General features: G+C 39.0%; 5 protein-coding genes across 8 annotated transcripts in view; 4 read left to right on the top strand and 1 right to left on the bottom strand.

The window, feature by feature from the left end:
• The first annotated feature begins 2,660 nt into the window (after nt 1-2,660).
• On the top strand, nt 2,661-8,484 carry meox1 (mesenchyme homeobox 1). Its single transcript, XM_079475792.1, has 3 exons — nt 2,661-3,437; nt 7,001-7,173; nt 7,769-8,484. Exons 1-3 carry the CDS (start codon nt 2,978-2,980, stop codon nt 7,889-7,891), a joined length of 756 nt encoding a protein of 251 aa, XP_079331918.1. The 5' UTR covers nt 2,661-2,977; the 3' UTR covers nt 7,892-8,484.
• Nucleotides 8,485-34,447: 25,963 nt separating this feature from the next.
• etv4 (ETS variant transcription factor 4) lies at nt 34,448-60,050 on the top strand. Of its 2 annotated transcripts, none has more exons than XM_079476741.1 (12): nt 34,448-35,115; nt 35,770-35,860; nt 36,125-36,172; nt 40,448-40,501; nt 49,878-50,007; nt 50,948-51,145; nt 51,253-51,533; nt 55,541-55,609; nt 56,278-56,325; nt 57,249-57,421; nt 58,523-58,624; nt 59,229-60,050. In XM_079476741.1, the coding sequence occupies exons 1-12, from the start codon at nt 35,059-35,061 to the stop codon at nt 59,454-59,456; spliced, it is 1,479 nt and encodes a 492-aa protein (XP_079332867.1). In that variant the 5' UTR covers nt 34,448-35,058; the 3' UTR covers nt 59,457-60,050. The 2 variants fall into 2 exon arrangements, with proteins under 2 accessions (XP_079332867.1, XP_079332868.1); XM_079476742.1 differs by lacking the exon at nt 34,448-35,115 and adding an exon at nt 35,186-35,549.
• Nucleotides 60,051-60,291: 241 nt separating this feature from the next.
• dhx8 (DEAH (Asp-Glu-Ala-His) box polypeptide 8) lies at nt 60,292-68,672 on the bottom strand. The gene is made up of 23 exons (XM_079476740.1): nt 68,486-68,672; nt 67,889-67,974; nt 67,709-67,781; nt 67,488-67,579; nt 67,292-67,398; nt 66,839-67,144; nt 66,571-66,715; nt 65,805-66,002; nt 65,631-65,718; nt 65,238-65,335; nt 64,967-65,114; nt 64,343-64,524; nt 64,070-64,264; nt 63,805-63,990; nt 63,467-63,677; nt 63,207-63,388; nt 62,977-63,117; nt 62,749-62,904; nt 62,514-62,651; nt 62,278-62,406; nt 61,688-61,884; nt 61,405-61,584; nt 60,292-61,327 (listed from the first exon to the last, which is right to left on the bottom strand). Exons 1-23 carry the CDS (start codon nt 68,592-68,594, stop codon nt 61,108-61,110), a joined length of 3,567 nt encoding a protein of 1,188 aa, XP_079332866.1. The 5' UTR covers nt 68,595-68,672; the 3' UTR covers nt 60,292-61,107.
• Nucleotides 68,673-68,674: 2 nt separating this feature from the next.
• spata20 (spermatogenesis associated 20) lies at nt 68,675-99,608 on the top strand. Of its 3 annotated transcripts, none has more exons than XM_079476737.1 (16): nt 68,675-69,189; nt 69,686-69,823; nt 69,966-70,030; nt 70,124-70,278; nt 70,360-70,503; nt 70,692-70,893; nt 71,070-71,200; nt 71,287-71,391; nt 71,972-72,046; nt 72,772-72,984; nt 73,400-73,592; nt 74,678-74,846; nt 79,019-79,227; nt 82,892-83,091; nt 85,704-85,784; nt 98,975-99,608. In XM_079476737.1, the coding sequence occupies exons 1-16, from the start codon at nt 69,011-69,013 to the stop codon at nt 99,143-99,145; spliced, it is 2,430 nt and encodes an 809-aa protein (XP_079332863.1). In that variant the 5' UTR covers nt 68,675-69,010; the 3' UTR covers nt 99,146-99,608. The 3 variants fall into 3 exon arrangements, with proteins under 3 accessions (XP_079332863.1, XP_079332864.1, XP_079332865.1); XM_079476739.1 differs by having other exon boundaries at nt 68,937-69,189; nt 69,686-69,884; nt 98,975-99,607; XM_079476738.1 differs by lacking the exons at nt 82,892-83,091; nt 85,704-85,784; nt 98,975-99,608 and adding an exon at nt 79,485-80,006 and having other exon boundaries at nt 68,683-69,189.
• Nucleotides 99,609-116,875: 17,267 nt separating this feature from the next.
• The window catches only part of cacna1g (calcium channel, voltage-dependent, T type, alpha 1G subunit), a gene marked incomplete at its 5' end in the record, with an annotated part of 173,676 nt that continues 146,372 nt past the window's right edge, over nt 116,876-144,179 (top strand). Inside the window, 1 exon segment of the mRNA XM_079476970.1 lies at nt 116,876-117,183. Coding sequence (XP_079333096.1) covers nt 116,876-117,183 — 308 coding nt within the window.

Below are 144,179 nucleotides of genomic sequence, written 5' to 3'. Positions count from 1 at the left end.
CCTTGTAAATCCTTTAACTCATATACTGCACCGTAACTTTAATAACTGCATTAACTTATATACTGCACCGCAACTTTAATAACTGCAACAACTGCATTAACTCACCTATTGCACTGCAACTTTAATAATTTATGCATACCTAAGTCACTTGCACTATTTTAGTCTAAATTATTATCTGTTCATATCCACCTGTACATTAATGTTCATAGTATATAGTCATCTGTATATATTGTTCATAGTATATACCTACTGTCATATTTTCATAGAACATTCCTACTGCAAAATATTTTTATAGTCCATGCCCACTGTATTATATTCTCACTATTGTATTCTGTATTTATTCTAACTGTATATCCTGCACTTGCTAACTGCACTTCTGGTTAGACCTAAACTACATTTCGTTACACTGTACTTGTATATGTGTAATGACAATAAAGTTTAATCTAATCTACAATGGTGGTTCTCAAACTTTACATATTAACGTTAGCACGTTTTATAAAACAAAATACAACATCTGTTACCTTAGGCCCGAGATACAGTCGTAGTACATTACATCTTTGATGTACTTTTCAAAAGCTTACAGTGTTTTCAATGTATAATTTTTTGGGGGAATCCATGCATATTCTGAGCATTTGAACATTTTTGATGCAGTTATACCGCACATCTCTTGATCAACCACTAGAGAGCAGCAGTATTTAGTTTAAAATCAACCTGCACTCCTGATACATTTTTTACCAATGTTTAAGCATAAAATAAATGTTAAAGTGCCACATTTGACACGAAATCACTTCTAACTGTGGTTATGCACCATTATTTTCCAATAAAAAGCTGCAGCCAGTTACAACATGATCATTATAAACACCTTTTGCAATCTTGCAATCTTTTATGCAACTTTTTTTGAGCATATATTTACATTCTATACCATCCAAATATCAAATCTAACAACAGTCTATGGCCACATGTGTGTGTTTTGATTGTGTGAGGTGAGCATGTGTCGTGCTGTTTGACGGAAGCAGTAAATGAAGTGGCCAGCAGCAGGGTCTGAATCTGTTCTCTGCTCCCACAGCTCCGTGACCTGAGCCTGGCCTGTGCCGGTCCTCCATTACAACTCTCTTTCATCCTTCTTATTCTCTCTGGTGTCATGAAGATGGATCAAATGAAAACACAAAAACACACACTTTGCCCCCAACCTGCCCTGGTCGACTGACGGCAACAGGTTCGAGCGAGGAAAGGTGACTACCTCAAGACCCAAAATGTGCGTGGACTCACTCACACAGAGAAGAAAAACTCTCACACAGATGGCCCGAACTAAACGCAAATGCTGTCTAACCCCAGCCCCCTGTGGTCATGCTACGGCCCAGATTGCCAGTAAAGAGGTGGATGCTTCATGGCTCAGCTATGTGCTTGGTAATTGGAAAGGATTTCACCCTTACCTCAACTATTACACTGCTGTTGTCGAACTGTTCTTTTTACAAATGTCAGGATTACACAGAGGACAAAGCAAAACAACAATAAAAATAACCACAGTTCTTATGAAAGCAGCTAAACATGTACGCTTTCCATTATTTGTAATGCAGAGTGTGGATAGACACAGAGAGAGAGATTCCGACCTCAACCACATTCAAATGTCAAATGAAATTGTTCAAAATGAATTTTTTTTCTACTCTACATGCCAGAGCAAACACATGGATAGGATACAGGAGAAATGACATCATATTTGGAGAAAACACTGGTTGGTTTATAATAAACATAAATTAATATTATGGCAAAGATAGGTTTGCTTATCATTGAATCCAAGCACTTTCTTTCTTTCTATCTTTCTTTCTTTCTTCTATACCTTTTCTTTCTTTTTGCTAAAACATTAATTCGCTGAATCTAAATTAGAACACATGTACTCAACTATTTATCCTAGCATATAGACCATTTTGCAACACTGTTCCTGCTTTATATTTTGAACATTACATAAAATTAATAACAGTGCAATATATATCTGTTTTTTAATATATATATGTGAAATTTAATAAAATAAAAACTAAAAGAGGATGTACTGTTAACCATTTCAAAATAGTCTATAGAGCTAATTGCAGTCATTTTGAGCTATCTTTACCAATTATTTTAATAATTAAGAACCGGTCACAAAGGTATTATTTGTATTTTTAACTGAGTTGTTTTATCTATCGTATACATTATTAAGACAGCTAGTATGGCATGTCAGTGTGTTTGTTGTACTTGAGCTGTGTAGGTAAGCACATTCCCGCTCTCTCGCAAGCAGTGTCGAGTATTCAAATCCATAACACAGATTACGAAATATTGTTTTACAGACAAGTTTGAGATGTGTGCATATTGATATAATTTAAAAGTGAAAGAGTGAAAATGGGGTTTTGAGGGAAAAAGAAGCTTTAAAGGATCTGGTCAACTTTCCTGTGTGGGTGTTCATTTTATATTTTACAGACGATGTTCCTTTAAAGCCAACACCTGGAAATCCCATTAGATGTGCATATAAAATCCCTCATGATTAATAGTATACGAGGCAGGGCTGAGTTGGGGGGTACCGACATGTGGACCACAGGACTCCTCCTCTGCAAGCTCACGTTACACTCCATAAACTTGCTGGTCTTTCCCACCTAAACGTTTAAAAAGGAGGAGGGATCACTTGTCAGGATTGTCTTGAACTGTGAAAAGCAGCGTGTGGAGTTGAGAGTGGATGTAGTGAGTTAGAACTGAATGAGAGTGTTTGTTGATGTGTTACACCAGAGCCCACCATACACTTTTAAAGTGAAGACCAGAGAGAGCAAGAACACTTTTGGAAGGTGCCTACTTTCATACATCCGTATTGGGGTGAACCTAATCGCATCTGAGCGTGATTTGCAAAGGCAGACATTAATGTGCATGAAGTGGATGACTTGTGCCAGACCCAAACATCTGCGTCTTTGAGGGGACCTTGCTTTCGTGTGACCCCAGCTGTGTGCTCTTCAGCATGGATCAGCCAGCCAGCAGTTGCATGCGGAGCCCTCATGCGGGCGGTGCTCTGTGGGGCTGCGTCAGGAGCCCCCACACCGGAGGTTCTGGAGCCGGGCTACAGCCGTACCAGCAGGCCCCTTTCTCCCTGCACCAGAAGCACGATTTCCTGGCCTACACAGACTTCTCCAGCTCCTGTCTGGTGCCTGCCCCACACGCTTACCCACGAGAGGACAGACTGTATCCGGAGACGCACGGCGGGTACCAGCGGGCGGAGTGGCAGTTCCCTCCCTGCGAACCGCGAGGCAGAGGACAGGAGCCGTGCCAGGGGGCGACAGAAGCAGTGGCAGGGGCTGAAATGAACAATGCAGGTGGAGATAGGCTGCCTGGTGCATGTCTAGAGGGAGAATACTCACCTCAGAGCGTGGTGGCAGTGGACATGGAGAAAAAAAGCAATAAACGGAAAAGAGAAATCACAGGTGAGTCATTTTGGCCAGAGTGAATGAGATATGAGGTGTGATTCACTCAGACTAATGTGAATGTTCTGTTCTTTTTGGCTATTGAGAATATATAGCGAATTAGGAAAACGTTAAGCTGTGTGGAGTTGTGTTGACAGTACTGATCCTGTTAAATATTGACTGGTACATATTATTAAACGCACATCACTGTGGTGATAAGTGACTTTTAAGCATCTTTGTGCTTGGCATGTATTGATTTAGGGCAGGAATGCAGGTACTTTCCAAATACAGAGAATAACAAACTACTTAAAAGGATGTGTAACACATTTTTCTGTTTAAAAATACTCACAGGGAGCATGCACACGGAGGATGACACACAACACGTTCCACACATTTTATTTTGCAGTTGCTTCCTTCAATTGTTGTGAGCTCTTAGGTAAAGTTCTGTTCATGACTGCTATTGTTTTTAAACCACCTGTTTGGCTGGTTTGACATACAGTCATATCTGACACCATTTCTCAACCCAGATCTGATTTCTACTATAATTTGTTTATTATGATGGAGAATCCAAAGTACTTTAACGTTACGTCAACTAAACACACAGTAATTGAACAGTCAAGTACTGTGATTTACATGTATTAAATCTCTTTAGGTCAGATTTCCAGCTTTCTTTGCGTTTAATATCAGAGATGCTATGTGTACTAACATTTTGGATCAATATAAACATGTTATTGTTAAGCAAAGATTATAAAGTTACATATACCTCTAGGCATCCTATTTTTTTTTGTGTGTGTATTTATTGTCAGGGCTATTTTCTCCAAATGATGTCTCAAACAATATTGGTTTTAACAGTCATGGCGAATGATGGTCAGAAATGATTACATATACACAATAACGAAAGCTCATATTAATGAGCTCTCTGCGTACTTCTAATTCCACGCTATACCGAGAGTTGGAAAATTGAACCTCAGTATTTGTGGCACATCTGGTGCAGGCATTAATTTCATCTCTCAGACTTGCTGTGGAAACTGAGACAGCTTTGCGTTTGTGGGATCGGGAAAAATTTCTCGAAGATAAATACATTTCCCCAATCGTACTCGAGTCGCTTCGTATATACATTAGCCAAATCAGCAAGACAATACTCGTTCTGAGACAATCACATGTGGCGTTTTAAAATTCCCACCTCAAATCCATCAGACCCTTTACTACAATAACTCACCAAGGCCTTTTAGTATAATGTGGGGAATAAATATACCACTTCCCTCGCGGAGTTACCTTAACGTAACCTTCCATCACTTGCGGTCGAAACAAGCCAGACCACGTATGTAATATAACTTGCCTACCATCCCACTTCTGCATTCTTATCCATTGACATTTTCCTGTCGTTAAGCAGTAACAGGATCTCCGCAGAACAACTCTGTATTAGACTGGAGAGAAATTCAACATCATGAAAATATTCATCACTGAGGTTGGGTTTGTAGCGCGCATAAATATGATCAGAGCTAGTATGGATTTTAATGAATTGTCAGTGTAAAGGTGGAAAGACGCGAGGTGTGAAAGTTTTGGCGAGCATATTATAATAAGATCTGGTAGTGATTATGTTTTCAGCAGGTTTTTACCTGAAATGACAAGCAGACACTGTATGATTGCTCGAAATTGTAAACAGATGGGATTTTTATTCCCGAAATGAATTCAACATCACGCATAATGTGCTCATCATCTTTTTCTCACGTCACAAGTCTAAAGTTGACTTCAGTTTAGACAAGTGTGGTTGTGTGGAGAAAATAAAGACTTTAATAAACTTGGCCTATGAAGGCAGATAACAAACTTATACAAACTCGCTTTTTAATTCCAAATATAATTTATATTAATATATTTACATGAATAGAAAACGTAAGTTATACATTTTAAATTGACGCATTGCTTTCTTTTCACCTCAATTTAGGTTAGACACAATTTTTCTTTTTTCTCTAGTTTTATGATGTCCAAATTCACAGTTTTGCAGGAAATGGAAAAAAAACACTGTACTTTTTAAATGATTCAATACTGTGTCAAACACCTTTGAATACTTTGTATTGGTTTGATAGTTGCAAAACCCAGTGAAAAACATAAAGGGTGAATAACAATAATCACGTAATATGAAGATACGAGATTTTAGAATACATATTTTTGTTAAAAGTCTTTAAAAGATTTAAGCATCAATGTGTGCCTGATGTTTACAGTTTAAAGTCTATTCTTACTGCAAAAGGCAATTGTTCCCTTTTGGTCTGACAGACCATAAACTGACGTAAATTGAAGTTTAACTGTCAAGTCAATCTGACTTCGTTTGAACAAATGACTTTATAGTGCCTTCTACATAAAATACCAAATGCCCAACAGACACCCCAGTGAGGGCAGAACTTGCTCCCTACAAGTTTATGGGCTTTTTCTGGGGAAATTTATTGGAGTCTGTTTTCTGGAGGTACACACACGTGCGCACGCACGCGCACACACACACAGAGTGCCAGGTGTTTCTCCCTCAACCTGCCACCACCTTTCCATTTACTACCCTCGGCAGTGCATTTAAATGAACAAGACTTTAATGACGATAATAACGCGCTTTCTTTAAGAAACAGAGGCCACAGGTTGCCATATGTGAGAAGGCATTTTCTCCTGTTACTAGCGATCTGTCTCACTTTCACACTAACATCTGGCAGTTTGACTGGAGTCCATCGCATAGTCTGGCCAGGGTCTGGCAAACACGAAGTGCAAGTTGTTACATTGACAAATTAAAGTCGTTTCAGAGTAATTGCGACAGCTTTTTGGTGCTACTATAGTGCAAATGTTAATTGAGTTCACACGAGGTTGGAAAAACTAACTAACAATCTGTGTAACGTAAGCGATTTAAACATCTCTACACACTAACTGTACTAACATTACAGTGCATTTTCAACATGTTGCGTCTGTTCACCAGCTATATTTTCTGACATGGATTAAGTTACAGTGTCAGGTAATGTGTGGGGCACACAAACCACACAAATTTACACTCTCCCCCCACACACACACACACAGGCTTCAGCTGGACCCGTCCAAACCTTTGTTCTTTTGTTAGCGGACTTAACAATGTTCCGGCGCATTCCATGCTAACTCGAGTCCTCTGCGGTCAGTTTCAAGCGCCCCAACACTCCCCAAACTCCCAGAGGGTTTTAATGGGGGCACAAACACCCTGTGATCTGCTCTGAGCCCTGTGCAAATGTGTAGCCCGTGTGGCCCACAAAATCGCTTGTAACCATGTTACAATGCGAAAAGAGTTTAAACCTTACAGGCATGAAAATGCATGGTTCCTTGAGGGAGTTGTAGCTACTTACTGTCACCAGGATTTTTATGCATGTAGATACATTTAGTGTAAAGGAACTCATTCTTTTTTAAAAGTTGAGTTAGATTGATGTAGCCATATTGATTAACTTTCTTTGATTAATATAAAACTTATTTTTAATAATTATAAAAAAATAAAACATTTTCTGCAGTGATGATTTATTTCATGATTCAGCTTCATTGGAAGGAGCACAAAAATAACCGTAACATTGACATTTTGTGTCTTTCAGAAATTCAGGATTCAAGCTTCAAGCCTGATTCCAACTGCAAGGCGAGAAAGGAAAGGACGGCTTTCACCAAGGAGCAGCTCCGGGAGCTTGAGGCCGAATTCACCCACCACAACTACTTGACCCGTCTGCGTCGCTACGAGATCGCTGTCAACCTTGACCTCACTGAGAGACAGGTACAATAGATATATCAACTCGAGCTAGTGGTATTTTTGGCTGAAAATGGCAGGAAAACACTCATTCATCAAGTCTAAATGGGTCTGTGTGAAATATGATTGGCAATGGAGGTAGAGCTGTCGTCTCATCAATCCTTGAGTTTCTTAAAAAAAAACAGACCAGTTTGCTCGGTCCTTGATGGTTTTCCCAGGCTCGAGGTCCATAGCAGATGCTAGATCCCAACACAGCTCTGGCCTTCTCCTGAATCCCTTTGCAATTCTTTCTCTACATTTTCCGAAGCATCCTACATATCTTGGCCGCCTGCCACCCTTTTCTTTCGAAATGAGTGGCAGACAGATTCTGCCGAGAAGGAGCATGTAAAAATAGTGTGGGAACAGATGGCCCGTGTTCCTGCGTTTCCGTGGAGAATGCCGATTGGGATGCACAAGGGTCACATGCATGCGGTCCTCCAAGTTTAGCTGTCAGAAACAATGTCGCAAATCTTTTGATTTGCTGGCTTCAAAACTCTTTTGAATCACTTAGAAGAGCGCACGATTTATTGGTAGAATCATTTCCAGACAGTTTTAATGCATTGCTTATCATTTTTATTCACAGGTGAAAGTGTGGTTTCAAAACAGAAGAATGAAGTGGAAGAGAGTAAAAGGAGGACAACCTGCATCTCCTCATGACCAGGAAGCAGATGAGTTGGACTCCGCCGCTTCACCTAGCTCTGAGTAAAGATCCGATATTTACAGTCAAACGCCATCCGCCCGACATTCAACTTTTCACTACGTATCGCCTTACACAGCTACATGGACAAAAGCGTCCGTGCTTCCTGTTGCTCACTTTGCTCACATGACAAATTATCAACAGAGCTTGAATGGTTTGGAAGCACCATCCAGTTTCAGCCCACATGTTTCACTTTCATTCATGAACGGATCGAGTGAAATCAGAGACCTGTAAAAATCCAATTATTCCTGTGGTAAAACAATTTATATTAACTGTTCAAGCCCTGGTTTAACAGTTTTGACCTCCAGCCATGACGGCATGATGTAGGTTTGTTGTTGGAGTGCTTTCACACTGCAGTGGTGGCTAGTGCCTGATCAGAACCACCTGTGAGGCTCAACACGCAGACTGGATCTCAGGATCGTGCCAAACCACCAAAAGCCTTGATATCACATCTTTGTTTTGTTTAAATTGTGTTGTCCGTTTGCTCTTAGAATGTCTCTTTTTTCTGGTTAAATAATATTTTTTCTTTTTTTACACGAAATGGATAAAACAGATGTCGATATAAAAAAAGAAGGGAAAATGAATAAATATTTGAAATCTCAAAGAGCTACTGTGATTTTCCTGTCTTCAGATCTCAGAATTTAAATCATAATTTTAAAATCTAACCTTGCATACTTTCGCTTTGTACTGTTACAGTGTCCAAAGTATATGTAAATTTTCAATGGTTTTGTCGTTCTTTGTGTTACCTGGGCTGAGAAATTCAAGTTTATATATACTCTTAACATTGTAACTAGGGCTGTCACAATATCAGATTTTTTTACATTATTATCGTGGCCAAAAAGACTACAATATTATCGTAGTATCTATAGATTTTTATTTTTAATAAATAAATCATTCTATCAGTGAAATTCATCTTTAACATTGTTTATTTGTAAAATGAATCACACAAAACTTTTATCAGGTGATGTTTTATCTATGATGTTATCATAAGTGCGGTATTAATACAATTTCGATAATTACGGTTATCAATATCACGGTTACTGTCAACACTGTGCAGGTATATTGTCAGATTCTAACTGTAAAAATACAAAAGGGGTTTCATTTGGGAAAATTCTATTGTCATTCTAAAAAGACCCAATTCAATAAAAATGAGACAGTTGTTGACACTTTTAGGCCCGGTTTAAGACTAGTCCCAGACTAAAATGAATGTATGAGCTTTCTAAACTTAAAATAACTTGCCCTGACATATCTTAAAATTTGTCTGTGCCATTGTTTTGTCTCAACACCAGAAATGTTTTCTTCCAAGGGGTTTTAATAAAAGTGTGTTAAATATTATAATTGAACTAAGGCATAGTTAAACCTCAGTCTATGACTTCTGCACTCATTTTAGTCTAATCAAATACTTTCTGGAATGAGAATATGCCTCCCTAATACCACCTACAACCCACTATACTGTAAAAACACCTTCAATTCTCGGCCGAAACAGATTAAAATTAAACAATTGGCCTAAGGACAAATACGAACATGTTTTTTTGCAATTTCTTCTATTTATTGTGCCATTTTTTTCACTATTGCATAAACTGAATGGCCAAAATGTGCTTTTTATAATTGGTCTTGCTTTATAATAAAATACAATACAGCTTAATATAATACAGCTTGAGCAAAACAAGGTTGACAATTGAGCACTCTCCCTTTATGAATAGCATATATTAGGCCTATAACTGACTGCTAAAAGAATGCAATGTAAGTTCTGCAACCCCACAACAAAACAGTTCATTAAAAAGTGTCATTCAACATTAGGCCTATAAGCTAAAATACGAATAAAAGGCTACATTGCAAAATGATTTTAAGAAAAAAATTCTTACTGGTGCTGAATGACAACCATCTGATCGTTCACGTCTCTCCTCCAAACTCCTCCCACTAAAGATGACAGTTCCCTCAGAAGATGCACTCGTGGCCGGGATGCACAGAACATACTTTGAAAGGTTGTTTAATACGGGGAACTGAGTGCAATCTGACTTACCAAACAATTGATAAAATCTATCCCAAATTTTGGGTTAAAATAAAAAATTACAGTGTAGCAAGTATCAAAATGTGGTTGTGACCTTAAGCCTGCTAGCTATTATTTTCTTTAAAAGAGCATTTTAACATTTTCTAACCACACCGTCTTTTAGAAAGTTAGAAATCCATTAGGGATTCCAAAGGGTCCATGTTAGTGATCTGGGACTTTATACCATTGACGGGCATTACAAAAGCAAACGTTATTTAACAAAACACCCTTATACGATACTGTTCTGCCTTAAGTGACTTACAAGACTACCTTTGAAATTAAATGTAAAATAAAAATTGTATTATTTTTGCTATTAAACATAATGATGATCTTTTAAAGAGTGTTTTTATTCCTCTCAACCTTAAAGCTCTACACAATCAGTGCAACACTGTGTTCAGCTCCCCTATTGGACCCAAAGTTTTGACGGAAACATCTGGATGGGCAAATCGATTTCAACCTGTCTAGAAGTCAGACAGGCCCACGCGGGCCCGCCCTGCTCACCAGAAGCCTCCAGGGTGACCTCTGGCGTAGTGCTGTGGAGAGAGCAAAATAATAGGTGGGTAGGAGTGAAGAGATGACTTCTCAAGTACAGGATGTTGTTGTAGCAGGTAGCCAGTCATCCAATTTCCTGCTTCCCAAAGAAAACAGTGGTAAAGCATCCAGGGTCCAGGGACTTACAATGGTGGGCCTATGCTTGGGTCGGCCGGGCCAAACAAAGACACGAGGGGTTAGTGGCCTGTGAGGTGGACCGGCGCAGGAATGGTTCCATACACACCCAGTAGCCTCACAATACCGCCCTGCGCAGTCACGGCTGCTCCTAGCCAATACTTCCTGACGTACCTTGCTCTCCACCATTATGTGTTCTATTATTGGTTTTGAGGAATGACTATGAAAATAAACCATGCGTATAAACCTAATTATGATATTAGAGCCCCTAATAAAAAAGCACCGCAGTGGTCCATTTACACCTGTGACATTACCTAAAATAAACACAGTAGGGGATTTATCCTTAAAGACACAGACACATGCGCATACACGCTATTTAAACAGAGACCAGCTGATTTGTTTAAATTTGGCCCCCAAAAAATAGCATGTTAAGAAACGTGATCCTGGGAGCTTGTGCTCATTTGCCCAATGACCTCATTTAGACTAGGATACATTTCTCTAGGGGTAAAACAGAGAAAGGAAATGAGCAAGAGAGACAGACAGATGGTAGAGACGTCTTGTACTCAAAATACGTTGAACAGTCAGATCCCAGACTGGCAGAAAACTGAAGAAATCATTACAGAGAAAAGACAAAATAGGTCTTGTTTCATTATTCTGTGATGATGTTCAATGCAGATTTCACAGAAAAACGTTCTTTAAATATCTTTTTGTTAACGGTTTTGCAATATATTGACATAGATAGATGGATAGATGGATAGATGGATAGATGGAGTGTTGCTTGCAGGCCTTCTCCAGTGCTGCTGTCCATCTGTATGGGGTTATTGTTTACACAGGCAACATTTCACTCTGACATCAATTTTCTTCTGTGGAAAGAAGATATTTTGAGAAATGTCTTAGTGGTTTTGTGTCCATACTATGTCAATGGAGGCCAATGTTGTTTGGTTACCATCATTCAGAATATCTTCTTTTGTGTTCTGTAAAAATCAGGTTTGAAAGAACATGAAGTTAGTAAATAATGAAGGTATTATTTATGAAATATATAATGAAATTATCTTTCACTTTTGGGTGAATAATCCCTTCTTTGGACTGTCCCTTCATTATAAGATTCTAAACGGAACCATAAAGTGCAACAAAAAAAACATTTGGGACATTTATTTTTAAGAGTGTATGTATATAAATATTTAATGAAATATATTTGCTGCACAAAATTAGCCACAGGTACAAATCTCTAATATTCTATAGTTTTCTCCGTCTATTGGCTACTTCCGTGACAAATTGAAGAGTTTATGTTATCATCTAAACAGAATTGTTTGATGTTTGCTCCCTTGCACATGGAAGAAACTGCTGGGAAGGAGGAGAGGAAGAAACAGGAAATGTGCCATAGCTTCCTCACATCCTCCCAAGACAGTACTTGCTCTGGAAGAGAAGAAACATGCATGTGTGTGTCTATCCACATATTGCATGTTCAGATGTGTGTAAGGGCTTTCGAAACAGCTTTTATTTAGAGGATGTGGTCAGTGAAGATCTGTGCCCCCCAAAAGTCTCTGTAATGATTAGTGATTCCCAAAGGAGGAGTAAATCTCACTGTTTCATTGCACAATCATTCAAGATGGGCCAGAATTGCACAGCACAGTTTTAAATTATGCGGGACTTCCTGCCATGTTCGTTTGGCGCTCTTATAACCCAAACTAGAGAACAAATTTTGTTTGAGTCTACTAAAAATAATCTCATCCGACCCAGCTTTACCTCTCTAAAGGAACGAAACAGGAACGGATCTGGCCATAGAGTACCATGATTAATCTAAAAAAAAACATGAAAATCATAAGCAGAAAACATTAGTGTAAAAAATTCTAGTAATATTCCTCAGAAAAGAAATCATTTAGATCCAGTAGCATGAAGCCACATTAGAGTCTATAGAATCCTGGCTCTTGGTGCTTCTTTTTCGGTCATCATCACTGTATTGTCTACTAAAGTCATAAAGCCTCCAAAGTAAAATAAAAAAATACATATATTTATATAAAAATATATTTGAAAGAATTCAACATCCATATCCTCAAAACACTTTAACTTAGAGCTTAAAGCATTGGAAAAGGAGCTATGCACACATGGTAACCTATACTGGAGCACCAAAGTGGCCATCTATCACTGCGATCTCTTTGTCCACCTTCTCCAGTCTCACTCTCCAAAGTGTCTCACGCAGCCATTATACAAACTTCGACCAAACAAAAGAAGTCTTGTCTGATAGCTTCATCTGATCCTGTATCTGCCACAGCAGTTTAATGCCCAATACAATTGATCCTGGCAGTCTAATGCTGCTCCCCCTGTGATACCCAACTGAGTGAAACAGAACCGTTAGGGTCTGATTTACTGAACAATAGGCCTCTTTCTGCAAGAATTGTAAATGATCAATAAAAGTTATTACCCCATTTTTTATCGTCTCCCGTAAAGATGACTTGACTTTGAGACGAAAAGACACAGTATACATGTTTCAACATTCCCCAAATTCTTCTTCGGAATTATTGCCATTTATTCTGCATCTGGTATTTTTAATACACCATCGAGACATGGAAGTTCAGGACCTGTCAAAGACAAATTGATGCTAGCTCTTTCAACCGTTTCTCAACTTACTTTTCTATTGATTCAATTTTTACTGTATCTTGAGTATTTCAAGTGTCTACATTTCTTTTTTCTGTCTCCACCAATATACATTATGAACCAAAGCATACTGCTGAATTCTAACTTAATACCTACGTATATGGACTATGCAATGCCAGTTAAAAAGTGAATTCATCAATTCCTTTTTTTAGCCCCAAATCATTGGTAGAATATTACTGTAACAGACCTTACTGAAAAGAAAACCCATTTGGAAACATAAATCTCTTAGAAGATTTAAAACATACATTTTTATTACTTACGTTATGATTACTTAATAAGTGCTTGTAGTGTCTGGTGTGAGCATGTGTGGGTGCGTTTGGGCACCGGAGGACCTGTGGTTCTGGGTCATCTCATTCAACATCACTCAGACCACTAGACGTGAGAACACTTCAAGTACAGGAAGAAAACTTCATGCAAGAGCTCCATCTAAAAATAAAGTAAGCACAGCAATTCAGTGTTCTGATTGATTTACATATTATTAAAGTTATAAAGATAATTATACATGAATGAAGATATACTAAAATAGGACATTTTCATGTGGTCTACAGTAATACCCCTGCCCAAAACAAAATAGAAATGTTAATGGATTAACTGGTTATAACGGGAATTGTATTGGTTTGAATGGAAACTATAATGGTGTCTATTGGTATGGGATGGGTTTTATTGGTGGGATATTAAATCCTGTTGGAATAATGCTCAAAACACACAACAAAAAGGAATTTAATAACAGAATGGATTTGACAGGTGCACGATTGGCCAGGTTTGAAATATTTAATATATCTCTATAAAAAAGATGCAGTTATCCAGTTTGCATTTTATTTCAGAATTTCGTCTCATTTTCAAGAATAACCCAAAGCTGAGATTTTAGCTTTTTTTTAACTATTGATGATTTATACTCCATCCCCTCAACACCCACCACCATTTCCTCTATATTTTTTTCTTTCCCTCTTCCAACCTCCCCCACACTCAGACTTCATCTCCCATAAGGCCATCGGTGGGGAGGGGGGGGGGGGGGACAGGGGTGGCGATGGCTGAACCATGGCGTGACAGGCTGAGATTTCTGGAGCCTTAACACTGTCTTTCATCAGCATGGTGCTCCTGGGTCTAGGTTTGGGTTTCAGTCCGAGTCTGCGTCTGCTGCACGTGGGAGGAGGATTTCTAACACATGGATCCCGTTCCCACCAAACAATGAAAGTCCTGTCGGCGTCCGCTTCCCTCTCAGGGACGTAACGGCTGTGATGTCACAGCGCAGAAGCCCACCCATTCTTCACAAACGTACACCGTGCTGGCTCTAATTAACACCTGCTTTCATGAGCATGTTCCCTCCCGGCCAGGGTAAGCTGTTTGGTCTGGTCGGGATTAGCATGTGTGTGGTGGTAATGCCAGGCCTGCGTGTTGTGCTCACGTCTGTCGGACATCGAGCCGCACGGAGCAGACACACAAAGCTCAAGTCTCAGACAGGGCCGACTGAAACTGCCCCGTGGGGGCAACCTTGGCCCGCTGCTTACCAGTGAGCGAGCGTGCCAACAGGCCGGCCACAACTACAGTCTGTTTCTTTTATGAAATAATTAAACTTTTACAGAGGTTTAGGCTGTAAGCTTTATAGTTGTTTATGTTTTTATTGTTCATCCCAATAGACATTTTTTTAGGCACACACCCTTTGAAACTAGAACAGTGTTTACACCCCACCTCCTTGACATTTAATCGCTTAGCAGATTGCTTTACCCAAAGCATTTTAAAAATGAGGAAAACACGCTTGCTATTTATCATAAGCATAAGACAACAGTACCATAGCGAGGTAATGTTATAAAAAATGGTAATTGTTTTTTCAAGCAAATTTAGCACTTTATCGATACACGTTTGTATAGAAAACATATTTTTTCAGAAAATCAATGTAGTAAGCATATAAAGAGAAAGTGACTTCAAGCAAACATTTTCAAGCAAAGTACAATATTAAATGTTTAAAAGAAGCCGCTTTTATAAATAACAACCATACAAGAAACATAACCGCTGATTCAATGCTTTTGCATTCATTTATATTAACACTGCTTTTCTTCTGAAACCTTGAATCTCAATATTTCGTGATTTAAATGTTTTGCCATATTAAAAAGTGCTTGTCAACACAGTATAAAATAGTTTGAAAAACAGTACTGTGTATTTCCATATCCTGAAAAACAGTAAACTTGGACATTTAAGGTTCTGGATGGACTGTGATGTTATATTACATTAGGCTGTATTATGCAGACTAAATATGTCAACATCGATTCTTATTAGAAAACATAACAAAACATATTGATTTCACTTGAAACAACTGAACTTGGACTGTCCTGAGATTTCTCCTCTTTGAGAAAAACATTCTTAACTCATCTGAACAAATCTAATTAGTCTTTGGTCGTGTCCCTCGAGCACACTGTGTCGACTGCCTAGTCTGTGATTTTCTGCTCTGGTCAGCGCCTGCTCTGTTTGAAATATGATATCTGAGAACTTTGAGAACTTTTGGGAAAACAAGTGGCAGAGGTCAGAGCAGAGGTGGGATATTGAATGAATCGCGCTGTGGATTGTGTGTGTGTACATGAGAAACACGATGCAAGCCCACTGGGACACTGAAAATACATGTTGGTTAGTAGCATACTCCATGGATATATAAAGGGGACTAAAGTGAACTCCAGGCGTGCATATTTGTACAATATTTGTTTTTAAAACCCCTCGAATGGAATGAAATGGACAAAATGACAAACTATTTATTTGACAAAATTATTTCGCAAATCAAGGGATGTGGATTTTATCCGATAAATAAATGCACAGAGGAACAAAAAGTTATTAATATTTGGTGATCCTCTCCTGTAATATTTTGTAGCCATTCGCCATGCTTTTTCTCTTTAGCTGAGATCTAGTTTACACTTCAAACACAACTATGCAAAATGCATGTAAAGTGTTTAATAATTCATATTATATTTGAATAAAATGCAAAGATCAGTTTTTCAAATCTCTTTTGGCCACAACTGTACAAGTACATTCAAGAATGTACTTGTACAGTTTCAGTTCTTAAATGTAACAAAATTTTAATACTTTTATTATTATTAAAATGGCAATAATTTCTATTATTCTGGTGTCTATAAGTAATCAAGCTGTTATTTAAACTAGATATTTTTTTCAAATTAAACATATTTCGGATACATAAAATGCTAGCTATGAAATCAGTCTTCAAAATTAAAAACGTATTAAATGTTTTGTTTATTTCTATCACAGAACACCACAAAATACAATTTAGAATGTGGTGTGGCTTAAACAGCAAGGCACATAACAGCTGGGCATACAGTACTGGTGGATTTCCGTCTTAATCTGTGACACAAAAAAGTCCTTTTGATACTCTGAAAACTGGCCTTTGATTTCCATAACACTGCTGAAAATCAGCTTTGGAGGGGAACAAAGTCCAACATGCACTTGTCTCCGTCCACCACAACATCAGAACTGCTCTCCCCTGTCGCCTGCTTTTATTTCTATATACCCATACACACTAAAGTCAGGAAATCTACCCTTATAAATACTAAGAAATTATGAAGAGGAAATCTAAGCAAAGGAGGCAATTCATGCCAGGCTATTAACTACTAAAACACACACCAAAGTTGTTACAATATTGTCCATCTCATCCCAGCATTACTAATCTTAAAGGTCCCATTCCTCGCGATCGCATTTTTCAACATTTAGTTAGTGTGTAATGTTGCTGTTAGAGCATAAAAAATACCTGCAAAATCATAAAGCTCAAAGTTCAGTGCTAAGCGAGAAATTGTCTTTAACAGAATTCGCTTTTCAAGGACCACAGCCCTCTCGGGTACATGATGTCACTATTCCGAGTGCTTTTAATAACCTCCGACCAAAGGAATACGCCAAAATTGGCGAGGCCTTCCTTAGAGAAGAGCAAGAGCTACTGGAGTAGTGTTTGGTTATCAAAGAATTGCAAAGAATTCAGCGACACACATTCGGATAACCACTGGTCAAATAACAGCTTCCATGACTTTAACATCGGCTGTGAAAGCTGTTCTGTGTAATACACTGATATTGTGTCTTTAAAACACTTCTATGAAACATCCTTTGAGGTCCTGCTTGCATATGTCTCCTGGTGAATCTCTTTGTTTTATTCGGGGCCAATATAAAAAGGCAAAGCTAACGCTTCTGTTAAGTGTTAATTAATCTAACCGGTCTGACTGCATTTGTTCCGGTGCCATCTCTAACAAAAGATTGAGGTTTAAACATGCCCAAGCAGACCTCTGTTACACTTTGATCGATCTGCATGATTTGAACTGATAAAGTGAAGCTGACGGCATTACTGTTTATTGCTAAAAGCCAAACTTTAGAAATACACGTGCACATAGAGGGAAACCGACCAATTACAACAGCCTGGGAAGCTGAAGCTCGCTTATATGGTATGGGTGGGACATCTTCACACACACTCTAAGTGCAGAACCAATCACGACAGACCTGGTCGTTTTTTTTATTAGAAACATGAACATCCATTGTTAAACACCCAAAAAACATAATCAACGCCTCTAAAAGAGCGAAAGAACAGGGCCTTTAATAAAACTTGATAACTTTAATAAGTCCTGATTTTGGTTTCTTTCATAACCTACTGTCTATATTTTAGCACATCTTCATCTTTTTGAAGGATTCCTTGGTTTAACTCACAGTTCTCAGACAGCTCCATATTGTTCTCATTTAGCGGTTAAAGATCTGACCCTTGACTCACATGGAGATCTCTCTACTCTCAATCATTTTCGCCCTGCCTTTTACATCTCACAGCAGCTGGCCTAGTCTTGGAAATCTCCTGGGATTCCTCTGGAGAGGTAAAGAGAAGAGGCACGGTAGACACAGACAATGACATCAAACATCAAATGCATATGTAAAAGTGAATACACGAAAAATGTATCATTTAGAATATCTGAAACTAGCACAGAGTCTGTCTGCGAGCTGCTGCACTGAGGTGGTGTTTACATTAGCCTGTTGTCGTATGAAAAGTGCGTTTTAAAACTAAAATGATCCTCGTTTATACTGCTGTGTCCACAAATACATGCGTTTACACTGTACTACTGAAAAAGATGTCACATGACCTTTCAGACACGCTGGGCATGCGCAAACAAGTGTAAACAGTTGTATGGGCATACAAAGTTGGTTGTTGATGACAGTTGGTTACTAGTCACAGACCGACCAGTACAAAATGAACATGATGGTGAGGAAACGTAAGGCTTTGCATGGTTAGATGCCTTTAGATGAGGTAATCCAAGTTATTAGGCTTTTTTTATTTCATCCGGCACAATGCAGACGGATCGACGGATGACATCGCAGTACTGAGTGGGCTATTTAAAAGCATACGGCTCTTGATTTTCTCTCGTGTTGCTGTAATGTCACCGTGTCGATCTGTCAGGTAACCTAATGGCTCAGATGACTCTGGCTTTACGAATCAGGGAAGCGAATGCAATGATGCAGACGACCCAATCAGTAAGCGAATGTGGGCAAGATGAGTTTTTACATTATGTTAATATACAGAATAATAACCCGGCGCTAATCTAGTCACATTTATAAAAAATTCTCTCTTAAGATGCAGTCAGACACAGTGGAGACTAAATACATCGAAAGGAGCCACGTTTTAACCAACACCTCATTTTGCCCCTTTTGAAGGCCGGTAGACACTTCGGAGGAAACCTGATCCACGGCAAAAACAACTATGAAGTCAGACTTTTATTTAGGGAGCTTGACTGCCGATCTCCGAAATCCAGAGTGCTGGTGTGGAGCTGAGGGGGTTGGGGGGGGATCTGGGTGAGGTTTGCTCTGTTGTTTTCTGACTGGCTGCCAGGAAAAGTTTAATGGCTGTGGAATTTGGACAGGAAAAAAGCAGGCTGGAAGTTTCAGAGGAAGCAAGGATTTGTGGCTCACGCAGCACCTCTGTTTGTATTCTTGGGGTTGGCTCCACTACGGCCACTGCACGACTCCGCATCTAGTGAGGAAGAGCGTCAAATGCTTTTCCACGTATGAGTGTGGAGCCTCAGGAGAATACCTACCGGCGACAAGCAGGCAATGGCCTGTCCACCTCGACCACTTTACATGCACACTTACTACACAGATGTACATAGTGCTAAAACTCACAAACTTGGGGTGTGTTAACATGACAACAATGTAGTAATAAATGGATTACTACAATGTAATACATTTTGTAAAAGCTTTATGTATACATGACAAACGCTGTCAAAACAATCCACGTTCACACAAATTCACTAAAATAACTAAACGCGTATTTATTGTAAATGCCAAGACAGTAGTTGGCGATATCAATTTGTGAAGAAGCACTATGCGCCTGCGTCCTATAGTCCACCATTGCCTATGAACCTATTGTGTTGGGACTTTTTATCCTATACTTTAATCTCCAAGTTCCATGGAATGCAAAATTTGCTTATTCAAGAACTTGAGAAAAATCCAAACTGGCCTTTTACTCTGATATTCATTGATGCAAATGTACACAAACTCAAAAACATCTATAGCGGTTTCCTTCTTTGCGTTCTATCATACTTTTCTCTCCATACATAGTCTCAGTCTCAGATGTCACGCCCACGGACTGTTGGCTGAACGACTGATGCATAAGGCACACTTTTCTGGAAACACTTGCATGTTCGAAGTCATCATCTGATTGGTTCAATTCTACAGGATTTCCGGAAGATGTGTGTGTCGCATTCTTTAACGGCTCCCCTGAAAACAATGCTAAGACGTCTGATCTAAGTAGGCTGTTGTGTTTACATCGGCTGCTATAAGATTTCATCACAATCGACTAAACAGTAAATTGCTTAAGTCTGCGAGGTTAACGGCATAAACTCATTTCCAAACCTCTAAACATGACGCAGCACAAAACCAAACATGATTGGTTGCTTTACCTGTCAATCATATGGCCTCTGGGGCAGGCCTTGGCCAATGAAAGTGGCAAAAGTTGGTACTACTAAGGTAGTCAATGTGGGGAGAAATATTTCTGATATCTGATTCTGTGTTCATCAGAACAAAGAAATTAACGTATGAATGATATTTTACAAATTTATACAAATTAGCCACTTAGTAAAATAGTTACAAATTCCCGTGAGCCAAACTTCGGTTTATGAGTAAAAGTTTTGCCAATTTAGGACAATTTTATACACAAATAATACAACATTCTCACAAACGATATGATTTTGATGGTTATATCATATTGTTTCCAGTTCTTTTGTTGCTGCACACCAAGAACCGTCCCCAGACGTTGGAAAGCGTTGAATATTGTCAAAGCAATATCACGCTCTTTGAAACGTGTACATCACCGTACTCCAGATGTTTTTCAGCCTGGTCTTAGTCCCTCAGAGAGGGTCTGCTTATGAGGAAAGGGAAGCTTGTATGGCTGAGATGATGCCTGCACTGCCTGTCAACAGTAATCACCCTTGCTCCCTATTCCTCAGCCCACACCTCCACACATTCCCCCTCTGTCTCGCCACACAGGCCCAGGCTACAGTTCTCAATCCAGACTCAGTCTGGCCTCATCACTATCCAACAGGACCATTGATATTCTGGAATATTTATCTCTGTATAGCTTTCCCAGTCTGTCATTCAGCATTGGGATTGAAATGGGCTGTTGACAAGCAAACAGAATCCAGCACATATAGCATACTGTAGATCATTTAGAGCAAAAAACTCAAATGTATATAAGTAAATATGAGAGGGTCTATTTTTTGTGTATTTGTATTCAGAATTGAGCAAAACCTGATGAATCGGAGCAAAACCTTCCTTTTGGGTTAGGTTATAGTATATATGGAGTATGTAAGAAATACAATAAATGTTTGTATTTATATAATATGTATGCCTATGTGTGTGCGTGTATGTGGCGTGTGTGTGACGTGTATATGTGTGTATATAATTGTACAAACATACACTGTATATATATGTATGAAACGCATATACATTTATGTAAATTGGTATGCATATACATTTATGTGCATTTTTGTTATATATACATACAGCCCCGAAAAATAACTATTTCCAAATTATTTTAAGTTTTTCCGAATTTACTATATATAGATATGTGTTTAGGTAAAATTAATTATTTTTGTTTCATTCTGTGAAATACTAGCAATATTTCTCTCAAATTTCAAATAAAAATATTGTTTTATTAGCTAAAAATTGTAACTGGAGAAACAAGTCCAAATAACAGAAAAGATGCTCTGTATCTTTTCAGACCTCAAATACCGCATTGAAAACAAGTTCATATTCACTTGTAAGCAATACAACAATAATATGTGAACATTTATTTAGGAAACGTTCAAAATCATTTGTTTGCATTTTTGCATTCACATACACATAAATACACACGCCACACACATATATTTCATAAACACAAAGTCATTTTGGAGTAGAGGAATTATAATAAATCGATTTGACAAATAAATCAATCAATCGTTTATATATACTACTATATTATATCCAGCCAAAAAACGTTGGTGTGCATAGTGCATAGTGTGAAATGTGACATGCTGGCGTATCCTTTCTGAATGGAGTTCCTCTCTCAACATTTGTTCATTACATACAAACTTTGTCAGCCAAACTTTTGTTTGTTTTGAGTCCAGACTGCTTTTAATAATGAGTGCAATCGGCCACTTGTAATGGCTTTGCGATCGGCCCTCTACACATTTGTGTGACAGAGGTTTGTAAAGGGTCATAAGTCATTGATCAGCTCCAGTTTGGGAGGTGTGAGATTAGACACTACGAACAGAAAAATAAACAGACAGAGCAGGAAATGCTTACGGACAAATGGTCGTGAAGGCAAGAAACACATAAACTTTGCTGTAGTACCAGAAAAACATGGCTTGTACTGTCGCTACGGAAAGCCCCCTGCCAAGCGGAGAGCACAACATTTAACACAAACGTTTAGCACCTTAGTCCTCACTAAACAAATAAACTAAGTCCACATGGACTCAACAACCGAACAAGTGGACGTGTATCTGAGTCACCTGGAAAACCAGAATAATTCCCATGACTTTCTCATTGTTCTTGATAAATAGGAGAGAATAAAATAAGAATGTCAAAGTTAAGAAAAAAAACAATCTTTCCTTCCACACAAAGGCCGTACTAATAATAAAATAACAGGGTGAAAACAAAGCCACAGTTCCAGCTGGAACACGGTTTGTGGTTGAATCAAGTGGAAAAGGCAGTGGTTTTGCTTTCTGATATCGATCTGCTTCACCCGTATGTCAGGACGGGGAAATATAGTAATCAGTCTTCTAACTGAGTGCCAAATAAAAGGGGTACGAACTGTACACTCAAACATTGGAATCCAGTGCTAGAAGTACCAGTGAAACGCTCTGAGGAGATGGCTAATTATAAAAATGATGTAACAAAACGAAACCCACATTCATGCTTTTTCAATTTTAACATTGTTTCCATATTTCCCTTTATGCCAAGGCATGTCCTGCTCTGCCCCTCATCGCCCTCTGCTGTCCCCCAATCGTGAGAGCATTCTCCCAGGAGAGAGGCAGGGGGTCTTGGTGAGTTGTGCGGGACAACCAGGGATTTTGGCAACCTGCAGCTGAGCTCCCAAGCCGGGCCGGGCTGGAATAACGAGGCCTGTTTATTCAGCTGGTTCAAGGGAAAGAGGATGTGTTCAGGGCCTCATTAATCACGGGCGCTTCGGAAGAGATAAACAGCCAGGACCCAGTGGGGGTGCTGATGCTCCAGGTTGGCCGGAGCAGGGCAGAGTGGGGGTCTGTACTCACAACAGGGGGGCACGTCTGAACACTTGCGGCAGAGTCATTCTGGACAGATTTGTGAGGCTTGAAATATATCAGAGGAACTATTTTAGGAATTTGATGACATGCAAAAACTTTTTAAAACTATGAATTATTAGGAAATACAAATGTACACAAACACATTAGTAAATATTATGCTTCTGGGCCACCATTTCAAGATGGCTTTACAAGTCACTTGATTTAAAAATTCTAGTTGCATTTTGTATAACTCGAAGTTGAAATTGGTTAAATTATTTTTAGTTAAAGTATTTATATCATTAGCATTATATATTTTTTATTCTACTCTGCACGGATTTTGTTTTATCAGATTGCGTGTTCTTTGGAAATGAAACCTATGATCTAAGCGTTGGTAACACCATGCTCTACCAGTTCTACTAAAATATTTTTTGGAATGTTCCCAAACAGTATGAGATTAAATATTTTAAAATAATTGTAATCTTAGTTTTAATATCAGTCTTGCTAAAAAGGCGTAAATTCATTTGGATGGCAGTGAGACAACATCTAGATCTGAGGTAAAGAAAAGCTAACAGGCCACATCTGCACCTGTGACAACAACCAAGACAGAAAAACACAAGCACTGACAGAATGTGACGAATCTGCCCTTCTGAGAAAAAAAGAAACAATGCTCTTTTTTCTTCGTTCATTTTGAAACGACAAGTGTAAGAAAGGTGAACACTCCACACTTGTTTTTATTCTGTTGTTGGATTCTAGCTCACAATTGTCCTTTTGTCAAGATGCATGCAAGAAACTTAAACTCATTCCTAACTCTGATATATGAATACAGGAATGCTCCACAGACAGCCTAGCAAACAGACAAGGGAAAAACACAGAATCTGTCATCTACTGCAAGCACCCGGCCAAACGGGTGTTATTCTACACCTCCAGATGTTCTCCTGTCTCCTCATCAACAGAAAAGAAACTGAGCACTGCTGAAATGCAGGTCTAATCCAAAGGAGGTTGCATTATAACCTGCTGATCCTGTGGGCTTCTCAAGCTGTTCACTAACTTACTTAATAGATAATAAGTGATCAAAACATCCCTAGAGAGTCGAGAAATACTGGTGTACTATCTTTGACCCCATCAGACTGGGCTCACTAGGACCACATACAAAAAAACACGAAAAGTAATATCCTTACCTTTTTATAAGATAAGTTGGAGATGTTTGCTATATCCAGTTTGCTATATCCTTCGTGCATATGGAGACTTGATAGCTCACGCTTGTTCTGCCCTCTAAAGGACATTCCGGCAAGACTCACATTAATAAATCCTTGCACCTATTATATATTTATAATCGTTGTGCACACCAAAACATGTGTAATTGGGTGTTTCTATAGACCTGTGCTCTTGAAAAAATAAACTTACTAAAAACACACTTTTTAAAATACTGCTTGGTTTAATAGTCTATATTGACATTAATTGGTGTAGCTAACAGAGCCATTTGCTTGTAAAAATACATGACTGCCACCTACTGGTGAAAACGATATCAGATAGAAGGATTAGACATACAGTTTGTATATAATAATAATAATAATAGTAACAAAAGTATTCGTCTTTAATTAAAAGCTTATTTTTTCCAGATGCAGAACTGTCTTTTAAAAGACATCAAGATTGAGATGGTCACGGACCCAAGCATTGTCACCATTGAGAGCAAACTACTGAGAGAATTATCAATGTAGTTTCCTTCAAAGTGGTCTACATTCTAGACTCAAAATAAATGCTCCCATCAGACAAATTCATCCACATGCGGCACGGAGACCAATGAACCAATCTATCTTATCGCGATGAACGCTTCCACGATTGAAAGCTTTAACAATGAGACAACGCTGGAGGCCAGAAGAATCATGCGAGATGTAGTTCCACCGCAGCATTGCCAATGGAACTTTGATTCTAACGGCAGACACCAAAGATCTGACTGACGACAACATGCAAGCCATTAGGTGCTTTTAAGACTGGTTGAGGATGAATCAATAAGTCATTGACCCAAATGTGTTCGTCAAAGACGAGGAAAGAAGACATGCATGAGTATAAGAAGCACCTTCACCAGTTGTCTTTGTATCAAAGCTGAAGAGAACTGAGAAACAGCAGGCGCAAATCACGGCCTTAGAACAACATTTACAGTTTTATGTCATCTGCAAGTTGATCACTAGCCTTAACAAGTCACAATTATACATCCCAATTTAATGACACGTCACACAAATTCACAAGTGAACCAGCACAGTTGCCAATTTAGTACTCAAGCACAATTTAAGACTATTTAACCATAACCAGTGGCAATGTAAATAGCAAACAGATCAAAGCAGTGATATTAAAGTTGTGCCTTTGTAAAAACCCAAAAAACTAAAAAAAACCTAGGGCTGTCAAACATTAAACCTGATAAATGGCATCGAGAACAACAGTTTGTGTTTACATAATATATGTACACAACATGTATTTTGCTTAAATGTATGCATGTAAGTGTTTGTTTTTATAATAATTAATAATTCATGTCATTTATTTTGCGCTTTTCTGTGCACTCAAAGCGCTTTACATTGAACGGGGGAATCTCCTCAACCACCACCATTGTGCAGCGTCCACCTGGATATTGTGCAGCCATATTGCGCCAGTACGCCCAGCACACCCAGCTTATTGGTGGAGAGGAGTTACGAAGCCAATTGGTACATATGGGGATGTTTAGGAGGCCATGATGTATATAGGCGAATGGGCAAATGTGGCCAGGATGCCGGGGTCAAACCCCTACTCACATTCGAAAGACTGGGATTTTTAATGACCACAGAGAGTCAGGACCTCAATTTAACATCTCATCTAAAGGATGGTGCTTTTTGACAGTCGAATGTCCCCATCACTATACTGGGGCATTGGGACCAACACAGACCACAGGGTGAGCACCCCCCTTAACATTTAATAAATAAAGTTTTTTTATTTTAATTGTAATTTACGTTTCCACAAACTGTCAATATAAAGTTTTTTTAAATAAATTTTCAGAAATGGACCTTTACCATCCCAGATTATTAAGTATGTGCTTTCTAGAAAAAGTATGTACTTTATGTAATTGTTTAGACTTGTACATCATTTCCTGTTGTATGGGTTGTAGATTCATAAATAAGCACATATTTGAAAACTAAAGCAGTAATTTTATTTGAATTGTGCAACAATAGACAGTTGAAAAGTAAAATAATACACAAAATAAATAATGAAAGCATATTAAACAGTTTTCAACACAATAGAATGCCGTTCATAAGGAAGAAGACAGCCTCTGGGACATAAATGTGCCAGGACAAGTAACACCGCACTAAACTTTAATTCTGTTTTTGTGCAGCTAAATAAATAAAAGCAGCCGCCACATCTCTAATATAGTATATTATTATCTTGTCAACAAATATGATTGCCAGTCATTCAGGCCTAATTTATTAATTTCCTCAATTTATCAGGGACAGTAATTCCAAGCAATGACCACAAGGTGGCATCACTCCCCACAACATTAAACCAGGCGATCAGTGCGCCAACATTTATGACTTTATACTGCTTTTAAAACTCTGGACAAAGCGTGTGCAGTCTAGTTTAAAATATCATATGCCTTTCTCAGCAGAATGATGTATTGATATCATTACATAATTAAATGAAGCACTTTTATCTGTTTCAGAAAGGTGTGTTTCTATTGCTTTCAGAAACACATAACAGTTACAGCTCAGATTTATATAGCGGAAGTCAGGCGCTTTTCCAATAACCACCTGAGCTTAGAGAATGTTTACCAGAGGCCTTTGGATTTATTTAATAGGCCTCTGTTGCTGAGAGATACAGCAATGAACCTTATCAAGCACTTCTGCTGAATGACCCATCTGTTTCTACTTTACATTTGGAGATAGATTGAACCTGGAGTGATGACGATGTGGGCACATAACTGTTTGTTCGCTGTGATGTTTGCCCAATGACGCAGGCGTGTTTTGCCACCTTTGTGCGTTACGCCGGTTGTATTGACTTTCACCATGGCACATGGATTCTCGGTTATTGGTAACAGGAGAAGCTTCCAGGGCCCAGATTGCAAGGGCCGAATGAGACATGATAGCCACAATGAAAGACGATGTGCCCGATTCTGTTCAGGGGATAGAGGATAACAAAGCTGAGATTAACCTTGGTACTTTGCCCCTGGTATGCCATCTACAATTAAAAACAATAATAGAAATCACATGGCATAACATATGTGCAAAAAGAAAATAGTTGTGTTAAATGAAAGGTCTTCAAAAACATTAGGTAAGGTCTTCCAGACCTTCTGACGTTTTTTGTATACACTGGTTTTGCAATGTGATATTTGTGTGCGCCAGAAAACAAGGCCACCATTTACAGTAGCAATACCTGAAGGTGAAATTAATCCCACCTCAAGTATTCTCCCACGAACTATGATGCTCTAAACAAACAAGTTCTCCGCTGGGCTTAAATAACAAATGGCTAAGTGACTTGTTTTGAATCTCCAGCGATTATGCAAGAGCAAGTGTAACTGAATAGCCAAAAACTCATGCAGTTAGTCAGCCCCACCCATTCACACACTACAAACATTTCTGACACAAACATCTGCATGTATCCTATGCAATTCAGATTGAATGTAAGACTCTATGATCCCCTTCTCCTCAAAAAGAATGAAGCAGATGCAATGTGTGATGTGTTATGGCAAAAGGGGGCGGGCGTAAGATGCCCAATGCTATAACTCAACTGAATCATCACCTTTGAACATCACAGAGATCAAAGTTGGGTGGCGTTTACTTTGTTTAAATGAGAATGAATTTAGATCCTCACTCCGTGGGGGTCACAGTAAGGTTTAGCATCCGATACCATTCTTTGAAAATGTGCACAGAGAGAAGCGCTCGCTCCTTGTAACGAGATTCCCAGCTAATCAGTGACTTTCCTGCGTTATCTCAGCCATCGGGACACTGGGGAGGATGTGTAACCGAGACAAGGGCTGATGTCATAGCGTGATGGATAAGGTGGAGGTTTGTAGGGAGGGAGATGGAGACAGTTTTGATGTTGTGTGCGACCCGGTTCGATATGCACCCCTCGATTACGATCAGATTATTGTTAAAAAGCACAGGAAAGGTCTACCTGCATCTGATCGAATGCAATCAAATAAAGATCAAATATGCGTGCTAGTTTGTGCTTGTAAATTTGTCCGTCTGTCTATGTGTGTGTGTGTGTGTGTGTGTGTGTGTGTGTGTGTGAGAGCTATAGAGTGAGGTTTCGGGAAGGTGAGAAAACATGATGATGTTCTCATCTAATGATCCAAAGTGGAGTAGATGAGGTTCTCTCACTCACTCTGAGTGGAGGTGTCTTTTACACTGGCCCTCTGTGCAGCATGAATGGAAAAATGAGCTCATGCCTTCAAATACAACTGACTTCATTTACTGACATTAGGCAGAGGTCTGAGAACAGTCACGGGCTGCTGTACCTGCTGTACTCCTGGAACGGAGGGCAATGTTTATTTAAAATGACACTGTACTTGTGCTATGCTGTGGTAAGCTTATAAAGTTCAGAAAATATCAAGGTAGCTAAAGGGGCCATTTATTTCACTTTTGGGACAGAACAGGGCATATAATGTGACAACTTGCCCCGCTTTTGCACATAAATGTTAAATTGCTACAATAGAGCCTGTCTCTTAATAAGCCTTTAAAGGCTTTGCTTAATGCAAAACAAAAGATAACAAAGGAACTTAACGCCTTTTATAACTAATTTTGTTTAAGTAATATATCGAATAAATATATATTTTAAACACAGATGACAATTTGGGGGAAAATTTATTATTTTGGAAAATGAGGTAAAAAATAACAGGGTGAAGAAAAGAAATGTGGTCGGCAATTTATAAAAAAAAATCAAACAGACATTTTTACAACAGTGTACGTTTTCACAGAAATACTACTGAACAGTTATATAAAGAACAAATTCATTTTAATAGTAAATTCATTACTCAGTTGGCCTACGCACTTGACTTTGTCTCATCTTGTAGTAAAGGGTCAACTGTTTTTGCAAAGACTCCAAACCATCAGTCATTGTGGACACATTTCAGAACTCCAGGAAGATTTTATGCCTTGAATCGCTCTTCGCATAAACAAATGCAACTGTACTAAAGAACAGGTTCCATAAGCCGGACATGCAGATTCCAGCTGTTTTTCATGGCCAGAGTCAGTATTTAACAAAGTAAAATGCTCACATCATTCCTCACATACATGTCCACCATGATTAGCATGACTTGGAGAAAGTGCACAATGCAATATTTTACATAACACTGCACGCGAATGAACAAGGTAATGTTCTTAAAGGTCCAGTGTATGAAATTTAGTAGCATCTACTGGTGAGGTTGCGAATTGAAACCAACGTGTCACTCCGCCCCTCCCCCTCTCTTTCGCATCACTATGGTGGCTGACACAGTGCTAAGATTTCGTCATGTTTTTGCTTCATTTGCCAAGGATAAAAAAAATTACTAAAGCACCCGTAGAGCAGTTTGTCCGTTTAGGAGAACTGTAAAAACAACATGACGAATTCCGTGTAAGGAAATAAGTAATGTAGATCTAAGGTCTTTATACACCTCTGAAGACTTTGTTATGTATATTTTATTGCATTTCTGTCAATAGACCCTCCACAAATGACATAAAGTACCTTTAAATAAAGCAGACCCGAACAATTATTGAAGAAATATGCTATTAACTGATATTTGAAATAGTTTTGCACCATTTATGACACAAGAGAAAGAGTTTTGTGTTAGCCTTCATATTGATATATCCCTTCCTGTTTTCATTTGACTCTGCTGTCGAATGAATGTTAAACAATTACAAGTCAGTTTGAAATGGTGAGATATAACTTATAAAACAGGAATTATGAAACACAGCTCACACTTTTTCTAGCAGCAAGAGGGTGTCAAGTACATCTGTGATCAAGCCGAATGTTATCTGACAACACAAACCGGATAAGCCTAAACTAAACACTCAAATCTTTATGTTTGCACTCCTTAATGGGCTGGTGTTCATTCAGAGGAAAATCTGGAGACGTTGTTTCAATTGCCGTGTTTGTAAGAAGGCTGACTCATTACAATTCAAAACCTGGCCAATTTTAGAGCATGCAGTCCCTACAGAAAACGAATATGCAGTGGAATTGCTGTTCACTTTCACAAGCAGAGCAAATCATTCTGTGACCCACTGTTGTGTGCACACTTAACCACTTACAGTATATTAAAGGGATAGTTCACTGAAAAATGAAAATACATTTGATCATTTACTAACCGTCATGTCAGTCCAAACCTGTATGACCTTCTTTCACATTTAGTCATTTATCCAAAACGACTTGCAAATGAGGTATACTTCAACTTACTTTCTTCTGCAGAACACAGAAGAAGATTCAAACAAAAGTGGGGACATTTCTCAAAATATCTTCTTTCATGTTACACTGAAGAAAGGAGAGTCAGGTTTGGCACAACATGAGGGTAGATAAATTATGATTTATTATGACAATTGTTATGTTTGGATGAATTATCCTTTCAACATGTCAATTTTTTGCCTATGCAAGCAAAATAAGTCATTGTAAAACCATATCCACTATGCACACACTTTATATACTTTATCTTTATTTTATAGTAATCTTTCGATTGTAACACAAAAACAGCACTGCAGTTTGACAAACCAAACCTCTCTTATCCTTGCAGGCCCTTCTGTGCCCACGCACAAGTGGATTTACTATAGCTGATGTACATGTGATTTTGTTTTGTTCCTAAATTAGCATGGAAATGGCCTGGAAAATGGGATATAAATGGAAATGTCGTCTAGTTGGCCGAACGAACAATTGAGAATATAAACAAAAGCATCATTGTCAGCGATGGTAACAACGCTCCTCTTTGTCGATCCCACCAGATTTAGAACAAAATTGTCCATCTCCATGGACTCCCGATGTGTTGCTGGCAGCCAGAGAAAAGCTGTCAGATGGAACAGGAGGAAAAGGTCATTGTGTCGGATGTGTACGTTCAGCTGGGCTGGTGCAGCTGTGTGGGCATCAGAAAGACTCGTTGGAGGACAGGCCTATAAAGCAGGAGACCATTGTGCCAGTCTGATTGATCTTCTGTGGCACAGAGCTTAACAGGGAGAGGGCCTGTTGACAAACAAGCAGGCCTCTGTCAGAGGCAGGAGATTGGGGCTGCAGGTGCTTGGGTCATGCTTTGGGTCGAGCTGCCTGTGCCTGTTCAGATGCCAGCGGAGGCATTTCCTGCCTAGTCTGACATAGACAGGCATCCTGGCAACAACCAAAAACCCAGCAGGAATGAATGCTAGGCGACGACCGGTATCAAAGCACACATAGATGCCCGTCAGACCTACAAAAATCGCAGACAGCTCAACACATCCAGACGCAGTCTGAAACACAGACGCCGATTTTGCTTGAGACAAAGCAGGAGACAAAACACAATGATAGTCACAGATTAAACGATCATGGCCGGTGTGTCGTCTGTTTGTACGTCTCACTCTTGGGTATTTCACTGAAACCAGAAGGGAATCATTGTGTGCTGGTGCCGAGTGTGACAGAAGGACCTTGTGCCAACAAGTGTAAATCTGGCATCACACCACACTACGATTTACAATTGACCCCAGCACAATGGTAAGGCTGTTGTCATAGTAGATTAAGTTCTTCAAAATCAAAATAACATGGTATTACATTTAAGTGCAATTGTGCAACACTGTGTAAAATGTAGCATCAAAATTTTATTATATTAAATTAAATTTTATATGATTGAATAAACTTGACCAGATCAAATTAAAGGTGCTGTCTCTATTTACAGAAATACAATAAAATATGCATAACTATGTATTCAGAGGTGTACAAAGCCCTTACAGAATGAATCGTGATCTTTTTATTACTTTAGAATGAGATATTTCAATCTACATACGCTGCATGTCCCCATGCATTGGAATTCGGCATGTAGTTTCTAAAGTAGCCCTATCTGGACAAACTGCTCTACAGAGAGTGTTTCGCAAATACCTCATCTCCTTCGGCAAAGAAGCGAAAACGTGATGACATCTTAGTACTGTATAAACCATCATAGAGGTCCAAATGTGAGGGGGAGGGGTGGAGTGAGCCGTTGGTTGCAATTCGCAACCTTACCGCTATATACCGCTTAATTCCATACACTGGACCTTTAAGAAATAAATAAAAGTAGAAATAGATTATTAAAATAGCAGAGACTTCAAACAGTTTATGCATACGAAACAAAAATATATGGCAATATACTGAAAAATATCTTGCAAGAAATAATTTTAGATGTATTGGAATCAAGTGCTTATATTGTTCAATGTTTAAAAGATAGTTATTCCTTATTATATCATTAAAAATATTGTAATATTGAAAAAGGCTATTTAACAATGTATTATTCTATATATATTATCAAGATATATTATTTTCTTTGCATAGGTGCTGTTCTAAAGGTGTGCGCTCACAGGCGCCTTGGCTTCTGCAGTACAGGATGCAAAGCAGCACAGTTCCAAATTTGGCATAAAAAGGATGTCAGATAAGTCAGTGGCCAGCATGTCTCTGAGGCTTATTTTTAGTTGGTATCTAGTTGAGGATCGAAAGAAAAAAGTTTGTTCTCCCATCCTTGCCCATACACCCTGTTCCCAAGTTTCACACGGCGCTGTTTGCACTGGGAATCTCCTTCCAGTTGACATGGCCCAGCCCAGCGAGCTGCCCTTCCTCACAACCTCAGTGCACTGTAAACATCCCAGGGTCTGCACCTTACCAAGAGCCTGCCTATGCACACACTAAACTTCCTGTTTACTCTAAATGCTACAAGCCTCACTAGACACCAATGGCCATTGTTGTTTTTAATCTGATAAGTGAAGTTTTGTCTCATAAGCGTTTTACTCATCTCAAAATCACATCATGCATCAAATAAATTGTTTCTAATTCATATACTGTAACTGTTTTATTAGGAAGTTAATATTTTTTTTAAATGTAACAGTGGTTATGCTGTGTCTATTGTAATATTATCAATATATACACACATAAAAGATAAAAGAGAAACATTTGGCAGGAAAACGTGAACATACGTTGAGTGGCTTGAACACATGGCTCGGGCCTGGCAAGGGAGATAATGGAAATCCCAACAGGGGGTCAAAGTACAGTGACTATCCAGTATGTGGTTTTTCATTTCTTTTTATAACAAGAACATTTAAAAATAAAACAGAACAGGGTTTTCACTTGTGTTTTTGTTTCATAATATGTACTCGTATTCACAAAACACAATAACAGGATTAGCCCAGGGGAGTTAGTGGATATCCCCAGCACGGATATTATTTTTATGTTCAGTGTTTCAGTTTGCTAATATTCTCACAGAACTGTGTTTTGACTTAGATTATTAGATTTAAGATTCAAAAAAGGAAAACTATTTTAAATCAGATACAAACGAGTAAGAGTATATATATATATATATATATATATATAGCCCTTTACAAGGAGATAAGAAACATTAGCTTTGTTCTTTGTTGTGTGTGTAACAACCGTCTTCTCCTCATATTCCTCCATCTCTCAAATCACATGGATGACAGACATTAACTGAAATCAAACACAGGTTCTTTCCTGCAGTTCAGGCTCCGAAAGCTGCCTTACAAATAGTGAGAGAAGGACAAACAGCTATGAGTAATATATCGGCCATATGCCACACATAATTCATGATTTAAAGGTGTGAGTAAACCACTATAACAAAAACCAATACACCCTCTTATTTGTATTACACTGTGTCCATTAAAAAGAGAGAATTCGATATGGTCACTAAATTAAATCATGGTAAATGTTTATTTTCATATTGTTAAATCTTCCTTTCTATTAAGGTAACGACTAACAGTAAATAACTAGATTTATTGTTATACAATAACATTGTTTGCATGGTGACTTTAAACAGCTCGTCCAAAATGTCGCGCGCACATCAAATGGCCAAACACTATTAAGTTAAAACTTTTCGACGCAATATAATCGCCAACATAATATTTTGTCTGTTCTGATTTGTTATTTAAAATGCAAAGCATGCGGTAATGTCTGCGTTGTCCATTTCGTTACTCATGAATACACTTCTAAGATCTGTAGCCTACCAACTGTTTCGTGCACTCGGGTGTCGCTCGGCAGCGACCACGTGATGTTTTGCAATCTGTATCTGTTGTTAATAGAGCAAACGCTGAAAACAACCATAAAACATTCTTGCTGGGACAAGTTTTTATGAATGGCATTTTTTTTCTCTTCCTCGACTTTCCCCTTTTTGTGAATGAAAAACAACTGGAAACCTAGTAGGGAAAACCCTTGGGATTCTCAAGCAGTGATTGGCTGGTACAACGTAAGCTCCACCTTCGGTTGATAAACGTTGAATCTGACTGGCTGAAAGGTGTAGCGAGGTTTCATTCATGAGAAAGTCATTCATATAGACAAAGGCAAGAAATTTGAGCCCTTGAAAGGAAAAATCCACCAATCAAAATACTGTCGACTAGCAAATAACCGACAGTAAGAAAAGCAACTTAAAATCAGGCAGAAACATTTGTGAAAAGTGTGTTTTTTTCCTTGACCGACGTCATGTGGCCGGACAAACACTATCACTGACAAACTCCCTCGTGTTCTTTGTTCGAGTCTTTTGGGGTCATTTTAAAACGCACCAAATCATTTTTGCATCACCACCCACATCTATAATCTATTAGAGAGCGTAACCTCAATAAATTCTGATTGTAAAATGTTTTCAATCTACAAAAATTGCTTTGCTGACAAATAGCTCAAAGCCTCAAATGAAGCGAAGAATAGGTCTCGTGCTTCCCAAACTGTGGTTTAGGTGCGGGTGTGTGTTTATACGCACTCTGGTGTTTTTTGTGAATGAAGCTCATTACGTATGCAGCCTGCTCGCGCTCCATTCACAAACTGCTGCTGCTACCTCTGTCCGTCTTCCTTCCCCTCTCAGTCTGCGCGGATCTCATTAAAACACAGCCTAAATGACCACAAACGGTTAAGGCATGGATTATAAGATGGATGGATATCTGGACCAGCAAGTGCCTTATACTTTAGCTAATGTAAGTATGGGTTTATTCACTTTAAAGCTTCGTTGGGCTTTATGCGGGGATGTTATGGTTTTGCTTTATCGCCGTTGCATGTGATTTGTTTGAAGCGAGCGCATTTGCGTTTAAAACGGTTTTCAATTTGGTCCGAAACAACGCAAAACTGTCGCAAAACTAAATATGTTGTTTATTATTGTATTGCTCAAAGTGTTAAGTGGCATCATTTAACTTTAATGCGTTTGTCCTCAAATTTAGTGTGATGTTGTGTGTGTGTGTCTGTGTGTCTCTTTCTCTGTGTGTGTGTGTGTGTGTGTGTACTTACTGGTTATCATAAAGAGCGAGGGAAATCAAAACGTCTCTTTACATTCAGGATGATTCAATTGTAAGCGCTTGAACACATTTAATGTGTTTGGTAACGTAAGATGCAATGAGCAGAATTGAGATCCGATGTAAGTATCACCCCAAGTGCCCTCAAAGCTGTGGCATTAAAAATACATTGCAAAAAGTGCCGTGTACTGATAGTATTTTTGTAACCTGTCACGGTATAGTGTAACAACTACTTATTTTTGTTAATTTTAGGCCTACTACATTTGTTGTATTGTTTTTATGTTATGTAATTTATTTATTTTTTGCTTTTATTTTCACTTACAAAATGTACTTTTTTTTTAGAGGTCCCAAGGAAATGGGCCCCTAAATAGACTGTTGATGGCAACAAAAAGGAAATACATGGACACCGAATTACCCCCTCAGGAATCTGAAGGTATACAATAAAAAATATACATATATATATATATATATATAATGTAAATGTTATGTATTATCTGCATTAGCTCAATGACCAGGACACATAAGGTTGTCAGGAACAGGGATTTAATGACAAATTTTAAAAATATTTAATTTACTAAATACTCTCATATAAATAATAAATGTATATATTCATATTTAAGACATTAGTAAATAAAATACTTATTTGTGTTAATTGTAAACATTTTCCCATTGTGGTAATGATTTGTATTTTTTTCAGATCTCTTTCAGGATTTAAGTCAACTTCAGGAAACGTGGCTCACTGAAGGTATGCACCTTTTCTAAGCATCTATTGTGTGTCTATATTGTAATAAATATGTCCCTCTAGTGGTAATGAGCAAGGAAAGGACGACAGGCATGTGCACAATGCTTAATGGGATCTGAGAATTGCTGCGAAAACAATAGAAAGGTGTTTTATGTGGTTATCACAAATACTTTACATTTTGTACTTTAGAAATATGGAGGGGAAAAATAAATCGTTCGATAAAATATTTAATTCTTCTGATATAAATATTTTATCAGGAGTCACTGACTCATCATACGATACAGCAATACAAAATCATTTAGTTCTTCATATATTTTTTAAAGGCAACAAAAATGTAATTGATCATATATTTGTACTTTGTCAATCAGTTTTTAATCTTAATATCAGTACACTCGGGCAATGCAAACAGACAGCATCAAAGCCGGATTGGAAGGCAAATAGTTGCCAGAAACTATTAATGTGTATATGTCAGAGTGTAAAGACCCCCAAAAAGCTGCTCTCAGTGAGAGCGGGTGGCCAGAACCCTGCTGATTTAAATGAAACATGCATCTGCCTCATAGAAAATGTTGTGTGTGTTATATAACTGGGGAGGGGAAATTAATGCAATTCATTTTTTTGTATGTATAGCTTGTTTTATCGAGAACTGTATGCTTAAAAATGAACCCTGCTTTAGTAGCATGCTTTTAGGATGGCATAGGAGAGATAGGATGCAGTATTTTTATCCTGAAATTGCAGGAAAGAACTGAAAAATTATAGGGCCAAAATGCGATTACAGTTTTATATGTATAAATTGTATATGGATTTTTGTTTATATTTAACTATTGGGTCTAAAATACCCCAGATGTCATTGTTTACGCAGGGATTCAAAAATGGTGTTCTGTGCATGGTCGAACCAGAATAAGAGATTTTAGAAAAATACAAGATGTAGACAGACTATTTTGGTTCCCTCGTACTCGGAACAGATCAGCTATTATTATGCAGCGTCAAACTGTGAACTTCACACATCAGTCAGAAAACAATGAAGGCAATGGCCATAAACCAATAACAATGAGAACCATCCCAAAGCCAGACACCTCGACAAGTCTACTGAAATTTAACAGGTGGAGTAGAAAAAGAGTAGCAAAGCGGCTATGTCATTCAAACAAGTGATTTCAGCGTTTTGATGGCCGAGAAAGAGCTAGGAACAGCTTTATTGCTCACACCCTAAAGTGTTCCTAGAACTCTAAATAAATGCTTTTCTATTAATCTGTCACACACGCTTTCTATTAAAGAGTAATCGCTATTTTTTGCTTTTCTTGTTCCGGTTTGGGTGGAATAGCTTATAATCAGGTGATTATGGTTAGTAATATTCTATTTTGTTAACACAGACACTGCTGGAGTGACCTTGTACTTTAAACGCCGGATAAAACATACACAGAAAAGTTGTTAATAGGAAAGCTTGTTTAGTCATGCCAATTGTCTTTAGTTTTTAAGACAGACCTCCTGGCTCCTCCCAGGATCTGCCTGGCCCGAAAAAAGTAATTCAGAAAAGGAAACATGTCTCCACGCTTGCACAGACAAACTTTGGTCATGTGCTGACTTGCATTTCAAAGCCCCTGACAAGATGTTCCTGGAAGCTTACTGGCTTTAAGCGAACACACACACAGAGACACTCCCACAGTTATGCGCAGACACACGGTCTGATGTGACCACGTATGCCCTCGCATACACACGCAGACTAATATAGATTGAGAGAGTCAAGATCAGGGTTGGTATTAGTCAGCCCTGTGAACTGCAGAGCTTGAGGCGCTGAGACTCAAAGTATTTGTCTTTTTCTAACTCATTAAAAATTACACTTCCGTTTCAGAAATGTTAAAAGAAATCTGAATGATTTATTGTTTGATATGGTGGGCCAAATTTTGGCTCCGGATCGTAAAAACAACGCCTCTGGGCAGAAAAGAAGAAACTTAAATGGTCGTAATATAATTACAGTATAGCAACAGGATAAGAGCAGCATCTATGAAATTAACGTTGTTTTTCGAGCACGCTCAAAGGAACATCAGTATCATTTCCGTCACACAGGAACTGGCAGATTAATGTTAAGGAGATAGATTTAAATCTTTAACTTTCTGGCTTTCTGTGTTTATAGTCTGTTGGCTGGAGGGAGAGAAGGAATTAGCTCAAGAAAAAAAAAGAAGTATGTTGAAATCACAAGGGTTGTCATTGGTCATACACCAGACACACGACCAAGAGCGTGTCAGGAAGAGAGAGCAGAGAGGCCACCTTTAAGTTTATAAGTTATCCATCTAAAAGTTTTTCTGATGTTCTATAATAAAAATAAATATTTTTTTGGAGTGTCTGGGCACTTGCAACAAAAATACAGATTACAGGCTGTCATGTTTAATTTAGTTCCGTTTTCCTCGGTTAACTAAAAATAAAACTGATTAGATGTATGAAACCCCTGTATTTCTTCAGGATTTTAGAGCAAATTTGTGTTGCTCAGAGAAGCCCGTGTAAAATAAGCAGCTTTGCACAAAGGTTTCGTTACCATTGTTGATTTAAATTTTTGGTTACGATTAGAAATTCATTGCTGATAAAGAGCAAAATGACCATGACTACGTAAATCAGAAGCTGTTATCACTTGGCAATATGTTTAAATTTCAGCAGCTTTTTTCAAGGACAATACTTTCAGCATGGCCACATTTATTTATCCATACTCCTTTACTCTATTTGCCCTCCTTATTTTATTAGCAAAATTCACAGAGAGCAGAAAAGTAAACTGTGAGCTCCAGACGGCATTGAGTGTCAGTCTTTGGCACTATACTCCATTATCGAACCAGTCTGCAAATTTACAAATAGTCAAAAAAGCAAACTCAGCGAGATTTGTATTAATACCCTTTAGACGTTATCGATGCTTACTGTACATTATTATTCAATAAGTGTACGAGACGTATCCATTGCCTGTATACGTGTCAGCTGACTTCATCCAGCGTGACCTCTGTAGAGGCACAGACAGTCTGAAGCCCAACAGAATTCACATTTTGCTTTCGCCGTCAACACCAAAGGCATGGCGGAACGCAATGCCAGATACGCTAATCTTACAATTGTATGCATGCCAACAGTTCTACATAAAGAAAGGGATCAAAGTTATCTTTTCTTGGTTAGAAACAAATTAAACTTTCGAAACACAGCGCAGTCTTTCTTTTTTGCTTTTTTTGCTTGCACTTATCTGCTCTATTCTTTCTCTCGCTCCGTCTCAAACACTTATTGCGTGACCCTAAAAGTCTTCAAAGTCTTCAAAGCAGGTGATAAATTCCAGAACACTTCAGCCAAGCTCATCAAGATTGTCTAAGAATGTCCTTCAGTTTTGTGTGTGTGTAGTGGATGAGAACTGTGGTATTAATACTATCGGGTTGGATTTGCTCTCTTTTGCTTTATTCTTTTGAGGTTGCTATGGTAGACAATTGCCTACATCAGTGTGAAGGTCTGTACATCTCTCAGTAAGATCAAGAGCGTCGGTAAGGGAGGGATGGATATCACTTCTTGCGGTTACCAATTATGTTTGAATAAGACTAGTATGATATCTAGTGAAGAAACTTGTTTACTTGTAAGTCTGTTAAATTGCCCGAGGACAATTCCACGCTTTAGAGGCGTGGGAGTGCCAGACGCTCCGCATTACAAAGCTGCAGCTTTATGAATGAATCGATGATCTCACCCCGCCTTTCACTAAGTGCATTCAACTATGTTCCCAAAGAAGCAAGGAGAACATTTTGAGACAAGAGTAACAATAGCCCATCTACTGTTCATCTGATGGAATTCGGCAGTAATCAAGATATCCGCGCACACACACATACGCGTACACAACACTCAGTGGTGATATTGATTTGCTGCCCGTGAAAAAGTGCTGGCACATGGAAAAGTGGAGGTGAAGGTCATGGGCTGTCCAGAGGCACTAACTCGGGTTTCACATAGATGATGAAGGGAGACACAGGCTAGGCTAATGGATGGCCCATCCCTTCATCAAATCACAATCTCCATTTAGACTGCGCTCAAGAAAAATGACTCGGTTTAAAGACACATTCAAAGTCTGATCTTTTAGTCACGGAGGGCAGAAAGCATGAACCACAGGAAAACATAAATCCTAACCACCATAAAATATGTTTTAAAGCTTTCAACTAATTTCAGGCGTGATTGCTAACTTCTGGTTCCTATTTTGTGCATTTTTCTTATAGTTAATCTTTGATAAAGCATATTTTGATTGATTTTTTAAGCTCACATTTTATTTTGTGGTCTCCACAGCTCAAGTTCCTGACAGCGATGAGCAGTTTGTTCCTGACTTCCACTCGGAGAACTGTAAGTACAGCTTTCTAATTCTAACTTATGCCTTGATGAAACATTAATGTGATTTCTGAAACCCGAGAGTGTGAGAAAGATCTGATTATTTGTCCCAAAACCGATGGATTGACAAATTGCTGGAGGCTGAGGTGTGGAGGTTCTCAGAGGAGCAGTCCTGGCCTCGGGCTCAAAAAAACCCCACTTGATACATGACCTACTACTCTTACGCTGACGCATTTGGATGTTCATACTAAAGGGCACGTTCCATTTGCATAGGCTTGAAAGGCTCAATTGAGCAGCCGAGGAAACCGGTAAAAGATCATTCAAGAGTCAAACACAAAGATTCCCTTTTGTGTCCGTCTGAGGTGTAAATGGGAAAGCAAATTCCTGTACCGCACAACACCGACGCTGCCTTTTTAACTGCTTTTTCTATTTTTGTTTTGTCTCCCATCAATGGTGTGCCAAGCTTTGTGGCATGCGCTCTGTAAACAGTTCCCCTCCAACCTTTTGTTACAGCCATTCACAAACCTATTGGGTTGGGCCTTTACCACGTTGGCAAGTCTGTTGTGGAAACCCTAATGGCAATTTTTAAAGGTTGCAGAGTTCAAGGCATGAGTCACAGTAAATTAGATCTTTTCTTTCCAAAACAGTAATTGTAACGCGAGCCGGGCAGTGGCTAGCAAAAGAGGGAGGAGAGTCTTGCGAATCTCAAACTTATGTGTGCAAACACCGCCGTAGAACCCAGTTCTAGATGTGACCTCCAGTGACAGATGCTCCCCATAACATATTGTTCTTGTCTGTTGTGCAACAATGAGGGGAGGAAGTGGAGATGAACTCTGGGGCAGGGAAGGGTCATGTCTACTTAACCCCATCAGGACATAACCAATCACCAGTGCTCTTTGGCATTGACAGCCTTTCCTAATACTCACAGAGGAGATGGGAGCTCGGGCTGACGGGTCTGTCACATTAGTTAAGTGGAGCAAAGCTTTGACTGACAGCAACGCCTGCCCTTTCATTTCGACATAATGCGGTAATAACTCACCAGCAGACTCCAATTGAGCTTTTTTTGGTTGAAAAAAGACTCCAGTTGACAAAGCAGCTCCCACGGTTGCGGTCTCCTGCGTGGGTCAGTTTATGCCACCAGCTCAGATCCAAAAAGCACAACACCGCCCCTGATGCGTTTAAACTTAGTGAGATTAGCATTACAGTGAGGTGAGTCAGATGTTTTGCTGAAGCGTGCCAGCATGTTACGTTTCATAGCTGTCTCTCTGCCTACAAGAGGATAAAAACAAGACTCAAGTGTTTAGTTGTTTTGTCAGTCAGGTCATTTCCCGTCTGGGCACGACCGTGAGCCTTAAACTCCGGGACGGAGTGGAATGCCAGATAAAGAAGTGGGGGTGGTGGACAAGCTGTTGTGCAACACCTGCACATCTGGCAAATGTATCTCCATCTCTGTTTTTCCACATTGAGAGGCTCCGTTTGTTGTATCTTTGACCTTTGTTTGTCAGTATTAGCGGTGAAACTCAGCAGTTGGTTGGATGTTTGTCCCTCATGCATAAATGGTCATCCAAAGAACCAAGTTGGGCAATAAATAGGAACATGCCTAGTTTGGCTAGTTCCATATTTGGGGATCATTAACAGTTGAAGGCATCTAAATGGCTCCTACGCTTTTGAGATCAGACAGTGCTGTAAAAACATGTAGGGAGTGGCCAAAGTGTATGAATTAGAGCCATAAATCATTGTGGGGATTTTTTTACTTTCTAAATGGTAATTGCACACATCAAAAAAAATATTTAGGTGGTTCGAGAAACATCTACATGTGCTTAAATAAGAACTGTTTTTTTTAAAAAAACAAAGATATGCAGTATATTGAGTTTCCATGTTTATTGTTTATGCTTTATGCTTAAAACACAAATACACAGAAATATTATCCAAATTAAAAAATAAGGCAAACCTCACTACGTTTTCATTTCTAATATTTAAAAAAAGTTATTATTTAAAAAAAGCTACTTAAGTTATAATGAAATTGTGTTTTGTTTTAGGGGCCTAAACATGACACTTTAAACCGGCTGTTTAAACATTTAACAGTTTTAAAAAATATGAATAATGCAGCTTTGTGGTGAGATAAACAAGCCAATGGAAAAAAATCTATATTGTAAATGACATGAGTCACACTGCGAGTATTAAGAAACGCACTTTGTTCTGTTTGTTATAGCACTCAAAGGAATTCTTTCTACCATTCATGAAAATGCCCGAGAGCAGGACAGACTCCACCCTCACGGTTCCTTTTTCTGAATGAGTCTTTAACCCCGCCCCCATCCTGTTTCTCTTCAAACTGTACCGAAATGTGAAAATGTGGACTGCCTTCCCTCTTCTTTTCTTGCTCTCTCAACCCTGAGTGTTCCAAGATGTGAGTTAATCCAGCAAATGCTGTGTTGTGAGAGCTATTGTTTGGTTTTGTGCCTTGTAGTAATTATATAGGAAGTCGTGGTTATAAATCCAGTTCCAAAATAGAGTCTACAAAGGAAAAAAGAAGACAGAGTCCTGCAGATGGTTTTCTGAATTTACAGTTTCAAGCTTGTTTGTATTGCGTCGGACTTCCGCTAGCTTTCTCGACGTGTCAGATATATCACTGGATCATTCTGTCGTGCCCCCCCCCCCATTCCCCGCCTCCAACAAAAATATGCAGCTCTCGACTTTCCAAAATACAGCTGCTATGCAACAAAGTCTGCAAAAACATCCCCAGGAGTGCCAAAAATGTACAGAGAGCAGTCATTCTACCCGTATAGGGGGCCTGGCTTTCCTCTTTCACTAACTTTTTGCAGAGAAATGAGCCACACGCGTACGCACACACAGACACACGCGTGCATTTAAGCCCCACGTTTTTTATGAATGGGCTGGTTGTGAGGGACTGGCTGAGGCAGCACATTGAGTGAAAACGAAATCTCCATTCATGATTTTTTTGGGCTGCCGGAGAGCCACGCTGTTTAACTCGGCCTGTTTTCTTTTATCACTTCACCTTTTCTTTCTTTTTCTTTCTTTCTTTCTTTCTTTCTTTCTTTCTTCCTTTCTTTCTCAATACTTCCTTTTATGGCAAACACATGGCAATGGCAGTTCGGACACTTGTGTAAAACATCCAGATTTTTAATGCTGGTTTGTATCAGTCTGTTGTTGCAACAAGTTACACATTTTACTTTGCAGGCTGATGTACGGCCAGTGAGGCGATGCCTTTGCTCATTGAGTAGACAGCGGTGTGTATTTTACTATATTACTGGGGCAGTGAATGAAACTGGGGGGGTCACTCTAAACCTAACCAGGAAATTGTTTTTCCTCCCTCCTCTCAAAGGGGAGATCTTTTCGCCCCTTATAGGAAATGAGAAATGAGGGCTAATGACAACATAGCCACACGTAATATAACATACACACAATGACAGACATCAGAGTTCCTGGAGCCTGCTTTAGAATCATCCATAGACAAGATGGCATAAGGTCTTTTCTAACTAATAATGCAAGTCATCACTTGGTCTAAATGGCTTTTCCTAGTCCACCGGTTCAGCATAATCTCAGCAAGGTCTCCAATTGAAAAAGCAATGATGAATCCATTGATCCAGGATGATCCTGGGGTAGATCAGGCACCTAAAAGGTTGAGTGTTTCTATATCTCTCCCTGCCTGTATAATTAAGATATCAGTACAGATGAGACACGTGGAGACAAGGAAGAAATGTATTTCTCACAAGCTTGACAGAAATCCAATGGACAGGCGTTATCGTGCTTTAGAGATAAAAAGGTTTCGGTCTACACACCTCCGTTTTGTATGTCTATCTCTACTGTAGGGTTCATTATGTTATTACCACAATGAGCAGAAATCAATATACGCATTAAAGATTAAGGGGGGATTGCTATATATTGAGAGTTGAACAATGTCAGGTTGAGCGTTTGATTACTCTTTCCATATGAGCTGACACATAAAACACAATTATGTTGCGCAGGGTGACATCATTCTATAGCATCACCAGATTATACTTATCCATTTGTCTCCTAAAAAGAAAAACAATATGGAATGCTTTGATGCCATTTTAGGATGGTGAATTTCTTTTATCGGCCAAAGCTGTCGTTTTATAAGGCAAAAACTTCTGTTTAAAAAGGAAGTGATACAGTGGAGTTCACAGAAATGTGCCGTCACTTGGGCAACATGTCCTCGGCTAGTCTCGTCCACACCCAAACACGACATGGCTTTTCTATACAAAAACACTTCAACGCTTTAAGCATCTAAAGCTGTGCTAAAAAGTAAGTGTTGAAAGGATGCAAATTCAGCACCGCACGGGACAATATGTCTGTCGGTTTCTGCACATCTAGTCCTTCAGGTTTGTTAACAATCTTTCAGCTACTAATTGTCATCTGTGACCTAAAAGGGAACTGTCACTGACAGTTGTAAGTGGGTGTCAAACCCACATGCCAGCCCAGTGCAGTTAAAATGGAAAACCCCTGGCCATCACCATGTGAGATGGAACTTCCTCTTTTGTTTATAATGTATCGTTCTCTATGTCTTTCATTCTGATGATGTTGACGTGAACGCCACATGCCTGGCATGTGTTGCTGCTTTCCGAAAAATGACAGAATTGTTTCTGGAGAAACAAAAAAAAAGAATCCTTATGGTTCTTTCTGCCTTCACAGACTTTCTGCCTTCACAGACTTTCTGCTTTCACAGACTGTCTGCTGTCTGGCCATTTTTGGCGTTGAGGTACTGTAAGCAGCCAAAAAGCTTTTTTTCTACATCAAGACAAGACAGTCACCAAATGACAAAAACTAATGGTTGATATTGGATATTTTTATATATTAACAAAATTATTATTTAAACATTTAGAACAGGCTACAATTTGCTTAGTTTAATCCTGATATATTTTTTTATCAGAATTTCAGTTTTATATGTTCAACTTTTACAAAATGACTAATAGATAGTCTATTTATTAAGACTGATAGTCTAATAGTCTTAATAAATCAATCAATAATCCTGAATAATATCATTATCACCAGTTTTTACAAAAACAAACAACAAAATCATGTGTCAGAAAAACGCCAAGGCACTCAAATATGTAGTGAAAGAAACATTATTTTAATGTTTAATAATTAAATGAGATTAAATTAAATTATTATGCAATGTAGTGAAAGCACTTATTCTCACATTAAAAACCAGTCTCGTACATTTTTGAGTGCCTTGGCACAGTTTTTTGATGAATTAAGAAATCACACACCCAAATTTGATATCTCAGTAGCATTATAAGCCTTTTATGATGAACAAAACAATGTGTGTTTCGTAAATAATTTGTAACACTCCAGCACATATTTGGTTTAAACCCAGGTTAAGGTAAAAACCCAACCGTTGGTTAAATTAACATTAAATGGTTCAAACAACCCAGAATTTTTAAAGTGCACTTTTTAAATGTAAACATTATCTCGAACAAGCAGCAACAATATGGCTATTTATCACTGTTTCACTACCATGTCATTTGTGATTCTATTTGACCACTGATGTACTTCCTACGACATTCAGTACTTAAAAAGAACCAGTTGGGCTTTGAGGGCCGTTTTAAGTGGTCTGCCCAAAATCAATACTGCCATTTTAACCTTAAAGCCATTCTGACATAATTGCCATTCTTGTTGTTCCATTGATTTGTTACTGTTGCTCTCAAGTGGCCAAGGGAAAGCCAGGTGGCATCTCTTCACTGACCGTCCAGCAGGCTGTTATCATAATGCCAAATCAGATTTTGTCACAACATCAGCTCAAATATCAAACACGGGTGAGTGATCGGATCACATCACACCAGACTGAGCTCATCGCCATGGTCTTTTGGTCTGTGCTTGTTCACAGTTTTTATCAAACAGTCTTTGCGTTATCACTCTTTCTGCTCAGGATATTGTGCTGTATCTACCCGTATAATATGATGTGTTTATAGTTTTGAGATACTCAAAGCCAACTGTACGATGAATAGTTTGGCTGAACTGTGGCTGTCATGAGATGAAAATTACCAGGTCGTAATCCTGACATGAATATACAATATGTGCTTTAAAACTGTCCAGATAATCAGCAGTGTTGAGGTTAAAATCAAAACTATAGCTTAGGAGTTCAGGTCCGAGCTTAAATTAGACTGAAATCTGTTTATTTTTACAAGGCTATGCTCAAAGACTCCAGGCTTTCAACGTTAACCCTATAGGAAATACAAATAAAATGTGATCTCTTGACAGGAAGGTTAAATTTTAGACCTTTGCTTGAATAAGAGTATCAAAATTCTAACAATGTCACAAATGGTTTAGATTTGTCAAGATACTGCAATGAAAACCAAGGATTTTTTTATCATAAAAAACCCCAACAATGGATCCGCACTATTATGATATAGGGATTTTGTCAAAAGTTGAATTTACAGTTTGTGTGTCTATTTGTATTTTACTCCAATTGCTTCTATTGTTTACCTCATTTGTAAGTCGCCTTGGATAAAAGCGTCTGCTAAATGACTAAATGTAAATTAAAAAACTAAATGTATTTTTCCTAACAATTACAGGTATGTCATCAGAGACAATTCAAAGTAAATTTACTAGTCATTTATTAAACACACTCCCAGAAGACGATCCCCCAGTACTCTGCCAAACCAGCACACCTCCATCTGTCACAGCTGGTGGATCTTTTTTTGTTTGGGGCAGGGGGGTATCGAGGTCCTGAGACTTGTTTGTGGTGGGAGTGAACTGAATTGCTCTCCATAATGATCCCCCACTTCCTAAAGCACTCAACCATGACCATCACCTTTCACTCCTCATCCTCTTCACTGAATCCTGCTATTTACATATGTAAAGTCCCGGCCCATTACTATAGGTTCATCCTGAATGGAGATACCCCTGTCATTAAGGTACAATGCTACTGGCTTTTCACACTTCGATGTATCTTGAGAGGAGGTGTAAATGTTAAAGTCAGGGACTAGAAATCCACATCCACGCATCCAAACTAATTTAGGTTGAGTGTCAGACTTGTCAAAGCATCTCATATTGTGAGGTAAATATTAAAGTAATATTGAGAGAAACGGTAACTGTGTAATAAAAACAACAAGATTGACAAAATAAAGGCAACTTTTGTGCCAACAAAGGTGCCTGTCCCTGCTGGCATTAATGGAACAACTTAAAATCGGGTTGCTTAAAAAAGCATATATTCATTTAAAATGCAAGATCATAAGCAATAAAAATAGTTTAGCTGTGCTGCTGTAGCTAAAATATAGTATTATTATGCATGTAATCTGATACAGTAAATAAAAAATGTCTGCTACAATAATTGAATTGCCCTATATTACAGTGCTTCCAGTGAAACTCACATTAAATTAAACTTAAAACCATATTTAATAAAGAAATGTCTCATCATTTTCTCTTATTCTTATATTATATTATAAAATATAATTGCCTACGCACTTTACCGGACCAGAACCAAGAATATCTTAACACTTCACACAGATGTAGCATTCCACATTTAAGTTCATGAACTCCCCACAAAACAAAACCTAGAAAATATGAGTGTCTTTGCGGAACAGTGATGTCACTTTCACATGAATCGTAAAGAGAGAAAGCAGAAACGGTGAACTTTGGAGCAAATGGTACAAAATAAAGAACAAGAGGTTCATTTCATTGTCATCTCTGTTTACTCGACTGCCATCCGTCTATAAACTCAAAGAGATATAGCGACAGACAGATGTGCCTTGATAATGTAACGTGTTCCCAAAATGTCCCTCAAGCAGTGACAGAAATCTCCCTTCGGCCCATGTTTTTTCCATAGTGATTTTATTTTTGTGTGCGTTCGAAAGGGATCAAATACATAATCTTGAATGCAATAGATATTACAATGGCGTAAACATCCATCCAACCATCCATTTTCTACCGCTTATCCGGGGCCGGGTCGCGGGGGCAGCAGTCTAAGCAGAGATGCCCAGACATCCCTTACCCTAGACACTTCCTCCAGCTCTTCCGGGGGGACACCGAAGCGTTCCCAGGCCAGCCGGGAGACATAGTCCCACCAGCGTGTCCTAGGTCTTCCCCGGGGTCTCCTCCCGGTCGGACGGGCCCGGAGCACCTTCCGGGGAAGGCGTCCAGTAGGCATCCGTAACAGATGCCCAAGCCACCTCAGCTGACCCCTCTCGATGTGGAGGAGCAGCGGCTCTACTCCGAGCTCCTCCCGGGTGACCGAGCTTCTCATCCTATCTCTAAGGGATCGCCCAGCCACCCTGCGGAGGAAGCTCATTTCAGCCGCCTGTTTCCGGGATCTTGTCCTTTCGGTCATGACCCAAAGCTCATGACCATAGTCATGGCGTAAACAAATTAAACAAACTAGTGAAGGTGTGAAACATAGTATTTTATTTAAATCCATATAGCATTATACAAGGCCAAAAGTTTCCACTGTACATCCCTTGAGTGCTTATTGGTCTGTTCTCACTTGGTTTCTCTTTCTATATGAGTATTGCCTTTAAGAGGGCCAAACTTTGTGGTACAATGTTACAGTATAGCAAGGCCTTTCCCACTTTTTGTTCTTGTTTTTGTGAATGAAATATGTAATTACTCGAGGCTGCGCTTCGGCCTGTTCTGTCAGGTCTGCGCCCACGACAATCAACACATAAACAGCCATAAACACATAGCGGCCGCTCCGTTGGGAGAGCACAGCTGCTGCTGTTTACCCTGCCCAGAAAAACATCCTGTGCTGAGCAGTCTTAGAGCCGGGCTGCTCCCTTCCAATAATAAACAGCACACCGGTTCAGACCCAGACCCCACGCAAGCTGGGTGGCACCTCTGCTACTCTTTAGCTATGCCAAAATCCCCTTTAAAAGCTGGTCTGAGTGAACTGAAGAAACACAAAAATTCTTATGCAAATGGCCAGGTGCTGGTGTGTGTTCATTCAACCACAGACACACGTTTTGAGCTTTAAAGTACGGAGGAAAAAATCTGAAAGAATACACATTTTCCTGCATGTGAACTCTACTAAAAGGTTCTGTTTAAATTCTTGTGAATGTTTTTGTCTATACCTTTGAAGGGCATTAGACGTAATAGTATTTACTGTGTCAACTGTGCTTTCCAATCGAAGTGAGAAGTTACAGATATTTGCTTTAATGTTTGTGTGGGTGTGCGATTGCGATTGCGAGTTTGCATGTTGTACTATCCAAACTTTGGCCGAGGACAAACCAAACCCTTTTAAGGTAGTTGAAATGCACATGTGTATCTTTTCTCATCATTCTCTTGTTTAGATTTGTGAATCATTAAACTTGCATAGTGTTTTTAATGCAGACATAAGTATTCAGGCCTGTTTGATGTCTCAGACAGGAATTAACTGGAATGTGGTTAATTAATGAACCTGTTTCCCTGTGTACTGCAGCAGTGGCATTCCACAGCCCGCCGGTGAAGATCAAGAAAGAGCCGCAGAGTCCCGGATCAGATCCCAGTCAGTCCTGCAGCCACAAGCAAACCTTCAGTTACCCCAATGGAGAGCAGTGCCTTTACGCCAGGTCCGTCAAAATAACCACAGCAATCGTACACTGTTTATTAAACATGCTCAGATGAACCATATTAACTTTTAGAAATGAATAAAACAATATAAATAATATATAATATAAATACAAAAATGATTTACCTTTATTAAGGATTTATTAAATTAATAAAAAAATATTCAATATAAACATTTGTCCGCTTACTATATACAACAGTTTTCATTTTTGGACTTCCACATTTATTAAACAGGATAAATCGATGTCTGTGTTTATATAATATGTGTGGTGTTTATATATATATATATATATATATAATATAATATAATTATATTTAAAAATTAATATATGCATATATATTTGTTATGTAGGCTATATATGCTTATAATTATCAATTACTCACATATTGGATAAACACAAACATTTATTTTAGAATCGTGTAATCGCAAACAATCGATCTGATAGCACTACTTTATATGCATTACAGAAAAATGTAAAGCATAAATATTTAGTCTAGAATTTCATTTCCACCAAATCTAAAATGACACGTTTGATCAAAAGGTAGACTAAAATGGTCAATATTTTTTGGAATAAAATGTCACACTCCTTTCTTTTGATGAGGCTAAAACTCAAAGCTAGCATTATACTCTACACGTCCTCAATACAATGACATTTTTATTACAACTGGAAAACACCAATATTATGAAAATCTAAATGTTCTTTTGGGATAGGCTTATATGGGTATATGCGTATCATATTTAATCATAAGCTCTTCACGAATACATTTGTGTCCTTGGTATACATATGCACCAACTTTAGATAAAAAGTCAAGATCTCAATTATACCAACAATTGAAAGACTTATATTTAGTATAAAATCTAACATCAATCATCATACAACCACATGATGGGTGATATAGCTGAAAAGTGTCTGACGATGGTGTTGTCCGTGTGCCCTGCAGTGCCTATGAGCAGAAGAGAACAGCTGTGGCAGCAGCTGGAGGACACAAGACTTCATGTCCAGGGACTCCTATGTCACCTATGCAGCATTACTCCCCAAAACCAACAGTGAGCACTCGACCAGAGTCTGGGTACATGAATCCTCCCTCAGCCAGCCAATCCCACGCCTGCCACAGTCACAGTTACCCCATGAACCCCAGGTAACACCAACACAATATTTCATACTACAGAAGATTTACAAATTTTGACAGTAAGTTACTATATTTTGGATTTAGAAAAATAATCACAAAACCTCCCTCACTTCCAGGTTCCCTTCAGGTTCGGCAGACATGTGCCCACCATTTGGTCCCCAAGGCCAAGCCCTGCAGCGCATGCATCCTCCCCATGCCAGCGGGAGTGGAAACGGCGGTTACAATCGGCAACACTCCGACCCCTGTTTGCCCTACCCACCTCAGCAGAACTTCAAGCAGGAGTACATGGACCCTCTGTACGACCGGGCAGCCCAAATGGCTGGGCCACAGCCCCAGAGGTTTCAACCTGCTCATGTGATGGTCAAACAGGAACCTACCGACTACACTTACGAACCTGGTGAGTGAGTCAAGGGAGAAATCGGATTACACACGCTGTATGAATTCATCGAAAGAACAGTTGAGGGATCATGATCCAAGGGCAGAGTAATCTGATCCATGAGAAATGCTTTGAAATGGTGTCTTCTCTCACTGTAAAAATAATTTTTCATCAGTATTCAGTGTCTGGTTTTCCAGTAAACATTTTCAAAGGGATGGTTCACACAAAAATAGAAAAATCATTATTTATTCACACTAATGTCGGTCAAGAGCACAAAATATATTTTGAGAAATGTTTCAGTGGTCTATTGTCCCTAAAATGAAAGTCAATGGGGCCAATGTTGTTTTGTCACAAACGTTCTTCAAAATATTTTTATTTGTGTTTGGAATGAGTAAATGAAGTTTGTCTGTACTGTATACATGTACATGTATTCTTTACCCAAAAATGACAGTTCTGTCATCATTTACTAAACCACATGTCATTTCAATCCATGACAAAGTGTGTCAGTTACTGACATTCTACTGTGCCCTCCACTATCATTGGCACCCTTGGTAAATATGAGCAAAGAAGGCTTTAAAAATAAATCTGCATTGTTTATCTTTTTAATCTTTTGTTAAACAAATCTACAATATTCCAACATTTCATTAAAGTAGCACAATCTGAAGTGGGAGGAATATCACATTATGAAAAAAAGTTTTTCTCTAATACACCTTGGTCACAATTATTGGCACCAATAATAAAGATCTGGCGACATATTTAACTGTGGATATGAGGCATTGTATATCCTCGTGTCCACCAAACCCATCTTTTGTTATTGCCAGTCCTGGTTGAAGTTCCAGTATGGCAGATTAATATGGTGGAGTTTGTTTTTGCAAGAGAGCAGAAGATTTGTTTCTTGAACAGCGTCCCAAACAACTTGTGGTGATGGAGGTGCAGGTTTCCTGCTTTCTGACCAATGAAATTCAACCGATTACTGCAATTTTCCATCTGTGCTCTTTGAAGAGTCTTTGACGACTCCAATTCTTCTCCTCACTGTGCATTGAGACAATATAGACACACGTCCTGTTTCAAGCAGATTTTCACTTATTAAAACATATTGATCATTGCTCTGATGTTGGAAATGAGATTTTTTTTATCGTTTTAACTATTTCCTTAGAGCCATTTTGTATTTTGTGTAGCTCAACAGAACTATATTCTTTGGGTTTATCGATACTGATAAATTATTAAGGGGTTTTTGGCTTTGTGTTACTAATATTTGTCCTGTGCAACTAGAAGTCAAGACTGAAAAACATCATGTTTCTAGTCACCTTGGTGTGCTAAGAAAATGTAAATATCAATGGATATAAACTTGGGAGATATTTTACTATTATAAGGGTGCCAATAATTGTGACCAGGGTGTATAAGAGAAATAAAAAAATGTATAATGTGAGACTCCCCCCACTTCAAATTGTTTTACTTTAATGAAATGTGGGAATATTGTAGATTTTTGGAATAAGCGATTAAAAGGATAAACCATACAGATTTATTTTTATAGCTGCCTTTGCATAATATTTACCAAGGGTGCCAATAATAGTGGAGGGCACTGTAAACATCTCTAACATCTTCTTTTGTGTTCAAAGTAAAAATGTCATATGGGTTTAAAATGACATGAGGGTTAATGGGGGTTACATTTCACTAAAAAGATATTGTAATTGTGTGAATGTACCGTAAGAATTGAATTTGTGGGCAAATCTTCTCTCTCTGTCTCTTTCACCCTCTGTGTAACTTTCAAATCGACTTTTACGTTTACCCTTCCACATGCACTGATGCTTTGCAAAGGTCTCAACAGTATTTCTGTCCTTCTTTCCCCGGCTCCTCAGCCTGCTCTCCTTCACTCCTCCCTTTCTGTTCTTCAAGAGAGAGGGAGGCATAGGAATTTCATTGAGAAAATGGAGGGCACTAGAAACCCTAGAATCCCCAGCGGAGAGCTTGAGGTGTAGGGTTGCTGCGGCGGCTTCCTTTTTCTGCAGGCAGATGAACTCATAATGGAAAAATGAGCATAGCCTCGGTAACCCGAGCTCGTGCACTGGCCTGGTCGAGCGGGCAGGGGGGGAAGGGGGGTGTTTTGGGGAAGTTGTGTTGAAAAGAGGGGAGGAGCGGCAGTGTTGTAGCCGAGGGGGGTTAAGGCCATACGCTCAGTCACAGCCCAGCCAAGCTCAACAACCGCTCAGTTTAGTGACAGACACAAACCTTAATATGACCCGAAATCATGTGTCTTTTCTCTTCATGTATACTATTGAGAAAACTTAACTGTTTTTTTTATAGAGCTCAGATTAATATGGGAAGAAATGTGGCAACTGTGGAGGTTTACAAAAGCATGAGAATAAACCACCCTGTCATATCTGTGGAGTTAGCGTGGCGTCTTTCAGTAGATTCATCCCTGCATAGGCTGATGGCGGCTGCGCTGTTGCATAAGTAAAAAAGAAAACTAAAAGAAAAAATGCAAATGATCTTTTTGTTTTTCTAATTTAATACATTTTTAATGTAATTAAATTTTTAAGTTGCTATGTGTAATTTTGTGGAGAATCTGTTGACAGAAATGCAATATAATAAACATAACCGTGTCTTCAGAGGTGTATAAAGACCTTACATAATGAAGTGTTTTGATTTTATTACCTAAGATGAGCTATTTCTACATACACCGCGGGTCCCCTTACATAGAATTCGCCATATTGTTTCTACAGTAGCCCTAAACGGACAAACTGCTCTACAGAGTATCTTGTGTTGTTTGATTGCACATAGTCAATAACAAATGTAATGCAATGAAATGTAAGTCCCTTTGGATAAAAGCTTCTGCAAAATGCGTAAATGTAAATGCTAATCCCAAATTGCCAATTTCCACAAAAACCAGAACAATACCTGTTTTTTTTTTCATTTGTCTGTCAAGTATTCTCAGAAGAGATGGGTTTTAAGAGGTTTTTGGAAGGGTTTGAGAGATGTGGTCGACCGGACTGAGTTAGGAAGAATGTTCCACCAGGAAGGAGTTGTGAAGGAGAATTGCAGATTCAATGATAGTCCTGTAGACGAGCATCAGTGACTTGAATCTGATACGGGCTTCAACCGGTAGCCAGTGGAGAGAGATGAAAAGGGGTGTCACATGAGCCCTTTTTGGGCTGTTGGACCCCTTTTGTGCTGCTGCGTTCTGAACCAGCTGGAGTGGTTTGATAGCTTTTGTAGTAAGACCAGCAAGGAGAGCATTGCAGTAGTTCCTTGTACCTTGAGATTACAAGGGCCTGGACAGTGCCGCATGCTCCGTGAGATAGGGTCTAACCTTTCTAGTATTAAATAAGGCATATCGGCATGACCTTCATTGTCTTTACAAAGTTATAGACCATTTCAGCGGCAACAACATGTAGTTTTCATGTCATTTAAATATGTTTTTTATATTAAATATAAAACAAATATTTATATAATAACAAACATAGACAGGAAGTTAACTTCGGACCAAACACATGCATCCGATGAAACCATCTATATTATCAGCAGAAATATTATTAAATATAAATTTTAGATCATTACATTTAATTTTACTCTGTTTGTATTGTCCTGAAATGTTCTAGGCATTTTTCAGATTTATTACACATTTGAATTCAACTGATGCTCTGAACAGATCACGCAAACTATTTTATGCTTTAAAAATCTATTTCTAATTTAAAAAATCTAAAATCTATGTTCACGACAATGTTAACAGTACAACCTCTCAGTCAACAATGGCATTAATCTGCGCTCTCTGTAGAAAAGTGTTCAGCTCCTTTAGAGCTCTGTTCTCTTGAGACCTCTTATCGTGGCCTCAGCATTCTGCAGCCATGAATCACGACTCCACCTCAAAAAAGAACTGCTGCTTATTTATACTTCATATAGACAAACAGGGAGCTCTTTTAATGTCAATTTATTTTCTTTTGGGAAGGTTTTGTGTGCATGCTAGAATACAAATGGTTTAGCATTATGAATGAACATCACTGACAGTCATCTGTTTGCTTACCCCACAGATGTGCCTGGTTGCCCTTCCATGTACCATCACAACGAAGGCTACCACAACCCACAGCACAACACTGAAGGTACGATGCACACTAACACCGAAGAACACGATTTGTTCACCTAGAATTTTCCAGAGCACACTGAAAGCACAACAGTATTGGCCAGTACCGTGCAGTCATTGGCTAACCAGGCCAGAGGGTCTATGTTTCTGTTGGCACGAACATCCGTTTCTGCCTTGCATTAAAAATTCCAGTGTAAATATTACTACTGGAAAAGACAAGTATTTTTCCTGGAGTGAGGGAAAGTAACCCTTCTCTCCGCTCGCTGCACCATTTTAGGTGTTTGTAGTTGATGTGATCCTTGTTTCATATGCATACGCAGCCTGATCTCACAGGAATTTTTTAATGATGTGGCTAATTCGGATGAATTTGTAGGTACAAAAATTTACGATTTGGTAAAAAAAAGCAGTTTTGAAGCCACTGGCACGTATGCAAATGTGAGTATGAAAACGTACCAATGAGTACAAATTCATACGAAATAACCACCTTGTAAAACAGTTACGTATAGTTTGAGATAATAATAATAATTCATAAATAAAAATGGATGGTCAGAAATGTCAATTTGACCGAAAAATGTTTGTTGTTACGAATGGCTGCCATTATTACTTTAGCCCAGTGTTTACAGACCAACGCAAAGGCATTACCCACGACAAACTCATGTACTAACAATTAATCTTTCTTGTCTTTAGGCTACATGTTTGAAAATGATTCCCGTGTTGTTCCTGAAAAATTGGAAGGTAAGGCTTTTCATGTCCTATTTATATGCCAACATCTTGTCATTTGAGATCTAATACCTATTGCAGATATCACCAAATCACAGGCATGCCAAAAACAGTAAAGACATCTTCGAAACCATATGATACAGTGAGGTCCCAAAGGACAAGGACACATCTGTTATTTAGAAATGGGTGTAATCTCAGAGTAAACAAATGTAATTGTGTGAAATAAAGACTAAATATTCATGATAATGAACTATTTATAAGTCACTAAATAAGCACATCCGTGCTAATTTATGGACATTTTTAACTGACAATGGACATTTTTAACTGATTTGTACAAAAGGTCAGATTTCCTTCCGCCGAAACATTTTCAAATCATGCTGGGATATCATGGATCATCGGGTTTTCACAAACCTGTGTATAGTCCATGGAAGCTCAGATGAACGCAAAATTGAAACAAGAAAGTCACAAATTGTAGTCGTAATAATTTTGATTCAATTTAGGAAGTAAAAAAACTTTTCTTTCTTTTGACTTTTGAATCTGTATAAACAATAACCATCAGTGCTTGTGATGCTTAAGCATTGTTAATTTAAGGTTGAGATGTCTGTTAGATTTTTAAGTCCTGAAATGTAAAATGTTATGAGTTTTTGCACTAGCTTATTTAATAACAGCAGTCAGTTGAGATGGCAGTTACTGTCAGTGTTCCCCGTGCTCAAACTATATTTTTTGTAAGTAAGGCGTACAGCCACTAAGAGACTGATTTACCCAATTAAACCTCGACTTCCTTTGTGCAAATGCTCGTCCAGAGCTTTGCTGTGTTTTGCCCTTAATCCCCGGTCTTCAGTAAACATGTTGACATCATAAGCTTTGCTTATATAGAGACATTTTGAAGATGTAATTATAGCTCACAGGTGAATTCATGGGTGATCTCTTTGCCTTAGGTGAGGTGAAGCAGGAAGGAGGTGGTGTGTTCCGTGAGGGCGCCCCCTATCAGCGCCGTGGCTCACTGCAGCTCTGGCAGTTCTTAGTTGCGCTACTGGACGACCCTGGCAATGCGCACTTCATTGCATGGACTGGCCGTGGCATGGAATTCAAACTTATTGAGCCTGAGGAGGTAAATGTGTGTCCAACATCTCATTGATTTTTATGTCAAAATATAACATGCAAAGCCAGGCTAACATCGCCAGTGACTGGGGCCATAATGCGTCACCTCACTGCGAGACAAGACGTGTCCTGCTAACGTTAGTCACGCGAAAACGACACACTTCCAAGTTCACAGGCCTCAGAATGGGAATGTAATCCAGAAGCTATTGATTATTCAAAAGAACGAAGTGGACAATATGAATATTTGGGTTTCGGATCAATTCCATGCAGTCTTTATTCAGCTTTGAAGAGTATGAAGAGAATAGACAATGGATTTTAGGATTTGCTTACGATCAGCTCTCGCTTCCCCAGGGTCTAGCAACTCATCCACACAATGCCAGTTTCCATTAGCTGCTATGCATTATTAACCCCACTTAACAGCATAGTGAAATAAAATAGAGAATGGCTCCATTGCCAAATATTACAACCTTCCATTTTGCTGGAGTCTGAACACACCGCAGCGGTCGAGACACGAGCGTTAACCTCCCATTGTCTGTGGTCAGTAGACGGCTAAATGGCATGACTCAGCAAACTAACGTAGGCCTATTATACAGAGATGCGTCCATCAGTTCTGCTCCACTGTACGTATGAATCATTCATTACAACTTAAGTTTTACGATCGCAATTAAAGCGCAGACCTCTCAAGGACCAAGCAAAAATCCCCCGGGCCACGTGTCAGCAAGCTCACAAGTTTTCTGGCGTGAGAACAACAGTTTTGTTTCTCACGGTCTCTTAAGTTGAACCGTTGTTGTGTAGAAGGGTAATTGAGTATTTCCACTGTGGAATCCTGAGCTCAATTTCTTGTTTTTCTGTCGTGTGCAGTGTGGTGTCTTTGGTAACGGTTTAGGGGTAATTTGGTTATATAAAAATGGAAGTGCATAGATTTGCGGTGACTCGCCCTTCCGTGTCACAGTTTACGACAAGCACACGGTCACCAGTGAACTCTTGTGGTCAGATAAAGTAAATGCAGTTTGTATTACACACGGTAGAGCAGATCACTTTGGCATGAGATATGTAAACAATATTGCGTTTATGGTTTTAATATGAAATATTTTTTATTCTGACATTCTAGGTGGCAAGACTGTGGGGAATGCAGAAGAACCGTCCAGCCATGAATTACGACAAACTGAGTCGCTCTTTGCGCTACTATTACGAAAAAGGAATTATGCAAAAGGTATTGCCACCATGAGTTTGTTTTTTTAGTTCTTTCGGTCTTGACATCATGTTTTGATTGTATTTTAAGATTTTTAAATATACACAATTGTTAAAAAGTTTAGGGACCTCCTAATCCTTCAGGTCCTTATCCTGAGATGGTTTTATATTTTGGTGTTCTTCTCTAGAAAAATGTTTGTTTTGCATAAATTAATATTTAAGCATACAGCTTTTGTTTTAAGATCATGAGAAACATGTAAATTGACCCAAAACGTAGGAATGGTATTGTTTATACATATAGGGGCAGTTTCCCGGACAGGGCTTAAGGCTAGTCCCAGACTAACTGAAATGTTAGAGGTGTCTTTAACAAAAATAATTTACACTGGCATATCTTAAAATATATCAGTGCGATTGTTTTGTCTCAAGATGCACACCAGTGATGTTTTTTGTAAATATCTTAAATATCCTAATTAATAAAGACCTAGTCCTGGTTTAAACTAATCCTTGTTTCAGAAAACCGGCCCATAGAGTATACATATATGTATATGGTATAGTAAAAAGATATAATAGATCAAATTCATACCACCAAACTTACACTGTTCACTAATATAAATGGCATTTTTCAGGTGGCAGGCGAGCGTTATGTTTACAAATTCGTGTGTGAGCCGGAGGCTCTGATATCCTTGGCTTTTCCTGACAATCACCGGCCAAGTCTGAAGGCGGAATTCGAACGCTATGTCAATGAGGAGGACACAGTGCCGCTGTCTCACCTGGACGACGGCGTTTCTTACCCTCCCGAACCAGCTGCCACCAACATGTGCCCTCAGCCCTATTCCAAAGGCTATATGTATTAATGCCACCATCATTCTCCCATGTTGCCCCTCCTGGTCCTCCCAGTTTACTACCCCTGCACCTATTGCACATGCCCACCCCATCCACTTGTATATAAGGCTACGTTTTTTCTTTGATTAAATTAATCTCATTAAGGACTCTGCATTCTTCTCATTTCCAAGGCCTATCTAATGTAAACACATTAATGTGGTTTAAGAGACTGCTTAATAAAGACTCGATATTACTACTATACCATGAAAACAGTGTCAGTTTCTTATGCTAATGATCTGATCGTAATGAATGTAATGCAGTTTGGATGGGATTAGTTAAAGATTAACAGGTGATTGTTTACTTACAATGTAATTAACTGTAATATTACCAATTTCTCAATAAATTATGTGCTTTCATGGATCTCAGCAAATCCAATAATGATGTCATCTCCAGTAAACCAACATGGAAAACACATTTGTTTTTAGACCATATAATTGAAATAGTATATTTGATTCCAAAGGCCAGTGGCTTTTTATTTGCATGTTTTTATTTTTAAAATAATATTTTAGAATTTTGTTTCACTTATTAAATGTGCTATTCCTAATAAAAAAAGATTTCTGGAAATCATCTTGCGACCCCTACTTTGGGAACCCTTGTACTACAACATATTTTCTTATTTGGATATTTTATATAGGAGTACTGTATATAGTTTATTTCTCCTGCTTCCACTTCCTGTGAAATTGATCTTATTTTTAATATCTTTAATACATGGTTTCTGTATTTTAGATATGTGACTCAGAAAAAAATTAAAGACTGTGGGTCATGCTAGACTTGAACATGAAGCAGATTTTTAGTGAAGTCACGCGAGTCATGTTTTGGTTTAATTTATTGAAAATGTAGCTAATAGACTACTTGCGTTTGTGCACACAAAATGAAAACCCTAGTACGCTTTTTAAAAGCAAGTTTAATTGAAGTTGACATTAAAATATCTCCAAGACTAGACATAACATAAACTGTAACAATATCAAAAACCCATGGGTGTTTCCAGCCCATCACTTCCTCTCATAAAAGAGCTATTATACAAAACCTCTGTGGTCTGATATATTGATCCTGTGCTGAAAAAATTGATGAAAATTCCAAAATGAAGATCAGATCTGTGTATGATAGTGGCTCTGACATCCTGCACACAGTTACATCACCAGACATTCGTAACCAACTGAATTGGAGACACTTTCTCAACTGTATTTCTCTGGTCAACGTTCACTGACCAGATGGATGTGCCATTCACAAGTTATTAAAGAAAAAACATGTTGTCCAAGAACGGCATGCATCTTCATTTATATATACTAAATGATGGTCCATTTAATTTAGGATTTATCAATCCAGACAATTCTGGATTAACAATACCAAATAATCTGAATAGGAATCTTCCTTGTATGATCAAGTCATTTTAACCTTAAAGCCCTGTAAAAAATAATCTAAAATGAACAGCATTTGTTAAGAAAAAAGTGAACAGAGCACAAGAAGTCAATTCCATCTTTTTAGTTCAAACATGTATAGGTGAAAGGGATCTCATCTTTTAAACCAGGGTTTTAGCATCTGTCCAAGTTATGGTCCACTCTGCCTCCAGCACACAAATTTTGTATCAGAAACGTGCAGTCTATGAGGACCTTTGAGAATGTTCTAGCGCCGCCTGAAGGCTCTGGAGATTCTCCAGGCGTTTGGTTCCTCGTAGCGGTTGTAAAGGGGTTCCAACCTCTGTTGTTTCTTCTGCTTGCTGAGGCGTGTTGGATCAGACACTTTGAAGAAAGCTGGAGAGAATTCGACCAGCCACCTCGGGTCGATAGTGGTCACCTCTCTCATGTACTCTTTGGTGGTCAACACAAGCTCATGGTATACCACCCTGTGGACATCAAACCCAGCATGAGTATAAGAAATCAATTACGGTTACACAATCACACTTTTTTTAAATTAACTTACCATTCTGGTTGACGATTAAACAGTGCACTGGAAGGGTGAATATACACCACCTGCTGGTCAATAAGGGTCCTGTAACCTTCCTGTGGATCTTTTTTGGCAGCATTTCTGAAAAAACCACTGCAGATTGCTTTCTGTACACGTACCGTTGCCTTGCCACAAGAAACCACATCTAGCTTGTGTCTAGAACAAGAGAAGAATGAAATAGATTTGTATTGCCATGTATTTCATAAGGTATGCTCTGCTGCTGTATACGTTAGGTAGACTATTTTTCGCAACCCCTCACCTGTCCATGATGCCCAGCATCTGTTTGCGGATATCCTGACCACGTCGTAGAGATCTCGCCTGGATGAAGTTTTCGTAGCACCAGGGGCTGGAAAACTTATTGTTCTTCCAAGAGTTGTAGACAGCCAACAAAGTCAAGTGGTCTCCCTCAGGTTGGTGAAACTTTGCTTTCTTCTGATCTGCCAGAGCTTGTTTATCCTAATATGAAGAGGAAAGACATGTTAAAATAAACATCTGTAGGATCTGAAAATTGTGTCATTATTTACACGGCCTCTTATCATATCAAACCTGACTACGATGACTTTCACTCTTCTACAGAACACAAAATAAAATATTTAAAAAAATGTTGTTATCCAAACAGCAACGGGACCCATTCACTTGCATTGTATCTATACAATAGAGGTCAATGGGTGCCGGTGCTGTCCAGTTACAAACATTCCTCAAAATATCTGCGTTATGAAGTAAACAGGTTTGAAATGACACCGGGTGAGAAAGTGATGTTTGGATTTTTCAACAAATACATTTTCATGATTTTATCCAGGATTTGTCCCATGGATATGGTGACAGTGGGTGTGTGGTGTCTAGAAATACCTTTGGTCTATAGAAGACATTCTGTACTGAAAGCATTGACACAATGGTCAGCATCTCTTCACTGCAGCCGAGATGGACAGACATGATCAACATCTTACAAAGCATGGGCTCCAAAGGAAACTCAGCCATCTGAAAAAAAATGTTTTAAGAACGTTAAGCTTTCAAAATATATATTCAAATGAATGTCTCTGCACCCTAGTTAGAGCACACTAACTACTGACAAGAAACATACTTACTCTACGGCCGAGGCGTGTGAGCAGACCTTCATCATCCAGAGCTCCCAGGGTGTACAGCTGCTCCATGGCTGTGATGAGTGTCTCCATGGGTGGAGCGTCCATGAAATCAAATGACAACAGATCATTGATGCCCATTGCCTGATTGGACAGAACACAACATTTAAGATAAATAAGTGTATGTAAACTTGCACACGTGCACATATATACAGTATATATTCAGTTAACAATGATGTACCTTGAGAGACAGCACAGTGCTGGCCAAGTTAGTTCGCTGAATTTCAGGTACGTTGGTGGTGAGCATCTCATCTCTGTAGGCACGTTCTGTGTATAGCCTATAACATTTACCGGGGCCTGTTCTACCGGCTCTACCCGCTCGCTGTTTAGCCTGAGCCTGTGAATTGCACAAAGAAGGTTCAGGTGTTGTACGAAGCGTGTCGTATGATCCACCAGGAATACATTTTACCTGTGAGATTGGCGTAACCACCAGCTGGTCAATGCCAGTTTTGGAGTTATAAACCTTTTGTTTGACGAAACCTGGATCCACCACATAATAGATCCCATCGATGGTCAAAGACGTCTCAGCAATGTTGGTAGCAATGACCACCTAAAAACCACAAAAAATGGTTGCTAAGCTGTATATGAACAAAATACACAGTTTGACCTGTCAGAGAAAAAATAAAAATCACAACGTACCTTTCTACTTCCAGGTGGTGCTGGATCAAAGATCCTGGTCTGCATTTCGCTGGGCAGGGCGGAGTACACAGGCAGGATGATGAGCTCTGGGACATCAGGGCCGAGAGATTTCATTCGCTCGTAGAGGATCTCACAAGCCGTGTCGATCTCTTCCTGACCCGTCAGGAACACCAGGATGTCACCTGCAGAACAAAATAATTTTTTTGCAATGCACACAAGCATCTGCTGTATGTTGTAAACGTTCACCGAGCAAAGTTTACCTGGAGGCTCAGTGAGGTGGATCTGCATGACTGTGATCAGGCTGGCATCCAGATAGTCCGTCTCGGGTTCTTTAGTGTACAACACTTCTACCGGGTATGTACGACCAGGAATGGTGAAAATAGGTGCTTCGTAGAAGTACTGTGAGAATTTCACAGCGTCCAGAGTGGCAGACGTCACGATGAGCTTCATGTCTGTTCGCTTCTGTACGGTCTGAATAAAACAAACAAGTTGTCACTTGTATTTTAAAAGCACTGTCCAATGATTCAATGGACTTCCAGAATACGGACCAAACCATTCATGGTGTAAAAACGAAGACCTTTAACATATCAGACAGTACCTTCTTGAGAAGCCCAAAGAGCACGTCAGTGTGGATTGTTCTCTCGTGAGCCTCGTCCAACATAATGATGGCATACTGACCCAGATCGGGGTCGATCAGACACTCTCTTAACAGCATACCGTCCGTCATGTACTTGATGACTGTCTCTGGACTTGTGCAGTCCTCAAAACGGATGGTGTAGCCCACCTGCACAAAGGATAATTGATGTTTAGAAGTTACATACTTATCTATTTTGTGAAGGTAGAGAGAAATTAATGGATTTGACCTCTTGACCCAAACAGCAACCGTACTCCTCCGACACTCTTTTAGCCACAGACATGGCTGCCACTCTTCTTGGTTGTGTGCAACCGATTTTCCCCCGTGTGGTGTATCCCGCCTCAGCCAAGTATTGAGTGATCTGTGTGGTCTTCCCTGAGCCCGTCTCCCCGATCACAATCAGGATTTGGTTGTCGTGGACAGCCTGTGAAAACACAATTGACACTCTTAGCAAACTAAACATTTCTAAAAAAAAAAACATTATACCAGTTCAAGTCCACACCTGAATGAGCTGCTCCTTCAGTTTGTAGATGGGAAGACTCTCTCTTTGCTCCAGGATTGAAAGCTGAGTCTTTTTGCCATAGGACGCCTTGTTGCCACCGAAGGCGTGTTTCTTCCATTCTGGGATGTCGTTGGGCATCATACCTATGCCTCTCATGTTGGCGGCTATCTGCCTGCCATCAGCTGTGGGAATGAGCGTGCGAAAGCAGGAAACAGCATTTATTAGAGATGCAAAAATGTGATAGCAGCCACGCGCAGGCTGGAGCTCGTGCGAGGCCGGAGGGCACACGAGAACCAGAGATAGGCTTGTTAAAAGCAGGCCAGGCCCCATCTGCCTTGATAATAGAGTGCAGGAAATCAGATGGCCATCTGTGAACTCACTAACAGTAGGAACAACAGGCAGGAAGGATATCTGGACTGATCAGTGTCTTTTACATTACATATCTTGTTCTTTCTGTCATGGATGGAGGAAATTAATTGCTTTAAAGAACACTCCTGCCACATTCTATTCGAAGCCATTTGAAATCATATTGCATGTAGAAAGATGTAAATACCTACGTATTGACTTGACATGGAACATCACATTTTGTCATATTTCATATGAAAAAAACACTAAATGTTGTACCATCAGGCAGCGGGTCCACCCAATGTTTGTTCAGGCCCATTGGGATCGAGTCCATCTCAGCTTCCCGCTGAGCTTGTTTCACTTCCCGACGTTCTTTGGCCAGGGCACTCTGCATCATGGCTGCTTGAGAGAGAGATCCATCTGGGTTCTGCCAGAGAAACCGTACAAATATGCAGCAAGATTTATGAAATATCCAAGTCTCGGCTTCGCTTTAAGCAGTGGAACATTATTCAGGCAGCTGTTGAGTGAGAATGCAGGTGTTCTGACATACCTTGACTATCTTGACAGGACTCATGTCCATGCTTTGTTTGGTGTGTCCCCTCAGGAATGGAGGCTCCTCTTCCACCAGCTCAATCTCCAAGTCCTCATCTGACAGACAAACCATGACAAAGATGGTAAATTTGAGGCGGGGTGTTCAGGCAGCTAGAAGCGTTTCAAGTAAACTGACATGTTTTCGAAGAAGGCAGTGTTTTATTTATTTGCGTAGCTGCCATTTTTGGGGGAAAAGCTTGTTAAAGGGATCAGGAAAGAATGCAAACTGCATTCGACTCATACAAGTACCAAAGTTAAGGCTAGAAATCTATCCCAAAAGCATGTTATCTTTCACCAAACAAATGTTCATTTAAAGATAACATGTTGTGCAAAAATGAAAATGACATCATACCCTCTTCATCATCTACTTTAGGGAGAATGCCCGTTTCGTCATCAAAGTCTGGGAATTCTTCCTTAGACAACACATTGGCTGCAATCATCTAAGAACAGACACATCAAGCTGCACGTTAAAACAAGAACATGTACCGTGTGCAAAACATGATTTAACAAACAGATATTTACGTACTTGTTTGACTTCCCACTTTTCTGGATCAGAGATCTTGGTGAGCCTTTTGCGTTCCAGTGTGTCATCCTCTACCTCTGGAGCATGGCCCAGGTTGAGGTTAGTAGGTCTGTCTGGGTTCCTCATGGCCGACTCTTCATCTGCACCCATATTTCTTCTCCTGTTGGGGTTTAGATCTTCACCAGTGTCCTGGTCAACATCCTAAATGCCAAGTAATCCAAAAAATCAATCTTCAAAAACAAAGTGCATGATGCCCAGTCAATATAAAATGCTGGATCACCTTTCACACTAGTCTATATTTTATAACTTGGAATTGGTCTGGTTTGATTCAAAGGTACAGTTCACCAAAGAATTTTTATTCTGTCTTCATTTTCTCACCTTTAAGTTGTTCCAAATTTGTATAAATTATTTGTTCTGATGAACACAGAGAAAGATCTTTGGAAGAATGCTTGTAAGCAAACAGTTCTTGGCCCCAACTACCATAGATGGAAAAGTTGCTTCATAAGTCTCTTTGTTCTATTGAACACACAATATGATGTTTTGAAGAATGTAGGAAAGCAAACAGTTCTGGGGCACGTTTGCCCACAATTGTAATCTTTCCTACTATGGTAGTCAATGGTGGCCAAGAACGGTTTGGGTAAAAACTACATTCCTCAAAATATCGTTCTCTGTGTTCATCAGAACAAAGCAATTGACAGATTGGTAACAACATTAGGGTGAGTAAATTACAGAATTTTTTGGGTGAACTGTCCCTTTTAAGATTACTCACCTTCATACTGAGGCTGGTTTTGGATCCTGTAAAGGACAAGACCTTTATTTTGACCCTCTGACCTTTGCTAACCACATCTGCCACATTTGCTACCCGTCCCTCTCTCCTGAGTTCAGAAATGTGAACCAAGCCTTCCCAGCGCTTCCTAAATGGAAAGAGACGAAACTTCAAATCTAAACAAAGATTGTAACGAGGATGAACCTAAAAAAAATGCATTGATATACAAAAATCATGCGCATTAGAGTAGATCACAGGTAGATAGACATACCTTAGACCTTCCAACTGCACAAAACAGCCAAACTGCATAATACTGGTGACTTTGCCATTATAGATATCACCCACGGAGGGCTCCTCTGGTGGGGGCCGATCAACTTGTTTTTCCTTCCGGCGGTCTGAGCCCTTGTCTCTGTCTCCACGTGCAGGACTACGTGACTTGCTGCGAGAGTTCCAGCGGGACCTGTGCTTTCGCCGGTCCCTGTCGTTAGAACGAGACCTGGAACGAGAGCGATGCCGTCTGCGTCTGTCTCTATCTCTGCTGCGGCTTCTGCTTCTCCTCTTCTTGCTGCTTTCAGATCTAAACAGAAGTTGGATGATATCAGACACTTTCCGGAGGTACAGCGCTGAAAACTCAGCAGTAAAAGCACAATATAACTGGTGTTGCAAACTTCAGACTCAGGTCACCGTAGAATACAGTTTGTTTGTAACAGGAAAGGTTGCTCACCTGTGTTTGCTGCTTTTCGAGTCTGTTCCACTAACACTGGGCATAAACATCTCCAGTTCTTTCATGGCATCAGCAGCAATCTTCACATCATCATCATCCAGCAAAGTCTAGTTAATAGAAAGTTTAGGATAAAAATGTTGAAAAACTGGTGAAGCCACACTTTTAAAATAAACCAACCAAAGGGACTTTTCTCTACCCTGGTAGGGAGATTATCAGGTCTGCACAGAGCTGGAAACAATTCCTTCAGCTTGTCCTTTTCATTCTTTGGCTCGACCACTGGATGAGAGCCTGTACAATGAAGATCCCACCAGAAGATTGGAAAACACACATAATGACCATGAGGATAGATAAAATATTCTCCATGCTTGGTCTTAGGATGTTAAAACTGCTATACAGGCAGATCTTGATTGTTCTCACCTTTAGTGGAAGGTGCTTCCGCAGGAGGCCGCATGGTTTGAATGAGACGGAGCAAATTGCTGATGAGTGAATCCTGACAGAGAGACAGATTACAGATTGAGTAAAACTGCAAACTACATCACTCAAAATCAGCCAGCGAAACAAAAGCTTGACAATGAAACAAAGTTGCAAAATCCTTACCGTAAAATCTGCCCCGTTTTTAGCCAAAACTGATTTAAAGCCATCGAACGTTGGGTTTTTCTCAGCAAGACTGATTACAAATTCCGCTGGAATACAGTATACAGTAAACAATTAGTACAGATGGCAAAGAATAAGTAATACGGAAAAAAGGAAGGCAAGTCAACCTTCCCGCATTTGCCAAGTGGGAGACTGATAGCGATTTTATATCATACGTCTCACAACATTTGTATCAACACGTTACGTTAACGGTAAATGTACAGCACGACTTTGATCCATTTTACAAGTGTGTTCCCCAAATACTTAAAAACAGCGCCTGAAATTACGGCGCAACGTTAACTATATTCCGTTAACTTTACATTTGTCAACAAAACAAGCCAAACAACTTATTCGTTACGATCAGATTACAAACATCTTATAATATATTTAAAATGACACATTCTGAGTTTAATAAAAACATTTCTGGGATTTTTTAAAGAGTGTTTTACAACACTAAACTACAGTTTGCTCACATGCCGAGTCTAAAGACAGAAGCTAACTGGCTAGTTACGCAGCAGTTCACGGTGATCTCCACAATTATACTCAAATACAGCAACTCACCGAGATCCTTATCGCTGATTCCCAAATGGTTGTCAAGCTCGGTACAAACTTTAGACACCAAAGACAAATATTCGAGCTTTTTGAGCTCGTCTTCTCCGATCTCTGCCATCTTCAGCGATGTTGATGGTTAGCTCACCGGAAGAACGTGACACTTCTGGTTTGATAACGTCTACTTCCGGGTTACGACGCTTCTTCGAACGGTCACGTGAGATTGTTTAGAAGCGTTTGAGACTTTGAGCAGTAACAATGACTTTTGAAATGCTTTTAAAACTCTGCCTGTAAGACAATATATTTATGTTCAGCTTTAAAATATCATAATAATACATAACACGTTATTAAATACATATTTTGTTTAACTATGTAGTAATACAGGACTTTTAACGTGATAATGACTTTAAAAGTCTCCACCGTGTTTGTTTATCACGTGGGATTACGGCGACATCTAGTGTCTGATGTGTGAATGTTCGGTCGTTCCACGGTCATTTCCCTGCGTGAATCGGCACTGCTCTCGTGTCGGTGCGGTCTATGATGCTGAGATTGGGCTTCGCACGGTCTCAATTATCAAGCACCGCAAGACACATCGCACAGCCCGGGCTCTTCGCCGGATCTCCTCTTCTCAGAAACAAGCCTTATACGTTTTATACGAGTTCTTCACGAGCGAAAGCCCTCCAGTTAGTCCACAAGTCAGTCTGGGACAGTTTCAGGTAGGTCATGACCTCTGACGCTGGGCTGAATTCAAGTCTGATCGTGCAACCCACTCGCTTGCTTGCACAGCCGATTATAAAACTCAAGTTGTTGTTAGCAATGCAGCTAGCATATAGACTTTGGTTGTGTCTTAAAATCTAGTGAGCTGTCAGCTTAGAATGCATTTTTGGCACATCATATGTGTATTTGAATGTCATAACGAGACTATGATCTAGGTTACAAACCCACAGACCTTGAAAGTGCATGCTTGTTTGGCAGCATGCGGCAAACAATGAAAACCATGTTCATTTAAAAGTACATTTAGTCCACAATGTGGACATTTGAAGTACTATGTTGCTTTGAAAAGATGTAGGGAAGATGTAATGTTGCATCAAATTGATCTTTTTAAGGAGACCCATTTATGTGACATCATTCACACAGGGCCTTTTTGGGGTTGTCCCGGGCAAGTGAATACATGCAAGTATGTTCTCTGGTCATCCACCCACATTTCTGTAGGTCTTCTGGAGCCGTTGGCTTCAGCATGGCATCAGGGGGTGATAGACCATCCAGATCGAAGCCTCCAAAACACACAAATCGCCTGAGTAAGGAGAAGTCATCCTATCTACTGCAGCATGCACACAACCCTGTGGATTGGTGAGGGGCTATGGGATCTTCAGGCTTACTACAAACACAACCCGTGAACGTGCTTCTAACTGTTGAGTCGACCGATTTGTAACATTTCACAAGAATTAAGCATGTTGCCCTTAATTTAGTGTGGTGTTTTGTTCTTCAACAGGTATTCGTGGGGACAAGAGGCCTTTGACAAAGCAAAGAATGAAGACAAACCCATTTTTCTATCAGGTAACATAATCATGGTATACTTGAAAAGATCATGGATGACTCATTTATGTTTTATTTAGAGTTCTTTTGCATATTTTATGTTACTGTTTCTAGTGGGTTATTCCACCTGTCACTGGTGTCACGTGATGGAGAGGGAGTCGTTTGAAAATGAGGAGATCGGAAAAATCCTCAGCAAGAACTTTGTGTGCATAAAGGTGGACAGAGAGGAGAGGCCCGATGTTGACAAAGTTTACATGACGTTTGTGCAGGTTTGAACCAGTGGCAATTATTTTTGTAATTTATTAAAAAAACTTTTGCATAAAATAAATATTTACCTGCTTGTTGCCCAGGCAACCAGTGGCGGCGGTGGTTGGCCAATGAGCGTGTGGCTTACACCAGCTCTCCGGCCATTCTTTGGCGGCACATACTTCCCACCCAGAGACATGGCAAGAAGACCTGGACTAAAAACTGTGCTTTTACGGATTATAGAACAAGTATGCCTAAAATCTAGTTTTATTCTTTAACTTCGTTTTAAGATTATTCCTTTATTTAATAAATATATAGTATCTGCCATCTTGAGGATCTTTCACATGCAAAAAGGAGAAAAGTGCCAGTTTTAACAATGTTATAGAAACCATAGGTATTATAACGACAATTTTTTCTTTCTTTCTTTGTGTTTTAGTGGCAGAATAACAGAGAAACCCTTGAGTCCAGTGCAGAGAGAGTACTAGAAGCCCTTAGGAAGGGGACAGCAATCTCTGCCAGCCCTGGAGAAACTCCTCCATCCTGTCCAGATGTTGTCAACAGATGTTTCCAGCAGCTGGCTCACTCCTATGAGGAAGAATACGGTGGCTTTAGGGAAGCACCCAAGTTCCCCTCACCAGGTAAACAAACATGAAATAGTTTAAATAAAGATTAGTTTTTTTATAGATTGGCATTTCAAGTTTGGTAAAAAGAAGCCCATAATGCATCCTGTTAATGTACCACCTGACCGAATTACCTGTCAAATACTAATCTACATGAAGAATACAGAATGACCTTGTGTTTTTCTTTGCAACAGTGAACCTGATGTTCCTGATGTCATTCTGGGCAGTAAATCGTACCACCTCTGAGGGAGCAGAAGCCTTGCAGATGGCCCTTCATACTCTTAGAATGATGGCATTAGGGGGCATTCATGACCATGTGGCACAAGTAAAATGCGGGCACACAGTCTGAAGCTGTTTGTTCTTTCAGATATGCTAAATAGCTTGTCATCACTCCCTCTGTCTCCCTGTTAGGGTTTTCATAGATACTCCACAGATTCCTCCTGGCATGTTCCTCACTTTGAGAAGATGTTGTATGATCAGGGACAGCTTGCTGTGGCTTATATCACTGCTTACCAGGTGAGATTGAGTGTTTTCACAATATTAAGAGTTACTAAACTGTTTGGTTTTAAAGTGATAGTTCAACCAAAAATGTAAATTTTCTCATCATTTACACCGTGTCTACAACGGACGCGGCATGGCGCGACAAAAGACAATAGAACCCATTATAATTCAAAAATTTGTCCTCACTGGATGAGACCCTCCACAGCGCCACAATCCCATTAGAACAAGCCATGTGTCTTGTCAAACTTGTATGAGTTTATTTGCCCTGCTAACCCTGGTATCTGAACAGCACTGGCCCCCATTCACTTCTACTGCATAGACAACAGTTAACGACATTCTTCAAAATATCTTCTTTTGTGTTCTGCTGAAGAAAAACAAATGTTATTTTTGTGTGAACTATTACTTTAATAAGTTACTAATACGTTAATTCTTTTTCTACTTTTTCTTTGTTTCTATTTTCTAATTTATTTAGCAGACAATTTAGCAAATTGTCACAGTCTGTGTTGATGAAAAAAAGTTAAGATGATGTTCTAGATTTGTAATTGTGAATCTCTTGCATTGGTGCAGTGTTTATTGTGGCTGTTCATTTCTGCAGGTGTCTGGGGAACGCCTTTTTGCAGATGTGGCTCGTGACGTGTTGCTCTACGTCTCCAGAGACCTCAGCGACAAGGTGAGGCATCCGTCTGTTAGATCCACCTTTGGCTACACCCTCCATGCATCAGTACATGCAGCGGCCATCTTATGATGATTTATGGTTTGTCTAAATAAACAATACACAATTAAAAACAGTTCCCATTTGTGAAGATCTATGGCATAATTAAGAATATTAACTAGAGATGCACCGATACTGAATTTATCCACCGATACAGATAGATGATTATTCAGAGTGGTATTTGCCAAAACCAGAACAGATTCTTTCTTTATGTCATTAATTCATATAATGATTATTATTGAACATTAAACTAGTGATGTTCTTAACATTTTCTATATACAGAGCACAAATTCATTGCAATTTCCTGTCTTTATTGATTGACAGGATATATCGGCCCTGATATATAATCTATGGCTGATATATCGGTGCATCACTAATTTAACGTTAATTTATCCGCATTGTACATGTATGTAACAGTTACAGTAGTTGTCATTATTCTGTACAGAGTTCCATGTCAATATCCGCTGTCTTAGTATACCAGTGTGAAAACTGTACCAGCCATTGTTTTCTCTCAGCACTGTTTTCAACCAGTTGTTGTTGAAAACAACTTCCCCAAAAAACTTGTGCCGGCCAAAAAGTAATGATCCACGCAAGAAACCGCAACAAACCTTTGCAAACCGTCTACAAGTGGCAAAAACGAAATAAAACACATTTGATTTTGAGCTTTGTGCTGCCCTCTGTAGTCAGGTGGCTTCTATAGCGCTGAGGATGCAGATTCCTTTCCCACGGCTGAGTCCGCTGAGAAAAGAGAGGGAGCGTTTTGTGTGTGGACAGCAGGAGAGATCAGAGAGCTGCTTCCTGATATCGTGGAGAGCGCCACAGGAGGTGCGACACTGGCAGATATCTTCATGCATCATTATGGTGTGAAAGATCAAGGAAACGTGGATCCTGCTCAGGTTTGGGAATTTGATGTTTTAATTTTTTTAATGTTTTCACAAATTGTTTTTTTTTATGTTCCAATTGGTAAAGCATTGCATTAGAAGAGCAAAGGTCATGGGTTTTAGTTTCAGGGAACATATATTATTTAAATGCATAAATGGAATTAATAATATGTAAAGCAGATTTTATGATGTATTGACCATTCTAAACTAAAGAAGACATTTTGTCTTCTGCAAAACATAAAATACAATATTTTAATGAGCGTTGGTAACCAAACAACATAGGCCCCCATTGGCATCCATTGTATACCCGCAAAATCTAAAATGATTTTTATTTTGACAGAATTTCATATAGGTCTTCGGGATCTCATTATTAATATTCACAGTTTCCCAATTTGTTCTCACTTTTTGATTCTCATTGAGTTCTTTGTAGGACCCCCATGGAGAGCTGCAGGGGAAAAATGTGCTGATAGTGCGTTACTCGGTGGAGCTCACCGCTGCTCATTTTTGCATCGGCGTGGACAGACTATCCGATCTTTTAGCAAATGCCAGGGCCAGTCTGGCTGAGGTGCGAAGGGCCCGTCCTCCTCCTCACCTAGACACCAAAATGCTTGCTTCCTGGAACGGTAAGATTCTTTGTGTGCCGATTAGAGGAAAGATTTCCGTCAGATGGTAATATAATGGTTTAAATCCACTTTAAAAATAAAGTGCCGAAGCGTGTAAACACCGTAATTAGATTTAATTGCCTTGCTTCCTAATGGAAACAGCCATCAATTAATCAATAAAAGACAGAGGCATAAAGAAAATTTGCAATGCACGCAGCCCCCCAGACTCCATGTACCCCATTCCTTTCTATGGACCTTTCGTTTTTATTGATAACATTTAGCAGCGTTCGACAAGCTTTGTAAATGCTTTTACGTTCTTAATAGGAACATTATTATATTAGAGTCCTTTCATGGGACGCTTACATGTGGTGCCGGGCTTCTTAAAAGGCTTTAGAGGAGACCTCCGGGTTGTGGTCTTTGCCCTCACAATCTATAATGAAAGGATATCAAAGCCTTCATAGGGTTCCAAGGCCCCTTTGGCGCTCCAGCTGACAAGCGCACTCATGGAACGGTGACTAATGAGCTGATATCTTAATTAAAGAAAGCCTGGGACATTGTTTAATGAAACTGTTCCTTCCAGAGCAACGCTCCATTATATTCTTAATTCATACCGACTGGATATTGCTACCTGCAGAGTAACCCTTCGCATTAATCAAAGTTGATAGGCCCACTTGCATGGCGGCGAGACGTGTCTGAGGTACAGGCTCACGGAGCTCTGACAAGACTATTGTTAGTGGTTCCCGGCCTTCTGAACACATTGTGCTTTAGATCTTAGAGTCTTACAGTCTTTTTTCAAAGCTTTTATGTCTTGACTGGAACCTTTTTTCACCTTTCGATATCTTTTTTTAATTGACGCAAAACTTACTCTGCAGTTCATTATGTCGGTGGAAAGGTAACAATGTGTCAGCACCACAACAGTAGCCTGGGGGTTAGTGCGCCGAAATATAGCGCTAGAATGCTCGTGGTGACCTGAGTTGGATTCCTGTCTCGTCCGGTCCTTTACCGATCCTGCTTTTTAAAATATTTTAAAAATCTTATTTATAATATTAAAAAGTTTTCCTTATTAACCGCTCTTTGGGTCCTTTCTCATTTCTTTGGTTGTTCAGGACTGATGTTATCTGGGTTTGCACGTGTTGGAGCCGCGCTGGGAGATAAAGCTTTGCTGGAACGAGCTGAACAAGCTGCTTGTTTTCTCCGAAAACACCTGTGGGACTACGAGGACCAGAAGATTCTCCATTCCTGCTACCGTGGAAATAAAATGGAAGTAGAGCAAGTGTAAGAATCCTTTATGATTCTCAAACCGTTGAATCTAGAAGGTTTTTTTTGTTGCATTTTAAGTTCCAATTTATTTCAAAGTCATTACTTTAAATGTCCCAAATGTCATGTGGGCTTTAGTAGAAGGAAATCTGACTATTTGTACAACGATGGAAAAATGGCAATAATTATTTTGTGCTTACATTTGACTTTCAAAATTCTAATGTTCTACTTGCTTACTGTAATCCCATATTATTAATATAATGCCACATCATTATACACATCAAATGTCATGCAATAACATTCTAAATTGCTTCCAGGTCTTTTGAGCTTGTTGTTTTGTGTGGAAGCTCATGGCCTTTGTTGTCACTTTACGCTATGTGCTCTCCTGTTGTGTGTCTTGGCTCCGCCCCTTGTTTCCCCGAAATCCTCCCTTTAGCGTTTTGTTTCCCCTCACCTGCCCAGTGTTAGTTTCCCCTTTTTATGGCCCTATTGTCTTCAGTCCTGAACTGGTTCATTTTGACTCTCACCCCGAATCCTTGTCGGCCTAGTTCCTGTCTTGTTCCCCCGAAAAAGTGAGTTTATTTGTGGTTTAGTCTAGTTTTGCCCCCTCGTGGGAAGTGTTTTTTATCTGCTGTTGGTTCTTGTTTTCCTGGTTTCCTGGTTGGTCTTTCCTGTCAGTTTCATGACAGAACCATTATGTTGGCACATAAGGTATTCCTGATGGGATCTATAATGGGTGAGGAAATCTATAAATTAACATTCATCCCAATCGCAGTAGATCCTTCCCGGCGTATGCAATTTCTATTAGTGAGTAATAATAATAATGTTATTTTGAACTGTTCCTTTGAAGAATCCTTTAGAAGTGAAAATAATTATCTGAGTTTTGCAGTTTTCAATAGTTTTTTTATTGTAATAGAAGAAATATGTCATAGTATAGGCCAGGTGTGAATACAGTTCAGGGTGAATTATTCATGAACCAACCAGTGGTTGTGCTGTTAACCTATGAAATGTAAAAAGGGTCAAAATCTTGTTCTGGCTTTATAAAAATCATACTGCATTGCTTTGATGTGTCAGTGTATCTTTGAATGAGAAGCCTGCATGCTGCCAAGATAGATAGAGGTTTGCTCTTTGGTCTCTTGACAGCTTTGTGTGCAAGTTATGATGTGGCTTTGTTGTATTTTGAAGAGACGGTATCAGCTGGAGACCTGAGAAAATTAGAGTTCATTAGAAATTGACAGATAGACTGATTTGTCGTCTTTGTATGAAATTCATGAGAGTTAAACAACTGAAACAGAGGAGTCACATTTTATGGTTAATCCTAAAGCCTCTCTTTGGTTCACACAACGGGTCTAGGTTTGGCTGGTTAGCATGACCCAGTTAGCTTGTGTTCATAGATCTCATATCCTTCTTCATTGACGGCCATTCATAAAGTAGCCATGTAAATTAAATAGCAAACAAGTGCAGAAAACAAGTTTTCTGATTCTGTCTGCTTCTTTTTATGTCTCCGCTTGGGTGCCAATCAGCATCATACGGCAATGCAATTTCCTGTAATTACTCAAGCGGCATTTCCAGTTTAGGTGACTGGCTAGAAACCAGACTGTGGGTCTGAGTGCCCATGAGAAAAGATGGCAGATTTCAAATCGCCCAATTCCGAAGCAAGCAACCGCTATTAAAATGAATTGGAACGCAACTAGAAAGCCTTATTCAGGTACTAAGACCTTTGTAGGTCCAACGTAGATAAGCATGAGCTTTTAGTTTCTAGTCTCAGCTGTTTTCATCCAAGATCTACCATCACTTATTGTACATGACATTTGAATAGCGCACCAGATCGGACAGCTCGAGGCAATGACATGGAAGGGTCAGATGTTCCTGGCGCTCTCCTAACAGACACCTTACTGAAATGTACCATCCTTTGGAATGCCGGTTGTCTGAACTAGGAGAGAGCTAAGAACCGCAGAGGTTAAATTCCCAGCCATTCGACCCGTCTTGTCTGTCATAAAGCCGACGGCATGCTATCTTCAGACCTGTCACTATCTGTTCCTTCACACTCGGCTGGCTGCAGTGGCACCTCTTCTCAAGAGGCTGAGAACAAGTGGTGAAGAGACTCTGATGTGCTATGATGAATGAAATATATTTTAAACATCAAAGACTTGAGCAATCTTACTGGGTAATGTGATTTCTCAACACAAAGACCCTGCTAAATGCCTTTGTGTGCACGTCAAGCAGTAGACATTTCTTAGCATCTTGGTTTTGGTCGGTGATGTCACTGTTTTCGCTGAAATCTCACATTCTTCTGTATGGATGAGGTGTGACAGACTAAATTACTCTGTCATTTCTTAACGATTTTCTGTCATGGATTGCAGTATTGCATTTTGGCAGCAAGTCAAAGCAAAGCCTCCTTGATATAAAGATAGGAGTACCGCACTAAGGTAAACTATTGTAATAGACTGAAATAGGATGCAGTTCATAAAGTAACTTTATCCAGTGAGTGATGCGCATTCCTCCCTCGGGACCTGTAAATGTGTTTGTGCTCAGCTACAGTGAGAGCAAACTTCACATTTAATAAACACAGACTGTGCTGCCTTCATATTCTTTTTTATTAGTCATTTCGATGTACAGGAACCTCAAGAAGTTACACAGTTACGTAATCGGCTTGAATAAAAGTCTGCATAAATTTGGTCAAAAACAGATGCTCCAAACTGGTTTAGCATCAATGTTTTTTTACAGCAGTGAGAAGCCAGAATGTGGCTGGTTGTAACGCTGTCAATATTCGCAACTGTGGAAATAACTCTGTATTCCGTGCACACTGAACAATAATTCAGTAGTCTTTCTCAAGATATTAAGTGTTGTTTTCTGGAATACAAAATGTTAATTAATTTATGCTTAAAACAGGGGATTGCAACCTTTTTGACTCCAAGCCCCCCTTATGAATTCAACAGTATTCCACTAACAAAAACTTAAAATTTCTACCGATAAAATATTTTAGAGCTTGACATTAACTGGTCAAACATTTATTCATAATAAAAACGGCTAAATAATTAGAAATATCTTTTAGAATTTTTAAAAATCTATTTCAATGCAAATTCTTTCTCTCATTGTAAAATATTAGTCATCTTGAGGCCGCCTTACCAGTCGGCTGGTGGTCCCCTTGCGTGCCACGACCCCCACTGGTTTAAAACAAATAACATATATGCCAATAGGGTAGAAAAAATAAATGTGAAGTTCTGGCTTTTTATCAAGTTGTTAAATCAACTAAAAATATCTGCCAATGGGGTTTGTAATATTATCTTGGTTTAAGTATAATCTTTGGTCATATAATCTTTGGTCAAAAAAATCTGTCATCATTTACTCACCCTCTTGTCATTTCAAACCTGTACTTTCTGAACTTTCTTACTCGTGCAAGACACAAAAGATGATATTTCGAAGAAAGTTGTTAACCGAACAGCGACAGCACCCAATCACTTCTATTGTATGCGCATAAGAACAATGCAAGTGAATGGGTGCCATCGCTGTTCGGTTAACAACTTTCTTCAAAATATCTTCTTTTGTGTTCTGCGGTAGAAAGTAAGTCATACAGGTTTGAGATGACACGAGGGTGTGTAAATTATGATAGAATCTTCATTTTTGGGTGAACTGTCACTTAAAATTATTTCTTCAAGATGCTATTTTACTTTTTTGCAGTGCATTTCTGCCAGAATGCAAATGAAAGCTATGTGCGGGAAAGCGGCCAAACGTGTGTCTATGTATGTCTGTAAACTTTGTCAAGCAATTAACCTGAGGCTGCTCTTTAATTGGCTGACATCAGATTTTCTTATTAACAAACTGAGGGACGAAATACATTTCTTTTGTAAATTAACATCATGCCACATATCTATGTAGTAAATTATTTTTGGATTGTTGTTTTGAATATTCTATTATCGCATAAGTCCTGTGGCTAAACTGGTAGACTGTTTTATTAGATGCGCACAGGTCATAGGTTCTATTCTTTGAGAACACACACAGGCTACTGATAAAATGTGTACCTTGGATTCCTATTGCTCTAAGAGGCTTTGGAAAAGCATCTGCCAAATGCATAATGAAAATGTAAAAGTCAACTCATTATTAATACATGCAATTCATTTCTTTTTCATTACAACAGAAACGGGGAAGTTGACCTTCAACACTAACATTCTCTGTAATGTTTTGTCCAGGGCTTCCCCCATCGCAGGCTTTCTGGATGATTATGCCTTTGTGGTGTGTGGGTTGCTGGATCTATTCGAGGCCACGCAGAAGGTCCGCTGGCTGGAGTGGGCAGAGGAACTCCAGCAGAGACAAGATCAACTCTTCTGGGATTCCCAGGGCAGTGGATACTTCTGCAGCGACCCTTTAGATCCAACACTGCTGCTGGCTCTTAAACAGGGTAAGGCATTGAAATGAGCTGCTTTATATGTTTCAATGTTGATTGACATTATCACATTGGTCTATTTTGTCGCTGAATTTACGGCATGAAATCAAAATGAAAAAATCATATTTTTAATGGAATACTGTAGTGTTTATTATGAGTGACTTATCTGTACACTTCATTCTTTTTTCATTCATGTGCCCTTATAATCTTGAATAAAATACGTTGACCTCCTCCCCTCCTCGAAACGACTTCTCATCACTTCCGGTCACAAGGAATGGCACGAGGGCAGAGCTTTCTCCATAGGAGGATGGTGGTGGGGAAACAAATCCTAGAAAACTGACTGCAAACTAGCATTCAAATCTCCCTCCATTTTGTTAGCAAAGCCCTTCTTCCAAACGATCCAATCAGTTCTCAATATGGGAAATCAAATCCTGCCCTACATTCTCTAATTTTAGAAGCCTCGGATATATGCCAGAATACAGAAAAGTATGCGATGGGCGAAACTTCAAATGGGTGCTGAATTATTTATGATATCGAGAATCTGGGTTATTAATGTAGCGGTCAATGTCATTGTAACACACAACAAAAAAATGAATGATTTAATCAAAAGTTTGATTATTAAAAATATTCTTCATCCGAGCAATGCTGTTCTCAAGAAACATATTAACTATTTTTAAGTTATCACAAAGAAATACAGATGCAATAACAATGGCGTACTCGACCAGAAATAATAATGTAATGAGGTCACAGGTGTGAGTTTCTAGATATTATATTGTAATAAACTATAAACCCAGAATGGTGTCCATGTCTGTTCTTGCTCATTTACCATTAAGAACTGAAATAACCACACCAAAAATCTTTTAAATAGCAATATTAATTCAATTTCTTTTAAGCTTGAGCAGTGTGAGAGAACATCATTCTTTTTGACCTGTTTAAGTGTCCATATGCAACATTTAATTTTATATCTTTATCCTCATATCTGCTGCTGCAAGTTCGGCTGATAAAAACTGCTTATCGGTTTCTGAATGTTAAGTAGATTAAATGTTCAGTTTCTAATCTAATGTAACTTTAATTTAACTTGATCAAAATTACAGCTGTACGTCAGGATAGATGTGCATCAGGAGCAGAGGCACATTTGTTTGCGTTTTTATTTTGTAATTTTTTTAGAAGAGGCCACCAGCAGTGATAGATTAGAGCGATTTGGACGACTACGCAGCAGTCAGGGCCGGCGCTCTTGGAAGTGTGTGGGTGATTATGAGTCGCACGAAAGCGCTGATGAGGTTCTCTAGCTGTCAGTTTGCATTCATTGTAACGTTACTTCAGAGCTCTGCTGTCGCTCCATCGAACAGTCGCTTCGCTCTTATGGAACCTTGGCTGGTTCGGATAACTGTTTCAGCCTGACATGCCCCGCTAAAACCGCCCGTTTCGTCCCCACATAACCTCATTACTGTCTCCCATTGTGTGGTAACATCCTTCATCTTATCTCCCCTTTTTTCCCTCTCCATTTCTTTTCCGGCTGTCGTCTTGTTACTGTGAAATTGTGATATCGCCTTCTCCACCCCTTCATATTTCTGAATAAAACTTGACCGAACCAAGACAGATCCGGTACATCAAAGCCTACATTGTTAAAGCAATTGATATTTCCTTTAAGAAACTCCACACCTATTTTCTTTCACGCCACAGATCGTTCATCAGCATCTTTGTGACGGTGCTACGGTTGTTGTACGAGAGAGTGATTTTTCTTCTATGTTAAAGAAAATGTGACACTTTTGAGAAGTTAGAACACCAGAGCCTTTTAAATGAAATTCCATATTTTCTCCATTGAAACCGGACTGATGTGAGTGCACAGTTACACCACTGTGGGCTTTTGACTGATGTTACCGTAAAAATAGTACTGACACCAATGAGACATGGATGAGGGCACAGAAAGCTAACTGTTATGTTTTTGTTGTTGCTGCTGATAAATGAAAATGGACACAAATCCGATTTTTCATCTTTTCTGAGTGACTGGGCCATTATATAGTGAGCCAGCCATACAGAGTTGGCTCCACGAGGAGCTGTGTGGTGCCGTCACGTGTCAGAGCAGAGTCCCCTCACCGCTCTCTGTCAGCGGAAGACGGATTGCCTCCCGAAGCATCTGCCACTCTGTGTTTTACGCCTTGCCCAAACTAGACAAACTCCAAACCATTTGAATTTTTATGTTTTATAGAAACCACAGACAGTGTAGCGACAATAAATGAGGCTTTTAAGTTGAGGTATTTGGGCTTTTTTTGTTATGTTATTTTAATATAGTAAAATAATTTGTATTTTGCCATTAGGGTCCCCTGGAAAGTGCCTCCACAAGTTAAAAAATTGTCATTTTGATGTGATGTCTGATTTTGTTCGTAGTGAAATGGAGAAGCTGGAGAATTAGGATTTTTTTTACATCCTGATAAAGACATCAAGTATTTTAACGCTAATGCAACAAAGAGTCAAGACTTAACATTACATTGGCAGTTATCATGGGCAAAATAATTCACGGTTACGAAACATTATCACAGTATTATTTTTTTCTTAAATTAACAAATTAAGCTAAAATCTCTACTTTTGCTTATTTTACTTTTGGTCAACAAATCTTAAGTTTGTAAGCATGCGGCTCTTAAAGGGACAGTTCAACCAAAAATACAAATTCTTGCATTATTTACTCACCCTTGTGTTGGAAGAAAGAGAATGATAGTTGGAAGAGAAAGATATTTGGAAGAATGCTTGTAACCAAACAACCTTGGCCACCATTGACTACCATAGTAGGAAATATTGTTAATAAATGTCTTTGTCATGTTAAACACAACGGAAGACAATTTGAAGAATATAGAAAAGCAAACAATTCTGTGGCACTTCTGACTACCATTTTAAGTTTTCCAACTATATCAGATTTGGATCAAATTGAGGTTAAGTAAATGAAGACTGAATTAAATGTTTTGGGTGAACTGTTCCTTTAAGGCAAAGCTTTAATCGGATGCTAAATTATTTACGATATTATCATATGTGTAGAACTAACAGGGTATTAATAATAAATGTTTTATATCACGGTAATTACAATTCCGGTATATTGTGACACCCCTAGTGTGTAATTGATGCTTTGTGTTGATGCCATGAAGAATGATGGGAAATGGAGTCTGTCATAAACCAGCCAAATCAAAAGTACACAAAATGCCACCAAATCTAAATGGGATAGCATTGCTGTTATTCATCAGTCGTCGCTTCGGTGTCTTTCAGTAAATGCAGTCAACTCATTACGTTGTTGTGGCACGAGAACCCACTCCTATCAGCCCCTCCACACACACATACACCAACAAAGTGCAGATAAAGTAAATCAGCTCACAGCTCTGGAGCCACTTCACTTGTGATACCAGACACTTTTAGCCCTGTGCGACTTGATAAAAGGGTCCCGGTTGAATCGTTTTTGTGGATCATCAGTGTAATGATGCCGTTTTTCCAGAGCTTGACTGTTTACATGGAGAACATGCAGGTTTTGTTCCCGTAGCTCAACTGGTAAAGCGTTGCACTAATAATGCAGAGGTTATGAGTTTGATTCACAGGAATCACATTGACATGCATATTCATAAAAGTGTTTACCCAGTTGCTGTGTGCGTTACTTTGGATTAAAATGCATTCATTTATATTATAATTTTTTTATCAGATCAAGATGGTGCTGAGCCCAGCGCAAACTCAGTCTCGGCTATGAACTTGCTGCGGCTCTCCCACCTCACAGACAGGCGGGACTGGATACAGCATTCTCAACATCTATTGACTGCCTTCTCAGATAGACTGCTTAAGGTGCCAATCGCCCTTCCAGACATGGTTCGAAGTCTCATGGCCCAACATTACACGCTTAAACAGGTAACTTAATTCTATCCACTGCTACTGAATATGAAACAAAGTTTCTTTGTTGCTAACATGTTCATCTTGCATCATGCTTACATTCATCATACTTGCATTAGATTGTCGCGGGTTCGATTCCCATATAACACAAATACTGACCAAAGAAATTAAGTGATATATATTAAAATAAATTGGAGAGGATTAGAGATTACCATATTTTTGTATGGTTAACCGGAAGTAAGTGCCGCGCTTGTTCCCTCGACCGGACGCCTTCGCATTTTTCCCATAGACTTTTGGAAGATCGCAAAAGATAAGCTCCGTGATTAACAAAGGTTTATGATGTTACCACGTTTTGTCTATCAAGATAATCTTTTCAAATGAGCACAACATCATATTTTTGAAGCCGAAATACAATCGGCAGAAGTAAAAAGTGAAAAAACCACGATACTACAAACAGACTACACTTAAGATCGCTCGATATCAACGTCACCACCACCAAGCTACCAAGCAACAACTCTTTCAAACTTTGTTAAAAATGTATTTCCTGGTAACAAATTACTCTGAATGAATCTGCATCTACTTTTAAAGAGATTTGTGCCCATGTTGCATTATTTGTGAGCCTTATATGCGTGATGACGTCTAACATCCCCGCCAAAGGAAGTAGTCGCTTTTAGCAACTTGTTAGCAAGCGCCATTTTTTAAGACACAGTAAGGCTTTAAAAAGTCACAAGCCGGTTAAAATTGGTGTGTTTTATGTCATAGAATAAAACATGAAAATATTTAGAGATTTTGTTCACCACAGACCATATTTTGGTCAATTTACCAAAAACACATTCAAAAAGCCTTTGGAGCGACGCAACCCAAAGTCCTAAAATGCTAACCCGCTTCCGGGATTTGCAAACAATAATACTTCATCTCTGAGGCTCCCTATTAAGGGTTATTCTGTGCTTAGAGCTACAGGCCTGTGGTAGCGCCCTCATGTGTCTTGGAGGTAGTATAGTTAGTTTAATCTCTGTTGTTTCTCAAAGTTTCTGTAGCTCTTTCTATAGATGACGATTGATGAAGTGACTGAGATCCTCAAAGATTTGTCTCGCCTCAGTCCTGTTGTGTCTGGGGTAGATGCCCTGCGGGTGGATCGTTACACCCCAGGTGATCTGCACGGTTGACCGCACTAACCTCTGCCAGTTATTACGGTCCTGTATGGCACTGCTTCTGTACAGTAATACAGGCTGACAGGGTGCTTTCAATTGTGCACACATGCTACAATGATCGCAGTGTTCCAGAGTCATCCTGAATTTCCTCAAGCACGGTTGGGCAATGTAAAGTTATGAGTGAACTTTGTAGTACCTGAAGCTAGTTAGCCAAGAGCCGTATTGATTCATGAAGCGGTTGTATATTCTCTCTGGTTATTTCACATAATCTGATATTGATGGCTAGTAGTGAAAATATTTGTGCTGGTCTTGCTGGCCCAACATAACCGTCCTGCTAGTTATAGGGATAGTTCACCCAAAAACATCATTGTAACATTATTTACTCACCTTCATGTCATTCAAAACTTGACTTTCTTTCTTTGGCAGAACATAGAAATTATTTTTTAGAACATTGGTAACCAACAACATTGGCCTCCACTGACTTCCATGGACACAAAACTACTTAAAATATATTTTCTGTTTAGCAGAAGAACAAGTCATATATATTTTGAACGACAAAATGTTAAAAAAAGATTTTTGGGTGAACTATACCTTTAAAGGTATAATCCAGTCTTACTATTAAATGTTTTGGAAACCTGAGAGTGAACTTTTCTTAAGTAGAAACCGTCACTTGTGATAAATCAGCCTGCGGGCTAATGTTAGCCCGATTAACATAATGACACAAAGAAGATTGAGTTTGTTTGCCCTGGTGAAGAGTTTTTCTCACTCCTGGCCACATGCTTTTATGTAATTTGGAATTAGTGCCTTGCAGCCTTCACCTAGACAAATTTTGTAATTATATTGCCTCAAATGTATAAAAAACATGTTTCCTATAGCTGGAAAAGCAGGGCACTAACATTGGCAAGACCATGAGTTGGATTTCCAAGGAAGACCCAAACAGATCAAATATATCTTAAATGCAATTTGTTTTATATTTAAAATGCACATTGTGAATTTGCCTCCAATCGTTCTCTTCTAGTTCCTGCGTTTTGTTTTCTAAAAATATATCCGCAGAATCAACAGCCAGTCATCCGTCTGCTCTGTCAGGACCATTAACTCTCGGATCCGTCACATGTCGACAAACGCACACCTTAGACTGATTGGTACTGCGGCTGGATGAAACTTTTTACTGTTAGGGCACTTTTTTCGAAGTTTTCCCCTGTTCCAGGACAGTTGTAAAAGCTGTGAACATGTGTCACGGCCATCAGAGCTCACCGGCTGAAGGGAATCCATCAGTGTTTGGAGCAATAACAAGCTAGGGGTCCCACTAAGGGCAGCCTGCTCCACATCACACCTGCCCACCTCATTATAACGCTGTGCAAGCAGCGCTGACCCTTTCTTTATCTCTTTCATTCACTTCTCATGTGTTGTTCTCAACTCTTTTTTTTTTGTTTAGTTGTGCTGCTTTGTGCAACTCTCTCTCTTTTTTTCCCCCCAAAGATTGTTATCTGTGGCCAGCCTGATGCGGAAGACACTTTGAGTTTGATTTCCAGTGTCAACTCCCTATTTCTGCCTTATAAAGTAAGTGTGCTTTAATGTTTAAACGAAAACTTAAAATTATAAACTGCATTTAAATTATACTGGTTTTGATTCAAACTGCTGAGCAATTCTGTGAAAATGTCAAGGACATTTACCATGAAAAAATCCCGTTTTTTACCAACGGTTTTAAGTATGGTAACAGCACAGATATTAACATTTGGTGGTTCAAATACCCATGTGAGATCTCTCTTCAAATTTGTAAAGCATTTGTTTTATTTATCGTGCATGATTTTTCATATTCAGGTAAGTGCCATTTTCACGATTGTCACATCCATGACGCTACATATTCCTCATAAATGGACACATGAAAACAAAAATAAAGTAACTATTTAATGTTCTATAAAGAGGCATCCCTTCTCCATTCATTGGCTATTGTTGCTTCAGGATTGTACACATTTTATTTCACAGAAATCCTACAAAGTTGTCGTCTCCCAAAAACCACGTCCTTTTTTGGTCACATAACGCATGTTTATTTCCCTTTTAAAAAAAGAAAATTTGTTCAAAAACTGAGATGTTTTGATGTTTAGTCTCTGTCAACAAGGGTTTAGTAAAATATAAACAGATGGTTTAATATATTTGTAACAAATGCATTCTCTGAGCATCTTTATATCACGTCCATAACGCAAGATGTCCAGTCCATAACGTTGGAATTGCCCTGCTAATGAGATATTTCATTAGCGGTTTCATTTACAATTGGTTTTGTTTTGGAAAATCATTTCGTTTTTTTTGGAAAACCACAAAATGAACCTAATTTAATATGAATTAAATAGCATCCCGAATAATAGTTTCTGTTTAAATAATATGTGTCTGTGTACTTTGCATATTAATTTAGTTTTTTTAAAACATGCACTGATTCACGCATTCAAAAAAATAAAATTTATTCTAAATATGTATATGTATGTGTTTATAAATACAAAATATTCACAGTATGCATACATATACTATGTAAACACAAACTTTTATTCTGGATGCGATTAATCGTTTGACAGCTCTACACATAATACATTGTAAATTTAAGCAACATAGATTATATGTGGTTGATAACATGACCTGACCTTTTCTATATCTCAGTGGTTTCTCACAGTATCTAGACTATTTCTCTTGTACACGTTTCTCTGGTTAAAACAGACCACCGTGTGCAATGGAGCGGAGTCATGCTAATGAGTTCACTAAAGTAATCTCCAGCTAAAGGTCAAGTTGTCAGATTTGTAACCTACGCGTGCTGATGCACATACTGCAGAGACAATAGCGATGCGCACTGCTTAGAATTTTTTAATAATTAGTAAAGAGTTGTGCGTTGTCCGTAGATCGCTAGCCTTAGGCTTGGATTTGGATTTTTTTTCTTTCGCTAAAGGTCAAAGCTCAGGATAGCATTTGCTCTCTTTCTGGCCTTTTAGTCCGCGCTCCTCCGTCTGGCAACAGGAAGAGAAAAAAACACACAAATGCGCCGAGCACCTGGTTTTAAAGGTGAAACCAATATCACACACAACAGAATACACACCAGGGTCTTACCTTTTGCCATTTATGGCAACATCCATTAACATATGTGAAAACTCCAATGGGATGGTTTTTATAGGGAACGGCAGAGAGGGGTCATGAATAGAAAACAGGCTCGGGGTCTTAGTGTTATATCAGGTAGGTCTGTGTAAGCATCTCGTACGGCAAATGTTGTGTGAAAGGCACAGTTTGGTCTTTTCGCTTCGCATCATTTATTAACATTGTTCCTCTCTGGTGCACGAGCTTTTGCACATTCATCTTCTGTCTCATTTACACTTATGTAATCTTAATGATTCCATATCTCAGAGTAATGATACTAAGGTCACATTTACAGAGTTCATAATATATTTTCACTTTTTTTGTCTAGGGACAACTTGAATTCAACTTTGTTTTCTCAAATAACTTTTTTATTATGTTTGATTCATTGCAGCCTAAAGACAGAATGTTTGTTTTCATAATCGTTCATCAGGATGTAATAACGTTCTCCACATACAGCAAAGAGACATTTCTGCTGGTGTATGCGCAGATGGTGAAAATTAATAATGATTCACCGGATCCAGTAAAATCTCAAGGAGTTAAGTGTGTTAAGAATGCGTTAAACAGAGTTGAGTAGGATTAAAATTTGTATCTCTCTTGTTCTTGGTCAGCTATTAAGGAACCCTGTCTGTGCTTTGGTAAAGCTGAGTCTATATTAAAGGAATCTTTCTAGAACGCTGTTTAGAATTTGTTATTATTTACAAACCTTGTGTCATTTCAAAACGTTTTGACCTTGTTTCCTCTACGGAACAAGTAGAGATTTTTTTAGGATGTTGGTTACCTAACAACATTGGCCCCCATTGACTTCCATTGTATGGGCACAAAACCACTGAGACATTTCTCAAAATATCTTCTTTTGTGTTCCAGAGAAGTCTTATAGGTTTGGAATGACATCAGAATGAATAAATGATGACCGCATTTTAATTTTTGGGTGACCCCCTTCGACTGGGTGTGTCAGCGTCTATTAGCCAGCAACATTAAACCTCACAGAAGTGAAGAAACATCTGGAGCACCTGGGCAGGTGGATCTAACATCTCTTGTGTAAACGGAGTCTCATTTTTCTGTTCCAGGAGCACTTAAGTTCAAACAAATCCATCACAATGACACACTGGGAAAGGAACGATGCATTGTGGGGCCTCTGAGCGTTTCAAGTATTCCACTGTACTTTCAGATACAGTTCATGTAGACCTTGCATTGGCAAAAAGCATAAATCACAAAATCTCTGGACCGTTCTAGTTTTCATATTCAATCTAAATTCAATAGCATGTTCTCATGTGTTCAATCTACACATTAAACAGGTCACTCATATCCCTTGGATTTGATTGGAGGAGGGAAGAACTTGGCCCAGTTGCATAGGCACAGCAAGGCGACAACCAGAAGAGTTTTTAAAAAAACGACAGAATTACATCTGGTCAGGCAGTGATAGTGACTGCTCAAACGCGCGCACACACACACACAAAGACACACTTCTCATTGCTTATCTGTGACTAAGCCTCAGATGGACCCTTGAATTGTTTGTTTAATTGACTTGGACACGATGGAAAGATCAGGGTGTAGACTGCGGATTCGGAAGGGCTTACTGAAAAATAGATAACTCTCTGGTATTGAATTGAACCTGCAGTCGAATCATCATCCCTGACTTCAAATCCTTAGGGGGTCTCACTATTATTTGAGAACTGGATAAATTATTGCTGTTTTATATTCTGGTGTTATGAATAAATGTTTGCATGATGTCAAGAAAATGACATCTTTTGTTAGTTAACTCTGGTATGGTGTTCATGTTTTGTTACGGCAAATACTTAGTCTGGTGGGCACAAAAATGTATGTAAAAATTTATTTTAAAATACTTTATACCCATTATAAGCAACACTGGTGAAATATCTGGTTAATATTTCTATTTACCACTGAGAATTCACATTTATGTAAAAGGATGATATTTTTGTTAAAGATGTTTCAAGAATAAACATTATATTAATGTCTGTTGTTAAAAAAAACTATGAATCGCATAATTGTTTTTTTTAGCAGACATTGAAAACAGGTCCCATAACCCTGAACATCACACTAGGGTTAAAGTCACCGTGAACAGGAATTTGCGATGGATTTCAATTCCGTATTCGGACACATTTCCAAATGAAAAAGAATATCGGATGTAAAAATTAGAGGGCGTGTCGGGTGTTTTCAATCACAAATTTATCGGATGTGTAAAACAACCTTTTTGAATGTCATAAGGGCACATTCAGTTTTTAAAAGACAATGACTAAAACTGATAAACTATTTATAATAAACACTGCCTTATTATTTTTTAAAATAACAAAAGCTTTGAAATATTTGAAGAATATGAATAAACCCTACTTAAGTGTAACAAGTTTTGTGAGATTTGGTAACATAAGAATAAATAATGCACTGGTCGAATATGATTTAAAATGACATGCTGATCTTTCTGTTTCATGCATTTACAATGAAGGGGTACTGCATCCCCAGATGAAGATTCTTAGTGATTTACAACCTCAGTTTCAGTCTGTTCATGATTCTTAACTTTTATATGGCTTCAGAATTCTTGGAATGTTGCACATAATTTGTTTGGACTATTTTCACATATTTTTATGGTGATTTTGCAACATTTGAAGCTTTAAATCTCCTGTCTCTGTTCATTGCATGGGAGAGCAACCAGTCCTTTTTTCCAGATTTTGTTCTCTTGTTTTCTGAGGTTGTACAGCTTTGGAATGACATTGGGATTTGTAAACAATTACAGAATTGTATTTTATTTGTTAAACTAATCCGTTAATACCAAAAATATGATTATTTGTCTAAAAATAGAGAGGGATCACCGAATTGCCCTTTCCAAATAGCGTTTCAGTCTGACATGTGTGCTTTTATTTATTCAGTAAGATTAAGATACATATGTCCTTTTTCTCCCTTAATCTGTGTTTTTAATTTGTAACAAGACAGACACATAATTACAAAGAGATAAATGATTCTCACCTGAAAAGTTAGGACATAAATGTAATGAGAACCATCATCTTAAGTGACTATATAAGCCAGATCCAGCTCTTTGTGTCTGTTGGGTATTCTTTATAAACAAAGAGAAACAGAGCTCATTACAGTCGTATAAATCCTTACAATGGAAAGATCATGCCTCAGCATTCCTCATACAAACAAAACTGTGCACACAAACACACTTCCATACATATTACTTTTAAATATTAAAGGCACAATCTGCTTCCCTGTATGAAAAAATGTGAAATGGAATCGGGCCCAGAGACTCCAGGGTTGATGAGATTTTGTGCACGTACATCACGAGGGCATTTAGAGTGCTATGGGTTTGGCTTTTCTCTTTGAACTGAGACACTCAATCTGACACTGGCTCACCGGGAAGCGTGTTTGTGTAGATATGGCCATGATAGATTTAACCTGAGCATACTTAGGGTTATCAAAACGGTGTTCTCGTTCTGAGTTCTCATTGTCTGGGTCACCAGTCTGCAGCAGAATGCTGTGTGAGTGCTAAGTACCTTTTGTATTATAAGGCATGTTTGTTTAGTTTGGTCTGAAATTGAAAATTATGATTTCATCCTGTCCGTTTAGCTTCCATTTGACCGCTCTATTGAACAGGGCCAATTTTTTTAAGTTTTGTTGAGACGGTTTTAAAATCTGATCTATGGGATTGACTATGCACAAAATCGATGTGCGGATGTAAAGAAATTAGACCTATTTGTTTAGATGGTTCAGGTGATATCGGTTGCTTTAGTAATGATACAAGTGCTGGCCAAGAGACTTTCTCATACGAAGTGTCAGTGTTAAAAAAGATGATGGAACACTGGACATTTGGCTCTGCTGATGTCGATCATGTTATTTTGCTGTAGTGCTGAACTCAGGAGAAATACTTGAGAAGGTAATTGACGGAGGCATTTTTCATTCGTGCTTGTACTGTGTCCAAAACCTCTGGCTTGTTCACTGATTCAGTATTTAATACATGTGAATGTCATTTAGTCGACTATATAAGGGAAGTGAAAGATAAAAAAAGTGCTTTCAGACTCCAGATAATGAGCGCTTATTGTATGATAATAAATGTGCGTTTCATCTCAAATGATGAAAAACTACTTTAAATCCAATCTGATTGTTCAGTCTGAGATGCATACCAGAACATTTTATTTTAATCCGATTTCAGACCACTAATGGATGTGGTTTGGAAACATCAGATTTGATGCGTTTTTGTGCCGTTTAGACCAGAAAAATCGAAACAAATTTCAGTCGGATACCACGGACTGTACAAGTTTTGCCGTCTCCAAAGATAAAGCCAAATATTTAAGATAGTGTTCCATGTATTCAGCTTATGAACGTGACCATGTGCCCAAACAGGCCCTACGGTGAAATAATTCTCAATTCATGACCTGAGACCCTTCCACACGCTTGACTGACTTAAATAACAAAACGAATGAGTCTTGTTCCGCTGTAAGCATTGAGCATCCACCGATCAACGCTCGCTGTGCCCTCAATGTGATAATGGCACGTTCGACCTCATTGAACATTTTGTGGAAAGTAAATTAAAGGTTTATGACAGGAAACTTAGAATAGGTTGAGAGCGTCTTGCAGGGCTGCGCTGAAAATTCACTCTTCACGATACATTAGCCATCCAGACTAGAAAATGTTTTTTCATTTAAATCCAATTATTGTATCATCTGTTCTCTAATTTTGTGCCACAGGGTTTAATTGTGGAGAATATATAAGAATCTCCCGCTTCGCAGTCTGATCTGTTCTTAGTTCATTCAGATTTGCTACAGGTCCCTTGAATTCAAGCCCCCCTTACGAAATCATTTAAACCCACCCGTTGTAATTTGCAGGAATGATTAAAACTGTAGGAATACATTTGTGCATGACTTTAATGAGACTGAAGTCTGTAGATTGTAAGGTGATGCGTGTCCTCGTGGGGCTTGTTACAGTAGAACACGAGGCGTTCAAACAGCCTCTCCATCTCCATGATGATGGCAACCAGCTGCTCACGGCAGTCACGTGACCTCGGAAAAAGATGAAGAATGTTCTGAGATGAATTTGAGCGTCCACACTAGCGTGTTTGAAAGCTGTTTGTCCAGATGTAATCTTCACCAACAATGATAACATATGTTTGCTAAAATGTTTTGTAATTAAAGGAATGATTCATTCATTTTTGGCAAATAAATTATAAGAAGAATAACCGAACAACCCGTTGACTTGAATTGGTTTTGCGTCCATACAATGAGAGTTAATGGGCACCAATGTTGTTTGGTTACCAACATTCTTCAAAATATCTTCTGTCGTGTTCTGCAGAAGAAAGATAGTTATACAGGTTTGAAATGAGGGTTTTGGTTGAACTATGACACTATGACACTATGACATTTTACAAAACCTCAAGTGGATCTAATTGACTTTTTCAGTTCATCCATGCATTTGTTTTGGCATGTTTAGACTGACCAGCATACATCTATATGGTGGTTTTGAAGCTGGCACATCACACAGCTGTATTGGTTTGTTACTACACATTTGACCACCAAATTAAATATCAGCTGTGTTACTCACTGGCCCCTGGTCACCTCACATTTTCAAGAAGTGGCCCCTTTAAGTGCCCTGCCCGCGTTGGAGTGTGGCCCTTTTTGTACCGCGAAGAGTTCTTGACTTTCCCGTCTGATTACGGAGACAAATGGCACTGATTCCCTAACCAGGCCGCAGAGACGTGACAACAAGCAGAGAGGTCTCGAAGCATCCCTGCGAAAGCGAGAATGAAAATCAAGTGCAGTAAAGGTTTGAATAAGGATTAAGACACTCAGAAACAACACAGTGATGGATAATAGCAGATCTGATTTGAGTCACTTTTTTACTTGCAAGCCCCAAGCTTGTCCAAAATCTAACACACAGTGAAAAAATATTTCCCAGTATAAGTCCATGATCTCTCTTTGCCTTGTTAATGTAATAATATTTGGCGTCAGCTAATCGCCCCGTCTCATATTCACAAACTCAGGTCACACATCATCACCATCGCTCATGTCTAATAAAGAAAATCTGACTCGGCTTCTCAATCTTTAGCCGAGACTTGAACACGCCCCTGGCATGCTGCGCAATATTGTGTTATCTCTGTGAAAACAGTTCCAGAAAGTAACGCTTACCTTGTAATCGCTCAACCCTTAACATGTGACAAAGCCTTGCATATAATATCTAACCTGTACCCGCTGACAGATTTTATATGAATAGTATATTATACCACTTAAATTGGATGCTTCACCCCTCCAACCTTTATCATTTAAATACCCAGAGGTTCGAGTGAGATTCATTCTGTCATATTATCTCAGCGGGATGTTTGTTGTAGGTTTTAGTGATGTCACCAGATGTATGAGGTGCCTCAGGTGAAGCAACACAAGTTCACCAGAAGTGCATTTGTACAGTCCTACATAATATGCTGAGGCGAGATTAGACATTGCCAATGCTTAAAGGGAAACGTTTTTTAGCTCCGTTTTCTACTTGGTATCATTAAAACAAAAGAAACAATCAAATGTGGATGTTGGAATAAATCTCATTGAACATTATGGCTGTTTAAGCAAACTCCTGACAATTTAATGACTTCAATTTGTTTTCCAACTTCTAGGGCTTAAGTTCAAGCTAATTTTTTTTTTCGAAAAACGCCTGAAGAAAGGATGCTGATATAATACATTAAAAGCTGTGCGGTCCTCTGTTTCAGCACAGAACGGTTTCATCCTGATCTCAGTGCAGTTGCAGCGTGTACAGCTGTCAAATGTCACCAGTTCTCCATTAAACACTCCCACACTCACACCGCAGACAACATCAGCTCATAAAATAAGCTTGAGGTATGTCTGACCTTGACATAGATGGACCCTGAAGTGATGTTATGTCTAGCTGTCAATCATCTTTAGATCATCTGCTCTCACAATAAACAAGGTCTTTGTTAATCAGTGTCACAATAAGATGCTTCTCCTATGTAGTATCTCTCAGTTAATTTACTCACCGTCATTCCAAACCTGTATGACTTTCTTCTGCAGAACACAAAAGAGGAGATTTTAAAGAACGTTGGTTACCAAACAACATTGGCCCCTATTGACTTTCATTGTATGGACACAAAACCACTAAGACATTTCTCAAAATATCTTTATTCGTGTTCCACTGAATGAAGAGTTATATATGGAGTTTGAATGACATGAGGGCGAAAAAACGATGTCTTTTTTTAATCCTTTCAAGATAAACGTTTTCCATGACAATGACACCTGCCATCCATTGACCTAAACTAACTTGAGAACTTTGCGACTTTATAACCTTACATCACCCTTGAAAAACACAGCAGAGCCACCTTCTATCCTAAGACAATTAAAATACCCCACGAGTCTTTTATCCTCCTTATGAGAGCTTTTCCGCAGGTGCTCCTGCACATGGGAAATTGTCGCTTTAGAGTTTCTCTGCTGCCGGATGAATCCCTGACAAGCTTTAATGAGCAACCCAAGAGAGAACTGAACGCTTAATAGGAAATGGGCTTCAGACGGACAAGCCAGCGCTTGTTATATTCAGCAAGCTTAGGCTTTTTTTAAATGGTGCGGTCTGATTTATGATGTTCCTGCATATGGTGAGTTGAGGTCTGGACGTCTCATGAGTCAGGGTAAGAGATGCTTCGACCATCTCGCTGGCTGATCCTGATGTATGCAGAGAGCGACCTATGCATCACCTCAGCAGGAATTGTCAACCCTTAACATCATTAACTCCTCTAGAGGATCACAGACGCTCAGTGAGGAGGAGGAGTGGAGTTTGCAGAGGAGATGAAATAGAAAAGAAGGAAATGGTCTCTGCTTAGGTAGTCTGCCTTTTCACATTTTTTGCTCACTTTGAGTTGCGGGCAGGGTTGAAATAGAAGCTTCTCTATAAATAAGCTGTTATTGCTATAGTTAAGTAGTGAGAATTTGGAGGTCTATTGGTACACCAGAAATAGTTGACCTAACAATGAAAAATCTGTCATTGTTTACTCTTTATTTAGCGTTTGGGCAATTCCAGCATTATGGATTTGACATTTTCAGTCAGAACTTGAAATATAAATTATTTAGGAATCATATGTTTATATTTTTCTATATCATTATTTCTGTTTCATCGAACGCACAAGCTGGCCTGAAGTTCACTTGCGTCTGTATTCGGTTATAATATAACCATTTATTATATATTGAAACAATATTAATATTACCTTAATATTTTATCGTATAATAATATTATTTATTCATTATTTATTAAATTAAAACTATTCAACAGTTATTGATTCTTTGCGGTGAAGTACCAGACGTTAGGTTTGGGCCACATAATATTTAAAGGTGATCTGTTAACATTTGAAAAACAAATACATTTTTTTAGGATAATAAACCCTTATAAATAATCGTGAAATTAAGTTTTCCGAAAAAATTATTATCAATACAATTATTCAAACTTTCTAGTACGCCAATATTCGTCACACTGATCGATGGTTTATCAATAAATCTGCTTATGATATACTGATATACCGGCAATAACTTACTAAGCTCCACATATCCATTCCATACATTAGCCTTTATCTTTGAGTGATGTCGATGAAGACACAGGAATCAATGAGTTCATGATGCCCCGTTTCTCTTTGACCAACAAATAAACTTACTGCAGATAATTAAATGACTAATGGATGTGTGCTCTGCTTGTGCACAATGACAGCCTCAAGCTCTCCAGAGAGGCTTCATCCTGCCAGTAGAGAAAGCTGATGAAATTCTCCAGGCTAATCAACTGTTGTGTGTGTGTGTGTGTGTGTGTTTGACATGTGTGTTCAAGTAAGTCTAGGTAGGAGCTGACAGTCTGGATGAAGGATATCAGTTGTATGGAATCATGGCTGAGCTCATGGGAATTTGTGAATCAGGAGAAAGAGATGGATTTAGTTGCAGAAGGGTTGTAATAGCAAAAGTACAAAACGCAGATGCTGGGGTGCAACTGTTTGTACCTCTCTGAGTCATTGCTTTATATTATTATTTTATTATTATTCCATGATTTATTGAAACCTACTGACTTACGGTCTACTTTAAGAATTTGTTGAATGATTTTAAAGACCTAGATTTAGTCTAGCCTTTGGTTAACCCCAGGCCTTTTCGGTCTGTTTCTTCTGCTGGTTTTTTATATTGGCGTTGTTGGACTGTCGCAGCTCTTTGAGTCAGTATGTAGACAGCCCGGGTGAGGTCACAAGAAATTTGACAGAAAGCCTTGCCGAGCTGCTAGCAGGAACGTAATGATGCGGAATGGCCCCTGAGATGCTATACTGAAAAGATCCTCACAAACGGACAGGAACAATATATTGTGGTTAGAAGTCTGACTTCTCGCTGAGTTGAGTAGTTAACAGTGCCTGTGAAAAAAAGATTTTGCTCTTAGTATACTTAAAATATCCACCAAAAGCCAGGATCTAAGTTCTGGATCTAAGAACCTTTCTCAGATTTAACCATACTCCCTCACAACATTTGGGACCAGAGCTTGTTATGAGAAAGGTGGTCGCAGTAGGGCACAACAATTTCAGCATTTTATTTTTGGAAAAGTAAGGGACCCAGAGCAATATACACTACCTCTCAAAAGAGTAGTAACACTTACTCATTTGTTATTATTATTACCACATGTTTTGAATAATATCTAATGTCCACCTCTGGACCAATGTCATTAAAAACACGTTTTACCTCGTTTTAAATTCTATGATCATCATTCTGAATCTGATCTGGAAGGCTTTGGCTTTGAGAAAAATGTACATAATTAATGCCACAAGGTTTTTCTCTTTAATTTGATACATTGTGTGTTTATTTATTCACAAAATACTTTTATTTAGATTTTTATATATTTAGATATAGGTTTTTTGTATATTCTCAACGTTTTGTGAAAATGACTTTTTAGTTAATAGTAAGTACAATTATATATTGTCTGCTTTTATCTATAAGTATTCATATTAACATTTTCTAAGTATTTTAGTAAAATATCCCCAAACTTTTGACAGGTAGTGTACAGTCAAGGAACCAAAAGTGAGCCAAGGTCCTTGTCTGGATTTAATACAAACAGCTTTTGGCTTGGCAGTAAAATGAGAAAAGGTAGATTTTCTTTTTCAGTCCTTTCTTTTCCGTAACTGTAATCTGTGGCACACAGACTCTTTCTATCTCACTCTCCAGTTTCTGATCCTACGGTGGTATTGTTCAATGCTATTGGAGGAAGAACCCAGTGTGGCTACCACACTGCCCTCACCTGCTGCTGTGCCATCCAGCCCCCCTGACGGGATCTGGCCCTGATTGAGTTATTTCAGACTTTTCCCCCTGTGAGGGAGGTGAAGTATGGGAGGGGTGTGATGCTACAGTCTGCACTGATCAATACAATTGAATTATTTAGAGACAGGCTTTACTGTACACAGCATTGGCTGATGGAGAGTTTGTTATATGGTCAGTAACCACATGTGGTGCACTGGTTTAAGATTGTTTTTACGAGGAGTACTGTAGAAGTACAAGGAGGGACAGGTCAGGGTCTTCTCTCCCATAGTAGCTTCTTTGACCCCCCTGCAAATACAAGGGTCATATATAAACAAAGACTGTACAAATGAACCATTGATAGAGCTGTCACTGTAGTAGCTCAGCTTCATACTTGATCTGTGCTTATTACTAGTCAGGAAGGCGTATGGAGACATAGGGCTCATAAATTTCATATTAGAGTAACAGTATATGGCTTTCTCCACTGATTGTCATCATGATGACTGTTATGGATTTTTCTCTTTAATATCCTTCCCCCATGAATTCTAAATTAAATTTAAAGTAGAATTTAAATTGGAAAAAAGATGTGTTATAACTACTTTATGGATAATTTTTCTATAAAACACCCTTAAACATATCTAGATATATGATATTAATAGTGATTGTTTATTAATTATTCATGCATATAGAAATGTTTTGCATATAGATTTTTAAAGAAGAATGTATATCATTTAATTTATATACTTTTCATTATATTATTAAAGTAACAGTCTTCGAAGTCTTCAAAACAGGGCCAAATCTCTATTCTAAAAATAAGTAAATAAATATGAATACGAAGTTAGAATTAAAAGGACAATTCACCCAAAAGTTTTAAATTCTGTCTTAACTTACTTACCCTCAAGTTTTCAGAATCTGTATAAGTTCCTCTGTACAGATGACCACAGAGAAAGATATTTGGAAGAATGCATGTAACCAAACAGTGACACCATTAACTGCCATAGTAGAAATATTACAGTGGTGGCCAAAAGTCCCCCAGAACTGTTTGCTTTCCTCCATTCTTCAAAATATCTTATTTTGTGTTCAACAGAACAAATTTATATCAATGTTTCCTACTATGGTAGTCAATGGTGGCCAAGAACTGTTTGGTTACAAGCATTCTTCCAAATATCTTTTAATCAGAACAAATACATTTAAACAGATTTGGGACAACTCGAGGGTGAGTAAATGATGACAGAATTAAAATTTTTGGGTGAACTGTTCCTTAAATTACATTTACAGTAAATGTTGTCACAAAATGGACATCTTCTGTTCCAATTGAGATCCGACAGGATTTAAACTCCAGCTCACGAATGAAAATGGAACCGTTTCCGATTTTTTATCTGTTTCTTTGCTCAGGTCCTGATGTTGGCCGATGGTAACACAGAGGGCTTCCTTTATGAAAAGATGCCCATCCTCTCCACCCTTGTTCCTCTGGACGGCAAGGCCACGGCGTACGTGTGCGAGAACTTCACCTGCGCTCTCCCTGTCACCTGCCCTCAGGAGCTCAGGAGACTGCTGCAGGAGTGAGCATCATCCGTCACGCCGTGCCAACATCGTGGGCCGCTAGATGTCTCAAAATTATACCAGTACAAAACTGCATCCATCACACAACGGTCATAAATGAAATGCACTGTAAGATATTACATGGTGGTAAGGTAAAGCTCTGGGGGGGAGGATATTTGTGATGTTTAACCTCATTTTTAGACTTATCTCAAGGCGGTGGTCCAGGGAGATGGAAGTACAATAATATCATAATGTGAGATGGAACGCTGAGACACTGTACCTTTTATAGGTTATTCTCATGAGCTCAAGTGATTGACATCCAGCGTTTTTAAAGATCAAGCATGTTTCTCCTAACCTTTCTATGCACTGCAGCTTTTCAGGTGTGTATGAGCAACGAGCTGCACCCTAGATAAAGAGATTCATATACTGTATTTGCAAATGAGAATAATTTAGAATCTAATAAATACTCACTGAGTTACCCTGGTTGATCTGTGCTTTATTCATTTTGTAAAACACACATTGCAGCTGCAGTGTAAACATCAACGGAATGGTTGGGATGTTCTGAAAAAGCAAATACAGGTCTTAAGAAAGCGCAGCATTGGGTAGTTTTGCTAGCAGAGCAAATGCATTTAATTTTAAGGTTGTTCAGATCTGTGGAAAGGAAGCGACAACGCTGAACTTTGTTGGATTTTTCCTTCCGTGATGCTGAGGGATGCGTCTCTTTCACTGAGACAGCTCCCTTCCTATTCCACCCCCGCAACCTCACCAGCCGTGGGTGACAAGGGAAGACAAAATTAAACCATCTGCAGTGCTACAGTACCCTGCGCTGTATCACAGCCATTGTGAAAAATTCACAGTCTTCAGCATTCTGTCCTGCTGCAATGTTGTCTGAATCTAGCATTGAGCAGATGTGCGTATATTATAGCTGTGACACAAAGAACCATTATTGTCCAGTGCTTATAAAGCAGGGAAAAGAACTCCAAAATCATGCTTATAAAGAAAAGTGAAAATGCGCACAGCGAGCTAATGCAGTATACTGTCAGTATCTGCAGATTTCAGCTGCCTGTTTCCCTCTTGTAGGGTTTGCCGGGAGCCGTGCTCCTCGCCGTCTGTGTGCAGATTTTCGCGGAGGAGGAAGGTGAAGAGGGGGCTCTGCTCCAGTTATGTCGAGTCCTGTGTTTGTGACTTGTCAGGAGCTTGTACAACCGCGCTTGGTCTTACCGTTTTGTCTTCCTTCAACCCTTTAAGGGTGATAAAGGAAGCATAGTGTCTGATTTTCCTGAACGTATGGATTTTTCTCAAGTAAAATCATGGTAGGACATATAAACATTTTTTATGTGTCTGCGGTCGCTCCTGCAACAGTCTTGTTTACATCTGCGCCAGTGACAGGCTACCTGTTGCAAGAACCTTCATGCTTTTCACATGAGAATACACATCTGTGTAGTTTAAGACTGATTTGAATGAATATCTCCAGTGTAGCTCAAGGGCCCCGGGCTCTGAGAGCTGTCCCTTTTGAGATCATTACTGTATAAGATTTGTAAGCGTCTAGAAGTCTCTCCTTAGCAAGGTTGTATTGTTGAATATTGTTGAAGACCCAAATGTCCAAAAGGCAGACAGACCCTACTGAAATTACTATAATATTCAATATAATAACTTTTTAATATATTATTCAATAGAAAAACACAAAAATTGGGTTATAACTGGATAGATCTTAAATATATAGCAGAGGGAAAAAAATAAGAGACTACTAAATAATTTTTGTTTTTTTATTATAAGTACATGTTAAGTAAAATCTTATTTTTCTTGAATTCTGTGTTCATTTCTGGGACAAACTAGTTAACAAAAAAAGATGCAATGTTTGCAGATCTGAAAAACTGCAAAGAAAACAATTTCATGTTTAAACAAACCAATACTAAAGTTTTGCATGTATTTTAGGATCAGTTAAATCAGCTCACTCCACCGCTCATCAGTCCCTTTCGAAGCACTACGGTGGCTGATACAGGACAAAGATGTCATCACGTTTTCACTTATTTGCCGAAAGAGATACGTTGCATCCGAAATCGCATACTATGACAGTACGTACTGATTTAAATGAAGTACCTAACCTATTGCTTGTTAAAACAGTATCTGTATCTATATAGTATGTTTGAGGGTAGTATGAAACACTTTTCGGACGTACTGCATCCGCCATGTTTTATTGTGTTTTGTGTGACCCGTATGCTCTTTGACCTATGACGTATTAACATCAACCTGTACCCATGTGTCAGTAAATACATAATGTATTCACGTGAAATTCATAAATCTGTACTTACATTTAAAAAACATACAGCCGCTTTGAAGTTTTCTGCCATTTTATTTTCTTAAATTCTGAAATTGGCGATTGGCACAGCTTCATTAACATGGACACAGATCCAGCTACACGCCTATGCTACGCACCCAACCTCAGCACACCGGAACACTATAACCTCTTTCTGCACTTTTTAAAATAAAGATTCCCTCCTGGGTTGCTGAATTCAAGCTATCTTGGGTCTGTGTACTCTTTCACCTTGCCACACTGGCGGAAATGTGGGCACGGTGAAGAGTGAAATTCAGAGAACAAAGGAGCACTCTTTCTTTCCCTGACAAGGGAAATCATCTAACGGCTACCATAGATTACTGTTTGCCGACAGAGCAGGTGGTGGAACAGCTCCGAAAGACCGTTTGAGCACACGTTTGAGGTGATCGCCACCCAGAAAGCAATGGGCCCCGCATTATACCGCCCTTCTCGACAGGGGAAGTGCTTATTATGCTTTACAGGCCCCTCCAAGTGAGGATTATGACATTTTGAAGGCGGAAATACTGGCCCAAGTGCAAGACCGGTATGCGCCACCCAACAGTTTCACATCTGGACTTATGATTACCGCACCCCATTGTGGACCCAAGCGGCCCAGCTAACGCGCCTCGCCCACCTTGGTTGCTTACCGATGGTCCATCTGCCTATCTGGATTATCTAATTATCCACTCGGAGTGCTGGGAGGACAATCTTGTGCGGCTCTGGAGGGCGCTTGGTGAGCTACAGCGGGCCAGACTAACTGCCAACAAGAATAAAGTCCTTCTGGGGCTGACAGAAACCTAGTACTAGGTTTACCTGATTGAAGGGGACTGGTAAAAAAAGGTGGAGGACATCCAAACCAAAAGCGTTCTTGGGACTAGCGGGCTACTATCGATGCTTCATCCCCAATTTCTCTTCGATAGTCAGCTCCCTGACTGACCTGAGCAAGGAGGGACAACCTGTGAAACTGCACTGGATAGCAGAAGCAAAGACGGCTTTTCAGGCACTCAAAGTGGGTGTTAACTACAGCTCAGGTCTTGCACACTCCAGATTCCGGCTGTCCTGTCATCCTTCAAACGAACGCTTCTGGGGCCAGGTTGGGTGGAGTTTTGTCCCAGATCCAGGAAGGCAAAGAACACCCGATAATCTGCATCAGTCATATGCTCATGCCCACCGAGACAAGGTCTAAAAAGACTGGCCACTAAATTGGCACTCCTGGAACTGCGGTACTATCTACTGGGTCACAGCTTCACAATTTTAGGAGATCATGCCACCTTACAGTGGATGGCTAACGCTAAGGATACAAACGCTCGAGTGACACGGTGGTTTCTCACACACGGGAACACTAAAGCCTCTTTCTGCACGTTGGTAAATAAAGATTCTCTCCGGGGTTGTCTTGTGTCCGTGTACTCTCTCACCTTGCCAGAACACACACAAATCTCGCCGGAAGCAGTAGACCATACGGTATTTCTCACTGTAGTGAGCTAGGCGGGACGAGAGCCGTGAGGGAAAGGCGCGAGGCCCGTCTGAGTGATAACAAAAGTTAACAGTAACAAAATTATTATAAATTTATGCCATGAACCTCACATACTTTTAAGAATTAATCGTTTAGTCGAGCATGCTGTATTCTTATAGCAACTGTTGTAAATACGACAGCTTATTTCTTTGATCAGACAGCTTCATGTTGTTTCCAGGCGCACCGTTAAAGAATCCGACATGCACGTCTCCGGGAATTCCTGTGAAATTCAACCAATCAGATGACGATTTGGAACTTGCTGAAGTGTTTCCAGAAAAGTGTGCCTTATGCATCAGACGTTTAGCCAACGGTCCGTGGGCTTAACGTCTGAGGCTGAGACTAGGTAGCAGGCAATTTCGGACGCACAGATAATGTATTTACGAAACACGCTCTGTAGTGCTGTTTGTCTGTTTAGGGCTACTATAGAAACAACATGGCGAATTCCATGTATGGCGATCCGCGATGTATGTAGATAGAAATAGCTCATTCTAAGGTAATACTTTTTTTAAATTAAATGGTCTTTATACACCTCTGAAGACAGTTATGTACATGTTATTACATTTCTGTCAATAGATCCTCCAAAAAATTACACATTGGACCTTTGAAAACTGTCATGCGTCTTTATAGTCTCTCGATCTTTCACATTGCTGAAATTGTTTCAGTAATCTCAACATTGTGACAAGAAATAATGAATCATTTTCAATTGTGTGTATTGACACCCATGAATTGACTTGAATAAGGTCTCTTTATCATCCCTGTCCATCTGTTTCCTGGGAGATTCACTGTGGTGGCGAATCAGTAGGATCTTTTAAAACAGGTTTCTGTAAGCATCTTCCACTGGCTTCTCTTCAGACCTCTAAACTACACTGGAGGGAATCACTCATCAGCTTTGTGAGTATTGATTCCTCACTGTGTGAGTCTGTGGCTTATTGGCTGATGGCTGGTAGGATATCAGGCCCAGAGAGAGCAAGCAGTCACACAGGGTTGATGGATTATGGACCACAGCTTCACTGATTGCAACTACACATTCACACAAACAACTGTTTTGCCGTACTCGCACTGTATGATCGCAACATCATGAAATGACTGTGAACTAAATTTTAGAAATAAATCAAGTGCAAGACCAATAGTGATTTAGATTGTTGTAGAAGTTAACAATTTTTTAACACTACTGTTCGTTTTTGAACATGTAGCTTGTGTACGTATTGTTTGCTCTTAAATCAGTTTAGTAGAAAAACACTAGATGTGTTTAAATTTAGATAAAATGAATGAGAGAAAATATTTTGAACGCAACATTTTCTATAGAAGGTAACACCGTGGCTCTATGATGTATTAAATAAGATGTTTGTCTGAGTGACCTGAAAAAGCAATATTGTCTCAACCAGTATGGCAAGGATTTTGGGTCATTTTTACCAAATTCTGTTGAAAAGACAGACTTCACACTATTGAGGTTATTTGTCATTTCCAAAACTCTTTTCTATTTTTTCCATGTTGGGTGTATGTTTGCACCATCCTCTGGGCCATTTCCTGCAAGCGGATCAAAGCTACAATAGCTGGCCCTTTTCCAGAATGGACTGTTTCTTCCCTATAGATCTTTACTTCCCAGAGGAGACAATTATCCATCTTTCAGCCACATGCTCAGTACACACTCCCCAACCAACACACTGTCATCCAATTGGAAAACTGTTACCGTAGCAGCAACAATGTGACTCCATGTGTCATCAGCTTGAACGCATGGGTTGGTGATTCTTCAGCATGTAATGTTCTCTCTCGCTCTCTCCTCCAGTGCACCAGGTGGATTCCAGCTCAGCCCCTGGCATGAAGTTTGAGTAGGTGGAGTCTATTGTGGGTTGGTGCTGACAAAGCATGTGATTGATCTGATTTCAGTAGTCTCCCGCGCCCCGAGTACGAGCTGTTGTTGAGTAAATGACCTGCCCATTCACCAGGAAACAAGGTCAGGGAAAAGAGGAAGATCGCGAACACAAGGGACCGCGTTTAGGCAGTAAATTCGCTTCACCGTGTTGTCGCGGCCTGTGTTAGATGTGACATTTCGTAGTGTACACAGTACACACGGAGCACCGGGCAGGAAGGAAAGGTCTGTCATTTTTGCTGCGTCGCAATTGGATATGATATACGGGCAGAAGTGAAGGAGCTGGTGTGGTCAGAAACATGCAGTGAGTTCGTACGGTGAACGATGCCTGTTGTTACACTGTATGTATTCAGTGTTTCGAGGCTGGCACTGCTTTCTGTCCATGCATAAATCAGTGCAGTCAAATATTTATCCGCTACATATGGCTTTGTTTGAGATTTGTTACAGCTATTGCATGTCCACATTATTGATCAGGAACATTCAGTAAGGGAATGCCGTGCCAGAATTCAGCCCAGGGAGGTGCATGATATTAAGAGGTCAAGGGCCAGATTTACTGACAGCTTGCGGCAGAGCAAACACCTCTTTTGGTGTAAAAAAAACAACTGTCTGTTTATTGTAGTGGAAATTAGCGCTGAAAAGATGTGGACACAGCTGTTTTTGTGACTGAACTTTTTAGCATTTGTGGCAGTTTCCTATTTAGACACAAACTTTTTTTTTATAAATCACGCACCGCGCTCTTTGTACTGGTTTTTTCGGCTTTATTTAACAGCCCAAAAAGCATGTCTTAAACCCTGCGCTAATTTGCTCTGCTCTTGGTATACTGCATTTGTTTATTTTATGGGCGCCTTGTTCACCCTGAGAACTTTCCACTCCCATTCCGCTTTTTTAAATTCTTGCACTATTTTGCTCTGTTTAGTAAATCTGGCCCTTAATGCATCATATTCCATGCTTGACTTCTGTTGTTTGAGCTCCTGTAGATAACTATTTTAAAATAATAATAATAATTTTACAGCTGCTATATTAATCTAGACGTTTATCCAAATATTAAAATCAAGAATTTGAACAATTTTGTGTCAGAGCCAGAGAATTGGTTACATATAGTATCTGCTGTCCTTAAAGTATGCATATTTTGTCCACACACTCTTTATAATAAAAGGTGCTGCTTCTTACCTTTTCCAACACAAAGAAATTACAAAACAGAAAGGTTCTTCGGTTTTTAAATGTTCTTTATGGAACCATAAAACAAAAAGGATTATTCTATGGCATTGTGTACAGTGGCACAGTTTTGCATAAAATACTGGAGTGTATTGAAACGTTAATAATTTAAATAATTCTGTTATGATATTAGGAAAGTAAGCATGTTTTCTCCTCTTGTAAGAATCAGGGGAGACAATAAGTACAATTATACTCCCAGTGGTAGACACATTTTCCTCCAATTATTAAATATTATCTTCTGTGCAGCCAATGGAAGCTGGATGTTGATTGTTTGATGGTCTGCTGGGAATATGAAGCATGAACCTTATAAATATAGATAATTTATATTGCTCTTAATAGAGATCTACCTTCTCAGTTTTGTTCTTTACCTGTTGCAGTAAGGGAAAATGTTTCATAAGCTGCCGTATAATGGTTTAGTGCAATGGTATGCCATGGATTCTGTACCATAAAACACATATTTATAAATATTGAACTAAACAGCATTCCCACTGTCAAAGCCATAGCGTCGAGTATGTGCATACCACTGCATTAATGCATTCAGCAGACCCCATTGAACCCATTTTGCTAGCACCATGCTGGACCAGTTGAGCTTCAGGAGTTCAATAAACATAAGACCTGCTAAATGTACACTAATTCAACTTTTCTTTTTCATACACTGGATGAAATTAAATAAAAACATACCTACATTTAAACGAGCCATAGATGTATTCAGGATATCTTGCGTCACACTTGTAAGATTTATTGGGTTTGGTCAGAATGCTCTTGAACATTCTTGTTAACTAGACCGATGGGGGCTAGTGGAAAAATGGAAAGACTAGTTCATCATGTTAGCCTAGTTACTCGAGGCAGAAACAGACAACGGGAAAATCAATCCTGCCTTTCAAATTCAGTACCACTGCTCTGCTCTTACATATTCTGCCCTAAGGATACAAATGACCATAGGGCACAAGTGGAGCACGGCCCCCTTTCCTACTTACATATGTCTCATTTAGAAGACTAGCGAGGACTCGCTTATGTTCTGGTGATTGTTGCTCGCTTACATCAGCTTATTTTAAAATAGGTCATGTGAGTTTTACAACGTGTTGAAAACTCTGTTGCTGCTATGAGCAACTGGCGCTAAATAGTAGTTTTCTTAATGCATTTTTATGATCTAATTTATTTTGCATTAAGGACTCTTTTATTCGTCTAACATCGTATAGAGAAGTGTCATGCTTTTAGGTTTATTCTGATGTGAATTGTTTGCTGATGAAGACTGATGAAACACTTAAGTCTATTATTGTCCTCAATGGAGCCCTTTATGGTCCAGGGACACTACAGACTCAGGGAATAAAGAGCAGACCAGTGTCCTACCAGTAGAGTGGCCTGGCAAAACTAGCCCTTGACATTTCCTTGACATTTGTTGACATTTCTGAACCCATGTAGACAGGAAAAAAGAAGTTAATCAGAACTTGGAGAGAATATTGATGCAAAACTGTCAACAGGCCATCTGTAACCTCATGGTTGTGGATTTTAACTGCGTGAAGGTCTACTGTAGTCCCGCCCCAGACTAATACTATTGGTTGAGCCAGTGTTTTGAAATAGCTGCATAACAAATCGCTGCTGTCCTTGTGAAACCATTTTACCGTATTATAATCTCTATATTATGTGATTTTTTTTGTTTTTGCCATACATTATTATTATTAGTCACCCTTTGGACATACGTGGTTTCAGAAGGAAAACAACGATAAAGTAGTTTTTGCATGTTAAAGGGATAGTTAACTAAAAAAATTAATTCACTTTATCATCACCTCGCTCTCATGTCATCTCAAACCTGTATGAATTTTGTATTCAGAACACAAGAAGATATTTTGAAGAACGTTTGTAACCAAATAACATTGAACCTCATTGACTTCCATAGTATAGACAGAAAACCACTGTTCAATTTCTCAAAATATCTTCTTTTAAAGAAAAGTCATATACAGGCTGAAAAAACATACGGGTGAAGAATATAATAATATAATTACAATTTTTTTATATTTAAAAAAATGGTTCTGTACCCTCTCCACCTCAGCATTTAAAGTATAAATACGAACCACTCTTTGGAAATGTTTTCATGAACTCAGCTCACAAAACCATTACCAAAGCTGCCAGCATTCTTTCCTGATGTGCTCGCCTGGACGTTATATCGCGGCAATTAAAACCAGCCGATGCTCTTTGTACAAATATGGAGGAAATTATTTTTAAGAATTTTATCTTATCGTCATTGGCAAATATTAAGACTCACTCAATCTCCTTCGTTGTGCGGCAAAAATGCATGCACATTTTTAGCTGAGTGCTGTTTGTCCTTGAGAGAAGATCTAAAGATACAGTTGAAATGACTCGGCTAATCGAACGCAGGGATCTCCGGGAGAAAATCACTTCTGTTGGCAACACTTCCTTTCCCCGTATCTCCTCTGTCCAAGTCACTGCTACCCTGCCTTGGTATACCATACCAACTTATATGCAATGGGAGCATATACCTTCAGTGATAAAATGAGGGATAGTAATAGATCAAGCTGTTGCTGTGCTCATGCTCATTTACTATCAGTTGTATTTCTCTGGATTTAAAAGCAGGGATTTTATTGTGTTTAGATATGGTACATGTGTTTAAAAAATATGTTTACTACCCTGAAGGCGTGCAGAAAAACGATACATATTAAAAATACATCTATCTTGTTCGTCTAAAATAATCTTACCTTGTCCTGCAGAGATCCCCCACAAACGGACCAGCTGGTTATTTGTTTTCCGCATGACCAGAGGTTGACTACTAAATAGGATTAAGCCATTGTCTTACATTCAAAGTGCTTCAAACAAGGTGGATTTTTTATGTTTGCAATCTTCCCTGTAGCTCAATTGAAGCATCACCTTAGCATTAAAGGTTATGGGTTCAACACAAGAAATACACACAAAGATACATTGTAAGTAATCTTTTTCATTTTTGGCTTTTGCAGGTGAATATATGAAACCAAGAATCCCATCATCACCATAATATACCCAACATCACTGTCAAAAACGATATTGGGTTTTGTTTAGTAAAATGACAGTGCCTTTTGCAATCGACCACATTAAAACGTAGGTTGAAGGGGTGGAAGTAATTTTAAACATGGTTCCATATGTTATTATCTCTTTAATTAATAACAGTCTCTTTTAAAAGCTAAACATCCATCATTCCATGCCACTATGTATTGCTGTAAATATTCTCATAATTCCACACATACTGTACTGCAGACCAGAACAGAGCTTTGAAGTGGGTGTGAGGCCACAAAGATCCCCCTTTCTAGCTTCTGTTATGTGTAATAACACCAAATCATACATATGTATCTAAAAGTTGAGAAGTGTGTGAGTGATGTAGATTATATTGTACCTATAACATCTGCTCAGTCAACCCCGACTCTCTGATCTGCTTCCAATTTACATTCCTGCCTGGTGATTTCTATCGCTCCACTTTGATAAATCATAGAGCGATTTACATAAAGGCAGCCCCACGCTCGGGCTCGAGGAGTCACGCGATGCTGGTTAAGCCCGAAAGCCAGTGTACTGTTTATACAAAGTCAAATGATCAGGTTCATATATTTGTGAATATTAGGCATAGCCAAAAGGCCGTGAACATTGACTTAAGAATTTAATATAAACAGTATTATATCACAGAAAACGCATTTACGTTTATGTGTGTGGAAGATGCTTTTATCCAGAGACTGGGGGTAGAAAATAAGTTTACAGATGCACTCCACACTCATTAAAGGAAGAAGAATGGATGCAATGCCCTTGACATCCACATGCAACTTCCACGTGATTCCATGATTCTTGATAACTGAAATGAAAGCTATTGATTTCATTCGGCGCACCAGCAATGAAACCACCGTGGTTCTTTATTGGATCTTTCTTGAAAATATATGCATTCAAATAAAGTTTCTTCGATTTTGTCTGCATCGTAAATAAAATGTATTTTATCTTTGTTTAATATGATTGAAATGCAGATGGAAAACAGTCCAAACCTCTATTCAACAAAATTTGTTTTGACAAAATTATAGTTTTAATGACAAATGTGCATATCTAGAACAATTAAATTACTTTGCAACAGCTGCACTGAGGAAATCACAATTTTCTAAAGTGCTCTTTAGACGCAGGTTGCGGTTACCCTTTAATTTGGTTTTTAATATGTCGCGGCTAGGTTGCATTGTCTCTTCTGTGTGTGATTTAATGACTCCTGTTAGAAATATAATCAATACTAGAGATCAGATGAAGCATGTTAACCAATCAGAACAGGAGCTCAAGTGATTTACATTTGTCCGACACTTTCATTCAAAGCAACTTACAGAACATTCAGGCTAAACATTATTTTAGTGTTTGTGTGTCCTGGGAGTCAAACCAATGACCTTTGTGTTATTAGCATCACGTTTTACCCGATTGAGCTACTTTGATTAAAGCCACAGCAGACCAGCACTATCCAGGAGTCTTGTCAGACACAGGCAGTTTTTGACCTCGCTGCTTTCATTTATACAGCCCAGCTGAGCCCCCGGAGAGAAGCTCTGTTTTGGTCACACAGAGAGGAGAGAGGAAAGACAGAGGCCAGAGGTCAGGATAATCCAGCCACACTCCCGATTTTCATTCTCATTCTTGCGCTATCATTGTCTCAGATAGCGCTGCTTGTCATGTTAGGCTTACAAAGCCTCCCATTTACAGCTCGAATTAGATTCAGAGGCTGCTGTGTGGGAAAAAGATATGACATTTTGATAATAAATAAATAAATTGACCACCTATAGGTTGTCACCCAAAACTAAAGTATCTAGGCTCAATGACGTGAAAAACAAATGCAAATTTAAAGTTTGAAGATTAAATTACAATGCAAGATACGACTACTAGACAATGAAATATTAAATTTTTACATAAGCTTGTCATTGATTATTTCAAGCATGTTACTTCTTCCATGTATCTTATTCTCCTTTAAAATCTTTTAGACGTAACATGGTGGGGTTCATGGCATTTAAACTTTTTGACATAAATATATACAGTATATTCAGTCATTACAATACAATTATAACATTTATTCATTTCATTATTGCCCTTTCTCATTAGTGTTTTTTGAGAAACAAAAGAAATAAAATGACAGTAAATATTACTTATGATAAAATGAGAATATGTAGCACTTCAATATGGAAATGGTTAAACATTTTTGACTCAGTAAAATAAATTGGGCATGATGTGACCAACTGAATAAATGCTTTCAAGTACACAACTACATTATCATAAATTGAATGTGTCACATCTTATTGGTAGATAAGGCTTATCCATGTGATTTCAATAACCCAACCTTGTGGGTTAGTTTAAACTAGTTCATTTTTGAGAAGGCTGTACTGTATATAGAGCTACTTTGTGGGTCGCATCATATTACAAGAGCCAGGACATCTTTATCAGACATCTGCCCGAGAGAATATAAGATGTATCTTTACTGTATGAACTTCAATTACAAAGCCACCGTTCACCTATATTGGAACCTCTTTTAGAAAATTTGTGTTGAGTTTTGGATACTCACCTCTAAACTAATAGCCCTCGAAACCTCTTGTGTTATCCACAGTGGATTAGAGTGGAACTTCTGGAAAGTTCCAGGTAGGACCTGCTGCTTTTCCAGTGGGGAATGCTGCACAGCCCATTACAGCAGATCTTTTAATAATGACGTCTGGGGAAAACTCTGGAGGAAAGATGAAAGAAAGAGCTTGAAGGCCTCTCAGTTCTCCACGTTATATCGTTCACCCTCGATTCCTGTTCCACAAAAAAAACTACACAAAAGTGATTTATCTAAAGCAAAAGATAATTAACGGTAGAAAATTAAACAATAAAAGGGAAATCCTGTCTCCAAGATGATGCATTAGTAATTGCATGTTGCATCAAGTCCTACTTTTGCAATACAGTCTCTAATTACTTTCTGCTCAGAATATTTTGTAATCTTTTATACATTCTTTATAGTTAAAAGAAAGTTTTTTTCTCATTAAATAATGACAATTAATTATGATAGTGAAAAGGTTTTGGAGTATGTGTTTGATAATGAACATACATTTATGTAGGTTCTGTTTGTGTAAGTTAAGCAAGATAGCTATACCAATATAAACATACATTGGTGAAAGGGAGTGAAAATGTAACTAAAGCACTACCATTAAAATAATTTATTTTGACTACATGTCTTATTGACATAAATGCTAGACAGTCATTGAACAGTGCAATTCCACGATCAATATAATTACATCTGCAGGATAGAAGGTGATAAAGAAAGCTAGAGTCCAGTGACTGGTCGTTATAGTGGCATCTAAAGAATACATTTAATCAATTGATTTCATAAAATATTATTGAATGTCATTTCCTACAGACACAAATAGACCTCATCGCTGGTTTTCAAAATCAGTTTTCCCATGATGCTCAGTAATCTATATTTGTAATATAAATTAATATACGTAATATATACGTTTTATTTCATGGTATCTCCACTGCTCACCATATGATCACTGGGGTCCCTCAGGGATCGGTGCTTGGACTGCTGCTTTTTTCCATCTACACAACATCCTCATACAGGCACACAGCTTCTCGTATCACTGTTATGCTGACGCCACCCAGATCTACATCTCGTTACACCCAGACGATACCACTGTAGCAGCTCGCATAACAGCCTGCCTAGAAGACATCTCAGCTTGGATGAAAGAGCTTTAGCTGAACCTGGCCAATACAGAACTACTCATGTTTCTGGCACACCCCACGTTGCAACACGATCTCACCATTCAATTTGGCAACACCACAATCCCTCCTTCCAAAACAGCCAGGAACCTTAGAGTCATATTTGATGAACAGCTGTCCTTCAATGATCACATTGCAAAATTCCGATATGCCTTATTCTACATTCGTAAGGTTAGACCCTATCTGAGCATGCGGCACTTGTCCAGGCCCTGGTAATCTCAAGGCTGGACTACTGCAATGCTCCCCTTGCTGGTCTTCCCGCAAAGGCTATCAAACCACTCCAGCTGATTCAAAACGCAGCAGCACACCCCAAAAGGGCTCATGTGACACCACTTTTCATCTCCCTCCATTGGCTATCGGTTGAAGGCTGTATCAGATTCAAGTCACTGATGCTTGCCTGCAGGACTATCACTGGATCTGCACCAGCATACTTTTACACCCTCCTACACTCCATCAAGAACCCTGCGTTCAGCAAACGAGTGGCGTCTAGTATTGCCTTCTCATAAGGGCATTAAATCCCTTTCCTGCTAATTCTCCTTCACAACTTCTTCCTGGTGGAACATTCTTTCTAACTCGATCCGGTCAACCACATCTCTCACAACCTTCAAAAACTACTTAAAACCCATCTCTTCTATGAATACTTGACAGACAAATGAAAAAAAAAATTATGTACACTAACCCTCGCTATATCTCTCAACAGATAGTGGTCTAGCTTTTTTTGAAACTAGTAACTTTGTATTAGCACCTATTGTATTATTGCTCCTGTATGGCATATCGCTTATTGCTCCCTGAACTCTTTGTAAGTTGCTTTGGATAAAAGCGTCTGCTAAATGTAATGCTATAAAAATAGTTATGTAGTTTCAAATTCAGATCGGATATTTTTAAAATGCAGTTCAAATATGTTAAGGCTGAAAATAATACAGTGTCTAATACAATCTTTCATGAATGCATTGACTGCTCTCTTGCTATTGGATTTTTTTAAATGCCAACCAAAACAGGGCCATGTGATTACTTAATCAGGAGGCACACTGACCTGTCCGAAAGGTTCATTTGATGCTTTTACAGTAAGAGCCCTCCAAAAATGGACAGTGCTAAAGCATCCGTAATACATGAGAAATCATCAAAAAAATAATAAGAAAACTATAAAACGAATATATACAACGTTTAACTGTCTGTCAACTGTCAGAAAGATGCAGATTTCCTCCAAATGGTATGGTTTCTGGCCTTTACCACAAGCTCACTAGTGCATAATCAGCCAAACCTTGATCTTCTTAGAGTTCAATGACAGCTAAGACACTGTCATGCCCAACCATCACAAAGGGTATACAGGTAAACATACATTTCACATAAAAATAGACAAGAGTTTTCAGCTTAATATATAAACTTAGATTTATAACTACAAACAATAATTGTTTAATCTTGACAGCTGCATACTGGATGACAACCAGTCGCCTAAATATCTCAATGTTATTTTTTCCTATATTTTGATTCTTTAATTTGAATATGTATTCAAAATTCAGAATTCAAAAGGGATTTCATACAGAGAGTAATGAAATCTTGATTGCATTTTTATTAGCTCACTAAAAATTCAGATACATAAAAGATATAATTTTTTTTATAATTCTGTGATATGTTTTCTTCTTAGTTTGAACCAGGTTTCACAACCCTTTTATTTGCAGATGACAAAATTGTATTCCGTTGCATCATTTTTGTATATGCTACAGTCATTTTTCTTCATTCTCTGCTCCTTGATGTGTTTTTATTGTTTTACCATAGGTGGCAGTGAAGTAAAACCTGAGCGTTGTCCTCTCTTACAGACTTTAAAGTTTCAATGTAAAGCTGATCAGTGCTGCACAAAAAGTGGGTGTTTACTACCTCATCATATTTAATATGCATTATTCACATGTGTCTCAGGTGTGTAGCAGTGTTTATAATACTGATGATCATAATACCTTTAAATGATAAAACATTTAAGGAATATTTCCAAACATGCACATTTATTTTTATGTGGGTGAGTTTCTCTCTCTCCCCCTCTCTCTCTATCTCTCTCTCTTTATTTGTTCTCATATGTTATGAAATGAATACTCCGTATCCCCAATGCCAGAGTACCTGCTATAGTGTGCTAGAGTATTAGTGTGTCCTGCTCTATTATCTGATGTTAAAAACATATTTCACATTCTATGGAAGGATATAATAAGAAATGCATGTAGAATACACAAGATAAAGGCATTTTAGGTAACCCCTAAATCTCTTTAAAGCCCCCAGTCATCAAATATGAAAGACAAAAACAAGAAAGCAGCAGAATTCAGGGATTTTGCTTTGACATCAGCTAATAAGGTTTGTTGTTCGGTCACCCCCTTCGACAAAAGCATGTGATTGAATTAGAAAGCTCGGTCTCAGAAAGCTGTTGACGTTGGCCAGCTGCCATCTACAAAAGAGTTACATTTTCCCCCAGGATGCCAAGTTCCACAGTTTTAAGTGAGCCTTGTAAAATAATCGCCCTTTCAAAATGTATTAATGAAGAAATTAACATTTAGATTTTTGTTGTAGAGAACTTTATGGTGGTGCAACACCATTTTACATATTACATTTCTTATATTTTGATTTCTTTTATTTATATTTATTTACTATTAAATGTTCTGTGCCAGTCTTCAATAACATATTTAACAATAAAAATAGATTAATACCATAAAGTAATTCATTTCTAAAGCACCATTAAAACTACAGCTTTTAGGAAAAACATTCTTTTTAAGATTTTCTTTATTCTATCTTTTTCTACATAAATGTCTTTTACACAATTAACACGGTCCAATCCTATAGTAAGTAGAGTTTGGTCCAATTGCAAAAATCCTCCAGAACAATGAGTTTCCAGCTGTTTCAGCAGACCTGTTAGAACAACATTGAATGACATTTTCGTTATCCAATCAAACCGCACGTGGAGTTTGTCTTACCTCCGATTGGCGGAGGCGCATGTGAAGGTGGGGATTGGAAGTTGAATCCGAATCCAGCTGTGAATTGGTTCGCATGAGCGGATTCGTGCTAAAGAGCGTTTTGCCGACAGGGAGAATCATTGGAGACTTCTGTATTTTCGCAATAATGGACAAGACTTCACCGTAGAGATCTCTGTTGCGCATCCTGTCGTCGGCGTTGGAGCGCAAGCTTTTCCTTTTAATGCAGACTGAACATTACAGCTTTAGAAAATATTTCTAAAGGATTGCACTCATTAAGGATTTAATTGTCACCGTTGTGAATGCTTCTGAGCTGTAGATCTGCGGTGCTCTACAAAACTTATTTTTACCTTTCTTGCATTACTTTAAAGTGTGCGCGCAAAAGGAGAAGAACGAGCGGAGCAAACCTTTGGGAAGCAGTTTTGCAGGACTTGCCCTTGTTTCATTCGTTTTTTGGTCATCGATATAAAATGTGGCATCCCTTAAGACATGATGTCCCAGCGTCCGTGAGATGCTCATAATCCTGCCTGTGCTTTAACTGTCACCTGGAAACTCAGCTCGCGAGCTTCAATTGATCCTATTCACTACCATCATTTGGACTGCTTTTTGCCAACAGAAATGATCATGCGATGAGTGAGCTCGATCTGGGCATATTGTCGGAATCAATTACAGGTAAGAAATGACCAATTTAAATATGTGACAGTATTATTGATAAAGCGGAAGGATAATAATATATCTGATCATTATAATGTCTCTTCTTTATACTGTTAAGTTTTAAGTACGCCATGATATAATATTAATGTGAATCTTTTAAATGTAAAATTGATTCGTATCAAGTTTTCTCGGCTTAATAAGTATGTTGTCGGTGTCTTAATTGTTCTCCCTGTGTGTATTTCTCAGTAGAGATTACCAACCAGGGAATAATATTAATATTTATAGCCGCATACGTTCGATTCCTTCAAATAGTGCAACGTCAGTAAAATGTTGTTTAAGATGATCACTAAGCTGGGATGTGACATTTAAATCGTTTACCTTGGCTTTCAGTTTCCATGCATTTCTTCGCACTTTTCCATTGCGCAAAACAAGTCTCCAGATTTGTTTTAATACGCCGATGCACAGCTATTAATGTGTGCATTTTACTTCAAGGGGGCGAATGATGGCTGAAGATGGAGGAAACATCTCCGAGGACCATCAGGTGAGGGAAGCGGAGGGTGGGTCCTCTCTTCAAAGGACTTTTATTCGACTTAACGATCTGTCCGGTGGCGGGGAGCGCGGCGAGCGCGGCGAGCTGGAGTCTGATGGAGCCGAGAGGCGGGAGAGCGCAGCCGGAGCAGCGGCGGAAGAGGCGTCCGCTTGCGGCGGGGAAGCCTTGCCTTATCCGTCTTTGGCACCGGTTGTGTTTTTCTATCTGAAGCAAACTACTCGCCCGAGGAGTTGGTGTCTGAAAATGGTTTGCAATCCATATCCTTTTAAACTCAAACGCAAGTCCGTTGCCTCAACTGGATGGCGAGAACGCGCTTTCACGTGCGCGCACCTGTACAGGTAGGACGCGCAGAGGTTAATGGCGCTGTATCTTTCGGCCAGCGTGTCAAAGGTTTGAAAACATTATTTTCGATACAACATCATGACACAATTCTAGATGTATCTTGGTAACGTTAAACGTTTTAAATCAGCAGGCATCATTGAGAAAACACACCGTATAATGCCCTGACAGTATAAAAACCGACAAAGGCCTTTATCCATCTTTTTTGAGGAAAGTGCTGTCCGTCTTATTTCAGTCTGTTTTTTTTCTACAAGGAGGATCTTTACACTCAGCAGAAGTGCTCCAAATCCTGCAAAATATCAGAATTTATTGGACCTGGCAAGCACGGATGTTACCCCAACAGTTTCATAACTGCCTTACGCAGTTGAGTGCATTTGTATGACAAACAAGCTGAGGAAGGTCATTATATTCCATTAACTGGCCAACAAGGCATTTCTCTTTGGCAATTTATGCCATTACATCAGATTTTAGTGTTGATGGGTTAAGTTATTTGCATGGTGTCTTGCATTTCTGGGGCAGAGAGTTACGAATACAGCGTGTTTTTGTCTTTATATGGTCAGAATTTGCAAATACGATAACATGAGAATATAGAGCTGTGAGTGTATTGAAAGTGTTTGATAGGCATTCATACCTCCATAAAAATCAGTCCGTCACCTCATTGTTTGAAGTCTGTAGCACAGTTTTGTCCAGTTTTGCTTATACTGAGATGACTTGGATGTTTCCAGTGATTTTTTATTTCTGTGCTCACTTTGAAAACTCAATAGCTGCATATTTTTCTCATATGCTTTTGTGATTCGCTACACCACAGTTTAAGTGAAATCCGCTGAGAGCGCCTAACAAGCGGTTCAGATTAGTCACATCTTTCTTCAAATGACCGTAATTTTTAGGGTGGTGTTAGAAACTCTCATCCCCGCAGCGGTGAGATGATTTCATTTAGCATCTGAAGAGGCTTCCCTGTTTGGCTGCCAGTCGGTTCTCTGGAAGAAGAAAACTGTCTTGATTGCAACAGTGTGAGTCAGAGGTGTGGCCTTGCACTTGGGTATAGGTGCTCTATGTTTGGTTTTGGATGGACTGCCTCATGGAAGGAAAGAATGCTCTTTTGGATAGGGCACACTGGCTGGATGTGATTGTGCTGTCTGGGTTCAGATGTTTTGTTTTTCTTCAGTAGGAAATATGATGAGCCTTGCGGGCTCTGAAAGGCTGCCCAATCAAACACGCTCGTTTTCCCCCAGCTCTTCTTTCTCAACCTCCTCACGCTCTACATTTTCCCATCAGTGCATCCCACCTCTCTGAAAAATTAGACGGCTTTTTAAAACGGTGTCACTTGGAGTGTTCAGGCCTCGTGGTTCTTTGTGCTCGAGTTTCTGCTGCACTGGGACTCCTGTCTGCTCTTGCCATTGCATTTCCATATCCTAAATGCCACGGTTTCTACCATGTTCCCATTGGCACAGAGGTCCAATGTACTCGTGCACTTAGCAAAGGGCTGGGCCAAAGGGATCCTATTAAGGTGGTCAAGGAATTACCCTTTTTTGAATTTTCGTACTGCACAGCTGCACACGCAATCTGTTCGCTATACAGCGGGGATCAATGCTAGTTGTTTATTTTGATTGTAGAAAGCTGTGGTCAAATAAATAAGTGGCACATGTAAAGTAAATTGACATTGTGGTGCACTGGTATTAACAATAGAGTCAAAACCAATAGTGCAACCACAGTAATGTAGCGGATTCTATTGTGCAGTTTGTATAAATGGAAGTGTCCCTCTCAAATCCCTCTGCAAATGTATTCACAGTACATCTCCCTGTGATACCAACTCATCATGTAATGATTCCTTTTACAACAATATCTGTTCCTAGATCATTGTTGTGGCTTAAAGTGTTGTCTCAGACCCTGGGACTTATAATAGCGGAACACTCTTATTTATATGTGTAGTCTTCATAGATGACCTTTAATACATCTCCGTAGCCATTAAATAAAGGTCACTGTTTTTTTAATAGTTTGTAATGTATCTCCGATCAATCCTCTGTTCTTCCCATTGGATGCTGGGGAAAGTATTTGTCCTGTTTATGATTCAATGAAGAACCTAATTTTCATACTTTTCTTCCACTTTTGGGACCTAAAACTGAATTAGAAGTTCACAAGCCCAGTGTTACAACGTCTGTCGATCTCATTTGTCATCTGGCTCGTGCATCGGTGGCGTCACTCAGTTCAGACAATTGTCTTTATATGATTGTTTGGTAATAATGAAGGGGTTTCTAAGTATGTGTGTGTCTGTTACATATCAGTGAATGATTGTACAGGATTGGTGATTCATCATGCTGTGTTTGTAGGCTGTCATTCATTAGTTCTTTCCCCTGAGTGTTATTCTGCCTTATTTGTCTTTCTTCGTGGAGTTTTCCAGGGAACCTCCAGTACGCTTTCTGTAGCAGCTTGGGTAGACTATTCTGGGAATGTTGCTCTGTCGGTGTATGCAAACTTGTGCTTTTTTCATGTTGCGTATCAATTGAGAATGTATGCCAGAGTGACTCTGATGTCTGGCAGGCATACAGTGGTCCCATAGGTGCATCCACTCAGCCAATGACCTGACTCTTGAGACTAGTGAATATTTTCGCGCAATTGGACAACAGTTTCTCTTGTATCTCATTTTGAAATGGAAAGCAGTTAAATCTCAAGTATCAAGACAATGGAAGAATTTTAATGAAGTCGTAGCCTATATTTTGCATGTACATTCATGGATTTGGTAAACTTTCATAGTAACTTGCTGTGCATTGAAATCAGTACCAGTCAAAAAATAGTTTTGCCTTTTAGAATAAAAGTAAACTAATTTAAACTATAATCTAGGACAATTGTAGCTTTAGGAATTATGTTGCAAATAATAAAATGAAACAAAACTCTAATATTTTATTATCTTCAAAATTGCCACCCTTTGACTAGAACTTGGTAAATTGTTGTCTTGGCATCTTGAGATCTCACCCCGGGAAGCTTTTTTAAAGAGTATTAAGATAATTCACATCTATTCAGAGCTCTTATTGCCTGCTTTGTCTTCATTGTTTTGTTCATTCATTTCAGAAATATATTAAAATATTTTAATGTATTAAGAATGTATGTGTTGGCACAACTACATTTGTGTCTATAAAATACAGTTCAATCATTTGAGCACATCACACCTTCAGATTAAAAGATTTTTAAGAATAAGATTTGTAAAATTTAGCAAATTTTTGACTGGTACTGTATTTTCACGCATTTCTTGGAAATCAATTACATACAGTATGCAATACCAGTTAAATAAAAAAGTGTGATACTTTGCATTTGTTGGTCTTTCTATATGTGCATGTAATCTGAGTATTTTCATCAGTGGTGGCTGGTGAAAACTATTTTAGGTGGGGCTGTTTGTGTGTGACTGAGTGAGAGAGAGACTGAGTGAGTAAGAGAATGACAGCGAGTGTGTGTGTGTGTGTGTGTTTCAAAGTGAGTGAGTTGGAGAGATAGATGGAGGGTGAGTGTGTGTGTGTGTGTGTGTGTGAGAGAGAGAGAGAGAGAGAGAGAGAAAAAGAGAGAGTAAGATTTCCTTTTCTCGCGCCTGTTGGGTTATATTCACTTCTGGCTTGTCTGGTCCGAGTTCTTTTACAATTAGTTTTTCCGCTAATGTTCTTCTTTCGAATGGATACAGGTGTAGAGATTTAACTGAATTTGGGGCAAGATTAACTCCCACGACTACATTAATGCTATTCAACGTCGCCGGCGCCGCCATACTGCACTCGCACTCCGCTTTGAGGTAAATGTCCCGTGGTGCACTGCTCTAATCTTGGTACTACGGGCGAACCATTGGCTTAAATTCCAGCACTGTAGGGCTGAGCGAACTGGAGCCCAGGGAAGACAGCCTATTGGCTACTATTACTACACCAACATGCAAATATCATTCTGTAGGTTCTAAACACATTCTAAAGTAAAACCATTAATATCATGTAATTAACACAGATTATTAAAAATACAAATACAAAACAAAAACTGGCAGGGAGGTCGGCGCCCCAGCCCCCTCTATGGGCGAGCCGCTGCTGATTTTCATAATGCTTTTATTGTGTCCCCCTGCCAGATAAACTGCTCATATGAGATAAATGTGTTTAAGATCCAGTAATCTTCCATAGTGATACCATCAGTACAGCGAGATACTCAGATCACCGGCGCGTTTTTTTTTAAGGCAAACTCTTTCTACTTGTTTCTTGTTTGTTCATTTAAAAACAGAGATAAGTGGCTATGTATTTCCCTCTTTCAAAAACAGCTGTTATTTAGATTTAGTGGTAGTGTTCTAACCGGTGCTAGCTGAGATGCACTGTCAGATATATCAAAGTCATCAAACTCGCATTAAAAACAACTTATTGCTGACAATAAACTTGTTTTCTTAATTGCAGTCATGCTTTCAGCACAAAAAGAAAGAGTTCTGCCAAGACAGACTAAAGTGATTCGAGAGTATTTAAGGGAAGTGTATAGAATTTACAGGGTATGTGTTATCTCAATAATTTCTAAAGAAAAATTGAGAGTAATCAGTTATCAAAGCTAAAGAAACAATAAGCAGAATCTCGCACACATGGCCCGTAGGACTAGATGCCAACCAGGATGGCACTTCAAGCTCTCATTATGGAGTATAAACACCTCACAGAAGTTTTAAGTTTCTAGGATGTCTCTGAATGTGGTCAGAGTAGCAGTATCAACTTCAACGAAGCAGTAGGCCTTGGAGACCGCACCCACATTACATCAAAGTCAGAACAGTGTCAAAAATATCGGTGTTAAATTTTTTATTTGGCCATGTAATGTATAAAACTTCTCTAACTAATTTATAAGACTAATGTATAAGGCTTCTCACACGAAACTCCATTACTTGCATGAACAGCAGTCTTTTTTGTACATGTACAAGAGTGGAGAACCCCATGGCTGTCTGTCAGGCACCCCCCAGGCTTATGAAGAAATGTAATCTGCTTTAGCAATACAGCTATATTTCATCCACCAATAAGTCAGGTATACATGTAATTTTTAGGAATGCAAAGTTGGACTTGTTTTTTTGTTTCTTTTTCTTTGCTCTCCGTCTATGCTAGTTCGCAGAACACGCAACAGTGGTTGACACATTTGATCTGTGTGTAAAATAATAGAACATGAAGCGAGCTTATATTCAATCAGCCGGGCTGGCAGACTGGATGGGGGACATACACCACATCTAGAGACTAGGAGCAGGCAGAAAACACAAAGAAAGAACTCTTTTGAATAGCCTATGATAGTTTTAAGAATTAATTTCTGATGTAACAAAAGCTTTGTGTAAGGCTTTGTTTTCCCTTTCCATACTAACTAACCTGAAGTGATGTCATCTGCTCCATGACAATAACACCTCCCCACGTACATCACACACCACTGTTACCTACTGTACCACAGCCAAGTCCCAGACCTAGAAACACAGGGTGAAAAAACATACCGTATACATTCTTTTCACCTGATGCACCCACCGCATTTAAAAGCAATAATAAAATCGCTTGCGAGCATAGGATGTGTTTTAATATCAGCTGTATTTGTCAGGATGGGGAATGAAGCATGCAAAAATGCTGTTCATTAGGAAATGATGCCATCCCGAGAGAGGCTATCTTACTTACATGTATCTCAAAGTGTTTGGGTTGCTTGCACCACCTGCCACTGTCTGTTATGTACTCGTATAATATAGCCAACGCGCACGGCTTGGCAACGTTTTGTTTCTTATGCGTTGTTATTCCTGCTATAATTGGTGGTTTTGTTTCCAAACGTTATCATACTGTTGATTTATGAAGACAGATTTTTGAATCTGGAGGCAATCGTACCGCTAACTATTCACAATTAATCACAATTTACCCCCTGAATCCTTCATGTGACAACCAGAAATTGAGCGTAAACAAAAGATGTAAGCTGAAGCTGGAGGGATGCAGCCAATTTTGACATGAAACAAAATGGTCATTACTTTGCGTTCAATATTTCATGATTCCATCTTTTTTAGCCTTTTTTTATCAAAGCCCTTTTCCACACATTTCAGCATAAATCCCATATATGCCAAGTGTGTGAATTAATGTACAGTAGCTCATTACAGGGTCCTGTCAAAGCCAGACATCTATAACGCCTATATTTTAACAAGGAGGGAAGTTATAATTATAGCCAGACTGGTCTAGGCCTCTATTTCTTGTCTTGGTATCCACCAATAGCCGCCAGTGCTGGAATCTGTAGCATGTGTATGATATCTGTTAGCGTAAACGGACGTTCAATATGGAATACTTTTGCATTACCCCAAAAAACATCATACGCGATGGGTGCCGCTGTCTGGGAAATATATTTGCACGTTAGCTTTCCACATGAAGATGAAATTAGATATTTGATCTCATACATTTAGTTTTATAAAAAGTCAGAACCTTTGAAAATGAGAACCAGACTTACTCCTTCGGTCTCTTAAGCGCCGCTCGCTCAGAGTCGTAAAAGTAGAACTCTGGGCTGTTTGGGTTGTGCGTCACTGAGCAGTCAGGTTTCAGTGTTTGTTTCTGCGAAAGTCTTTCTGTGTGCAGTGATGGGTGCTAAAGTTTTCGAACAGATTTTAAGCATTTAAAGTATAAAGCCATTGTTATAGAAATGTACAGTATGTGTGCTACAGTACATTGTCATTCTTGTTTCATGAATGTTTGTGAGATTTATCTTTACTTGTTTCTTGTATTTCTAATAGAGTAAAGCTTTCAGTCTGGTTGCCCTGTTAAAGTCATAATTCTCTCAAAACTGCCAAATCTGTCAGGTTGATTAAAATATGTATTCTTACATGTTTGGGAACACACACACAACTTTAAAGGATCTTCGGATAGATTCACGCAACCACAGTGACCGATAAGATGGGATTTAAAAACCTTCTTCGGTTTTCAAGGAACCTATCAATATTGTTTTATGGAAAAGATCTATGGGAAGAACAAAGAATATAAGAAAATGCTAGAAACAATGCGACCATAAACATGACTATAATTTGGTTTCTGGAGAGTAAAGGAGTATCTCTGTGTGCAACGAGTGTGTGTCAACGAGTGATATTCGTGCATACACTCTTGTTTACCCTTATCCTTTGAAATTGATAAACCCCACTGCTTTACGTGCACGCTTTAGTCATCATGAGCATCCCTATGTATGACCCGAATCAATGAAAGAAGAAAGGAAAAGCGAATGAATCAAGTTGAATTGGTTGTTTGAGTAACACCCATTGTTTTCAAAATGTCAGACTCTTGGAAACGCATTTCAAGAAAGAAAGCTTACTATTGTTTTTCTCTTTGACTGCGTGTGTATATATTTTTCTTCTATATTACCTTTTGTCACTTTCTGCATGGCCGCCCCCTGCCAATCTTCAACCTCTCAACACACACTCTCTTGTTCTCTCTCTCTGGGCTATTCCGTGAGATGTCTGTAAGTTTATATAGGAATCAGTCCAGGATTTTCCTACCAGCTTTTTCTCATTAGAGAATTGGAGGAGACTGGAGAAGTTGAGGGGAATGGCATGAGGTGGGGGAGGGAGAGAGACAGAGAGAGAAAGAGAGGGAAGCAGGGTTGAGACGTATGTTGGCCAGCTTAACCGAATTCCCATACGGCCTCTGAAGCTTATTACCTTTACCACTTGTTTACTTTCTTTTTGTCTTATTACCAGTAAGATCTAGCCTTTCCAATCCCTCTCACACACTCTTTTCCTCTGTTCTTCTGCACGCTACAAGTGTGTAGAATATATTTCTGTTTTCAATTCTTTTCAGTTGGACTTTATTGCTTTGAAGTACGACCGCAGTTTCACACATAAAAGCCAGCATGGGTCTAAATATCCTTTATGTGGACTGTGGTCCAGAGAGCAAAACATTAGATTGGCTCTTGTGTGTTTTTTATCTGGAAGCTGGGTATGATCGTGTAGGTTAGTGTTCATGTTCGTAGTTGACAAATACATATAAATGTGCCCTATGGTGTTACTGCAAACAGAAAAAAAACCTTCCATAAGACCGATTTATCTTCATTGTTTCTTTATATGATAAATATTCATATTATTTGTATAGAATCATATTATTAACCGTTTGTTTTCTTAATTGTAAATGTCACAGCATAACACGCATGTATGATATATTTGTCAACCACTCAAATATAGAATCCATAATAAATACAAATAAGATTTACTTTCCCAAACCCTAGAATAAATGTTTTCATAACACCTGAATCATAAGTCTGGCTTCAGTGCTAAACATTATCTAGCACTTTATCGTAAAAACAATAGATTTAAATTGATGAAACTGAGTGGCTCCAAACAGTTCACTGAAAATATGAAAATTCTCTCATCATTTATTTACTCGCACTAATGCCATCCCATATGCATAGGACTTTCTTTCTTCAGTTGAACACAATTGAAGTTATACTTAAAACATTTCTATTCTCTCATTTGTAAGTTGCTTTGAATACAAAACATCTGCAAAATGAATAAATCTGCATGTTAATGTTAAATAATATTCAGCCTTGCACTATCTTTATAATGCAAGTTTTAATGGGGGCCACTATTTTGAAGCTGCAAATAGCACATCCATCCAAAAATAATCCCAGATTTCAGTGGGGTAATAATTTTTTTCTGAAACATAACGTTACATAATATACTGTACCTCTTGGATGGCACCAGGGGGAGTAAATTCCAAAAGTTTTAGTGGACTGCTGTGAAATGTATACCTGTAAGCATGATCCATACCATCATGCCGCCCAGCCCCAGTGTTTACATATGTGGGGAGGCATTTGTGATTCGGCTTGTCAAGAGGTGAGGCATGCTGGATTGCTTTTCTGTCCCCTGCTGTGATGTCTGACTGGTTTTAAGAATCCCTTTTTTGGACATGATCGACTGGAGGGGTGTGTCGCAGGTGGCAGTGATGGACGCCAGGACTGACCTGCGGGCTTATCTGCTGTGTAGCCCACCCCTCATCACCACACTTAGAGGCCCCTGACCCCTCTGGTGTCATCACAGTCTTTCTAGTCACCATGCTTAACCTAGTGTTTGGTAAAAGGAAAAAGAGATTTCTTATTAGTGATAAACCTCTTGGGTTATAAATAGCTCTTTAAAGCAGAAAGGGGTGTTATGTAAGCCTGCCGTGTTATCTTCTCCTCGCCATGTTGTTACCACGTTTTGGGTTTCCTTCACTGTGTGACAGAATCTCTAGGATTAAAAACATCTGGCCTGAAGTTTAAAGCACATCTGATCCAAAGGAAAAGGAAACCCTGTGTACTTTTTTGTACTGTCTACTCTTTTTTTTTATTTATGAATTTAAAGCTACATTCTGTAACTTTTTCAGGTTTTTGGGGAATCGTAAAGAAAAATCAGTTATTGAGCAAGTACATATAAGAATCAGTTTTTAAAACTTTCTGTTGATCTTAACCCGATTCACAATGGTTAGCTTATAATAATATGAACTGTCTGTTCGGATTTTGCGAGAAATGCCAGTGTGACGTTATTTGGTTGAAGATCAGTTCATAAAGTAATCTGCAATTTTATGTCTCAAAAAGAGAGGGTGATATGAAAGCAATTATTAGAAATTGCAATTTTATTTTACAGAATTTTTACATGTTTGCAATAAGGCGTAAAAAATCTATTGGTGAGGTTGTGAATTGCAATCATTTACATTTACATTTATTCATTTGGCAGAGGCTTTTATCCAAAGCGACTTACAAGTAGTTGTTTTTTACAGTGACACATTACTGCAGAACAATCAGGGGTAAGGTGCCTTGCTCAAGGGCACTTCAGTCATGACCTGCTGGCACTGAGATTTGAACTGGCAACCTTCTGATCACAAGCCCAAAGCTCTAACCCCCAGGCCACAAATCTGAACTTTCAGAGCTGATTTTGTTAGAAAGACTTCCATTGTGCTCCAATAATGATTTTCTTGAGGTTGTCCAAGCAATCCCCCGCAGTACATGTAATTAAAAATGGTTTCCTGTAGGCACACCTCAATATTTTCAAACACTAATGCTGCCAACACCTGAAAAGTGGGGAAAGGGCTAGGCCTGGGGAAACCTTCCCAGAATTCCAAGGCTGCGCAGTAATTACTGTAATAGCGTAATGCTTCATTGGTTTTTATTGGGACCCATCCAGCCCTATAGCAGTCGCTAACAACAAGACGGTCTCGTAGCCCGGCAGTTTCCTGTAGTTGATGAGAAGCCACTGTGACATTTACAGCATCCAAACCATTACAGCCTAATAGCTGCGGGTGACACCGTCCTCGCTGGCTACAAATAAGATGGAAGAACTCTGGTACCTCTGTTACAACAAAGGGACTGCGTGCAAATGCATGTGACAGAAGGAGCGGCATAAATGGAAAACTTTTAACTTTTACTGCGGTGAACGGAAAGATGTTAGGCGAGTAGATTTGATAATTATGACAAGACAAAATGGGGCCAAAGAAAGGTGCTCTATTGTCTCTGCATGGCTTTGACAATGAAGTGGCCTGCTCGCTGCTAAACATCTTTCGGTTTATCTGCCAAAGCCTGGGGATTTCAAAACGGCTCTGAATTAATGTCAAAAGGACCTTCCTTTTTAGCTTTTGCTTTGCATATTTAGCATACTTTTGTGTATATGAGCTCATTCAGTACAGACTTTTTCACTTTTTGGTTTTGATCGGTTGCTTTTGATTCAAAGATATCATAAGCAATCTTCGTCCCTTAAGGCTTCAAATGCACCGAGAAAAACGCCTGTAATCTGGCGTAGATTAAGCACTGGAGTCAGGCTCACCCCACCCGAAAAGGTTTTAATTTTGATACGGGTTCATTTTTCTATGCCCACCCTCTCCTTTGGCCCCCACGTTTTATTGGGAATTCATCGCAGGGTTGTTGTTTTGTTAGTTGGAGCTAATTTTGTACTTTGAAGAGGAAGTTTGAGGTTTACATTTTTTACATTAGGCAGGAGATGGACTGGATAAATGTTCTTGGTGTTCCTGTGAGAGTCTGTGTTTGATAGAGTTGTCTTGTGTACGTGTTGCTGTCACACTGTGTAAGGGGGTGGAAGGGGAGACACGGTCCTCGTGGTTTTCATGTCTCTTGTTAACATTTTTTGTTCAGGATTTCCTACAAGATGTGGCTACAAAAACCGTTCCAGACCCCTCCACTCTTTGTATGCTCCCTCCCTCTCTCAGAAGACAAAAAGAAAAAGAGAAATCTGCTTTTAATTTAAAAGCAAGCCATAATACGCCAGCGTCGTCTGGGTCCTAAAGTCCTTATTCGTGTAAAATTGGACGATGAAAAAAACAAAGTCAATTCTTTAGGTTTTATTTTTTTAGGCTATGGTTGTATTGTGCTACTCTGAAAAATCATTACATTTTATTGTTATTATTACATTTTTATTGTATTTTTTATTATTTATGATGCTTAAACTATGTAAGGATACAGTAAAATACATTTTATTTGATTTATTATATTTTTGGCATTTAGTAATTGATTTAAAAGAATATGAAAAAAGTTTAATGAATTGCAAACATTTGGATCACAGTCATAGTCTTATCTAACAGGGTGGTTATCTGATTCATTGCTTGCGGGGCATATTCTAAGACTAAAACCACATGCTATTATAGTCTCTGATTACAACTGTCCTTATGACCTCACAACACTTGCCTTCTCATTGAGTTATTCAATTAAGGCATTTCTGATGTTTTCTTTTTCAGGCTTGTGCACAAATCACTGGAGGTCCACTAATGAGCTTTAAAGGTCCATTGTGGAATTTTTGGAGGATCTATTGACGGAAAGAAATATAATATACATAACTATGTTTTCAAAGACCTTAAACAATGAAGCGTTATGTTTTTGTTGCTTAGACTGAGCTGTTTCTGTCTACATACAGCACGGGTGCACTTGCATGGGTTCACCATGTTGTTTCTACAATAGCCCTAAACGGACAAATAGCTCAACAGAGCACATTTCATAAATACGTTATCTTTGACAAAGAAGAGAAAATGTGATTGCGTCTTACTGTGTGTTCACACCAAGTGCGACTTGCGTGAATAAAATGCGCTATTTGCGAGTAGTTGGACGCTTGAACATTTGGATTTTACTCGCGTGAAATTCGCTTCATTCGTGCGTGAAATTCGCGTCATGGGAGTGGCTTCTGCCAGGCGGCTCCCGTCTAATTGTGAAATGGCGGACATGGATTTTGTTGAGAGGGTAGCTGCGCATTATGTGCTATGGAAGGCTGAAGATTGACATATAGACTCGTTCGGAGCCGTGTCTGGGTCCATCCGATCCTTCAGTGGCACATTCCTTCATTGTTGTTTCAGATTTCTGCCTCCGCTCGCTATGTCGTAATCACGTCACTACTAGAGCAGGCTCCTAAATGGTTTAGGAAGTGCAAATGTTCCCCAAAGTTCAGATTTTTCAACTCACGCGAATAATGCTCAATTCGCGTTGTTCGCGCTGCAATTCTTTGTATTGACTTAACATGTAAATCACTCGCGCTTAACGCTTCATTCGTGCTTTGTGTGAACACACAGTTAGTCCTGTGTCAGCCACCGAATTGTTTTGAAAAGGAGGGGGGGTGTTGAGTGAGCTGTAGGTTGTAATTCACAACCTCACCACTAGATGTAGCAACATTTTATACCATGAACCTTTAAAAAGTGAGAAAGAGGCCCTGTATGTAGTGACCAAGTGTTTGTAAATGCCCGGTCCTGAATAATGAATCATACAGGGCGATGGTTTGGTGTGGGTCGCTGTGGCAACCAGGGGTCTGGTTCTGCTGTGTTAATTGCAGAGTGGGGGTAGATCCCCTGGTCTCTAGCTTGCTGGCTGGGTGAGGGGTGAAGTTGTTATAATTTTGCAATCAAACTTGTTATTGCATGTCTGACCTGATATAACGCACACGTAAAACACATTACGGTGTACTCTGGATAGTGATGGTTAAGTCGGGAATCAAACACGGATCCTGCGTAGATGAGAGTAGCTCTGACCGCTGTCCTACAGGGGGTGCCTCACTAGTGCATGGAGCATGTGCATGAAAAGGCTTGTCGCCTCCTGCTCGATGGGAGGAATGTGCACATAGCAGGGTGATTCCCCTCCACCTACCAAGGCGAAGATGGCCGATCCTGAAGCGCTTTAGGACCTCCTCGTGAACGTCAAGAGATGGGCGCACATTTCTTTAAGGTGATGTGACGGCTGCAGATCCAGGTGGCCAGCTTACTCCTCGCAGACTCCTCTGGGAAGTCTCTCAAAGCCGAGGTCTCGTACAGCCTAGGTGAGACAGAAGAGCCCTACGTGAAGTGCATTGGGGGCATCCCACTCAGCTCGCTCCCTCTTGGACTCAGACCTGATGCACCAAACAGGACTCTAATCAGCAAAGAAGACCGGCTCTGATGGCCGTAGAATCTGAGAAAGCCGCCTACATATGGGCCAAACCCGGGCAGAGTACGCAGTGAGCATGCGTGTCCAGTGGGTCAATGGGCCCGCAACATAAGGCACACACGGGCATGCTGGAACACACGAGTAGAAGGGTCCTAGTTTTTTTCTCTGCTCCTGAGTGTATCCTCAACAACACGCGAAAGTTAGTGAAGGAGAAATATTCTGAGGTGATGTGGTCCAGACCGTGTAATATATATGGGTGGCTACCACACCCCAAGCGCCATCTTGGACCACATTGGCCAGTTACATTTTCATTTCTACTGGCGATATTCAATAAGGTTTAGAGAAGGGGAGTCTCCTAGCGTTTCATGCAATGTTGAGAGACCTCTCTCGAAGGGGAACATTGTTTACACGGAAGTTTGAGACTTGCCTGGTTTCTTGTGTGGCGAGCAGGGCTGGACGAGCATTTGAGGGTAGGGTGGCCATACGTCCATACTGTCCTTTTGGCCCGGACAGTTGGAGTATTGGGACGCAGCAGCATAGCGTCTGATGCTGTAAGATCTCCGGTCAAACAAATGATTGGCTGAAAGAGGTGTCTAAGAAATATCCTATATATAATTGGTTAAAAACGTAAACAAGCCTCCACGAATTGAGGTGGTGTCCACGTACTGGCTACGTCACATCATAACGTTAACATGCCGAAACGTCAGACATCATTTAATCCGGAATGGACAAAATACCACGAATTCATATCAAAAAGCAGTAGAGATGCTTTCTATGGATTTTGCACACTATGTCGCTGTGAAGTGGACGTTAGTAGTAAAGGGAAAGCCGCCATTGACCGATATGCCAGCACTGAAAACATAAAGGTAACCGACGAGCTGCTGGTACGTCTTCCCTTAGGTCTTAATTTCGAGAGGCAACATCATCTCAGGATGACAAAATCTGCGCTGCAGAGCTTTGTAAAGTCTATCATGCAGTCAAGCATCACCAGTCATACAGGAGTGTCTTGAATAAATACAGATACTGTGAACAAACACTTTTTTGCCTCTTCTGTCTACATCAAGATATGTTGTTGATCAAATTGTCTGGCAATGAATAGAGTAGTCTCTCAGAATCACTGTATCATGATCCCATAGATATGATAGACAAAATTGTATTATATTTGCGAGTACACCAAATGCAGTTATTCTAGTCTCACTAAATGCCGCAAAGTGTCCTCCTTTTTGGTGTTATGGAAATGGCCACCCTACTTGAGGGATAGGCGCGAGGCCAATCACGTGAGTGATAACGAGTGTCAGCTGTGCGTGCACCGGTCTCGCATCTCTCACGGAGGATCTCAGGAAGCATAAGAGAGGAGCGACAGGAGTGTATGACAAGAGAGGAGCGACAGGAGTGTATGACGAGAGAGGACTGGGCCCGGACATGCGTTTAGTTTGTTTTATGGCTTTTACTTCCGTGTTTGTTTATTTAATTAAAGTTTTGTTAAATGTTCGCCGGTTCCCACCTCTTTCCTTCCCTTTTATGGATCGTTGTTACACTCGCGTGCAGTGACGTCATCGTCAATAGTCTGTTTAGTAATTAAAACTGCAGCAGGAAAACAGTCAGAAGCTGTATTTTTACATTTCTCAGGTCCGCATTAACTGCATATGCAACAATAGTTCTACATTTTTTTGTTGTTCTACATCAACTGCATGATTCGAGAGCGGACGTTTATATGTTGTTTTACTATTACTTCCGTTTGGGACTTTTACTATTGCGCTTTCAGACATGTGCACATACTGAGAGAAAACAGGTAAAGGCGTTTACATGCAGCCCGAACATGCAGCACATGTGCGCTGCTTAAAGAATACTTTGTTTGTGATTTTTCTGGACCCATGCTTTAAATTTTTACATGCACTTCCACTGCGGTACTCCGGTTGAAGTCCAATGCTTTATTAGAGAGTATCTTATTTTATACCCGAACCCTCCTACTGACATTTTCTTGATATGTGTCCACTTTAAGCCCTGCCTTTGTGAATCATTCAAAACCTCAAGGCCTTCAGTGGTTACTGCTACTGAGATGTAGGGTAACATCCTCAATTTTTTGAGCACTTAATCACATATGTTCTTTGATTCTTTAAAACAATCAAACAGGCTGTCAGTGAGATGAAAAAAGCCACACTTTTAGAGTGTTGTACACAGACCATCTCATGGGAAGCAAATGAGAGTATTGGCCTCCAAGTTGCTATTGCCACATCATTTATCTTGTCCTGTGGAGTGTAATCATCGGAGCAATGCACAGTTGCTCAGGCGGTCTGTGTCCAGGGAACCCCCCAGGGGGGCTTCCGCCTCTCGCTAGCGGAGACTGACCTGTAAAAGAGCAGAGACTGTAGTTGTGTCCCAATTATATTCTGTACTCAAGCATCTACTATATGAAATTAAGAAGGGTGCTATTCTCTTGAGTTTGGTAATTTTGAATAGGTGAGACAGGGTTGCCAAGTCAATGGTTTTGTGGCAGAATTTTTTTAAAGGAACAGTTCGACGAAAAATTAAAAAATTCTGTCATCATCTACTCACTCAAGTTGTTCCAAATCTTTGTTCTGATGAACACAGAAATATGTTTGGATGAATGCTTGTAACCAAACAGGCCTCCATTGACTACCATAGTTAGAAACAATTATTTGTAAATGTCTTTGTTCTGTTATTTCTTCTGAAAACAAAAAATATATATTTTAAAGAATGTAGAAAATCAAACCTCACCTGCTGTATATCTGTTACGGTAACGTCTTTTGTACAGGCTGCTTGAGAAAGTCCACTGTTAATTTCGTACTATAAAATGCAGGGATAAACAATTACTTGTGCAAAACATGAATGTGAATTATTTAGTCAGCAGCTAGTTCCCTTTAGGACATTTGGACACAGAGACAGCAGGCCATAAGATTGTGAACTTGGCAGCGTCTTCAGTCAGTACATTAGGCATATGTGTGTTTACACTTTATTATAATTTGGGGACGGGAGGTTGGGGTGTTTCAAACATTAAGCATTTTACTGAAACAAGTTCTGTTAAAGCGCCTCATTTTCCGATCTACCGTCACTCTGGCTGTGAACTCATCTGACTTGTTGCAAAGTCATCTAAGTTTTAATTGGAGAATGCCCTCCTGAACACCGGCCAATTACAACGCATCATCTTGCCAGAATTCCCCGCTTCCTTCTTTATCTCTTTTATTCCTTTACCTCATCCCTTTTTATGATTTAATTCACTCTGACTGGCCAGGCTATGAATTGTAATAAATACAATAATACTGGACTTATCTATTTAATTTGATGTAACATATTAGGACATTTCCACTCATAGATGTATATAGATTTTTTGAAACTTAATGCCTTACACAAAGCTCTTAATGAAATTCACATATTTTGAACTGTACTTCATAAACAGAGGTTTTGCTTTTCGTGAGTCGAGCAGTCTGATTTTGATTTTGTCATTTTTTTTCTTTGCAAGTGCTTTCCAGTTTTGTGCAATATGCATCAGACGGTCAGTAAACAGATTGTTGGCGGCACGTGGGTGTGCCATCTGAGTTTCTGCACTGGCTTGATTTTGGACTTCAAAACCTTTTTTGGCATGTACTGTAGATCAGTGGTAAATGAAATATTGTTTTTATTTCTGTTCTTGTTTAATTTTCTCTCATTCTTAGTATTTGTGACACAGTTTCTCAGTATTTGTGGTGTGCTCCCGTGTTCCAGAGTTGTCATGGAGATCCGTGTTCCAATTTTTAAACGGCTTCTTACCTCTAGTTTTATTTTCTCTCTCACACACCTCTTTTTTGCTTTTTTCTACCTTTCATGGTTTCTTTCCTCCATGCCTTAGTTGCCATGGTTTCCCTCACAGAGTGTAGTTGATGTGTGTAAGCCTGCCCATGCCTTTAGTTTTCATTGTGCCGCCAATCAGTCTGACATCTCAATTGACCATCTCACTTTGACAGTACACCAGGAAACAAAGCTTGGTTCGAACAATTCTTACCAAGAATGGCCTCAGATAGTTCTGGACGGTTTCACCCTCATGACTTTTATTGCATTTGAGTATTCTGCATGTTCTTCAAGTTCTCTTTTATTGACTTTGGCAACAATCAGTTCTCTTTTTTTATTTTATTAAAGAAACAGTTCACTTAAAAATGAAAATCATCATTTCTCACACTCAACTTGTTCCAAATCTATATAAATTGCTTTGTTCTGATGAACACAGAGAAAGATATTTGGAAGAATGCTTGTAAACAAAGAGTTTTTGGACACCATTGACTACAATACTAGACATTTTGAAGAATGTCGGAAAACAAACACTTATTTTTTTGTGTCATCTGCTATTATTACAATCTGCTTATTAAGATCTTTCTTTGTTTTTGTCTATTCTATTGTTTCATCAATAGTTGATTCTCTCTTAGAGATGTAGTGAGGTTCCGTTCTCATTGCTGTGTGTAACAACATTTGTATCTCTGCTTAATATAGCAGGAAGTAAATTAAACAATACAAGTGGAAAGTTTTTGTTATATTTTTTACATTTCTATTGTTTTTCTATCTATTCTAAAAGCAATGATTCAGTGAGAATCTCACAGCTTTAGCAATTTTGAGGCGTCACAGCACTTTAGGTAATGCGTGCAGAGCTGCTGGATCTTCTGCATTTTAACTCAAAGCCACATTAAAAAAAACAATATCTGGTGAAACGCTCAATAGGACCTGTGCGTAATAAACTGCAAGATAAAAGGCTGACTTTTCACAAGCTCTGCAGTTCACTTTCCCCGTTATTGATTTTTCGAGTCTTAAGAAAAGTAAAGGATTGAAATTGATACCTTATTGCTCTGCTTGAAAATCTATGCGTATCGGCTTTTGCCAATGAATGGCTTCCTATTGCTTTGGTGACAATGTTAAGGCAGATGCTCTGGAAGGAGGTCTGAGAGTGCGGACAGGTGCTAATGTGACCTATGGGACTGTGAGAAGATGACAGGTGAAGACAATGCCTCACAGACACACCTGAAAGCACTATTATGCAGTCTGACAGGAAGTCAGGTGTAAGCGTCCGTGTGTTGTTGGGGGGGTTCCAGCATCTATTCTTGTGCAAAAAGCTTATGTGTTTTTGTGATGGAAAAAGCTACACATTAAACTCAGTTGACTGCATATATTATGATTATTTTATGATTTTTACTGTAACAAGTGTGCAGAGTACACATGCATAGATGCAGCATAGAGGAAATTTGGACATATTTGTCACACTTTGTACTCCAGTGACCTGTGTAGTTTTGTCTTTTGAATAACGTTTTCTTCATAGGCATATACCTTTACAGTGTGTGTTAACATTTCCACCGTAATTCCACCCCATAATATTATTGATGATGACCTTTACTGGGTCACGTTGCCACACTATTTGGGGTAAGTTGTCACATTGGGAAATTAACATGAATCATCCTTGAAATCAATTTGATTTGTACCACAAAACTTAAAAGGTTACATTAATGTCACAATAATGCATAGCATAAAATAATTTTTCACATTTGACAACCTGCCCCATTATAATGTTGCACAACATAAGCGTTAAATTTATTATCTATAGTAGTAAAGAAAGTATAGCCAATATCTTAATGTATCCCAGTCCGATTTTGGTTGTGTTTTACTTGTTTACGCAGATGCAAAATACCCTGGTATAGCCATTCTGACAACTCTCTCGTGTCATCTAGCCCCTGCCAACAAGTGTGATTAAGTAGCGCCAGGCTCTGTGCATACAGCAGGGTATTTTTTCTATTAATGCTGATGGCATCATGTAGTGAATCCCGCATGAAACTCGCTGGGAGATCTGATGTTTTGAAGAAGTGTGGTTTTCGTCTCATCAGTGTGCGATCGCGCACAAATAAATGTGCCAAAACTTCTGCCACAGAAGACGAGAAGCTTTGCGTATTCATACGCTTCTCAATTTATTGAATGGGAACCGTGACAACAAATGTTCTGGAAGCAGATGCCTCACCATAGATTTCATTCGGAGGACGGAAAGATGAAAGCACACTCGAGGAGATTCGTGTATGAAAGCAGAGGATGAAAACACACACCCTACGCTAGATAATGCTGATTGTTTCCTATATCTGTGTATATCGCTTTCCATGGATTTTGTGGATGGAAGTGGATTGACTTGGCCAAAACAAACATTTCTCATTGTTTGCGGGTAATGCATGCGGAATGATGCTGTGGGTGGAGCCTTTTTCTTGAGCAAAATCATTTATTTCTTGTCATTTATTTCTACATGACATTCAATTTTCACAGAGAACACTGTCTCAAAATCATCTCTACGGCGCACGTTCTTTCGGTCTGGGGGGGAAAGCTGGTGTTTTTAGCCCGAGGCCAGAACTCTTTCACTCTTATCTTGCAGACAAATGTCTGTGTGTTAGTGTGTGCGAGTGACAAGTACAGAGGGGAGTACTTGACAGCTTGTTTTACTTTCATGTTTAGACCAATCTTCATCTTTTGTGCCTCGAAACCTTCCATAGGTCTCAATGTTTACACCAACTGCCCGTTTCATTTATTATTTTTTAAACCATCACATTACACCCTAAGAGATGTCCTACATGGCAAAATCTCTTCTTCTATACTTCCCTTGAATAAATAATACCCATAGAAGCCATACATCTTAGTTAACATCATTTATTATTGTACCTATTTCCCCAGCGCATTATTGTCCAGGGTCTCTCGGTCACCTGTAATTATTTTTTAAATAATGAAGAAATATATTGCTTGTCCAGGGTGAGCCATTTCTGTCGGATATAATGGAGTGTGTACGCAGAAGCACTTTGGTTTACTAAGTAGGCCGCTGGGATTGGGGATCTTCACACTTTGCTTTTATGAGGCATGACATCCGCCACCGCCAGGAAGATGTATGCACACGCGAAGCTAGCCTGGCTAACCTACGCTTCTCAGATAAACGCAGATGTTGGGAAATTCTGGATTCAGCACAAACGAGGAGACAACGCTATTTGTCTAGGGCTTGTGAAAGTGGGACACAAAGCCTCCACTTTGTCTCTCTCGCTCACTTCATCTTCATAATGTTGCTGCTTGATAGCTTGCGTAGGATAAGTCAAACCCTTTTTCAAATTGGCAGAGGGTAAAGAAAGAGTGTTGCTTTAAGCCTCAGGTGTGTTTGGCCTGTGCAGTTGCACTATTGTTGTTTTCAGACAGGAGGCGGTCTACAGATGGATGTTCTGAAGATCGTATGTACTATAGTTTACTGTAGTGTATATGAATTTATCGAGGAACAACAACTGGCATTTTTACCTTTTTTACGCAACACAGGAGTACACAAAAATTAAAATATTCCATATGACTACTACTGTAAAGCACTATTTTTCTGGTGTTCTGAAGGTACGCCATAGCTTTTTGGAACAAAACTGTTTTCAAACTAATTTTTGTATTATATAACCTGTTAAGGCAGGTAAAATGCTTTAATATTCAAGCATATACAATTAAATGTAATAATATTTTAATGTACATTATCATGAGATCAAAAATGTTATTTAAAATGGCACAATAGGACAATTCGTCGCCTTGGTATTATATTCAATCTTCATTCTGAGCAGTTTTGAGAGATTGAGTTTTTGCATTCCATTTGACTTTGGAGATAGAACCTTTTTTCTTTTAAATCAAACCAAATAATCGACCTAGAGCAAAACATTACATCATGTAATTTAGTTGTCATATAATAGTATGTAAATAAATAACTCAATTTGGACAAACATTCCCAGGCACCAAATTGTTGAAGTGGGTAGATCTGAATTTTGGTCAATTTGATGAGTAATGTTTGAAGACTTAGCAAATCTATGATCAGGTTGTGAGGTTGAGCTCTCTTTTGACGTTTCTGGGTTTGTTTTTGTCCAGGAGACTTGAAGAAAAACCCTTCTCCTTTTAATCTCATTCAAATATCATTGAAATCATTGAGATATTAATGAGATCTCATCTGTGCTTTGTCTTTCTTTTGAGAATGTATTTTGCTTAATTATTCAAAGCTTATTCTAAAAAAAGTGCACAGTAATATTTAACAGCGATTAACAGGATGCATCAATAAATGGTCAAATCTCATGCATGTTTCCACATAATCTCTTCTTCAGTGGGAGGGACTCTTAGCTATATTCCTTTATCCAATAAGTATTTTCTTGTATATCTTGGGAATTAAATAACAGTGCATGGTAGCTTCAATAAAGCCTCCAAACAATGAACAAGAATAAGTGAAATTTGGACAAGACTCTAATTTTGGATTGAGATTCCAATGGGAGTCAAGTTTCTGGCGAGTTTGATCCCCTGCTTGCACTTTCAATCCAGAGGCATTTACTTTCCTGACTGCACTTTTTCTTCCATTTATCCTGTCCCAGCAGAGTTCTATTGTTTTCACTGTCTTTTGTGTACAAATCTCTGGGACTGCAGCATCTACGTTTCAAGTAACAAAGTTCTGTTGAAGTGCTGTATTTATGCAATTTCAGGATTATCATCAAAGTCCACATGTTGAGCTCAGAGACTGTGAAAATCCTGTATTGTGCTTCTCTAATTCCAGTATTTGTTGTTAGTTATCATTTTCTCAAGAAGTTGGACTCTGTTCTATTTGAAGCAGAACACTTTACATCATAGCTTGTTAATACTCCAGACACGCTCTGTTCTGTGTTTTCCTTCACAGATTGCAGGTCACCATCACAAGTGGGTTAAAACAAACACATTTACAGATCTGTTAGCTATTACAAAAATCAGCCACGGAAAGGATAATTTTTTGACTTTTTTTTAGTTTGGATAGAGGACCTATGCTATTAATGAGATGATCCTAAAATCGTGTTTTGCAATGTTTTGGGGGTCTTGTTTTTCCTTCCAAAAAGGTCTGAGATGAGGTTGTGATATGAGGAAATACCTTCTGCATGCATGGCGACCAGAACATTCCCCTGATAAAAAAGGCCAAGCGCGCAATCTGATTGGATGCTGAGCTGAGATTTAAATAGGTAACACTGCACAGCTTTTGGCCTAGGTGCAAGAACAACAGCTCATTTTGGTGTTTCCTTGGCCAAAGGTCAACGGCAGAGTAACAGGATCTAATCGCTCCAATTCAGTCCCATTCAATAATCTGCCTCTCTGTGCTTGGAGAGAAATGGCACGGCTCTCTCTCTTGACTGCTCTCGTAAAACTAGAACATGTGCAAAAATGGTCAATCTTGAATTTCAGTAGGTTATTTGCAAAGCCTTTTCAAGAGGACAATGTCATATTCAATGAAAACCCGGCAATGCGAACGTTTAACTTGATCAAAGCTCATGGCTTGCTTTGAAAATATGAAAAATGAGAGATTGGGCCTATGCGTTTGTGTTTTTACTGCCAGACACCTAATCTGTATAATACAATTCGCATGAGGCTTGAAATTGCCCAACGTCCTCCATGCAGTTCGAAAATGGTTATTCATCCATGTTGTATGCACATGGGAAATTTGTATTAAGCATCATGCTGTAGATGTGTACCGTCTATAAGTGAATGCTCTCTTCACTAATGGACCCCATAATCAACTACTTTATCTAAACTGCTGACCCTGATGATAAATACAGAGTACATCTTTTAACAATCCCTCTTCTGGAAATCAACATCCTTTTTTTTCTCCCATTTCTCCACTAAGGGCTTGAATGGTTCATTCAAAACCTTTATTTTCCTGTACAGGTCACACTTTATAATAACAATTCATCGGTTGACGGGGCTTAAAAGTTGTGCTCCTAAACAACGCCTATACCTAGATTAAAAAACATATAGACCAAAAACAATTAGAGAATGATGTGCTGTGAGCTATGCATGTAAGAGTTATACATGCGTGGTCTGAAATGTAAGACGTGGTTTGGATTTTGATGGATGTCTATCTTGTTTTTAGGTTTCAGCAGGATTCAATAGAAAACTTCCTGTGGCAGCCTGTGTGTTGCTGAAATTTCACCCAGCTTTCCCCCGCCAATCGATTGCTTAAGCAGTCAGTGATAAGGGACAGAGACCGAGCAGCGCTGTGGGGCTCTTGCTATCCTATTGCTCCATCCCATTGATTTGTCCACCTTCACACTTTGGAACCAATGTGCTGCCTTTTCCAAATGTTTTTTGTTACACATTTATTTTTAATCATGCCCATTTTAACACGTGGCATCTTTCACTGTGAGCCAAGTGGATTTTCAATTTCGAAATTTAGGAAGAAATCAAATACATGCAAAAATGTATACACTGCCATTCGAAAGTTTTAGAAGATTTAGGCTATTAAAGAATCAAACATATTTTTTGTACAAAAAATAGTATGCTCATTAAAACTCTGAGAATTATATTTTAGCATCTTCAGTGAAGTCACTTTTGGCCTAGAATTTGCAGAATTTCTCTTGCCATTTTTTAAGCAGCTTCCTGAGGTTTCGCAGTGAGATGCTTTTTAAAATATTTATGCATTTGGCAGACGCTTTATCCAAAGAGACTTGTTTTCAATATACTATACATTTAGTTTTTAAGTATGTGCTACCCCCTGGAATCGAACCCACGACCTTGGCATTGCTGGCGCCTTGCTCTAACCATTGAGTTACAGGAAACAATCAGTGGCGGCCGGCCAATAGAGGGCGCTAGGGCGCCGCCCCCCTTAAGCCACAAAAAAAAAATTAAAACAATTAAAACAAAAATAGTAATAATAATGAGAAAAACATCAGTATGTCAATATTTGTGTGTTTTAAATATGGAATGCACCCAGTAATACATGTAAAATATGATACAAAATCATATTTGCAACCTTTCCTCTGCCTGTCTGACCGCTTCATCAGCTCTGGGGCGATAGAGAAAGCGCCCCAAGGAGGCGGGTCTATGTAGCAGTTAAGCCAATTGCTAATTGAAGATATGAATGTATGACATAAAATTTAGCCAATCAGCGTTCTTAAATAGAATCCAAGAAGGGCGATCATTTTATCGCCCCAAGCCCTGATAAAATAAGGACTGGGCTCTAGGGGCGCCATTTTTACTAAACGACAATGGCGAGCGCGGACGTTACTCCTCCAAGACCCAACCCTAACTCGGTGAAATCTCTCCTCCAAGATCCGTTTGAGAGGAGAACTTTGTCGGAGAAAGTTCGGGTGAAAGAGCTGGGCCCAGATCAACCTGACCTCTCAATCAAACAGCAGGCTAGCGAAAAAGGGAAGCAGTAGGCTATATGCGCGGCTTCTTCCGTAGCTTCACACACACACACACACACACACACACACACACACACGTTTCTTTGTATATAGTTGACCTTAGCATAAAAATCATTCAGTTATATATGGTACTCTAAAAAATGTTAATAGTGTGTTTGCTAATATTACTGTATATATGTTTTGTATCAATTAATTGTTGCAGTTCTGGAGCACATTAACAATTAGTTACATTTAGTTTGATCATAAAATACTTTATGCTATTCTTCCAGTCAAAGGTTTGAGTTCAGCCACTTGATATCCATTTCTATATTATACATCCTTTATACAGTGTAAGAATTCCTATAAACTTTATAATAATTTAATGTTATTGTCCACTTTCCACTCTGTTCTGACAGCATGCATATTGTGTTGCCTATTTACTACCAATGGCACCAACAGCCTTTCCAAAAGATGTTACTTATATGTAGAAATAGTCAATTGTTTACAAGTTCAGTTTAAATGCAAATAAAAGGCTTGTGTTTGTGCATCATGATGTTTATGTTTTTGTGTACGAATGCCTCAACTTTTTAATATTGGCATTAAATAATTACTGACTATTTCACTGAGCACTGCTGTCCTGCAGTTTGTGTTAAATTTTATTGCGATGGTTACGGAAACAAAAAAGTATGGCACAGCCCCACCGAGAATATTTTTCACCAGCCGCCACTGGAAACAATATTGAATTAGTTCCTGTCTATTCTGTGCTCTTATTGGCTACTCTTTATTCAAAGACATTTTTATTGAATGCAATTTTCGTTTGTAATAAAAAGTTAGTATATTATATTAGGATATTATATACACACATATGTATGTATATTTTCACAATTATATTTTGGTTCATGAAACTAATTTCGGACATTTTAAGCATACATCTTCAGTTCAAAACCTGTAATTTTTTTGGACGATTTATTGACAGAAATGCAATATAATATACTGTACATAACGACAATAAGACTTCAGAGGTGTATTGAGACCTTACGTAATGAAGCGTTACGTTTTTATTACTTTAGAATGAGCTATTTCTAACTACATACACCGCAGGGGCGTTTCCTCCGAGGAGGCAAGGGAGGCAGTGTCTCCCCTTCCCCTCGAAAATAATCGAATGAGAATATTATTAACAGTTCAGAAATAAAATAGGACAGCGGATATAACGTATTTAGCTAAATATGAGATAAATCAGCGTGTACAACAGTGTGAAACAGCGACCCCGCTCGAAATAATTCCAAAGGGAGGCAGCGTTTCTCTTGCCTCCTCTAAGCTCATTGACTTTACATATACCCGCTAAAGCGTGCCGTGAGTTTGAGTGGGGGTAATTGAAAAGAATGGAGAAAAGTCACGTGAGATGATGCAATGCCTCCAACGGGCTATGATTGGATTAACTCATCAGCAAGATCCCGCCTTCCTGCTCGTCTTCGTCATACATTTTAAACTGCGGGCGCTAAATTAGATTGAACGTTAATTAAATTGTTTTATTAGTTGTATTAATCGGAGTTTAGGATTCGTGTCGGAGATGGCGGAGGCAGAGGAGTTATCGATTGTTGACAGAATATTACGTGGTTCAGATTTGTTCAAAAACGTTTGCTTGTGATCAGGCTTGCTCAGGATAGCAGCAAGGTTAAAGTAAGTCACATCTATTTGATTTGATCTCTTAAATGCTTTGAGTATTTCTGGGACTGCTAATAATTAAATTGATGGTATTGGTAATGATGTTATTCTTATATAGGAAATCCCAAGAGTTCCAGAGGAAGATGAAGGTGGTGTTGATGTAACTTTTTCCAAAGCAGGGAAAAATCAGAAGTACATACTGTAATGAACTTGTAGTAATTAAAAGGAATTTTTCACACATAAACACTGAAATGACACTGGTTTTCTGACAATCGCACTTGTTAATAGTGCAGAGATGAACAAAAATGACATGGGTAGAAATCTGCCTCCTCATTTTTTAAGTCCACCGCACACCACTGATACACCGCGGGTCCCCTTGCTTGGAATTCACCTTGTTGTTTCTGCAGTAGGCCCTAAACGGACAAACTGCTACAGAGCTCATTTCATAAATACATTAACTCCTTCAGCAAAGATGTGAAAACCGTCCGTCACCGTAATGCTTTGAAAGGGAGGGGTTGAGTGGGCTGTTGGTTGCATTTCGTCCACTCACCACTAGATGCTGCTAAATTTCATACTGGACCTTTAAGAAATAATATGTAAATAATTTTTTAAGATCATTTTAATCGAGTCGAAACTTTTACCTATCATATTTGTAACTTTTTTTGTTCCTTTGTAAAATCTAAAATGCATGCCGATCGCTGGCTGTCAAGTTGTATTGAAAGTTTGTTCAGTGTATTTAAAAC

The sequence above is a fragment of the Barbatula barbatula genome (assembly GCF_947034865.1).
Source record: "Barbatula barbatula genome assembly, chromosome: 16".
In the NCBI taxonomy this organism is placed as follows: domain Eukaryota; kingdom Metazoa; phylum Chordata; class Actinopteri; order Cypriniformes; family Nemacheilidae; genus Barbatula; species Barbatula barbatula.
This window is presented reverse-complemented; position numbering and strand designations above follow the sequence as displayed.

Bases quoted from the DNA above. Each gene is read 5' to 3' on its own strand.
- meox1 (XM_079475792.1), top strand. From the start codon at position 2,978: ATGGATCAGCCAGCCAGCAGTTGCATGCGGAGCCCTCATGCGGGCGGT. The intron at 3,438-7,000 runs GTGAGTCATTTT...TGTGTCTTTCAG, and splicing joins ACGGAAAAGAGAAATCACAG to AAATTCAGGATTCAAGCTTC. The intron at 7,174-7,768 runs GTACAATAGATA...TTTTATTCACAG, and splicing joins TTGACCTCACTGAGAGACAG to GTGAAAGTGTGGTTTCAAAA.
- etv4 (XM_079476741.1), top strand. From the start codon at position 35,059: ATGGATTATAAGATGGATGGATATCTGGACCAGCAAGTGCCTTATACT. The intron at 35,116-35,769 runs GTAAGTATGGGT...CTTTTTTTTTAG, and splicing joins TGCCTTATACTTTAGCTAAT to AGGTCCCAAGGAAATGGGCC. The intron at 55,610-56,277 runs GTACGATGCACA...TCTTGTCTTTAG, and splicing joins CCCACAGCACAACACTGAAG to GCTACATGTTTGAAAATGAT.
- dhx8 (XM_079476740.1), bottom strand. From the start codon at position 68,594: ATGGCAGAGATCGGAGAAGACGAGCTCAAAAAGCTCGAATATTTGTCT. The intron at 62,652-62,748 runs GTACATCATTGT...CTGTCCAATCAG, and splicing joins GCACTGTGCTGTCTCTCAAG to GCAATGGGCATCAATGATCT. The intron at 61,885-62,277 runs GTATTTCTAGAC...TCTTCATATTAG, and splicing joins ATGTCTTCTATAGACCAAAG to GATAAACAAGCTCTGGCAGA.
- spata20 (XM_079476737.1), top strand. From the start codon at position 69,011: ATGATGCTGAGATTGGGCTTCGCACGGTCTCAATTATCAAGCACCGCA. The intron at 69,190-69,685 runs GTAGGTCATGAC...ACATTTCTGTAG, and splicing joins TCAGTCTGGGACAGTTTCAG to GTCTTCTGGAGCCGTTGGCT. The intron at 72,047-72,771 runs GTGAGGCATCCG...TGCCCTCTGTAG, and splicing joins CCAGAGACCTCAGCGACAAG to TCAGGTGGCTTCTATAGCGC.